Source organism: Corvus kubaryi, unplaced genomic scaffold, assembly GCF_017639235.1.
Source record: "Corvus kubaryi isolate FWS band 111438036 unplaced genomic scaffold, C.kubaryi_AGA036_p1.0 37270, whole genome shotgun sequence".
NCBI classification, from domain to species: Eukaryota; Metazoa; Chordata; class Aves; order Passeriformes; family Corvidae; genus Corvus; species Corvus kubaryi.
This window is the reverse complement of record NW_024581083.1, coordinates 3,551,490-3,695,668: the sequence shown is the minus strand read 5'-3', so window position 1 is coordinate 3,695,668 and position 144,179 is coordinate 3,551,490. Positions and strand designations below refer to the sequence as shown.

The 144,179-nt window shown below is 39.9% G+C and overlaps 2 long non-coding RNA genes across 2 annotated transcripts; one reads left to right on the top strand and one right to left on the bottom strand.

Annotated features, from left to right (window-relative positions):
• Positions 1 to 75,911: 75,911 nt before the first annotated feature.
• On the top strand, positions 75,912 to 136,422 carry LOC121663309. The gene is made up of 3 exons (XR_006015596.1): positions 75,912 to 76,033; positions 87,500 to 87,595; positions 130,886 to 136,422. It is a non-coding gene; the product is annotated as an uncharacterized LOC121663309 (long non-coding RNA).
• On the bottom strand, positions 95,531 to 100,855 carry LOC121663308. The gene is made up of 2 exons (XR_006015595.1): positions 100,297 to 100,855; positions 95,531 to 99,953 (listed from the first exon to the last, which is right to left on the bottom strand). It is a non-coding gene; the product is annotated as an uncharacterized LOC121663308 (long non-coding RNA).
• Positions 136,423 to 144,179: the final 7,757 nt, after the last annotated feature.

Sequence of the window (144,179 nt, the reverse complement as noted above, 5' to 3'; positions counted from 1 at the left end):
AATGAGGGCTAAATTGCATCAAATGACTTGAAGGGTGCAGGGCCTTTTCACAGAGAACTGCCAAGGATAAGGTGATGTAACTGTAACCTGTTGACCCATCTAAATACTGAGACTGTGAAAATAGAATTGTTCAGTGAAACTCTTTCATGGAAATTAATATTAATGTGATTTTACAAAACCTCGGAAAACCAACAAGATATCCCCAAGCTTTGATAAAATTCCTACTCTTCTCTTCTGAATAATTTTTGGCTTTCTGGATGAGTTTCTGTAAATTTGTTTTCAGATGAAGTGGCTATGGCTAGAGTTTGAAGGGTTACTGAAGCATCTTATTTTTATTGCCACCATGCTTCCTCTTCTACCTGATCTAATCACTATTGTTTAAGCTCTAATCCAGCTATTATGTGTCTGAGACTGACATGAGAGCTGAGAAGAAGAGAGCAGACTGTCAAAATCAGCTGTCAGCATAGATAGGAAGAGTGTGAAATTGAAATAAAACTGGAATAGCCACAGCATCTGTTCAAAGATTTTGGAGAATTTGACCAGTTGGCATCCACCCAGCCCCAGCGGAGTGACAGCATTTAATATCAGTCAGATACCTTCATCTTTCATCTGTATGATTCATATAATGTCAAGTGCTGTACACTGGAGAATAAAGCTTTAAAATTACAGAGGAGGATTTCAACCTGACAGTTGAGCCAACAGGTGATTGGAAATGACAGTAGTTACTGTATTCTGAGAGCAAGAATGCTTGAGATGGTATTTAATTTGGGCCTTTGTAGACTATGAGTTTTATCTCTACTATGATACATTTATCAATAGACAAGCAAATAAGGTCAGCTGACGTCCTGTATCCAGTATGTCATTGCCCAGTAACCTCCTCCTGGCACTGAGAGATGTTAGACAAACAGGACACGTGTTCTGGAAGAACTTGAAGTTTTGCAAAACAATCTGGAAAGTGTAAAATATTTGGGATTGTAAAGCTGAGCTATGAGAATGTTTGTAAGTCAAATTCACTTTTACCACTAGTCTGTGATATCTGGCCTTTGATAGTAAAGAGCACCCCATTTACTCACCCACTAGCAGCAAGAGGCGAATGAAAGGCTTGGAGAAATTCTTGTGAGTTATTTGATTCTTCATTTGGTCTCTTCTAGAGCCTTAATTTGGGATTGGGATCTAGTTTGTTGTTAGGTCATCTGCTGCATTGCTTTTGATTGTTCATATTTCCTCTTGCTAAGGTGTAAGATGCCAATCCTTCTTTTGCTGCATTTCTTATCTTTCTATCTGGTCCTTTAACCCGTCCTTTTGGACATTTTTCTATTATTTACTCAATAATCTTTCCTCACCTCCAGCATAAATTTATATACAAACATATTCTCTCTAAATGTTTTTTATATTTTGTGCTGTAAAGTCTTAGTAGAGAATTACTCTACATCAATTCATTCTGTGCTTGGATATTGACCTTTATGAGAATTTTCTTCTCTGTTACCATCTTGTTTCACTTACTCAACAATTGCAAAAAGCAGCCTTAATGTTGACAAAAAGAAGAGTCTTTGCCCATTTTGTCACCTGAATCAGCTGTGAAAAGTTAGAAGACAATTTTCATCAATGTCAACAAGCTCTGTTCCATTTTTTTTACTGTGGTGGAAAGCAAAATGGATGTAAGGTTTGAGGGGGGGTTAGGGGGAGCTGTATGGAGATTTAAGTTGTGTGACCTATGAACCTTGACAAGTCTCAACACTATCTGGAAATAGTTGAGCTTTGCAAGATTTGTCTGAATATTGGCTGGTTCTATGTCCTTTAGTATATGGTTTTCCCCAGTTTGCATCTATCACTATATTACAAGGACTAGCAATAAAAAAATAAGATATTTGATATAAGATATAGGATATATTTTAGTACTTTTAAGATATTCTTAAAGATATTTCTACCAGTGGTCATGCTTGTCTTCAAATCCACTACATCCTGGGCATCAAGGATAATAAAGCACACGTTTTTCACTCTTGTGTAAATGTGTTTTCTGCTTCAAATGATTTGTCAGGGGTTTTTGGAAAACAAACTTTCTCCTTGGCAAAATGGCTGCTTCATGCCTCACAACTATTCTCGGGTATCTGGAAAGAATTAATCTGACTGACATCTTGCTGACAGACGCATCAAAAGGGCTGGAAAAGATGTCATAATCTTTGGTTATGCAAATATATGAATCAAGATTGCTCTGAGGCAAACTGCAGAGCAGATGATAATATAGCCTTTCTATACTACATCAACAATCATTTTGACAGATGAATTTGAATGCTAATATTTCATGAATAACATTTTGGGAGGGAGGGTAGAAGATGTTGTCTGCAGTATGGAAACTTATCACCAAAATACATCTTCATATTGGTAAACTTTGAGCATTTTTCAGCTCTCTTTAACAATTTGTTAAGGAAAAGCAAGTTTTTCTGTCATTGCTTCTTTTGTACATAGCCACTTTTCTCATCCTTCCCTGTTCAGGAATTGTACAAAAAGCAGAGAGGAGAGGAATCTAAATTTGGAGTGTGACTTAGCAGTGTGGTGGCACTGCTGATGGCTGGATGACGCTTCTCTGTAATCTTTACTGCTGTGCTGCTGGTTGGAGCATTGATGTGAGGGCAATATTCATCTGCTGAAGGATGTCTTTTGTTACTTCACATCAAGTCCTCAATACCCCCAATCCTTCTCTTCATTGTAAAGGGTGATTTTTCTTTTCACACTGCAATAATCTGAGAAATAAACACTTAAGGGGTCCTCAGAAATAAATTGGAGATTAGCTTTATTTTACTGGAAATAGAAAAACAAGCAGTGATTTTGCAAGGTGGCCACGGAGGTGAAGCTTGGCCAGGATGAGGGAGCTCTGTGTGATGTTAGCTGTGTTTCACAGTGGAGAAACATCTGTTTGTGGGCCCATTCTTGCTCCTGCAAGTTTCAGTGACATTCAGCACTGAGTGTCCTTTCTGCCTGGGGTAGCTGCCCAGCATTTCCTCTTGGTTAGTTCTCTGTGGGTTTCCCTGTGCCCAGGGGACAGAATTGTGATAGTGTGTTTCTGTGGAAATCCTTTAATAGGAGGAAAAATCAAACCTGTTTCCTTTTTCATTCCTCCCAGACATGCAACCTGAACACAAAATCAAATATAAATGGCCTTGCTAGAGAGGCTTCAGATAACTGAATGGTATGTAAATCCCACTGCATCAACTTGAAACAAAACCTCTATGAACTGTACAAATGGGAGTAGCAATTTGAAGTTGTTGCAGCCAAAGGAATCCTTTTCGTTTGCAAAACTGAGCTAAATAGTCACAATCCTTTCTCCTCCTTTCTTTCCTTGATTCTCTTTCAAGACTTTACGAAAGAAAAAACCTTATGGGAGGTAATGTTTGTCCTGCATTGTCAGAACTGAAGGTGCGACAACAGAAAAACTAAGCTTTTTAATCTGATCACTAGTTTATTCCTTAGATATAAGAAAAGTGGTATTTTGCTCTACCATTCAATAACACTGTTTGCCAAAAATGTAGTTAGTCATCAGCTTTAAAGATTACAAATTCTGTGAGGTACTGAATATCTGAGAAATAGTGCATCTTATTTGAGAACTTGTAAAGGCTGGTCTAGAAATACCCTCAAAAAAGTAAAATACAGACCAGGGGACCTAGGCTGGAACAGGGTCTCACCCAAGCTGAGGAATCACAGAATCACAGAATGAACTAGGTTGGAAAAGACCTTTGAGATCATCTAGTCCAACCTATGCCCTCCTCATCGACTAAACCATGGCACTCAGTGCCACATCCAGTCTTTTTTTAAACACGTTCAGGGACGGCGACTCCACCCCCTCTCTGGGCAGATGATTCCAGTGCCCAATCACTCTTTCAGTGAAGAATTTTTTTCTAACGTCTAACCTTAACTTCCCTTGGCACAGCTTAAGACTGTGTCCTCTCATTCTGTCAGTGGTTGCCTGGGAGAAGAAACCAACCCCCACTTGGCTACAACCACGTTTAAGGAAGTTGTAGAGAGTGATAAGGTCACCTCTGAGTCTCCTTTTCTCCAGGCTAAACAACCCCAGCTCCCTCAGCCATTCTTCATAGGGCTTGTGTTTCAGGCCCTTCACCAGCTTTATTGTCCCTCCTCTGGACGTGTCTGAGCATCTCAAGATCCTTCCTGAACGGAGGGGCCCAGAACTGGACACAGTACTCAAGGTGTGGCCTCACCAGTGCTGAGCTGTATCAGAAGAATTGCTGAGTTTGTGAAAAATGATGTTGCAGTTTAGTAACATAATGTGGGATCCTTCAGTGCTCTAGAAATAAATGTATTAGCCACAGTATGGTGCAGGCAGGAGCAGATCTCTAGAGAAGGAATGACCTGGCAAGAGTGGGGTGGAGGTTGCTTTAAACTACTTTTGCTCTGGTTGTATAGACTAAATGCCATCTAGTAGCCATGTGTGCTTGGCTTGGTGTCAGGGAGCAGCTTCTCCTCAGCATCCTTGGAAAGGGCCTCCCATGACAATGCTGTAGGACCAGGTGTCACGGCAGCGGGACAGCTGAGGGCTTTGCTTCTCAAGGGCCCTGCTGATCCAAAGTGCAGTGCTAATGTGGACACCTTTCTGCTTCTAGAGGTCAAACCATTCTGCAGTCCTACCTGAGGAGCTGAGCACCACTCTGCACCAGTCTGGGACATGTCTGCCAGCAAGGTCTGGTTTTGTGGTTTTTTTGTTTGTGTGTGGGTTTTGGTGCCTTTTTTTTTTTTTTTTTTTTGGTGGTAGTTGAGACATGATTTCTCTTTGATTGAGTTGCCTCTAATGCTGATTGTGAACCACTTTCTAAGAGCATCCTGGAAAGTCTTCCAGCTCTTCTGATTCTGCCATTGGGACTTAATGAATGATAAAGCATTTTAATAAGCAACTTGCAGCTGTGCATCTCCACTTAAGCCATTAATGCTCATTCTTGATATCCAGGCTACTTACAAAACTTGTTTTTAGCCAGCTGTTCTAGTGACATAAGTTCTTTTTATACTAGAATCTCAGCAGGAAAGAAAGGACATTAGGATTCCTCTATGCTGTATTCAGAATCTACTGGAATCCATAATTTTTATCAAGAGTACCATTACTTTTTATTTTCACAGGTTTCTTTATGTAGCCTTTCAGGTCTCAGATATGCTGGAGGGGCAAAAGAAGTTAAACTTGCACTTTCGCATTTTATTTTTGTCATTAATTTCTTTCAGTTGTTGATGCAGTGACACCACTGGGACCCACTGAACAGACCAGGATAAATGATGGCTATCTACAAAGAAGTGAAAGTGAGTGCTTACCTGTTTGAGAGATAAGTCACCTTGGATGCCATCTGTTGTTCTCAAAGGGATGTCTGCTATTTATTCCTATAGCAACTGCATTTTGCGCCTCTGAGAGCTCTTTAAAATCATATCAATAAAGCTGCTTTGTTGTGAATCTATAAAGCATCAGAGAGGTCATTGCCCTGATAATACTTTCTGACTTTTAGTGCTCATCCATCCATCCTTTGAAACAACAGATGAGGTCAGATACCTTGCAGGGAATGTTTTAATTGAGATAGGATTGGCATTCTGCCCTCTACCCCCGGGGGGGGGGGGGGGGGGGGGGGGGCCAGCAACTTTTAAATAAAAATTTTCAATGAGATATCAAAATAGGTCATGGGAGATTTGTTAAAAATACAACTTTTCCCCTCAGTGCACTTTTTGTTACTGCCTTTCTACATACGTGTGTTTTGCTCGCAGGTTTAATGCTCATGCCCTCTAGCAGCAGGAACATGCAGAGAGAATGTCAAATCTCTTGCTGCCAAATGATAATGGAGATTTTCTTTAGCTCAGGAGAGAGGTCTTTGAGGATCTGAATGTTTTCTCTTGAAGGCAAAGCAGGGGCAGATTTCAGAAAGAGGGCCTGCATCTGACACCAAAGCTGTGTTATTTTTAGATGTCAGTGTACATCCCACCTCTGTAATGACGATTTCCCTGAGGGGCTCTGAACCCATGCATCACTCCACTTTTGAACAAATGTAGTTTTACGCAAGCCTGAGTTTTATGAAAAACTGCCTCTTTCTGCCACTTCCTTTCTGGGAGAAAAAGACAAGACCTCCTGCAAGCCCCCCGCCCTCCCTATCTTGTGCTTAGTAGGCCATGACAGTGTGTCAGTGGTGTGTCAGATCACTGGCAGAGTAATGAGCATGTAAAAAACTTTTAAAATGTTATGACTGTCAGACTTGGTGCTCAGATTTATTCTGCTGGCATCTAATCTGAAATCAGAACACTGTATTCCGCCAATACTGCTTTAGTGTTACTATACGTTAATCAGAAGTTTCAGATACACATTGAATTGGTGTTTTTGCAAGACTGTAGTCTACTTTCTTGTGTGGGGAGTTTTTTTGTGGGTTTATTTTATTTGATTTTTCTTGTTTTGAGAGAACTATGTATGGGCTGAACTGTTTTGTTTGCTCTTTGAATTATTTAGGTCTATGCCTATGAATCAAACCAATTGACAACTTGTGGCTATTTTGCAGTGGATACAACAAAGAGCCAAATTTTTTATATTTAGAAAAGGAAGGTGATGTGCAAGGAAGTATTTCAAACAGTGTGAAGTACTGGTCTCTGTGTTGTGTGCAAAAACAAAGGCCACAGTGCTAAATGGAGAGAGCAGAAAGGGGTTCTGCCTACCTGACCAAAGCCTGGATCTTTAAGAATCTTCTCCCCAGAACTCTTAACCTGAAGCAATTCTTTGAGGTGCTGAAGTAACACCATTTGATTTCTATCATCTTTTTATGTGTCATCATTCTCTGCAATTCTGTGCAGGGATCTGAGGGAAAGGAGCAGGTGTAATTGTGGGATTGTGACATAGAGCCATCCCTGCTTCCCTGAGGAAGCTGAAGGTTCTAGCTGAAGAGAAAGGGTTTCAAGTACTGGAGGTGAGAGAGGAAAAGAATTCAGTTGCCATACAGAGAACTGAAACTTTCAAGCTGCAGTCATTTAAATATCTGTTCAAATATAACTTGGTCACACTGATATTGGTAATGCTGTCGCTTCCACCTATTTAACTGGTGTTCTATGTTTGTCATTGAAACACTTTTTGGGTTTTTTTTCCCCCCACTAACAATTTGGCAAAAGATTTCTTTTGCTGAAGGAATTGAAAAGAATTTACTGGACCCACTGATTGTACAAAACTGTGTTATATTCCTGATTTCTGCAGGAGCGAGCTGCCTAAGCATCTGAAAATACTGTTTGGGTTATTCTTACATATGTAAGCAATGCTTGAAAATATAATGCTTCCTCCATCTTATATTTGTGGTATATTTACTCTTAGTTACCACTGGCTCAATTAAAGGAAGAAGCTAAAATTCCAATAGATTTTGAAATATATCCTCAGTAAGTTTTTGTCAAATTTATCATCTACATGTGCTGTAAAATCACTGTTAAGTACTGGATATCCAGCCGAGTGCGGGTTTTATTTTAATGAACTAAAGTGCATGTAAAATGAACAAGCAATTATATATTCAGCTATTTCCTACTTAAATGGAAGTTGTTAAGCCACTGGGACTAAAACCTGGATATTTACATATGCAATTATAAGATTGACAAGGTTTTGACATTTGCAGAGACTTAATGGAATTTGTTATGGTTTGTTTCTTTAATTTGCTTTCTATATCTTTTTCTTTATCCCCTCCTCATAGCAATTGTGACTAATTACTTGTGCAAGATGATCAGTGAGCAAATTGATCTTCTCCAGACAGTCTCAAAAGTAATTATTTTTTACCTCCTTGAAGCTGTTAGAGCAAAAGCTTGTGGGGGAAAAATGGGATGAAAAGATGTATCTGTCCTTTGCCTTTCCTTTGGGCTGTTTAATCATTAAAAGGGAAAGGGACATCCTTGTCACTCCAGGGACAGTGACGCCAGCGTGCCATGGCTATTCCGAAATCCCTCTGCAGGGATGGAAGGTGCAGCAGGGAGGGCTGGGAGCTGGTACCTGGTGTTTTCTAGGTATTCATCTTCTGAAAGATTTCTTCCCAGAAACAACACTAATGTTTGCAAGCAAGAGAAACCCGTTATCCTGCTGTTGTGTCTGACACTGAGCAGAGTTGTGGGATGTTTTGGAACCTTCTCTCTTCTCTATCTTCTTAGTTCATGTTCAAGTGTTACAAGACGAAACATCTGCCTTTTACCCATTTCCATTTCCAGCCTCAAATTAGTCACTGCTCTCTTGTACTGCACCAGTCAGCAACCAAAGAGAACTGGAGTTTCCATTCTGAGCTGGTGCACAATGCTTCAGTCCACTGCTTTTGACTGTTGAACATCCTTTGAAAATTATTTCAATAAATTATTGAAATATTGGGGAAAAACTATCCCAAGCTTTACCTCTACTGAAGCTCTCAGTGCAGCCCGTATGATGTGATGCTGCATTCCACTAGTTTGGTTTTAAATTCCTTTATTTTGCCCTCACTTCTTTGAATATATTGACTCCACAGAGGAGTGTGGCAAAATATATTTTGCATTCATGAGCACTTTGGCAGCATTTATTCCTTTCCATCATGTACATTGATGTGTTGAAAAGCATTTAGAGGAGGTATAGGTATAAATATAGTTATAAAATAGGTATATATAAATATATATATAAAAATAAATAAATATATTAAAAATATAAATAGGTATAAAAATAACAATAGAAAGTTCTTTGTTTCTTCTGTTTTGAAATGTACATGGATATTTCAGCAGAGAATGGACACAATCGGCCCTGCATTGCTGTAGGAGGCTTTTTTTCAGGTGCAGAAAACCTTTAACTTGTTTTTTCCCTTATCTGCGCTTTTGTTTTTTAAAATGGAGTAATCTCAAGGTTATTTTTAAGTAGTTTATTTGTAGTAAATCTCCTATGCTGAAATGTTGATCTGAGTTGTGTCCCTAAATGGAAGGTGTGACACTTGAGATCTAAGTAATTGATTTTTTTATTAGCTTATTCAGCATAGTATATTATTTCTAGTTCTTTTGATTTGTAAAATGTCAAGTCAGCTAATAAGCATAGATTTCATAATGCAGGTAATCAGAGGCTGCTGTATCTAACATTCCTTTCCAGATAATTTATTCTGTATTGCAACATGGATCCTTTAATCTTTAAATAACCACCCTGAACAGCTGGTGTGAATTTTGGGAAAGATTCAAGGGAGGCTTTGCTACCTGCTGTTTAAATAAATATTGAAGACTTTTCTTAGTAGTGCTGCTGCTTTTCTACAGGTGTAAATGCCCTTTTAAGTAATAGAGCACAATGCCTGGGAATATTTCTACTAAAACAAGATATAAAGGACAAAGTCAAATGTCCCACACTTCTTTTACTGTTCTAGTTCATGTAAGAAACTGTCTTGTAAGTTAAAATCCTAAGGAGAGAAGAATCTTAGTTTACTATCAGTGATCTGTTCTTAACCCCTCCTATTTTCATGGGCTCTTCCTAGGTCCAGTGTTTTAAGATTTGAGGGAGAAGGGTCCTGCAGTCAGGAATTTTGTTAACCATGATCTTCCCCAGAGAAGACTTTCCTGTCTCCCAAGTCCTGACCTTTTCAGTTCCTCCTGGCAGATGTTCTGTTTCCTTGGTAACTTGGAAGTGCTAAGTCATAAGCTCATTTCTGAGCATTTAAACAGAAAACTTGTATTTGTCTTCTGGTTGGTGTAGTCCTATGTTTTGAATAATTCATTTCACTGTTGTGCTTGCCTTGTTTCAGGTTAAATATCCTGCTTCTCTGTTTAAATGTTTGGGTTATGAGGGCCTGTTCTTGTGGTGACAGTTCCACTGGATTCAAATGTAGGGGGGTTTAACTGCACTTATTAGAGGAAGAAATTAAAAGTGTGGCTTGATCAAAGTAAAGCTCTTCTGGAAAAAAAATCGAAACAAATTTCAAAGTAGCATTTAGTGTGGCCAAGAGTAAATTTATTTCCATGTTCAACTACCTAAATAGTAAATACAAAATGATAAATCATGTAAATATATCGCCTGGGAAGATTGTGCATTCACTGGAGGTTTCCACATACAAGATTTGCATTTGTCTTGCTGCCTTATATTTGGATGCAAGTTTTCTGTCCTATCTGTCATATACACAACCATTTAGGCACTTTGGTGGCTGGCACAGTGTGTAAATTATTGTAAACTAGTCAAACATCACTATTATTTAGAAAAACGTAATCTGTATCTTGCACAGAATTCTGTGTTCCTACATGTGATTCTATGAGATCATTTCATGTATTTCTGGCATTTTAAAGAGATCATAAAATAGGTAGAAATGATAGGCTAGCGTTAAGTTTTTCACAGTGACAGATGTTAAAAAAACCCACCTCTTAGCACAAATTAGCATAAGCATGTGTGTGAGAGGGGATACTTTTGGAATACAATGTTTTTAGAAACATTTTTGTGTTTGCACAACCCGGATGTTGCTCCTTCCTCATGCACATGCTTGTAACAAACTTGCTCCTATAGGTTTTTTTACGTTTATATTAAATATTAACATCAATATTAACAGTCGTTTTGAAAGACAGGTGGGTGGGACTGCTTATAAAAAAGCTCCTTTGAGAAGCACTAGTTTTGAAGCAGTTTAAAATCCAAGCCTTGTTTCTGAGAAAAGTGCTTCAGAAGCATTCAGAAACATGTCTCCTTGTGTTGGTTCTTTTTCATGTGAACATTGGATAACTGTAGTTGATTTGGTGATAAATACTAATATTGATGTGAGAAACCACCCACAGTTTCCTCTTCTCTGTTCTTTAGCAGCAGTTATTGGATTTGGGATTATGACAAATTATCACAAAAGCTTTTCTGTCTTGAGCAACTGCAGCACGATTGTATTTCAGAGAGACAAGAACATGAAGGGACATAGTCTGACTCGTTTTGCCCTTGGTTCATAGACCAATTCTCATGGGAGATTTTTTAATTTATAAATTTATTTATTCTGACCGTTCAAAATTCCTGATAGTCTTTTCCACTATCTAAGGAAAAAAGTCACCTCTTTTTTCATACATGGAGACCAACTTTAAAAATGGCTGAATAATCTGGTTTTGCAGCCTCAGATCTTTCTGTCTGTAGGCAAAGGAATATTTGCTTTCAGAGACACATATTTTTGCTATCGTTTATTGTCCCAGCACTGGAGCAGTTTTGCTTTTGTCTGAACAATCTGATTTGATCTAATCTGCTCTGTCTTCTTATATTGAGATTAACAAGCCATATACCTTCAGGCATAGGCCAGATCTACAGCAGCAGAGCACAAATGAACTTGAACGCAGGGTCAATCAACTGCACAAAATGCATCACGCAGTTATTCCGAGGCTCATGCTGTGTCTGTAATTGCCCCTTGTTCTGTCATTAGAGCTCCCCTACAAGTCATTATTTTGAGTCAGCAGAGCTGCAGGGAACAGTCAGCCTGATGGTTAGTGTAGTGCTGAAGAGATAATATAAATATCTCCCAGCACAGAAATACAAGGGGCAGGTATTCAGATTAAACCTTATAAAATGGCAAGTTTGTTAGCCCCTTTTTGACTCTGAATTAAAACAGTACCTAAATGTACCTACAAAGCTCCAGTATGGCTGTGAATTCACTTGGCCCCTTGAAATGGCGATTTTCTTTTACTTAGTGTTTCCCAAAAAATACATAGAAACTGGGCAGCAATTGTGCTATGAGGTTATGAAAATCCTATTGAAGGAACACTTAAGCCATGGAACTGCTGTCTTGGAAGTATTGCTCTGTCTTTTTGCATAAATCTTAAAGTTACTCCTGTTGGGTGTGTTTGCGTAAGTGGTTTTCATACTCAGCCTGTGCCAGGGTTCCGTGAACAGTGCTGGACAGGAGATCAGTGACATTCATTATACATGCAACAATTTTGATTTTTAAGTACAAATCCAAAGCAGTTATTGGTGAGTGAGGGAGAGGACACGTGGACCAAGTACTCCAAAGCATTTGTGTGACTGAATAATTTGAGAAAAGTACACACAAGGTGTACATTTTCTTGGATAAGCTAATGCCCTTGTGTTCTGGTTACAGTCAGCAGAAATCCCTTCATGGAGGTGTTCAGAAAACATCAATCATACAATTTCAGAATCTTTTAGCTTTGAAAAGACCTTTGGGATCACAAAACCCAACTATTAACCCAGCACTGCTGAGTCCACCACTAAAGCATGTCCCCATCTACACAACACCTCCAGGGATGGGGACTCCACCACTTCCCTGGGGAGCCTGTTCCAATGCTTGACAACCCTTGCAGAGAAGAAATTTTTCCTAACATCCAATCTAAATCTCTCCTTGTGCAACTTGAGGCGGTTTCCTTATCATCTTCCTCTGTTGTCTATGGAAGAGAATCAGGGAATATGAAATCCCCAAAGTTAAAGCTAGGCTGTGAAAGCCTCAGTTTCATTTTCAAAAGAAATGTGAAGACTCAACACAGAGATTATGAATTTCAGGAATGATGGCACTGTAGGAATTTAGAGAATTTGCAGATAAGAACTGAGGTTTTCTAGATAGGTGAAGAACAGAGATATGTGATTAACAGGTCCATACATGTTTCTTAACATAGAAAATAGATTCACAAAGTCACAATGAACACCAATTATCCTCCAGAAGAATTTGGATAGAAGCTATAGACTTTTTGGCAAATTGTTAGTCCCCAGAATCCTTGGGGATAAATACTTGGATAAAAATGTCAACCAGTGATTAGGTCTTACTGTTGTCGTAAAAGTGGACATTATTTGAATTATACTAAAGCTAGGCGTAAGTTTTCAGACTGAAAATAATAACCTGGATTTGCTGGTGCTGCTGAGCTTGATGGTCCCTTTGAAATCTTACTCATAACAAATGGGTACATAGTTGTAACAAAGCCAAGTTTACAAAGAAAAGCAATCTTACTTCTCCACATAATAAATACCATTTTTCACTGTTCTATGATAAATGATAAACCAACCAAATCCCAGCTGGAAAACTGAAATACACAACGGCACTTAAACCATTCTTTTACTAGTGATTTCTTTGAGCACAAGTTTTTGTCCATAAGACTTCATTGGTCTTGTGGATTTGCAGGAAAAATGCAGCTCATGTGCAACCAGTTAAAAGCAGGATTAGGTTTATTGACCTTATAATCTGTAAAGAAGATGGTCCTTTCTACAGATCCTGATTCCAGGAGGATCTACAGAAGGCATGAAGGAAAACCAACACTCAGATTTCAAACAGAACCCTAAAATGAAATAAAACGTGATTTGAATGCAAATTCATGATAACTTTCTCAGGCTGAATTTTGGAGCAGTATTACTTCATGCAAGTGGAAGCTCCCTGAGAAGGAGCTGGTTGTCTCCTAAGGTGAGGCACCCTGTAGAACAGAGCAGGTGTCAGTCATCACAAGGTCACCTGCAGTGTGATCAAACTCAAACTTTCAAAAATCATGGCTCATGTCTGCCTAAAATATGAAATTATTTTAAAGCCTTGATATTTAATGAATATATACAATAATTTATCTTGTTTTGTTTCCCAGCTTCTCTCTCATAGCAGGTATAAGAAGCCCACTTACTAAATGAAATCAGAAAATAATGAATGTAGGAAGGGAAGCTATTAAAAAAGCAGGCCAAATATTTTACATATATATGAAGGAGTTGTGAGCATCATGACTGGCGGGGTTTCCCCACAGTGATATTTTTATGGTACTTAAGGTACAAAACAATTTTCGTGTGTAGTATGTAGATGTAAAAAACTGACTATTCATAGCATACATTCAACAAATGTTATTGTATCTCCAGGCTTTAAAAACCAACCAACCAACCAAAAAAAAAGGCAAATATTTGTACCCTAGTAAGGTTTTGTATCAAGTCTCAAAGTAAGATAAGGCTCCTGGCAGCTTATTTTAGACTGGTAGCTGAACAGCTAATTTTGCACAATTTATAGGATTCTGTAATTGTTGCAAAATTTATCCATAAAAACTCATGAGGGGAAATGGAAATTTTCTGTAATGTATTAACTACTTTTGCAATCATAATGCATGAGAAAATCATGCTTGACTGGGATTAAAAAAAGAAATAAAAAACCTTGGCATACAGTGTTTCTACTGCTTGCTATGATGGATCCTTATTCATAAATATATCAAATTCCTTTGAAGAGTTGGGAATCCAGCATTATGATTATATTTTTCATTAAAATTTTTGAATTGTGATGAGAATTTAATTATATGTCTCACAGGAAACCATAAAAATATAGATCTATTTTAGTGCAGAGTCCATTTTTAATGATATAAAATGTTGCAAATGCTCTGACTTCTTGCACCCACTGGGTTCCTGAGCCTATTCTTGTATACCTATTTATATTTCAGAAACAGAACATATTAACATTATAAAATGTAATTAATAACTGAGGAATCTAAAATATTTCTTAACTCTTTTATTTTAGACATCCTGTGCATGGGGGGCAGTGAAGGTTTTCTTACTGAAACTTAGCTCTTGGAGAGAAATTCTATTGAAAGCATCCTGTATAAAATAGAATGACAGCATTTAGGACCCATGCTCACCTACGGTTCACTATCTGCTTTTCATATTATACATCACAGCAATAAATCATCTGAACTCATGCCATGTTGTAATCTTTATAGATTACTTCATTGTCTTCTTACATATTCCAGACTGGTCATCATGCACTTCATATAAAAGCATTGTTCAGAAATCCAGAGAAGGCTGATGTGACCAGGTGCTCAATCAAAAGAAAGGGTTAACTGCTATAAAGGCTCAAATTCGTGCCTCATAGCACTGTAAACTCCAAATCGTCTGCATAGCACTTGATGCCAAAACAGGAGATTTTCTGCATTCATGTAGTCTCATTTCAGAGATTATTAGAAGACTGGAAAGCCTGTATTAAACTGACATACAGTTGAGCAGCTCAGGCTTTGCATATTGAAGGTGGAACTGGCTTTCCAACCTGAAAAAGCAGAGATCTATGTCTGATTTTCTGACACTGGTCCCCTTGGAGTTTGCAAAATTGTTGGCTGCAGGAGAGACTATGAATAAAGTTTGTGGAGTTGTGGCATTACAGAAGCATCAAAACGGTCAAGATGAGGCAGAACTGTCTTCCTCAACATGAGTTTCACCTCTGCCATTAAAGACCACAGGAAAGACAAGAAAAAGACAAAAGAGGGAATGGATAATAGGAATTAAAAAAAGAAAATGGGGATAAATGTAAGACACAGCATAGACTGTAGGAGAACTAACACAGTGACATTTTGTGACTTGCTTATAATAATTTGAGATGCAATGAATTAATGGGTGACAGGCTCTGCTACTGGAAGAAAAGAAAAAGGAAGCTGTTACAGACTTGAGCTTTCCATGATCAATTGAATCTAAAAGATGGTGTGTTTCTGGGAAGACCATAAAAGGTGTTTTTATGTGTGCATTTTGGATACTTGTTTTGCCTGCCTGGCTCTGCAGACAAAAGCTGCATATTTTGATATATAAGTGAAGTCTTCTCAGTGCCACATTATTTTTTTTTAAAGAGAGATTGAATAGTGCACATGTCAAGAACGGAGAATCCTTTGCATTTTCTTTCAAGCCTTTGTGTACATGATGAGCTAGAATAACCTCCCTGAACTGAATTATCCTTCCATACTATGGTTCAGTGAATATCATTATATTTCAGCACAGCTTGAGTGATTTTTAATGCCAAAAACATCAGCAAGAAATACAAATGTTACAAAAATATTGAAACAGTACCATAAAAAAACTCTGGGATCATAAATACTTTACTTTGCAAGGTCTGGAAGGTCAACATAGCTATAGTGTGGAAAATTAAAATGCTCTCAGTGTGAATGCCTTTGGAAAAAAAAAAAAGCAGTGTTTTAGCCTAGAAATAAGGAATTCCTATTTGAAACTGGTTAAAAATAAAAGCTATTTTTCTGATAATAGAATTTGATTAAATTAATTAATCCAGATTTTTTTATGTTAGCTGCATGTTCTTAAATACAATATAATTAAATCAGCATAAGAGAAGGTAGAAAATCAGTGACAGCTTTCATGTCAGTGTTGCGCTGCACCAGGTAATGTACATCAGCCTAAGATTTTGACAGAATGAAATCAAATGTGTACAGGCAATAACTGATGCCTTTGACAAGCTTTGAATTTGGAAAGCTTTGCCTTTGCAGGCAGGTGTTCTGTCAGTGCACAGCCAGTCTGTCACAATGCACAGGATCACAGGGAGGGGGAGAGCAACAGCAAGGAGTTCTGCTGCTGATTGCTGGGGTGGAATTCAACAATTAATGTTTTACACAATCCTACCTGTTTGCAGTTACTACTTTTCAACTGGAAACTTGTCTTTGTCCATTAGTCTTAGATCAGCAGTTCTCACCCTTGGAGGTCTTGCTTGGTTTCAGTATTCCAGTACTTAGACATTCCTACCCGATCTGCCCCTTTTAAAGAACCACTGTAAATTTGTGGAAGTGCAACTTAACAGAGTTCAGAGGCAAGGTTCACTCTGTTTCTTACTGCATAGATGAATCATGCATGGGAAAGAAGGATTAAAATCAATTTTGAATGGTTTGCATGGATACAGGCTGAAAAAGAGTAAAGGTGCAACGGACATGGATACAAGAGGTGAGGATTCAAAAGGATTTAGCAGCACTTACCCGTTGACTAATTTTATATTTTAAAACTGATTTAACAGGATTTACTACAATTATAACTGTGACTTAATTGTAGAGTCTCGGTAACAGCATTCATACCATAATCAATTCACACACACACAGAGATGTGTACATCCACATCTGTGTGTGTAAAGGTACCTCTCAGAAATCCCCCTTGGATTCAGTGAAATACTCATGCCAAATCCCTTTGTGTTTCTCAGCAGACGTGGGTTGCACCTTGAGAAGTGTGTGTGTGTGGGGAGGGTATCATCTATGATCTATTTTTTCAATAGGCCTCCTAGCAATGGTACCATTTCACTTGGGCTCTGATTCATGTAAACTAATTACCAAAGTTAACAATATTAGTTGCCATCTCCTGACAACATAGTGTGTTCTGTTTTCAAAGAACACCATCTTACAGTGTCTTAAAAATTTCCCTTCTGGGTATTTTCTGCCTAGACATCCAAAGGAAGAGCTAGGAGAAGGACTCAGGAGCAAGCCTCTTAATACGATATATTGAGATGAATGTATATGCTGTATCTCAGAACAGCAGTTAAGTAAACTGTTCTACTTCAGAAATAAGCCATCTTTATTTGCAGAACTATAAAAGGCAACAGATTGATTTTAACTTACTATTCTATGTTTTTAATCCAAAGATGCCTTCATTTAGCCTTTGACTCAGTTTTTCATCTGGAAGCTCTGATGTCCCTGCAGTAGCATTCCAGCAGCTTTATGCAGTAATACTCACAGTGATGTGGGTAACAAGGCATGGTTTGATCTGCTCTGAGGCTGAAGGAGATGAGAAGGTGCAGCCATAGTCTTGTTCTCTTGCTGACCTCTATAAAAGCTGACACCAGGATGCTGGAATGAGAACACTGGTGTTACTGGCACTACGGAAATTGCTGTGCTGGTGGTGTGGTAGAGACACAGACAGGAGATACAGCAATAAGAAGCCTCAGTAATGTGCTTGTACGTCATTCTTCACCCTGTTTTAAACACCATCAGTATTTTTTCTAATCTTACACTATAGCAACAACAGAAAAAACCCATAGTTTTGTGTAAAAATTGGCATGAATCATACTTTCTGAATTTGGCTGAAGTATGAGCCTTCTATAAGGCTGTCCTACCTTGCAGACAAGCAAAAATTATTTAAAAATAGCATGCAGGTGTAAAATCACTTACCCAAAATGTTTTTCACTCCCTTTTTATTGTCTGGAAAATGCAAGGCAATTGCTTCATGAATAGAAACTACATTAAAGAGAATTTGAAATGAAAGAGGTCTTTATTGCCTCAGAATTATCCTTTTTTTTTGCCTTAACCTCCTCATAGTAGCACATTTTGCAAACACTGGAAACCTTCCTGGCCTTTCAAACTACGAACTGTAGGCAAACAGCTGATTCTGTAAAATGAAGCAGAGTTTAACTTCTTCTGTGGTTGCTTCTATTCTGGGTAATTATGCCATCAGTGGGAATAATGTTTGCTGCCACTGCAAGTGGAAAAAGCCAAAGGTGCTGTCTGGGTCTATAAGGTGGTGTAAACTGCATATGCTGCAGAAGGCAGCATGCTTCTTACAGGTATCTTCTGTCCTGTGGCAGAACAGACAGGTATGTTACACCAAGTCAGCTGGCTCATAGATTACTGCAATTTATGAAGTTGTTCTGCCAGGAGAACTTAAGTACAGTGTTCCCTTCCTGCTCAGATAAAAATTAAATCTCTGATTTGCAAAATAGAGCTGTTGGTCATTTCTAAGTATGCTGTGACAACTGTTCAGGTTGCAATAACTGCCTTTTAACAGAACACACTTTTTCTCCTCTTGGGCTCATATTAGAGAATTTGTTGCTTACCAGCTGTATGGTGAAATTATTACACCAGCTGGTATATGTTTATTTGTACCATATAAAATTAATTATCAGGTTTTTAGATCTTGGAAGGACTCAAGTAATCACTTTGCATTTCAGCCTTGTGAAACCTGGTAGGCTTCATTAGGGAAATCCTGCATTTTTTCCAAATCTCATATGAAGTTGATGCGCATAATTATTTTAAAATGCCATGATGATTATGCAAATAAGGGCTCTACATGGACAACAGTGATTTTATTTTTCTTGGCTTAAGATACAACAGGCACTCCGAGGGGTTGAAAGCCATTGACTTCTGGTCATTACTAATTTAATACGCAGCCCTCACAGTTCCTGTAGATACAAAGGAATCTGGCTTTACACATGTAATATGCAGTGTGCAGAAAATACTTAGTTCTGTTCTCTTTGAAACCTAGAGGACAGTTATTAAAGTTTTATAGTTCAAATTAAAATTTAAGATTAAAATACAAGATCAAAAGAATCAATTTTTCCCCTCAATGCTATTAGGAATAAGCCTTTCTGAATAGAGGGGCTCAATTGGCTTAAATGCCATGTCCTCCTCCAGAGATCTCGATTAGAAATAATCACTGCTCACTACAGGAACGTAACTTTTTGGGGTGTTTTTGGGTTGTTTTTTTTTTTTTAAAGAAAGGAACAAGCTTTTATTACTTTTTAATGTATTATGCTATTGTAGAGTCATGAGGTGTAAGTGCCGCTTGGGAATCGGAGTGACAGTTTTTGAAGAAGCAGTTTGTTTCATGAGCGGAAGGGAAATCTGCAGTTGTGGAACTGTTAAAATGAGTTGGAGGATGCCAGAGGATTTGCTTCTTTGTCAAAGCAAAGGGGAGCAAGGGGAGTCTCATGCCTTAGCTCGGTCTGATTCATAACTATCAGAGTGCCCATTTGTCTAAGGTTTCATGCCATTAATATGTCTCCCAGTGTCAAACCTGCTTGCCATTTCTCTTGTACGACACTTTAATAATAAACTGCAAAATCAATGGCACACAGAAGCAACCTTATAAGGAAAAAGTGCCCTGCTATATCTTAACTTGAAACACAAAGTCACAAATCTCCTTGCTGGTTTATGTATTACTTCGCTGAAACTTTCCCATGGTGCTGTACCCTCTGTGGAGCTCAGTTTAAGAACCTGTTTTTGCTGTTCCTGAGCAGCTGTTTATCACTAGGAGGCACAGTGAAGTCATAAGCAGTTCTGTGATACAGATCACAAAAGGGGCGGCAGTGTTGCTTCATTTCATCATGGAACTGGCACAGAACTTGTCCTGATCTCTGGAAGTGCTACTGCTGACTTCAGTAAGATTTGGTTAAATCCCCATAGGCACAGCTCTTTTGGGGGACTGTTGGAACAGTATGGAATGACCCTGAACACTGTGTTGTTTGCATTAACATCAACAGCTGTGCCCTGTGCTGGGGAATAGATTCAAGCCAGAACGTGCTTAGGGATTCTCCCAGCGTTGAATAAATAAATAAATAAATAAATAATATCGATATCTATCTGTCTCTTCAAAATTTACCTTGTTCCTGGACAAACACTACCTTTAGCAAAGCAAAACCTCACCAAGCTCTGCCATTCAACAAATAGTTGTTCCCCTGTTTTTACGCAAAGTGTGCCTGTACCTCTCGTTTTTTCCCACGACTTTAGGCTGAACCATGATTTGAATATTTTTTAAAACTGCAGAAATTATGGGATTGATATCATGTAAAGAAAAACAGTTTTCACTAAACTGATCAACCAGGATTAAGTCTTTATCTTCCATTCATAAGCCTTCAAATCCTAAGGCAATAGAAAATTAAGCTCCTTTTATTTCACTGAGGAGCTTAAGATGACTGGATGACCAGCATGAAATGCACAGTAGCATTAATTGAACAAATACAGAACTGGATTACTCCAAATCTGCAGAGAACTGCAGAATAAAGGGCATTATCAAGGATTCAGTGGCAAATTCCCCTTACTGACAAGCATTTGTTATAACACTGAAAGAAAAGCACTGCATGAAAACCATAAGCTACAAAATTCATTAAGAAAGTTCCTTTTAAAATGAAGCCTAGGAGACTCTCTCTTATCACAGAAACCAAAACATGGCCATCTGTGGTTACATGTTTTTCAGACTTGTGTGTTATCAAAGTTAAATTAATGAAGAGACTGTCTATACCAAAATGGAGATAGAGGAAATAAAAAGAAAAAATAGGAAAGAAAAAAACCTGTTGACTCTATATACAAGAAAAGCAAGGACTGACTAGAGGAAAAAGATCAGTTTCTGGGGACAAAATATATTTACATCTTATAACTCATGTAGGTTCTGATTTTGTGTATGTAACAGTAGGGACTGCCATTACTTTCTATAGGAGGACAAAGATCCAACATGTTTTTCACAATATCTAGAAAATAAGACACCTATTACCAGAACAGAGAGACAAGTGCAACAGCTGTGACAGGATGGTTTCTCTCTTATCCACTGATCATGGAGAGGACATGCATCACGTGGTTCAAGTGTCATACACAAAGTAAACCCCAGGGTCTGGTTTGCCATCCTTTCCCACCCGAGGAAACGCAGAGGAGCAGAAAACTTGATTGTTTTTCTAGGTGAAATTAATGACTACAGATTTAATCACAGTCAGGTAGATAATAACAGAAACTGCAATACACTAGGCCTCTAGTTCCTTAGAGCTGATGGGAACTATTTAGGATTCAGGCAAGCTCTGGTGTAGTTTGCCTATTGAATTAACATATTTCCTATTTTCTAACCCAAATGTCAGCAATTTTCATCAGATTATTGCTACATGATTTACTTTACTAAGGGGAGATTTTATAATGATGACCCAACACTGAGTGCTGCTTCTCAGAGTTTGATGGAACTACAATCAGCTGGTTTAGTACAGGAAAAATAACATTTAGATTTCCTTTCGAAATTTTTAACCATTATGTCTTTCTCCACTACACTCTAACACTTATCTTTGTCCTTGGCCCGGTAAAAAGAGACATCAACATTCAACTGGATAGGTGTGGCAGCGCAAGTGGCTGCAACCACCCTGACCCCAGGTGAACCACCAAAATCCACTCTTTGTTGGTCAGGTACCAATGCTTAAAGACTCCCTTCCCATTGAGGGTGAGATCCCATCACCCCTTGGTGCAGTTATTTGCCTACTTTATGTTGATTGGTTCTTGTTCTCCCTGTCCTGTTTTATGTATAAGTCTGTAAATATTCATTTCCCTTAGCTGAATATGTATCAGTTCTAGAAGTTTCTGTGTTATTCGATACCCCATTGGCTATCCTCTGTGACCACTCCTCTGAGTTGTCCCCATTGGTTAACTCATTGTCAATCCTGCCTCCTTTGCCTTACCCTATTGGCTGGATCCCTTATCCCTGCCTATCCTGCCCTGAGTATAAAATCCCTGGACCCTCTTCAAAATCTGGCTCTTCATCTCTAGTCTCTTCAGTAGCAGTAAACTTGCTTGTGGAACTTATACAGGGAGTCCCTTCCTTCATTCTTTGCCTCGGCCTGTGTGCCCCAACAGCCTAGCCCAGGACAAGCTCCTTTGGGTGAGGAGCTCACTCTCTCCCTTAGAGCTATGGACGCAGAGGGTGCAGCCAGACCTCCGGGCTTCTTGTTTTCCTGGCTAGTGCGCCTTCAGGTAGGCTTTGAGCAGAGTTAGATAATCCAACCTAAAAAACCCAGAAACATTCAAGAGAGGCTGGAATAGGGACTGTCAGTTCCTAGGCAGTCTTACTAGCTCTTTCTGAAACTGTTGTGGAAGAGGTTTTGCTTTATTATTGTGTAGGACTTAATGTATTAAAGGAGGCCTGAACCTTTCCCTCAGTACAACTTTAGATACAGAACAGTAATATGTCTATTTTTCTTGTCAGGAAAAATTTCCAATAAAGTGATGTTTGGTCCATGAAAGACGTTTTACAGAATACTTAAAGAACTGTTATATTCAGTGTTAGGCTATATGGGTTTTGTTTACTCAACTGGTGTTTGAATTTAAATTCGAGTCCTGTTCCTCTAGTTTCTACAGCAGGAGATAACAGCCAGGAGCACCTTAACAGCTGCAGTACAGTCAATTTAAAGGATGGACTAGAAAATAAAGTATGGTAGATGAGGTCTGTGGCAGGATGATGTGAGATGGGCATGGGTATTTGTATTTTCTGTGTTTGTATAATAGAACACAAAAGAAAGCGAAATAAAAGCGACTGGGTAGTAACAGAGAGTATCTTCCTCCTCATTCAGGGGCTCCTGCTGCTCGAGTGGAGCCATTAGAGGTGAAGAATGCACATGAGACTGTTTTGGGGAATACCAATTACAAGCACCATATAAAATCAATACGTAGATGGAGTCTCATAACAACAACCAAAATGTAATCGAACAGTTGGATAACCGAATTGCTGTTAACACAGTCAGACTTCACATTGCTCTTGAAATCACTAACTTTACTTCAGTGGAAAATTAACCTACTTGATGTGGTATGCAGTAGCTCGTTCTTTTGATTTACATCTAGCTATTCCCACAACAATAAAATATTAATACTCTGAATCTTTCATTTGGAAAATAGTATAAAAAAAAAATGCATTAAAGTTACTTTTTAATTCTCTAGTTCTTTAGAATTTTCATTCCATGTATGCATGTTTTTCATTTTGTTTTTGAAATTAACTCTGTGGCAATCCACTTCTCATATATTCTTCCTATGACAACAAATTGTTAAATTGCTGACAAAGAATGTCCATTGAAGTAGCAACTCCCAATTTTTTACTGAGAAGAAGCCCTAAAATGTGCTTTGTTTTTGGTGGGTTTGTGTTGGTTTGCTTGTTTGTGGTTTTTGGTTTTTTTGTTAAATTTGTACAATATACTCTCACTTTTACTGAATACATTATTGAAAGGTACCAACGTAATTAAAAAAACAGCTTTTACAGATGTTTACTAGAACTTTGGTAACAGTTGAATGACAGTTCAGTATCTGATGTTGATAAAGTTTTTAGCCAGAATTGAGAGTTTTCATTTTCCTTTTACACATCAAGCAGACTTCTCCTTTCACAATACAAAGTATATCCTTGCAGAGACTTTGTAGATAGAAAAATGAACGTAAGATCAATAATGATGAAGTGGGCTGGCCTCAGCTGAAGGCCATGAAAAGACAGAGGAGGGAAAAGGTGAATGAAAGGAATAAATTAAGAGATGATTGTGACAAAGGGAGTTTTAGGACATGCTAACATTGGCAGCAGCAACCCATCTTAGCACAGCTCCACATGGCATGTCCACAGTTACCTGCATCACCTCTGAACAGCTCTTTGAAGTATCAGACTCTTAAGAGCCTGGTCTGCCTGAGCTGATCTGCTTACCTGGAGGGAACCCGTTTAGGATGCCACAGTGATGTGGCTGTGTTGCTCCTTCTGTTCCTAACTGGCTCCTTGGATCTGGCTGAGGTGTCCACTAGTCAAAAAACACTCTCTCAGTCTTTGGCATCACTGCTGTTAGAAAATGACTCCAAAGATTTTAAAAAACCTCAAAATTGCATTTATTCTTAGAGATTCTTCAAATCTATATTGGAGTTTTGTGAATAAAGAGGTTTTTCAACTATTTTACTATTGATTTACATAGAAAATACAGTCTTCTGAAATGAAAAAAGGTTGAGTTGCTTCTTAAGACTGCTGAACTACATGGAAAACTTAAGCTCCAGAATCAGTGATGTCTGCATCAACATCTCAGTTGGTACTGCTGCTTGCTGTTTGGAGAAGGATGGTCCACAGCTCAGACAAATCAGTGCGGATCTTTCTGTTCAGCTCAGTGGGTTTCAAATTAGATCCCTTTCAAAGCTGGGCTGGGGGGCAGAAGCAGCAGAGTGAGGAGCTGCTGGGCACAGGGGAAAGTGGTGCCATACAGAGCTGCAGTACTCACCATGGAGCACAGGCACAGTCCCTGTCTGGGAGAGGATCTCCACGGAGAGCTAAAAAGAAAATTGGGTTTTACATTTTTGGCCAAGGAAGCTACTTTGAATACATCTGATTAAACAGAATATTTCATTTTACTGTTTTAATAATAAATCATACACACTGAATAAATGTAATATTTGTAATACCATTAAAATGTAATTTCTTTTGTACTCTGAGTGAATTACATGATAGGTGTAACATACTTTTTCTTTGTTCTTGGTAGAGTTTTAGCATGTAATTATTTTCCAATTATCTGACTGTTTCTTGAGCATTTTAATCCTTTTTGGAAATGGCACTGAGGAGTTTAATTTCAATGGGAGCAACGGCTTTAAATGTCACAAAGGGTGTGGGCTTAGTTCTACAATTCTTACAGTTTTTCATTGGTAAACAGTTCCAAAATGTATGGCCCCTAAACACAACTGGCTACTTTCAGTAGTTAAAAATTCAGGATGATATAATACAGCCTGATGTTAATTTTCTTTTCATCAAGATAGCAATGCTGATTCATTTGCTGAGACCATAAGCCCATGGTCCTGCTCTGCGTTGTGCTCTGATTTTTAGGACCGGCGAAGATGTGTATTTCAAAAAGAATTAAATCTTTCTTCCTGGGAAGGCATTCACAAGTTTTGGTGTGCAGCTCTTAATGATGCTTCTTTCCTGTTCTGCATCCTGTAATAACTTCAGTCAATACAGACTAAAACAAAGAGTGGATATTCAAACAGGTGGTTTTATTTCCATCATTACTGCAGGGATGCAATTTGAAAGTGCTTGGTTGGGGTTTTTGTTTTGTTAGTTTTTTGAGAATTCTTCCTCTGAACTTCTGAAATTGAATTGATCATTACCAGTAAGCCTCTTCTCTTGACTGGCACAAATCCCATCTATGACCACAGTGGTATGAAATTTTTTTTGTTACCAGCTCTTTGTTGATCTGTTGTGTGGAGGCAAGGAGAGTCCAAAAGTTAAAAACTAGAAGCATAAAATGGAAATTACATTGGGAAACAGAACCTCCTGACACCGGAAATTTTATAATGATCTGCTTTCTGCTCATCTGCTTTCTGAACAGCCCAATACCCACAGCTGTGTTACATGACAGTGGGCAGCATCTTTGTTTTCCAGGATGAATTTCTTACCACAGAGCAGTCTGAATCTTTCTTTTGCCTACAATGAATGTGATCTGATGGCATTTTCAACATCTGCCACCCCTGTGTTGCTGCCTTTGGTCACTAATGCTGCATCAGTCACACCTAGCAGAAAGAAGTCCGGAGGTCAATGCTGCAGTTCCTCTGGAAGGCAGCACTCAGTGCCCAACACACAATAAAAAGGGGTAGAGCTCCTCACCCAAAAGGGGCTGTATCTTCCTGTCGCTGTTAAGGAGGCATGCAGGCAAAGGCAAAGAAGAAAGAGAGGGGACTCTTCATATGTGTTCCAGCAGGTTTATTCCAGTGAAAAGACGGGATGAAGAGCCCAACTGGTAGGAGGGTCCAGGGATTTTATACTGGGTACAAGATAGGCGGGGAAAGGGATCTCAGCCAATGGGGTAAAGGCAAGTAGGCGGGGTTGACAGCAAGGGAACCAATGGGAACAACACATAGGAGGGACTTAGGGAAGGATCCAATGGGGCATCGAGGAACGAAGAACTTTCTAGAACTGATACATATTAAAGAAGGGAAATGAATATACATAACTTCATACATAAAACAGGGAGGGGAAAACATGCAAAAGGCAGAACAAGGGAATCATGGGTTATCACCATGACTGTGAGTTACATGCTAAAGGTGGGTTGCTCACCACCGCAGCTGGTTGTCTGAGTTCTCCTCAGGAGACAGAATGGCTGGAGCCACTTGCACCCCCACATCTTACAGCTTAGAATTTTGTAGTAGTGAAGTTCCTGATAAAGTTGATTCATTAATACATTACTTTTTAAGCTTTATTTATTTAGTTCTCTAATGGGATGACAGAAGAAGGAGCTGCCTCCCACATAATATCCATCTTTAACATCTATTTTAATTTGACTCTTAATACCCTTTGTGTTTGTAAAGCTTGTCCACCATTTTCTATCTTGGTACTTGTCATCTGTTTGAGAAAATAAAGAAAAATAAGAAACATGTACTTTTGAGTTTTTCAGTTTGTTTATCAATGTAACCATGAAATCAGCAGGTTGTATTTCTTTATTGAAGTAAAATAGGCCCTTGCAAATTCTTTATGTAAGTGAAACAGAATTCTATGCAGCTTTTATTTGTAATGTTATGAAAATGACACATTTATAAACTATAAAAGTCATATTCACAATAAGAATGGTAAGTTACAGAGCAAGGACAGTCCAGACAAAAGAACTATATTGAAACAGTAATAGTGTTTGTAAAGATATCAAAGCAACTTTTGGAAAAAATGAAGCTTCTTCATCTCTAGATAAACTTCAAAATACAATTCTCATGGTTTTCAACTTTTTCAGTGCCTATTCTTTTGTTAGTATCTGTCATTGTATAATCTTTATTTCTGTTATATTGTCATGGTTATTTGTGTTTTCACTTCAATACTTGAGAAAGATCTTTCTAGTAGCAAGTTAGTGTTTCCTAGTAAGTACTTAAAAAGGAATTAAATATTATTTTATAAAATTTTCAATGGGTGTTAAAGTGCAACTATTAAACAACATAAGGAACAAGTAACTGTTTATTTATTTATTGTTTCTTTAGAAATACTTCAGAGAACATTTTGTCATCGTTCAAGGGCAGTCATTACTAGAAAAAATAGGGATCCTTTATTCTGTCAAATGAAAAATGGAAATATTTTATGGGATTGACAGTATCACTACAACAATGCTGCTTAAATAATTAGTTGTCCTTACTCAGATACAGGATCATTGACTTGGTGGATATCAAGCTGACAAGTTATCCTGTTAAATTTCAGCCTGTTAGTTCCTATTAAAAATTACTTTGATCATTCTCTCACAGTATTTTGATATATGCATATGGAGTTTCTGATACCACTTACACAGCTGAAATATTTTTTTTTTTGTTATTTCTGGTTTCTTTTACTGTAGTTCACATATTAAAGTTTACCTCAGTACTTACCATGTATTTTTAAATAACAGTGTTCTGAGTTTCCATTTCATTTTTCAGAGATCTTGTTGCTCTACACAGGCAATAAAAACCAGACTGTTGAAAATCTGTTCCTTTTTTTGTTTCACAGAAGAAGATACCGAATGCAGATTGTTTAAGCCCTGGACAGCCACTGCACCAAGTGGGTTTTTGGAGCACGTGTGACCTGATGTGTGATCAGGCACAGCGAAGGCTTCTCAGCAGACACTGGTGCCTTACTCAGCAAGCAAAGGTACGATGGCCGGGGGGTGGAGGAACAAATCAAGTTTAATGCATCCAGAGACCTTGAAGCAGCTTTTGATTTATATAAGGCTGGCACTTCCACATGGAGGGATCCATTTTGGTGGACTTAGGTTATGATTGCAGACATATTCTTACCTTACTCTTTTGTGTGTATCAGATCATGCACATAGGCTTCACTTCCATTGAAGCAAATTTTCACTTAGATTTTGACTAGAGATTTTGAATTTTGGATGCAATATTGCTCCAAAAGACAGTCTACTGTACTTTCAAAGTAGGTAAGAACCGTATTGTTTCTTGTCCTCACTTCCTTCACAGCTCAGCACAGCACTTACATCCATACATCCTGTAGAAATTATTTCCTTTTAAAAAAAAATGTTGAAAAAATGTTAATTTACTTCCATGTTTGAAGAGCAGGGGGTAAGTCATCCCTTTGCAAAAGAGGATGACTGGTATCTAGTTAAGAATTTCTAAATCTCATTTTAGCTGCTCCTTGCATCAACCTGAGGTTGTTGGTTGGTCCTGACAGGAGATTCTAGGAAAGAGCCTCTATAGGAAAGAAACAAAACGGTTCACAGAGTTATCACTGTGCTGACAATGAGATCAAACCCACACTGCTGACTGCAAGGCCTGAAGGAGGATGAGACTAAAGAGGATGCAGAACCAAATGACTTCCCATTCAATGTTATCTTTAACAAAAATGAGTTAACGTCTAAAAAAAAAAACCAGAAAAGTAATTTTTCCTTGCTGTTCTGCCTATTGTGCCTTCACAAATGTGGGTGATGAGCTGTGAGCTACAGGTGCATGAGGAAAAATTTCCCAAAAGGCTTTTATTTTTTGATACATTCAGTTTACCTTTGCTGCATTTGTCTCTGTGATCCTCTGCTTGAAGCCCAGTCCTAGGAACAAATCTGGCTGCTTGGACAAACAATTTTTATGGGTGTTCATGGTATTCAGTTGCCAATCAGATGCATGCAGATGCAAATTGGATGGTTAGATACGCAAGTACTTTGATTTGTCTGTAAACTCATCTTGAGCCTGTGAAGTCTCAGTAAAGATTTTTGTAGGTGGAATTTTTGCTTTTTAAAAGGACCCTGAACCTTCAAAACACCTTCACTTAATGGTTGGTTGGGTCAGTTTGTTTATGCTTACTTTCTAGATTATGAAAATCTTACAAGCCTGAAGCTCAGCCTGAAAACATATTGCTGAGGCTAAAAATACTTGCAAAATAATGTAACAGAGCTCTGAAGAAACAGATTTTATTTGACAGTCTTGAATTTTTTTTCAATGACCTCACAAAAGCACTAAATGGGAATAGCCTGGGGAAGAGACACTAAATCAATAGGCACCAGTAAATTTGTAAAATCAATTTTTTGCTTTTCACATACACGAGAACTGATGCAGTCAGTGCTGTGTAACTCCCATTAATTGCCCAGGGCAACAGAAGATTTATCAATTGCTTATTGACTTTTTTGAAGCCATAGGGGGAAAATGGAAATAGCTGCAAAGTTAACTGAGTAATACAGAAGACATCCTTCCCCAGTTGTTGTGTAAATAGAGGCACAGCAGATTGTCTGCCACAATATGCTTGAGATCAACATTTCTGCAATCAGAAGCAGAAACAACGGTATTGCAGTGGAAAGGTGTGTATGGAGCAATACCTGTCTGACCTGTGACATCCAGTTAACGTGGTGAATGCTACAAAAGGGCGTCACAGAGGGGGCTGAGGCCCTGGCACAGAATGTCCAGAGAAGCTGTGGATGCCCCATCCCTGGAAGTGTTCAAGGCCAGGTTGGACGGGGCTTGGAGCAACCTAGTCTGGTGGAAGGTGTCTCGGCCCAGAGCAGGGGGTGGCACTGGATGAGCTTTAGTGTCTCTTGCAACACAAACCATTTTTTGATTTTATGATGTGTTACTATGTAGTAGTCACTCAGTTTTTACACTCAGTTGTTCCTGTTAAATTTAGTAGGATGACTTGTGAAGAAGTTACTCTTCCCCACAACTAAAGGCATCTTTTCCTCACTTTGAGCATTTTTATAGTGGCCACAGGCTTCTCTGTTATAAATAGCATATTTCACATTTAACAGCTACAAAATCAGCTCCTGCTTACTACTTGCCTCTTCAGTCTTCTTACTTCCCCTGGGTATGAGGTGTGGGAGAGCTCATTAAGTTTCTGAGTCAGAAAAGAGAAAACAGTAAATAAAAATAAATATATAAATTAAAAATACACCATCTGTGGTATAAACAGGGCACTCTGAAATGTTAGTTAAAATTTCCATAAATGTGACACACGATAAAAAGAGCAGTAGCACAAAGCAAAAAAAGAAAAAGACTTTTAAGGCTGACAAACTTTGCACTGTAAAGTGACACCTGACGCTTCAAAGTGAAAGGATGGAGAATTATTTATGTGTTTTATCTCTTTAAGAGAAAACAAATTAATAGTATTTTTTTTTCAATAATAAATTAGTTGAAAATCTAGCATTCCTATATAACCTACACTGGAGCCAAGGGTGGGAGGAAGTTTTGGCATAAGCTAGGTTTTATATTTTTCCTTTTTTCCTAAATACTGTTAAATAAATCTTCTCAGTCTTTCAGTGTCAAACTAATCTTCTTCCTTTTCTCTTTAACTCCCTTCTTACTACTCTTTGAGGAAGTAAATCCATTTAATACCCTTAGCATGAATGCAGACAAGCATCCTGGAAAATAAGTCCATCATGGTCTTGCTTTCCATCTTTCTTCCCTGTTTTCTAGTACAGAAGCTAAATTTCAACAAATTGAAAATAATCCTCTGTAACAAGATTTTAATGGTAATAAATTGCAGCTTCTGCATAAAAGTAAGATCACAAATGCACAAGATGATTGGATAATATATTCAGGGAAGTTAAATAGATATTTGTAGATGAAGTTTATGAAAAGAGAATGAAGTGCTCCAGCAGTTGGAGGCACTAGGTTAGCAGTCACAGCACAAAGTCAAATTTAAATTTTACAAAAAAAATAGCTGGTAAAGATACAATTTCTATTTAAAAGTGAGAAGATGCTGATTCAGGATTAAAAATCAGTAAGTAACATGATGCGTTATCAGCAGACTTGTGAGTGTCTTGCCTCTAAACCCCATAAGCAGAAACTCTTTAAAACTCTGTATACTGAAAAGAGCAATGGAAATTGTGGGGGAGGAGGAGCCGAAGCAGATTTGGCAAGCTGCATCTTGATGAGCTATTAAGCTTAAGAGTGAGAAAGCAAGAGAGTTGCAGCTGAAAGCTCCATCAACCTGGTGAATACTTTATCTCTTCAAAAGAAGCAGATTAAAAAAAAATAAGTTATCTTTGGAGATCTACAGGTGTGTAAATAAAAAACCCTTACTGGCTGGGGAGTGCAGTCTGGATGTGTTCCTCCAAGGGTAATCAGGAGCTTCTTAATGGAATTGATGGGTTCTGACATGATTTTGTGACTGCCCACACTGCGCTTGATATCAGTTTGGCTCCCTGAGTAAGGCAGGGTCACAGCCCTGTCTCTGTTCCTTTGTGCCTGTGGGTACCTGGGGTGAGTCCCACCTCCAGGATGCTGCCAGAGGGAAAGTGTTGGAGACCCTGTGTATGGCCAGGCGTTCCTGTGCTACTCTTTCCCTCTTGCCAGCAGCCTCCCCTCTCTCCCTTCCCTGTATGGCTGCTCTCTGACCTCTGAGCTAGATAGAGAGGAAAAGGAGGAAGCTCAACCAGCTCAGACACTGCCTTGTGGCCTGTCAGCACACCTGAAGGGATGAAGTGGGAGGGAAAGGGAACAAGTATCACAACTCTGAGCTGCTTTTTTGGGTTTCAGATACTGTGGATGTACACGTGTGGGAAGTGTTAGGAAAGACGCATTTTCGGTATTCAGTGTTTGGAGAATGAGATGTCTCCCAGCAGAGATCTGGTGTGGGTCACTGGGGGTCTGATGGGAGTGGTCAGTGCTGTTACTTTGAGACAAGACCATATTTTTGGGATGTATCTGTATATTTCTGCATATAATGAAGCTCTGAGATGTGCCTTGTGCCCCTGACAGGAGCAAAGGAAAAGTAGGTGAAGAGCACAGGAGGCACAGTGTTCCTATGGCAGCTGGCCCTCAGAGCTGTTCTCTTGAACTTGGCTACTGAGCAGTTAATTGTGGAGGAACTGTCTTTGTACTTCCTGTCACAGTAGCTTTTATGGACTATTTTGAGTTTGAGGAGTCCCTGCTATGGGATGCTAAAAGCCAGCTTTTGTTTTGAGGCATAAATATGTGCTTGGCAAAAGTGATATGCAAAGTTTTGCCAATGTACTGATAGTACATGAAAAATAAGGGACTTGATGTTGTCGAACTGAGGCATTACATTTTAATAGTGAGACTGATTTGCCCAATTGAAAATTTACTGAGAAATGAGACAGAATATTCATTCCGTAATGTGCCAAAATCAAAATGGGCGTATTTCAAAAGATACAGGATAGCTGGAATAGATATTACAGGCTCACTTCAGGAATAAGTTGGTAAAAGACTATGGTTGTCAAGATGCAGGAGGTCAGACTGGATGATGATAATGGTCCATTTCAGTTCCTATAAATTGGTGAATCTAGTAATTTCAGTAGAAATGCTGCCTCTGACTGTCATTTGCACTGTGACCTCTTCACATCCATCTGGAGGTGTTAAGCAGCTTAAAGTAGATTCAAGATCTACTGACTTTGTCTACTTTCTTCACTTCTAGTACAGTAAAAAGGGATTGTGTGGATTTAGGATTGAAAGCTTTATTCCAAAACCTGTCTTCAAGTTTTTGGGGATGGGAGGAGAGAGTCAATCTAGCCTAGATTTTCTTTTTTCATATTTTACATTCTCAGGTCCCACATTGAAAATAGCATATTCTCTGCTGTATGTAAAAGAAAAGTCACTTATATCTTTTTTTCATTGTTTTTATTCAGAGACAATGTTTTTGACCCAAAGATGAAGCAGATTCTCATCTTTTGTGGCCTTTTTTCACCTTTAATCTTTCCTGTATTCTTTAAAATATTCATACTTGCATTGAGAAGCCAAATTTTTGAAGGTGATCCTAGGTGAATAGGATTAAACAACTCAGGTCAAACTACTTACTTAATCACTGTATATTCTTCATGCAATTGGCAAGAAATTATATTTCATGCAGCATCCTTTATAATCTCAAGTTTTAGTATTCTGAGAGGAGAAAAATGAAAGGCAAATATCATGACCTTTTGTATCTCAATGACCTGAAACTGGAGATGGGTTGCAATTTAAATACAGAATTCAATCCTAACTTTAAAGTATCAGTAGGCACTTGTAAAATATGTCTGGGACATTCAGAATGGAAAATATATAATTTAATATCCTTCTAGGGAGAAGAACTCTGAAAACTGCCATTTTCCTTTCACACATTAAGCCACTTACTGATTAAAATTCATGAATTTGATTAAGAAAAAGAAATAATTTTTCCCAGAAGCAAAGTTGTTTTTCTTTTTTTCCTTTTAATTGTTTTATTTGTTTCTAGTGCAGGAGAAATAACTCATGTTTTGGTTTTAAGCCAGAGAAAATGCAGATTTTTTTTTTTAACTTTTTTTATATGTAAAAATGTTTCATTAAAAAAAATTATCATTAGTGACACAACTATGCAATTTATACTCAGTGTTCTTTAATAGAATGAATTCTGACAGCCAAACATCAGAACTTAATCTAATTGTGAGTGTCACTAGGCCAAGAAGCAGACCTTAGCTGAGGTGTTCTCCTTCTCTGTCTGAGCGGAATCAACAAAGAATTGCACCTATAGCACACAGTAAAATCGAGGAACTGGTAGACTTGAAAGAATCACCTGCTCAGCCCTGAAATTAAACTAACAAAGACTTTCCTTGAACATGCTGCATGGGCTGAGCTGTCAGGGAGTGCAGTGGAACATGGGGCTGGTGCAGGAGCCCCAGAGGTGCCTGTGCTGGCCGTGCTTTAGCCATGAAATTGTGTGCCAAGGATCCCTGCAGCTCCAGCAGTGGAATATGACAACTCCTCACCACATTACTTTTCCAAATGAGAGATAAGGGGTTAAACTCTGACCACTGACTTTGAACTGCCTTGTGCTCAGAAGTACCTACCCTGAGTATCCTTCCAAGATTCTTAGAAAGTGCTGAGCACCTGCATCTTAAAAAACCTTAATTCATTGTAAATTCTTAGCACATGGGTTCCAGATTCTTATTCATGTTGAAGTCCTGACTGAAGGCAATATTTTTAAATGGGATAGAAGAAGGATGGTCTAGCTACCCAGTAAAAGTGTAGTGTAGCTGTGATGGCACAGGCCTGCACTGAGTGATCTGAAGTGATGCAGATGATCCAGACAGGCTCAGAAGTGTTTCAGCTCCTCACTCAAAGGTACAGCAGAATTGTGACTGGCAGTCATTGGAATGGAGCTCGGCAGTTATTTCTCCTTCCTCCCTGGGGCCAGAGGCTCTGTGTCACTGGGCTGGACCAGCTGTGCTTACACAGCTCTGCCCATGAGCAAATCAGGAAACCTTTCATGATTTTTCTGACTGGAGTGGAGCAAAGGCAAACATCTGGACTCAGCAGGAACACGATGAACAAAGGGAAACCTGCCAGCAGTGTTTCTAAGATATGGGTGCCTTAAGGAGGAAATCATGGTGTTGAAGGTGTTATAATCAGCTCTTGCTGTTGTTTCTGTAACATTCTGTTGTCTTTGTAACATCAGTGAGGGCACTGTACCTACAAAGATGTAAGTGAAATCTATTTATGCATAAACTTTCAGTGAATTTATTTTTTCCAGTAAAAGATACCTGTGTATCCAGTGTCATGGAGGTAAAAATTCTCCAAGTGAGCACAGGTATTTTTTGGTAAGATTTTTAGACCTCATCAATATCTCTCCTGGATATTAGTATTTTTTTGAAGATGCAGACAGAAAATACCAGAGTTAAAAATATAGGACCTTGAACAAGGTTCTGTAATTTTTCTGTACGCTTGCAAGTAGTGCTGACCAGCTTGCAAATCCCAAGAATAACCATGAAGTTACAAGTGCAGGTTGTGAGACAAGAGGAAGAGGCTGGTTGGTCCTCTTCAACTTCTTAGTTTTGCTGACAAAATTTTTCTCTAAGGCAGTTTGTCTTTAATGTTCTCTAACAATTATTTTCTCAGTTTTTATTTCCTTGCAATATTTGATATTATTTATAAAGCTCCAGTTGCCAGGCTGGTAGTATTTTGCAAGAGCCAGCTTTCATTTTTTAAAGTGCTATATTTGTTTTTGCTTCTCATTGTTCCAGAGAAGTTGAAAACATGACCCATAACACAAAAAAAGAAAACTAAAAAAAAAGGAAGGAAAATAAAAGAGTGAATACCAAAGCCATTATTTTGGAAGCAAGATCTTTAGACCTATAACAATTTGCTTATAATTTGGAGGGAGAGGGAGATTTTTTTTTCTCTCATAATTATTGAGTTTCTTTACAAGGAAGAACTGTAGTACACTCTATATGGAGCATGAACTGTAGCTGGCTTATTAAGAACAATATAAAGCAGAGTGAAAAGCAATCATGAATTGTAGAAGAAATCATTTGCCTCCATCTCATTTTACCTTTCTAATAGCACCCAGGCTTTGGGAAGGGTAAGGCCAAGGAAAATGATGGCATAGAGCAGAATACTTACAAGTTCTGTGTTTTTTCAGAGGTTGGGATTTTTTCCTATTTTCCACAGACCAGCATTTTTCTTCCTGTAAATAGAACAGCTCACAGGAAGAAAACTGCTAATAGTCTCTAACTCTTTGGCCAAAACTGCTATTGTTCCTTATTAAAATGTTAGGCTTTTTTGTCTTTTCCTATTTTTTTTTTATCAAGCTTATTTCACAAAATGAGACTCAGTCCTAGAAAAATGTTTTGAGATTTTGTAATTTTATTCTAGAAGTATTAGTTCTTTAAAGAGAGGTTTACCTCTTATGGAAATAAAGCATAAATAATACAGTGAAAAGGAAAGATTGAGTCAATTCTTCCTATGCTTCCTTCCTTAAAATTGAATTATTCATTATTTCATTTAAAAATGCATAGAAAATAACCATTTTTTTTCTAACTTAAGACTGCCACTGAAGTTGGACATTAAAAAAAAAAAAAAATCCATGCCTAGACAGTGTCCATGAATTCTTACTAATTATCATACTTTGAGAGTTACCTGTTTTGTGCCTTCTCTGGGTTTATATTTGAAAGCAAAATCAGATGCCATTTCCCAGCTGCAATTTTGTTGTAATTCCTTACAAGTTTTTAGATGATTTCTTTTTATCATGTTATATTTTTGGATAAGGAGATTGTAGAGTTTGGTCATATTTCTGGTTCACTCATGTCTGTATCAACCAACATAACCTCAATTGTTAGGATAGGAAATTACAAAGTAAGTGAATTCAAAATTTTATCATCCCAAAGCACCTATCTGGGAGGCTGGTGAAGGAGTAGCCATGTTACAGAGGGGCTGCTTTGGGAAGGAGGCCTTTGTCTGTCTATTAATAGAACGCCCATTTTTGAAGCTTACCAGTAGAAATGTGTGAAGGATGCAAGTCAGGATACAGTAAACATAGTTTCTGAATAGAATACTTGTTTATGAAAGAATCAAACCCTCTGTGACAGTGTTAAATAACTTGTGTAAACAGGCTAAATGGTCACCTGGGCTTGAAGTCAACTACAGGTCTGCTAACCCAGAAGCCATAGAGGACTTCATTTTTTTGTGACCTTTCTTCTGTGATCTCTACAAATTCTGTCATTTGGCACAATCTCTCTACAGGTTCCACTTTGCTCTTCTCTGTGTCTTGCTGTTCCCTGTAGGATCTCATTTTCCAGCTGGCCCTGGGCTGTGAAGACGAAGGCAATATTTAGGGTACACAAGGCTAACCTCCATGGAGAGCTTCACGTAGTGGCATTTTGCACTAATACATTTTCCTAGGAGACCCAGGAAAGGACAGATTGCAGTCATATGTATTTCTGACAAAATACTTTGTATGTGAATTCCCTGTTTTCAAGGAAGATGATTTGGGTTCTTCAAAAGCCTTGGAGTAGATGTGAGCAGGGCACTGGAATGTCCTGTCTTGATGGCATCATTTTCCTTGGCCTGGGTTAGACTCTGAAGCTTTTACAGCAGGGAAACCTGGAGCTCTTTCAAGACTGAATCATACCAGTGCTTGCAGAAAAGAGGTGACATTTCACATTAGAGGCAGATGGAAGAAATATTTATTTGGCATGTGAATTTCAAGCAAATGATGGATGCTGTAATCTGTTCACTGGATTGGAATGCTAAAGCTCCAGGGAACACAGAATTATCTGGCCAGTAAGGCAATAAAAAGGATATAAATAATTGATTTATCATATGTTTCTGCAACTTTGCACAAGGTTTTCACCTTCACATACCAAGATACGTATTTATTATCATATATGATGTTTCACATAGGTAGAGTTAATGCATACAAATAAATACCCAAAAGCTCATGAATGAAACACCATAAATGTATTATAGAGAGCAAGCAAATGTACTGTTTAAAGTTTAGTGATCAATATAGCATTTCACATGGATGTTTCTTACGAGGAAGGGGACCAAGGAGGAACAGTAGGGCAGGGGAAGTGCTGCCACGTCATAGGCCTTGAACTGGGAAATGAAAAGCTCTCCTTCCTCTGCAGTGGGCTGTGACTGTTCCCTTTCCAGCTGAAGAAAAATTATTTTTGTCATTGATATTCAACCTCCACAGTGGGTAGTGAAAGAAACTCCCATTTGGATCTTCAGATAATCATCCTGCTATTTTTTTCACCAAAGAAGCAGCTGGTGCCTTGTCCACTGTGCAGAGGAAAACATATTTCATCTCTATTAATGTTCAGAGAAGGTCTTGTCTTAATTTATGACCTTTAGTGTTAATAGTCATCATCATTTTAATGAACTAATTACATTAATTACTGTTATTACACATTATTATTATTATTCTTACCATAATCACCATGGGGAGAATTTTAAGTATGAGAAATCAAGAATTGTATTAGTACAACTCTTAATTCATGCCAAAATTTCCCCAGTAGGCCCCAATTGTGTGGCATAATAATGGAATGATTTTAATTCATAATTTAGCTGCCACATTATGAAGACAGTTTCTGGTTTTTCAATACTTTTGAAGTTTTTTTTGTTTTTTTTTTTTAATTTTTCAGTCTTTTTCACCAATATCATGGCAGGGTGAATGCTGAGGAAAAAATAAGTCTCTTGTTTTGTATTACTAAGATGAAATTTGGGTGCTTTTTTCTGAAGGTGTTTAAGCCCAGCACTTCCTTTGACTGGAAGAGTTGTATTACTGTGCTTTGTGGGCAGCAGGTATTAAGAGACACTTGTGGCCTGTGTCTCATAGATATCTGTACCTAGGTTTGTTTTATTATGGTCATAATGGAATTGGGATTTGGAAGTAAATATTAGCTTTTATGTGAATAACTTTTACATGTGTGTGTACACTCAGTTTCCTTCATTTTCTTCTATGTACCTTTACAGCCTTATGTTACCTTTTTTTATGCATGTAGGAGGATGTTTGCTCTGTTTTTCATGAAACGGATATAAATTTGCTTTTAGAAGTTTAAAAAATTCAGGAGAAAGCCTGAATACCAATGTCTCAATAAATGAGACATCTTCCTTTAAATCAAGAAGAACCTAGAGTGATTTTTCGGAACCCATTTTTTACAGCCTCTTGAACAGAGGTGGTCTTTTGGCTGAATGTTTTGTGTATGTGTGTCAAATAGAATGGGACTGTCACCCCAGGACCAATTTTGCAAGTAGCAGGAATGGAAATGATGATGATCATAATTAGGCTATTTCCTTGTGTTAAGGCAGTTTTTCCAATCCTATTGAGATGCTCCAGTTAGACATCATAACGTATAAAGAGGCACTGTGAGAATATGTTCAGACTGACATGAAAGAAGCTGGGAGCCAAAGAACAAGGGAATGATCAAAACCTTACTTTTCAGGGAGGGAGCAATGGAAGGAGTAGAAAATTCAGACCACCTCAGACAGCAGGTGTAGCTCTTGATTTCTGAAGAACAGTTAAAAATGCACCTGGTGAACAAGCATTGTGTCACAAGGCTGTGAGGGCAAATCCATACTGGAGAGAGGCAGGGGAGGGATCATTCCAGAGAAAATGACTCCAGCTGAAGGGTGAGACAGCAGAAGTTGTGTTTTTCCACCGCTATTGAGAGAAACAGTCAAAGGCATAGGAGTTTGAGTGGAAAGCAAAAATCAGACCTATTTGACATCCCAGGGATCCATATTAGGGACTAGATTGATTGAAGTAAAACTCATGTAATGTTGAAGAAAAGTTATTTGAAAGATTAGTTACTTTAATTTTGCCCTGGTTCTGCCTCTCTAGTTCATGAGAAAGTTGTATTTCTTACAGTTTCTTACCACTGCTTTAGTTTAAGAGGACAGGCTATTTTTTATTTAGAGGTATGGTACAAACCACGTTTTTTGCCCCTGAAGTCAATCATGCTGATGTTGGAACCTGTGGTGGTTTAAACTGGCAGGAAGCTCAACACCAGAGTTGTCTGCTTGCTCCCTACCCACATCAATAGGATAGGGGAGAGAATTGGGTAAAAAACTGTAAAATTTGTGGCTCAAGATAAAGACAGTTTAATGGGACAGAAGTAGAACGTATAATAATTATTATTAATAAAAATTAACAGAATACAGAAAGCAAGCAATGCACAATGCAGTTGCTCCCCTCCAGCTGAGTGATGTCCAGCCCACTGCTGAGCAGTGTCCCCCTGGCCCCTTTCTCCCTTGTTTATTTACTGACCATGATGCCATGTGGTCTGGAATATCCCTGGAATATCCCTGGGGTCAGTCGGGGTCAGCTGTCAGGCTGTGACCCCTCCCAGCTCCTTGTGTACCCCCAGCCTGCTCACTGGTGGGGTAACACAGCACTGTGGCAGCTATAAGGAAGGAAATTAACTCTATCCCAGCCCAAACCCAAGCAAGCTGGCTTTCAGATTCCTGCCTTGCTTTTCTATTTCAGTTATATGGTTTTTGTAAAGACTTACTTTGCCTTTGTCTAAATTGTGAATCACAGGACAGCGGAAAAAGATGGGTGTACGGTATGCCCAGCCGGTGCCCTGGAGGGATCTCTGCTGAGATAAGGAAATTGTGTAATCGCCCAGCAGGACTCCCTGGAAAGACAACCACTTCTTTGGTCACATGGAGAAAAGACAGACCCACAATCCTTTAGGAGACCCTATGCAGATCCTTTGTAACCCATTGGCCTTCACCCATCCCCTGTATCCCTATAAAAGCAAGCCCTCTGCCCCTGCGAGGAGAGCTCTCGTCCCTGGCTTTCCCCTTCGCCAGAGGGGACCAACAATAAAGCTCCTTCCGTGCGGAACCAGCCACACGAGCCTCTCGTCTCTCTCTCTGGTCTGGCTTGGCCTGGAGGCTGCCCTGCAGAGCTGAGCTGGAATCACGAGCTGATAATCACTAAAGAGCTGACAGCCTCTGCAAGGGCTCCTCTGCCAGCAGCTGGGGGAAGACACCGGGTGGAAGGTGATTCCTTTTAGGACCATCTCTCCGGACCGGTCACCTCCTCCTGGGTCAGAGCCACTGACCCCATCACCAGCTGTAATAGATGGGCACACTTGGTCAGCGTGAGATGAAAATAAACATTAATGAGATTGATGATTCATACAACAACTCATCTATTTGTGTTTGGATATGACGATACTCTCATGCTGGAAGAAGCTGTAATACCAGTTAGCAAACTGATGATAAAATCCTAAAATAAAATAAAACCTGTCACAAAGTTGCAGCATCTTAAAATTGACTGTAAAGAAGCCTTTTTTTGTGCAATTCCAGTAACACTCAATAGGTAAGTAGAACATATTTGATTTAGTTGTGCCATTTTCAAGTTGTGTTATCTGACAAACTTAGTACAGAATACATAATTAGATCATACTCCTGTATTTATTATAATGCATGTTACATTTGCAATACTTAAAGCCTCACATTACGCAGGTATTTAATTTTTTATGGCTGTTTTTGACAGGTAACATTTCTTTTATCCTGAATATAAATCTGTCAGAAATTCTATGTGTACTAAAGGCTTACATGTAGTATATGACAATTTTGATTTTTAACTGGCAAATTTGTGCAGGCATTTTATTTTCTAAGCAAAATAGATTTAAAGAAATCATTGTAATTGCCATTTCTTTATCGTATGACCTCATTAACAGTATAAAGTAGGCTTTAAAACATTTAAAATTATAGTATTTATCAAAATGTTATATATTTCACAAATAAAAGCCGCCTGATACACAAACCCCCACTTTTAATTGCTGGCAATTGATAAAATGTGAATGAGCAAAAGCAAAGAATTCTAAGTTGAGATCTGACAACTTTGAACTGGATCTGGTAGATGAAAGTGCCGCTGTGTTTCTGTTCAGGTTAATTTTACTGGGTAGTAAAGCAGTGGAAAACATGTCACAGAGAAGAAGAAGAGAAAACATGAGAAAGCTCAACATGGAACTGAGTTTCCTATCTAAATGTAGTATTGTGGGTTCAAACACTTTGCAGGAATTGCCTTGTATGTTCTCAATGCAGTGACTACAGTGTACTCCTAAAGAGTTACTGTTCATTGCTAATTAATTGATCATAATACTGGGCTTGGTGCCCCCTCATGCTGGCCTGTTTGGCAGGAGGAGAATATTGTGAACACATACGTGTATGATACCAAGTAGCTGGATTCACAAAGCCAAATTTCTCTCCTACAGAAACAAGATAATCTACCTTGGCACCAGACCTTATCTTCTCTTTATTATTACCAAAGCAAATGTAATGAAAAAAATCTACTTTTGGACATGATGCAGAAAAAAGTTTTAAAGTATGCAGCTATTCTAATCATAGTTTCAGCCCTCATGATCTCTCTGGTGATTTTGGTTGCTAGAAAAAAAGTGAAATAGCATGGAAATCTCTGGACAGGCCTTTTGGTTCCTACAGCCCCAGGCTGCATTTACTTCAGGAAGATAATTTAAAATGGGGAAAATAATTTGTCCTTACTGCAGCTGTGTGTGTGGCCTTCATAACGCTTGTATCCTCTGCAGGCCGAATAATGGGGGACAGAGGTGAGTAATCAGGGATGTGACTGAATGCATATTGCATATACTGGAAACATTCATGTTGATTTAATGTGGACATTGGATCAGGCTCTGAGAGTGCAGGGGAAAGCCTGGCCCAGCAGATGAGGGTTTAATAGACCTTCCTTCCTTTAAGATGCTCTAGAAAGCGCAGAAATACACACTGGGGAGCCTGGAGAGCACACAGATAGGTGTGTAGAGTAAAGGCTTATCTACAAATAAGTCCAAGAAGAGGAAGATTATATTTATCATAAAGCAATTGGGAAAACCAGTGTGCCTGTGAATCAGACACTGCCATCTTCTTCTTTATCTGTAGAACCGATAGTGGAGAAACATGGATGTGCTCTTTTCTGTGAAGTTTGCATTCCTGCCTTAGAATGGAAAGTCTCCAATCTTGTGAAAGTGACACCAAAGTGATGATTAACTTTATAGGCTAAATCACCTTCATTAAGTTTCATCTGATCAAACTAAAGCTCTTCTTTTTAAGTACTGCTTTAAAAGAGAAACAATTAACACAACTACTCTGGGGCCTTGAGTATAGATACTGCAGTCCCTGAGATTGGATGCTGTCAAAATTTACTGCCTGTATCACCTGACATATGAATATTTTCTTCTAAATGCTTTGGTTAAGGCTTGCTTCTCACAATATGGTACAATTTAATGAACATGCTTTCCTAAATAATTTTATGTTCTGTAGTGCTTTAGTGAAAAGGTAGGAGCACATAATTCACAGCTGTATCAAGCAAATGCATTGTGCCAATTACTTAAATTGTACTTTGAATAATTTGTGCCATATCTCTGCAGTTAATTAATAACTTCTACACCTGACTTTTGTTAGACACATCCTCAACCCCCACTCCCTGTCTGGTTTGTCATTTTTACAATTGTGCTTGGTGCATTGTTCCTTCCAAGACTGTTTGCTGTAAATTTGACAAAGATGAACAGCCATGATGAGTGCAGATGGACAAAGATGATGACTGCAGGTGGCAAATGGGGGTCGGAAGCATAATGGGTACAATTTCAAGGACTATTCAGTCATTAGCTGAAGGAAATATTTAGATATCAGTGTGGGGTATGACAATTTCATCCTGCTGGATGAATAATAAGAAATCATGTTGACGGCTGATGCGGTCTATTTAAATGACACCTTGCTTCATGTACACAGGATAAAAGAAATGGATGGCAAGGAAACAATCGTGGGACAAAGGAGACAAATGCTGTGTGACCTGGGAAAGCTCAGCAAGAGCCTATGGAGGGAGACCCCACCCTGCAAGGGAGCACTGGCAAAGCCCAGCCCTGGAGTGTGGAGCCAGATGGGAAAAAGTTACAGATTTAGTAGAAACAGATCTCTCAGTTTTATTTCATAGGAAAAACATTCCTGAAGACAGGAAAAAATGAGTTCACTGGTATTTAAAGTAGCGTGGGATGAATAAGGCCTATTGTGAGCCTGGCTCAGGAGGTGGTGGGGAAAGCCTTGTCTCTGAGTGCTGGTGGGATCTGCTGACTGGAGCCAAAGGAGAAAGGATCCTCAAGAGAAAGGATCCTCAAGCCCAACCCAAAACCAAACTCAGATAAATGTGGAGGCTGGTCCTACTTGCAACTGGGAGCGGTCAGCCCTTCTGAGCCTTATCAAGCTCAATTAGTTTCTACTAAAATTCACAGACAAAAAATGAAGCAGATAAGCTGGGGCACTATTGAATTGTGGGGCACAGAGGAAAACTGGAAGAGTTCTGTGAAGGTAATTACTAAGAAGAACTAATGAATTATGCTTTTTAAAATCTCACAGTTCCTAGCTGGCCTAACAGCAGGTGATTGTCATCTGGTTTCAAAAATAGAAAGATGAATTATCGTTTCCAGACAGTCATGTGGCTGATCACTTTTATTTGCTGCTTGTTTCTTTTGTTCTTTCTTCTCAAGAAGCTTCCTTGCTCTTCACTGTTAAAAAAACATTTAAATAAGTCAGTTATTAGGTATTATGGGATTAAATGTAATATTCAGGTTTTAATCTCTTTAAAGAAATTCTCCTTGTAAGGAAAAAGGTGATGATGTATAAAAAGGAAAACCTCAGAATTAACTGGACTTTGATTTCAAAGTTTTGATTGAGGGCTGCGTATTTTGAGAAATATGGTCAAGAACATGGATTTCAGATACTTGTTGGAGCTTCCTAGTAAATCCTCAGGAATCAACAGTAGATTGGATGTCTCTGTAAAATGCATTTTTTCAGAAGCTATTTGGTAGTAATTTCAGTTTGTTTCTTTCTATACATTTACGCAGATAAATGGGATCTCAGCCAGTTGGTGATTCTTTTTCTGAAAAATACCCAAATGAAAGTAAAGTTTAGTGCTATTTTTTTAAAGTAAGAACCTTTATGTGAGCTGGTGAACTTTTAAATTATTTCTCCGATTTAATTTTTAGCAATTCTCTGGAATGGTTGCAGGCTAAGTGCTGCACCTGGAAGAGTGTAATTATGTCATAATGAGCTAAGGACCTCTAGTAGAATTGCTTAAAGTGGTATTTATGAGCATTGCAGTCCCTAAGCCTTGGACACTTCACGGTATAAAAAAAGTAATCCTGTGCCATTTCCCATTTTCCTGAGGTGCAGCACTGTCGTGGTTACAACTTTCTTCTTGTAACTGCACTAATGGGGAAGGGAAAGAAGAAAAGGGAAGAATGAGACAGATGAATGATAGGAAGAAACCCTTTTCCCAGGAAGGGATAGGAGCAGATAGTTTGCATGACCTCCTCCTCGGTGTCCTGGTGCTGCTCTAAAATCCTGTTCAGCCGAGGACAGAGGACATTGGTGTGTATCTAATTGTCAGGAGCCATTTTGGCCTCAAAGCAAACAACGTCAGTCTTGTGGTTATCTGTCACGGAGGAACCAACAAGGACAATTCTGAAACGCTTCCTGTAGTTGTGCCCCTCTCTCAGATGTGCTTCCTGAGCTTCACATACATCGGTAGCATTGTCCTGTCCCGCTACAAAAAGGGGAGTCGGGGAGCATTCTTTCTGATAGATTTATCACACGAAAATAAAGTGGAAACACGGCAATATTATATCGGAGAACTGCTTATTAATAAAGAAGAATAAATGTTCCTACAGAAGGGTGATAGAAAAGGGAGCAGAGAGGGAAAAAGAGAGCCAGAGAGATAAACAGAAGACTGGGACAGATCGTTACCACAAGAACCCCGGGCGCTCTGTGGCGTCAGCTCGGCAGATGGAGCGTGCGTGCTGCAAGCTGCGAAGAGTCTGTGTGGCTCCCGTGGCGGGCTGGGTGCGATTTCCGAACAGCAGCAGGCTGCGTGTCCCTTCCGTCGGCGGAGAACAGGCTGCCGTGGCCACGGGCGCACTCCTGGAGCAGCTGCAGGCCCCCAGGGTCAGGGCGCGGGGAGCCCGCGCGGCTCCTGTGAGCGGCGGCAGCGCGTCTCGGTCATCGGCGAATGACGGCTGCGGGATGGCTGCGGGCAGCGTCCGCCCCACCAGGGAAACAGCAGAGCATTAGGCCGTCGCGAAGCAGGGTGAAGGGAAGGTGCAGACAGAGAAGACAGCCAGGGAAGAAGCAGGACCGCAGAGAAAAAAAAGGCGAGGCGGGGGGGAAGCAATGCGGCCAGGCGAACCTTTTCTCCCGCCAAAAAACCCAAAGAAAATGGCCGCCGCTTGTGTGGCAGTTAACTGCTTTTATGTGCTAAAGCTCCTCCCATGGCCTCACTTCCTGTTTTTTTTTCCTGGCTATCCGGGCATCTGCGCCACCGGCAGGTGGGGGGGTTGCTTGCAGCCCGATCGTGGAAGCTTTCTCAGCCCTGATCGGCTGTCAGGCAAAGCCGTGACAGCACTGCCAGCACGTGTACAGCCCCTATAGTGTTAAAAACGGGCTCACGACTGAGCTTTTTAAACAGATTTATTAACAAGAGCAAATTTAACTGACAATAAGAGACCTCTTGCAGCGATCTGCCATACACAGGACAAAGGGTACAGCACTGGGAACTTGATGTGGGACAGAACAGATCAGAGACTCTTCTCACAGCCTCGGGCAATATATTGTATACCCCCAGTCCCTGCCTCCCGGCCGCCCCTTTCCCCGCCCAACCGGAGCATTGCGATTGGCTCGCTGATGTCTAGGATCTTCTTACTGGCTCGTTGTCATCTGGCCGTTGTCTAGGGTCTTCTTACTGGTCCAGTGAACATCCAAAGACAGTCCTTTATTTCTCCCTTTATGTAAATAAGGTCTGAAACCCTCTCCTTATAATTACATTATAGATATTCTGGAAGATTCTGCAGTTCTCCATTTTGTACAACAATCCCCATAATAAATTTACAATAAGCATAATGAACAGATCAATGAATAACTTAACCTTGATCGGTTACAACACTTAAATCCGATAGTAAACGAATCAACTGGATCAACAAGTACTTCAATGCGTAACTGTTCAACTGCAAAAACATTTAACAAACTAATTAACAACTTTTATTGTTAAATGCGAAAGCCAACTTTCCTAAATCATAACAATAGGAATTCCTCCTTTTCTTCTTTTGTTAAACCATTTGGCTTTTGCATTCCTTCTTGATCTTACTGATATGTTCATGTCTTTCATATATCAACTTAGCTTCCTCGGAGACGTCCCGGGTGGTTGTTTTCCTTTTTATCATCATTACCTTTCCAGTTTTGCTGGCCTTGATCTCCTTTAAGGTCTCGGGGTCAGTAGTGGTTAGCATACCCTGAACCACACTGGTAATGAGCCTGATAAAACACGGGATTAAACAAGGTAGAAATAATAACCCGCCTACAGCACATAGCAAGAAAACCCCCAATTTCTTCTTCTCCTTTGTTCCAGGAAAATTATCCAACCAAAAAGTTTTCAAAATGGATTCCCAACTCTGGACAGGGACATGGGCGATTTTCCTAATGTTCTGTGTGATTTCCAGAACTGCTTCCCCAGTGTCATCAATTTTAAGGCAGCAATCAGAGGTGTTAAATTTTCCACATACCCCTCCCTCTTTGGCTAGCAAATAATGTAATGCCAATCGGTTCTGGTAGACTGCTGCCTGAGTCTGCCGCTGCTGATGACTTATCAGCTCTAGAGCTTGAGTTGTTTTATTAGTCACAATTTCCATCACTGCTTGGAGCTGAATTATGTGGTTTAACATATAGATGGGAGCTCAGTAACCCCAACTCCCATCCTGCGCCCATGTCACTGGTCCATAAGTTTCTATAATTCTTTCTGGTGGCCATTCTTCGTCCCCCCACTTCTGAGATCCCTGGATTATGTTTCTTTTATCCCACCTTATGTTGTCACATAATGGCACTCTCAGATCGTCTCCCTCCTTTCCTGGAAGCAAAAAGAATCCTGGTTGGATTATACCCAATGTACAACTTGCTCGCCAGCGAGGAGGTAAAGTAGGATAAGCCTTGTTTTAGCAAATCCAGAACAAGCCATTTGGAGCCTCCCAAAACTGTGGGTCTTTGCTATTTACACTTTTCCAATACTTAGACACCTCAGGGATCTCAGAATAGGGATTTTTACCTGGGGCATGGCATAGGAACAGTTTCTCAAGATGTTTATAAATACATTTGTTTCCCTTGCGCTTCTATTTTGCCCAATGTAACTCTGGTGCCTTGGGAATCCACCAGGTGGTAGTACCATTTGATACTAGGTCGCGCTTACAAGAAGTGCTTCCTACTTCGTCTGTGAATTTTTTTCCCATTCTCCAAATACATTCTTCTCCAATCGTGGGAGTGCTTAAAGTCCGTGCACCTGGACTGGAATAGTTCCATTTAAGTTCAGTGGGACCTAGGCTGCTTCCCTTCCAAGGCCACTTTGCAGCTATGAGGGTCCCCCCGCATACCCAGCAATTTGACACGTTTAATTCTCTACTAATTGTTTCCCCCAGTTCTACAAACAAATTTTTCCCACTCATCAATAATTCGTCTGAATGGCCCATTTCAAGCTGTGGGTCTTCCTTAGGCTTTTCTTCTGCCAGCATTTGTTCTTTGACTAGATCTTGGTAATGTGGCTTAATTTCCAAATACCCAGGGTTATGTTCAAAACACACCCACTTCTCCCCCTCTGTTCATATGTTCCCACATTTTCGGCCAGCCAGTAGGTGTGCCCTCGTTCCTCACAAATTTCCACTTTGGACTGATAAAAGCAAGCTCTATCCAGGTGTGTGTGGGTCTGGAGAACAGATTCGGTTACAGTACCTGTGTATATGGTCCGGTAGCACTTGTGACAGGTATCTGCATCTACTCCATGCAGGAGAACCAGCAGTAGGTAGAGGAAAAGCTTTAGGGGTCTGGGTTGGGGTGCCCCTCCTCCTTCCATTCCTGTAGGAGTGCCGCATACAGAGGGGACAGTCACGAGGCAGGAACAACCTCCACTTGACTTCCAGCTATTTCTTCCTTTCTCGTACCCAGACCAATACTGAAGTTTATTTGTTTTTCTCTGACCCACTTGCTTACTTCAAAGGGGTAGTAACAGGATATACCGTTTTGATTGCCAAGAGGTGAGTATGCAGAAATCAGGGATCCCCGGGACAGGAACATATGTGGAAGGGAACGTATCAGCAAGATAAACCTGTGAACTTACAACTCATTAGCTTAGCTAACTTTAGCCACTCATTACTTTACTTTATAAAAATTCATCAGCTTAGTTAATCTTATAACCATTCATTAACTTAATTACTTTCTAACAATTCATCAACTTAATTAACCTTATAACCATTAATTCATTTAACTCAGTTAACCCCATACATTCCACTTCTGACTCTTGTTCCAACTGTTACTCAGGAGTCCTCAGTTCTTTCGTTGAATGGTGATCTTCATATCACCCGGCATAGAGGCCGCGGTCCAGGTCTCTGGTGGTATTATAGGCCCTTTTATTCTGGTTGCGTGTGCCCAGCCCTTCTCTTTGGTCCTGACAGCGGTTTCTGTTGTCAGCAGAGCCTGAAAAGGACCTTCACATTTGGGGGTTAGTGATTTTTCATTCCAAGCCTTTACTAATACCCAGTCCCCAGGGTTGATGTTATGAATTTTAAAATCCAATGGGGTAGTCTGGGGAATCAGTCCTCGAGCCCTCAGATCTTTCAAATTCTTTGAGATGGTATGTATATACTTACTAACACTGGTCTCCCCTACCTTGCAAGTGGCCACTTTGTGTTTGGTGACTAGGAATGGTAATCTGAACATCATTTCATAAGGGGAGATCCCCAAGTCAGATCGAGGTTGGGTACGTATTCTCAATAATACCAAAGGTAGGCATTTGATCCATGAGAGTTTGATTTCCAGCATTAACTTGGTTAATGTAGTTTTTATTGTCTGGTTCATTCTCTCTACTCTCCCTGAGCTTTGCGGATGCCAAGGAGTATGTAACTTCCAATCCACTCCCAGACATTTTGCCACTTGTAATACTTGAGAGGTGAAGTGCATTCCTCGATCAGAGTCAATTTTGTTTATCAGTCCATACCTGGAGATTATCTGTTCAAGAAGGGCTTTGCTTACTACATTGGCTGTAGCCTTAGTGGTTGGTACTGCCTCCACCCAGTGAGTAAGATAATCTACCATTACCAACAGGTATCTCCATCTTTGTACCTGAGGAAACTTGGTGAAGTCTATTTGCATGCATTGAAATGGCCTCACCACTAGCCCCAGTCCTCCAGGTGTCGTCTTCCTCATTACCTTTTTGTTAACTCTCTGGCAAATTATACAACCCTTTTGGCTAATTCATATATGCCCATGCATCCATACGACCTCAGGAAATGATCACATAAAGCTTGGGTACCCCAATGAGTCTTTAAATGAATGTTTTCTAGTCAGGACTTTGTTCAACATTTGCCTCCCATCAGGGAGTTCCCACTTCCCAGACTCATCCTTCTTTCCACCTATTTTCCATAATGCTTCCTCCTCAGCTTCACTAAAAGATGGAACTTCTAACCTTTCCTCTTCTTCACTTATTCTCAGTGCCAGTATTCTTTCACTGCCACGTTCTGCTGCATCTCAAGCCTCCCTATCCGCCAAGCTGTTGCCCCTGATCTCCAATGCCATCCCTCTCTGATGACCTCTCACCTGCACTACTGTGATCTCTTCGGGATAATTTAACGCTTTTAACACTTCCAATATCAATCCTTCATGTACTAAGCCTTTTCCCTTCGAATTCAACAATCCCCTTTCCTCCCAAATCTTTCCAAATGTATGCACTACACCATAGGCGTACCTGGAATCAGTATTGATTGTACCTTTCTTTTGAGCTAAGTATTCAAGCCCTTTCTTTAATGCATACAATTCGCAGCACTGCGCAGACCAATGAGAAGGCAACTTTTCCTTTATTATCACTGTCATTTTGGTCCCATCCACTACCACGTACCCTGAGCACCTCTTCCCTTTGATACATCTAGCTGACCCATCTACAAATATTCTGTCTCCCTCAGGAAGGGGTTGATCCATTGGTCTTCCCTTACTTTTGTCTGGAAATTGACAACTTCCAAGCAGTCATGAATCAATCTCTCCTGAGGTTCACCATACAAAAATTGGGCAGGGTTACAGCTTTTATCCATGACTAGAACTAGATTGTCGTTATGAATTAACACAGCCTCATACTTCAATATCTGTGGGTCAGTTAGCCATTTATTGGCCCTCTGGCTTAATATATTCCTCACTGCATGGGGTGTGTGGACAATCAGCTTTCCCCCAAAGGTTAACTTCTGACTTTCCTCTATTAGGATAACCGTGACCGCTACCGCCTGGACGCATGTGGGCCAACCTCGAGTAACCAGATCCAGCAATTCTGATAAGTAGGTGACTGGTTTCCTAATTCAGCCCCACTCCTGGGCTAGCACTCCATGAGCCACACCGCTCTCCACATTTGTATACAAATAAAAAAGTTTTTCTAATGATGGCAGGCTTAAGGTCGGAGCGGAAGCCAACTTTGGTTTCAACTCACCCAGTCTAACCCCATCCTGTTCTGTCCATTTCAAAGGTTCTTCCTCAACCAGTTTTTCATAGAGGAACTTCGCTATTTGAGTACATCCCTCTACAATAGCCAACTAGTCCCAAAAGTTTCCTAACCTCCCGCTTTGTCTTTGGAGGAGGAATAGCAAGGATACCAGCCACTCTCTCAGGACTCAGCTGATGGCTCCCCTGCCCTATTATATGGCCCAAATACCAAACCTCCTTTTCCACAAACTGCAGTTTATTCCTGGAGACCCTCAACCCATTTACCCCTAGAAAGTTTAACAAATTTATGGTGCTCCTCCTTACTATATCTTCCTCCTCTCCTGATAGTAAGATATCAGGTACATATTGTATCACCTGGATTACAGATGGGGTTGAAAAAGATTGTTAACAGCTCTTCTAAGGCATGACCAAATAAGGTGGGTGATTCAGCATACCCCTGAGGTAGCCTGGTCCAGGGTGTCTGGGTTTTCCCAACTGAAAGCAAAAATGTTTCTACACTCCTCAGCTAAGGGGCACGCCCAAGAAGGTCTTTCAAATCTACTACACTGTACCAACAGTGTCGTGGAGGCACTCTGCTCAAGAGTGTGTATCGATTTGCTGCCATGGGATACCTGGTTTGGACTCGCTTGTTCACCTCCCTTAAATCTTGCACCAATCTATAGCTCCCGTCTGATTTCCTTATGGGTAGGATTGGGGTGTTATGCGGTGACAGGCATGGTTCCAAGATACCATCTATTAGGAGGTCCTTTATAATTTGTTGTAGTCCTCTCCTGCCCTCCACTGAAATCAGGTACTGACGTACCCTTACTGGGGGATTCTCATTTATGATAGTTATTCTTATTGGAGCAAGGTTCATGCTTCCCCAATTCCCAGCCCCAGACCATACTTGATCATTTATTGCCTACTCATCTTCAGATTTCATATGCAAAATCCTGACCGCCATCCTCCCCTCCTTTGGGATAACTCCTAATTTCAGCTGAATTTGAAAATCTCTCCCCAAAGGGTTGCACCCTGCTGCCAGCGCAAACAGAATATCTCCTTTCCCTTCCCTATTATTTCCTTTAATGACTACCTGCTTGGTAACTTGAACAGCAAAATGATCCCTCTTTGCCCGTATAACACTCATGGCTTCCCCACTAAACTTGCAACCATTTGGAACTTTTCCCACAAAAGTCCTTTCCACCCCTGTGTCCACCAAAAATTCATAATCTTCCTCCTGGGGTCCTACCTATAGGGTTATCAAGGGCTCCTGATGGAAATTTTGCCCCAGGAGGTAGAGCCCCTGACACCCCTAATCCTCCGGTCCTTCCGGATGAACCTCCTGAAAGGTTCTCCGATCCTTAATCCACTTTGGACAGTTTCTTTTGAAATGTCCCTCCTGCTTACAGTAATAACAAACTTCTGACCTACTGTCCTCTATTGTCGGGGTCTCCCCCCCCGCCATGTAGCCCTGGGAGAGGGACCCTGAGGGGAGGCACGGGGTTTTCCGAGCCCCTGGGCAGCCTTGTTCCCCATTGGTTGGTTTGCGTTTCCCTGCGCGGGCAAGGACCCTCGGGTCCCGTGACTGGAACAGTTCCTCGGCAGAGCCCCGGCCATGCGGGTGGAGAAATAAACATCTCTGAAACATCTACCAAGAATCTGTCCATATATATTTCTTTTCCACGGGACTCCTGGTTTGATAAATGTGTGTTACAGAATCCCCGCTGTAACAAATGGTGGTGAACTGAGAGAAGAACGATCCCTGATCCCTTAAGCGACTGATTTGTGTGAGTAAACCCTAGAAACTTTGGATTCCTGTTCTTGTTTTTGTTTTGCTATTCCATATCTAAACTATGGAGGAACCGTGGGAAGATTCTTGGCTTTCAGAGCTGCATATGGACATTTATCTTAAACTTGAAAAGATTCTTGAACAACGATTTGTAAATTTTAGTTTGATTCAAGCTCAAAAAGAACTGAAACACTTCCTGGCATAGTTGTTTAAGAACTTTTTCTATGTTTCTTGGGATTTAATTCTTACCAAGGACTTTTGGAACACTGCTTGGACACAGTTAATTTTTGAGTCAAAATACATGCCAATGGAAGAATATTTTCATTAATATTATTTAATTACTGAGACTGTTGAGCAATGTCAGGTGTGTCCTGGTGAAGGGAAGCCTGGCTCAGGGACCGTGCAGCCTCGGCCACGTGCACCGAGTGCTCTGCGAGCAGCAGCAAGGCAGTTCCTGCACACAGGCGCCACGCGAGCCGCAGTGTCGGTGGCGGAGCGAGGCACGGCGGGACCTGGCAGTGCCCGCCCGGCCCCGCGCAGCACGTGGTGGAGCGAGCCCCGTGAACACCCGAACGAGAGGGGCGGCGTGCGGGTGGTGGCTGGCGGCAGTGGAGCGGAGCCGCGCCCAGCTGAAACGCGCACTGGAGCAGGGCGCGGGGGGGTCATCACTTGGGGGTCCAGCCAAGATGCAGCGCCTGGCAGCGGTAGCGAAGCTGCGACCAGAGGAGGCGACGCACGGAGAACTGAGCGGCGCGGCCCGGCCCGGCCCGGCCCGGCCCGCACAGCCCCGAACGCGACCCCGGGAAGAGCGCGCAGGCACCAGCAGCCCTGACAATTCCAACGCGGGAGCGACCAAAGAGAGAGCAAAGACACAGCGAGACAGAAAACAGCAGCCACTCGGAAAAAGGAAAAGATCATAGTAGCTAAGATCTTAGGGATAGTAAAATGGTATAATGTTAAGCAAAATTATGGTTTTATAACAAGGTGTGACAACCAGCAAGACATATTCGTGCATAAAACTGCTATTAAAAAGAATTAACCCTGAAAAATGCATCCCAAGCTTGGGAGATGGAGAGGTGGTAGAATTCAAAATTATGCAAGGTAGAAAAGGGTTACAAGCATCGCAGGTCACTGGGCCTGATGGTGTTCCTGTAAAAGGCAGTATATATGCAAAAAATCGTAGTCATGTTAGACAATATCTCCATTGTAAGCCCCCCCTACAGTCTCCCTTTCCTAATCCCACCTTTCCCTTTTATCCTATGTCCTATTATCCCCAGTGTATTCCCAATCTGTTTTTTCATCCATGGTTTCCCTCACAAAACCATGCTTTTGCCAATTGTTTCCCCAAAAATCCCTTTCCAATGCCGAGGGGGGATGAAAAGGGGGAGGGAAGAAATTAAACCCTCTCCTGCCTCAGTTTCCCCACAAAGCATGCTCAGAGAGTTCTGTCTTCCTTCTGTCAGCCCTAAGATGTTCCACAGAATCTGTTTGGACATTTAAAGACTCAGGAGGGTGGCTTGTTTTGTTTTGAAAGTGTCCTTGTTGTTTTCAATGTTAAGTTTTACATCTCTTTTTGTTAAAAATAAACGGGTGAAATGTCAGGGTCTCCCCCCCCGCCATGTAGCCCTGGGAGAGGGGCCCTGAGGGGAGGCACAGGGTTTCCTGAGCCCCTGGGCAGCCTCGTTCCCCATTGGTTGGTTTGTGTTTCCCTGCACGGGCAAGGACCCTCGGGTCCTGTGATTTTAACAGTTCCTCGGCAGAGCCCCGGCCATGCGGGTGGAGAAATAAACATCTCTCTGAAACATCTATCAAGAATCTGTCCATATATATTTCTTTTCCACGGGACTCCTGGTTTGATATAGGTGTGTTGCAGAATCCCCGCTGTAACACTCTATTTTCCTTTGGTCACTAACTTCTCCTCTCCCTCCTTTTCTTCTTCATTGGGTATCTTCCTTGGAGATTGGTGATCCCTAGCGATCATCACTTTTGCCTTGGGTTTCATCCTCTCTTTATCTCTCCTTATATACACCTTCTGAACCTCCCTCAGGAGCTCCTCCAAACCTCTCCTTTGCCAGTTTTCTAATTTCTCGAGCTTCCAGTGAATATCCAGCCACACATTGGTAACAAAATGAACTTTTAGCAAGGTTTCACCTGTCCCACTGTCAGGGTCTATACCTGTCCTGGGTTGCAGTGTATTCTATTACCATCCCCATGAGCTGTTGAAACCAGGTGGGGCAGTGTTTTCCTTGCCTCCTCCCTCCGGACTATCTTCTGTTAATGAGCCCATCAACGCCTGGCCTCATGACTCATCATCCCATTGTGAGATGTTCCACCCAGAGGGAGAAACCAAGCAATGCATCCTGGATATAATCTGAGATTCCAAACACCACAGGGACCTTTCCACTGGATTCCCAGAGGACAGGAGCTGCGTAGCCACCATTGGACCTTCCAAGGAAGAGCAGACCCTTCTACAGGATCACCGCTTCAACAGAACCACATCCATCACTTCAGGAGGACTGCAGCCACCATTTTATCAGACTGCCACCACGATCCTGACTAACAGGGTGTCAGGTTGTATCCTGACTGTCAGTTTACCCCAGTGTTTTCTGCCTTTATTTTTTTTAATTTCCCTATTAAATTGTTATTCTGACTTGGTGCCTCCCACTGGTTTGTTTTCAAACTAGTACAATACCTGAATACAGTTGAATATCCCACCGCAGCCTTTCTAACCAGTCCATCAGAGTCTCCTCTTTACCCTGCATCCCACAGAAAGCCTTCCGGATGTTGTTTCCATGAGGTGCTGCCTCCCTGATTCCCTTTATGATCAAAGTCCTATAATCATTCATATTCATCCTACCCCTCTCAGCATTCGGATTCCAGTTTGGGGGAGTCTATTGGCATCTTACGTTCCCCTGCTGGTCCTTGTTGGTTCTCTCTTTCCCTTATCTGTATTCCTGCTGTTCTTATCATCTGCCTTTCCTCTTGGGTGAAGAGGCTTTTTAATATTGAGTCCAGTTCACCCCACGTATATATATTGGGTCCCCAAAATTGGTCAAACTGTTCTGATAACCCGACTGGATCTGTCAACAGGCTTTTCATCTCTTTCTTGAATCCCCTTACCTCCGAAGATGTTAAAGGGGCATTCACATAACCAATTCCTCCTTGAGCTCCACCCATACGCACCTCTCTCAAAGGAAAGAGACTAACTTCTGGTGAGTATACCGTTCTCCCTTCTTCTCCTTGTGTTTGGGCCTTTTTACTCCTGGTATTTAAATATGGCCCTTCTTTATCCAGAGAGGCTTTAGTAATCTTAGGAGGTCCTTTTGGGGACTCCAAACTTTCTGGCTTGATACTAGACTTATCATGACTACCTTCCTTTGAGGTAGAAGGAACTGTCTGGTCAGGGGGTAGAGTTACTGTCTCAGAAGCAGACTCTCCTGAGGTTCTCGCAGTCTCTGGATTAGGAACATACAGGGGAGCTAAAGCCTCTAATGGGTCCCATCTTTTTTTCTTTTTCTCACCTCACGTCCATGTTCTTTTCCAATTACCTCTGACACCTTATACACCCTTGCCTCAGACATCACTGTCTTGTCTGGTTCTAACCAGCATGCAGCATATTCTATCTCTTCCTGATCTGGAGGCTCTCTCAGGTTTACATATGCATATAAAGCCTGACATATCCACTGTTCGGTAGACCCGTACCTCGGCCAATAAATCTTGTCCCTTCTGATCTCCTCCTTTGTCCAATCAAACCTGCAAAACTGTATTATCTTTGCTTTATCTTTGGTAAGGGGGTCCCTACTCCAGTTTACCAATCTGACCCCAAGGTACTGTCGGGAGGAATATCCACAATGTCCTTCCTATTCTTTTTGTTTTTCCATTCCAATCTACTGCCTTTTTGTCCCATTTCTTCTAAATCCTACTTCTCTTATTATTTCTCCACTTGTATGTTACCTCCAATAAGCCTGCAACCTCCCCGTGAGAAATGATAAACTGGCTGCCTTCCCATAGGAAAATTCAAAATGGCAGCCTACCAGTGGGAAAGTTATAAAATGGCTACCTTCCTGTGGGAAAATTCAAGATGGTCGCCCTTCCCACAGAAATTTACAAGATGGCGGCCCTTCCTTCTGAAATTTACAAAATGGCGGCCCTTCCCACCGAAATTCACAAGAACAGGGCACACAAAATGGCGACCCTTCCCCTCAAGGACACGAAGGACAAACACAACTTGACTATAACCTCAAAATGCAGCCTAACTCTTAATCAGAACACAGTACAAGAACCGACACCAAAAGATACCAATCAAAATACAAACCAACACACCACTTGCAACTACCAATTTAGCAGACAAGAACCAATCCTAAACTGTGTCCTTCGCTCACACTCTCACATATCCTACGAGCCAGCACTCTACCTCTGAATCTCCTGTCTCAGGACAAATCCTGGAAAAACTGGGAACAGATGTCCTCCCAACCTGTGGTTTCACTAGTGGACCAACCTAGGAAACTGGCTCCCTCCCCGTCCCCTTCAGACGCTCCAATCTGGAGTCCGGAATACCCAGCCTGTCTGAGGAATCCGCCCCAGGTTTCTTGGATGAGAACTCCCCAGGTTTCTTGGAAAAGGACTCCCCTTTCACACCTATAGCAAGCTCTCGAAGTCCTGCCCTCAACCCAACTGATGGACCCTGCCTCGAGTTTCTTGGATGAAACCCACCCTCAACCTGACCGAGTTTGATTACCTCAGGTTTCTTGGATGATCTCCCCTCAACCCGACTGACAGAAAAAATCCTGAGGGCTCACTCAGTCCTCTTTACTATCGCTTCCCCCCTTCGCGGGAGTCTGGAACCGCGGCTATAAGGGGTCCAAACTTGCTTCGCGGGTCCAGGCTGCCCGGTCCACGTCTCACTCTCACAGACACTCACCCTTGCCCTCACCTCGCCCCCGCAAGCTACTCACAATCCTCTGTTTGCAAGCATGTCTGTGCACAGGATTAGGGCTATTCTCTAAGTTGAGGCAGTCTGTGGTACCTTCTCCTTGCCGTTTGTGTTGCGCGGGTCTCTTCTTGTCCATCCGGGGTTTTATCAGGCGTCGTCAACACCAAAGAAGAAGCCCAGTTGAGCTGCCAAAAATCCAGCAGGTGCACACTCCTCTCCTGAGTTTCCTTCGAAGTCATTGAGGCAAAGCTTAATATCCCCAACAAGCTCCCAAAAACTGTTAAAAATGGGCTCATGACTGAGCTTTTTAAACAGATTTATTAACAAGAACAAATTTAACTGACAATAAGAGACCTCTTGCAGCGATCTGCCATACACAGGACAAAAGGTGCAGCACTGGGAACTTGATGTGGGACAGAACAGATCAGAGACTCTTCTCGCAGCCTCAGGCAATATATTGTATACCCCCAGTCCCTGCCTCCCGGCCACCCCTTTCCCCGCCCAACTGGAGCATTGCGATTGGCTCGCTGATGTCTAGGATCTTCTTACTGGCTCGTTGTCATCTGGCCGTTGTCTAGGGTCTTCTTACTGGTCCAGTGAACATCCAAAGACAGTCCTTTATTTCTCCCTTTATGTAAATAAGGTCTGAAACCCTCTCCTTATAATTACATTATAGCTATTCTGGAAGATTCCGCAGTTCTCCATTTTGTACAACAATCCCCATAATAAATTTATTTACAATAAGCATAATGAACAGATCAATGAATAACTTAACCTTGATCGGTTACAACACTTAAATCCGATAGTAAACGAATCAACTGGATCAACAAGTACTTCAATGCGTAACTGTTCAACTGCAAAAACATTGAACAAACTGATTAACAACTTTAATTGTTAAATGCGAAAGCCAACTTTCCTAAACTTAATCATAACAATAGGAATCCCTTACCTCCTGTATAACGTATCTTGAGGCATAAATAAAAGTCAGATTGGTCCCTGTCAGGCATGAAGAGTGGAAGAGGATGGTGACCTGTGGCATACATATACTACAGAGAGGACCAGCACAAGTTTTGTATGGCACAAGGCATCATGGACGCAGATCTCTGGGTTGGGAACTGCAGCATGCTGAGAGAAGCAGCAGAATCTAGGCAAAAGAGGGAAAGTGGGTAGAAATCCCGATGGACAACTTTTTGCACAAGGTCCTTCTTGCACAGTTAACCCACAGTTTGGGAAGGAAGTGCACCATTTGTCATATCAATTTTGCTGAAGAATGCGTCAGCTGAAAAGGCCTCTTTCCAAGCCATTTGCAATTTGGGTACTACAGCTGCTTCTTTCTCAATTGGGCTTTTCCATTGCTTTCTGCAGCAATTCAGAAGCAGAGCCAGTGCCAGTTCCAGCTGTGTTAAGGAAGCTTAATGGCTGCTCTTTTTTTCTCTTTCCATGCTGTTGCAAAGGACTGCTTGCTGGTGGCTTCTGTTCTCAGACAACTGCTTATTTTCTTGTCATTTTCACTTCACTGGTTGAGGAAAAATAATAAACAGTGACAATTGTTGGTCTGGCAACATACCCCACTCAGCTTGGGGCCATACACAATACAGGCCCCCCAAAAAACCCAGTGTGCCTCCCAGAGGCTGATCCCTGTTCTCTGCTGGTGAGGTGCATCAGCTCTGTAATTCTTAAACACTACTTCGTCACCCTTACCCTCCTTGAGGGTTTCTCTGTGTTCATACCATGAATTTCTGCTCTCCTGGTCCTCACGCAGCAAGCTGGTGAGGTGCTGTTAGAGTGGAGTGTTCATACAGATCACAGAGAACAATCAAAAAGTAGATGGCAGGTACCTAGAAGAGACAATGTCATTAATTTTTGGGAGTTTCACTGATTAGGCGCACACGTCACATGGGTAGCTTATAGAACAAAGTATCACTCTGGATGTTGTTAAAAGTTGAAAACAAGCTGTACACTTGAAAATCTTTGTTAGCAAAGACTGCCCTCAGGCAGCTCAACTTTCTAATCTTGATTTTATTTATTGAACAGAACATAAATAACATATCAGCAAGATTAAAAGGAGTAAAAGGCAGAGAAGACTGTGTATGCTTTATATTAAGTAATTTGTTCAGTCAACCAAAACAGAGCTGAAGGGAACTTAGATATTTTTGGAAAAAGTTCTTATTGTTAGACATACAGACAGCGGATTTAGAGAAGGGATGGAAGAACATCGTGTTCATATAAAATAGTAAGTTTTCAAGTGGTGTTGTCGGCATCCCGTGATTTTTCATTAAGGTGTGTCCTTACTTAAGTGATGAAGTATCTAGATAAGTCTCCAGACATGAAAGCCTAATTCTTGATTAAAAGCAATAAACTGAAAATATGCTGCTGATTTGTATTCGTGATCAAAAGTATAAGTCATGCATGAGCCTGTGAAATGTGAGTGAATGGCAACTCCAATAACCTTCAAACTTAAAGAAAGTGGATTAAATATTCTCATAAACAACCAACAAAAAAAAAAAAAAAGTGAATTGCATGGAAAATGAGAAAGCTTTTGGGAATATCGTGCTATAAACAGAAATACTCTTGGATGTGACACGTATATGTAGCCAAGATTAATACAAACACACTGAGGTTACTGGTGCATGTTGAGCCTCTAGTGTGACAGCATTATTCAGTGATCTTTTGCTCCTATCTAAAAATTTGAGTGATAATTATAGGACAGAGGAATGACGAAGCAGACTTAGAAAAGTAAAATTTCGTCCACCAGAGTGAAAACTTCCTAGTGCTACAAGTGGCTGATATCTGCCTGGGGGCCAGTTAGCTCAGACTGATGATGTTGCAAATGAATCTGTCATGGGACCAAAAATTCTGTTGCCCAAACTGGTCTAGACTGGAGTTGGTCTGGTGGCCAGTGAGGTCCAGTGCCAGTGCTTCGAGAAGCACTGTCTGCTTTAAAAACAACACCAAAAAAGACAAAGACTGATAACTCTTCTCAGATGCACTACTAATGCTGTCAGCAGGCAGACAATAACATATTTTAAGTGAAATGTCTGGAATCTGAGTCACTTACATGTTGTATTATACATATATATGACTTTTTGTTTAGCTTTTTTTTTTTTATTTTACTGCAAATGTGTGAATCATGTGAAATAATTTGCATTTCAAAAGATGTTACCCAGGAACCTATCACTAGGATCCTTGGAAATTACAAATTCTGAAAATAGGCTGGCATAAGGGCTTTTCTAAGTAACCATTTTTTGTCTTTCTCCATAAATATATATATATATAGAGTAAGACATGTCTGGATTCTCTTAGTCCTGTAGGTGTGGGATCAGGAAAACTTGGACCTTTGGATCTAGGTGACAGAATGAAAGCCTGTTATAGCCTGAAAGCATCTGTATAACCAATATTACAAGGAAGGGATAAAAGTCAATTGAATGTTTATGGCTGCGTTAGAGAGCAGAGGAAAAGAGGATGAAGACTGTGAGTCAAATAATTTTCTGTCATAGCTAATGAATATTCTCTTTTACTTTGCATTACAGAGCCCTCTTTTGTGGTGTGGGAGAAGTAGGTATTGACTGCCCTTGTAGATATCAGAGTGAGGAGCAACAAATTGCTATAGGAAGACAGAATAGAGAAATACAGAAGCTTTAGCTATTGGAAATCAATAATAAAATACATGTTACTTTTTAAATAATAGAAATGTAGAAATCCATTCCTGGAACTTTCTAATAGCAGCATATTCTAATAGCAGCACTAGCCTCTTGAGCAGAAGCACCATGGCTTCTCTCTTTTCAACTATGGAACTAATTAACTGTTGCTACTTCCAATTTTTAACCTCGGACTATTGGTTCATTTCATTTTTATTCTGTCTTTAATCGTAGCACGTCCATCTCAGCTTTATGTGGCATCCAGGCTTAAAATGCTGTGAATGAGTGAAAGAGCAGGCAGGAATGCCTCCAAGCTGAGCATACCCTGTGTGAAGGTTGTTTTCTATGGAATCGCTGTAGACACCCAGCAGAGACAATTAGAATATATCTACTCCAAAATACCCTCTGGTAGAGCATTGGTGACTACCTAATTAGAGGCACTTTTACAGCCCATGGAGATAATGAGACTCTGCTGCCACCTCAATAGAAGGGCACACAATGGGCCAGAAAATTCCTTGTTGCTCAGCTTACAGAGGGCTGAAATCTGGCAAAGGACTTGCTTCCTTTTAGGGTTATATCCTTTAATTCTCACACTCATGGCTCATGTGGCTCATGGGCTCTGCTCACTGTTATTTAGAGCCTGCACTATTTTCTTCTGTTGCATTTCTGCTGCACAACTGACTTAAAGAGGGATGTATCTGCCAAACTCTGCTGCTGTCTCTTCTGCGTGGTCTTCTACTGTCCCTCTATGATTCTTCCTTGTCATTTCAGCAACTTACTCCCAAAGATTTGTGTGTGAGCTTTGGGGCTTTTCTTCTGCTTTATTTTTGTCCTGATATATTAAATTCAAAATAAAAATTAGGGATGATTACACAGGCTGTGATTATAAATAATTGATGTTTAGCAGCTAGTAATACAGATTAATGCTTGAGACATGAGGTTTGTATCAAAGCTTGTTTATGCACTGGTCAGCTAGAATTTGGTCAGGATAGGAATTGACTCAATCTTTGCAGGAGATTTAAGCTTTCATGAACTCCTCAGGACACTAATAAAAGGTGTGGCATGTGTCTAAAGCTGCAGAGTCGGGGACATTTTTGTTCTCTAACTCAGCAGTGAGGCCCTGGGCTCTGGTGCACCCCTGTGTAAGCTGACTCCTGTGGTATCAGAGCTGATTCCCAGTCTGAGGGTGGCTGCCTGTATCCTGCCTAGGGATTATGGAATTATAGCCTGAAAGTATTAACAGGTACATGTTACTAAAAAGAGGTGGTGGAGGCTGAAAGCTTGCTTTTCCCACCAGCTTCTTCATGTATTACAAAATGTGTGTCTGGAGAGGCAGTACAGGGACTCTTGCAATAAATCTAGATTGGCCCTTGGCCAAGAGAAGTTATTGAGCTCAAGGATCTTGGCTTCTCCTGAGGAAATAAAAAAGCCTCAAACTCTCGTGTTTCCAGTTGCACAGTTTACATTGAATTAAAATATGTTTCATCTATTTAGCAGTCTGAATAATAAAAGCTGTATACAGCTGCACTAGCACTGTGCTATGCATTTTAATGACAAGCTTGTGACTACACTAGAATTGTAACTGCAATTCAGATGTTTCTTAATGCAGCCCAAATATTTTATTAGGGCTTCTTTTAAGTATGCATGCCAGAGAGGGAGGGGAAAAGAAGAATAAATAGCATTTAAGATTTTATTAATCCTTTGTTAAAGAGAGTTAATGTAAGGGAAATATGGAAATTGTATGTTTTCAGACTGACAAGCACAACAATTTTGCCACAACATGATTAAAATGACTGTCTAAATATTTGGAGTGTCTTCTAATAAAAATATATTCAACCTGTTTTCCATGTTCAGATTAATTTGAAAGCAAAAATGACATACAGTTCAAAAGAAGGTATTAAATCAGAAAGGACAACATTATTCTCTCCTGGAAACCATGATTTAATATTCAGACTAAAGTCTTAAATGTTTGTGTATTTTGCCAGCTGTTTAGCAGCTTGAGGCACTTTGAATAGTTTCAACAAAATGACAATAAGACTCGGGCCAAGTAAGATTCATTAGTGGAAAAAACTGAATAAAGTAGACAACACAAAGGGGGAAAAAGGAAGAAAAAAGGAAAATGGCAAAATTCCTTCGCTTCAGGTTGGGTTTTGTTTTTTTAAGTTTGAAAGGAGTGTGTCTGTGTAAATTGGAAAGCATTCTGCACACAAAGGAGAGCCTTTAGACTAAAAATGGATAGTTACACATGGCTTACAGTCCTCTTGAAAGTCTGTGGGAAGAGTGGCAGTTTCTTATGATGACTTTTCCTTACAAACACAATAGGCACAAGTTATAAAGAGAACACAGTTGTAGATGTTTCAGGCTTTAAAAAATATCGGCTACTTACTGTATTACTTAATAACAGAGCTTTATCCAACTAACATTTTTTCTGATAGAAATGGATGGAGTAGAAGGTACCATATGTTTTAGTACTTCATGTACAAACAGAGCTTTAACAACAAAGAACAGAGCTGCACCTTGACTCCACCTGTGAGACAATGTACCTGTGACTTGTGGCCTTTTGGTCTCAAGACTTGCTTAGCTTGTGAAGTGCTTTAGGGAGCATGTGAAGTAAATATTTTGCATTAAAAACTTATTGGATGGTTGCCCGCAAATACAGAATACTGGATCAGGATAGTCACTGGTTCTTTTGTCTTACAGCTTTGTGCTGTGCATTCCTTCTGATTGTGTGTAGTGTAGTTTATTTGGGCTGCTCCTGTTTGGCCATTGTGTCAGGTTTATCTTGTGTTGAGGAAGATTTTGATACTTAAGTTACCAAACCGTTCAGTTAAGACGGAAAAAGTTATGTCTGTAGAGAGAAAATATGAGACCATTTGTACATGGTAAGGCCAATGGAGGTCCCCAGCCACCCTGGGAAACATCAGAATAGGGTCCTTTTAGTGCAAGGGAAAGGATAATAAAAGTTGTTTAGTCCTTGTATTGCAAAGCAGAATTAGACAAACATAATAAAATTTGCATAATTAAATCCATTGCCATCAAACTATAGAAGCTATTCCTCACTTCAGGTACAATCACTTCAGGTATTAAGACAAATCTAGAGTGCAGACTCTATGAAAAGAGCAATGAAAAGCTCAGGTTTAGTTTGCTCACTTAGCCTTGGAATGGTCTCTGAGGAATGTAGATTTTGGATCCCTTTGAACTAAATAGCAATTCTGTATTTAATACTTCTCATAACCTTTCCACTCCGTTTGCATACAGAACACTGCTGTACACACACAGAGCCTTCCAGTGTTTCTATTAGGCTCCAGTTACCTTTTCGATATAGGAAAAAAATGCAGCAGACTCCTGAGAGCTGTGTTCATCACAAAAAAACCTCACATGCACCTTCCTTGCAGCCATAAATGAGGAATGATAAGAACACCTACACACCTGTCTGTTCCTGAGTCTGCCTTCTTAACATGCAGTGCAAGGAGAGCTCAGTAAGTCTGAGTCTAAGGCTGCATCTGAAGAGAATTCCTGGTGCTTTGGAAACATGGAGGAAACTGCCCAGGTAGTTTTAATGTGGAGGTGAATGGATAAAATGCTCTTAGGGCAGCTAATATTTCATCAGTTTTCTTTACCAAGGTAGGGGAGGCCACTGCCAAGTCAGGAAAGCTCTTTGGAGCCTAATGTAGGCAGCCATCAGATGTCACTGTTGCACTGCTCAGCTTGGGCTGAAGGATTGGTTCTCTAGTAAAAATTCTCTCTCTTAAGGAAGATAAATAGATAAGAACTGGGGGAGGGGGATTCCGAGTCAGATTCATCCCCGTGAGTAAATTGAAGCCAGGAACTTACAGAAGATTGAAACAAGATAGGCAGGGCTTTTTCCACCGGTGTCGAAGGCAGCAGAGTCCATTAAGGCAGGGAGGCGAGCAGTTGCTTGATTGTAATGAAGGAAGGAGAAGACTCTTTCTCAGTGACAGATCCTGGCTTGATTATTTTTAATTTTGATGGACGTATGAGGGACCAAAGCACAAAAAGCTTTACTCACGGAAGGGAAGAAGGACTAGGCAGTGTAGAATACTTATTTTCTTCCTACCTCAGGATGAAGGCATTTTTTTGTGCTGAACTGGAGTCTTTCCTCATCCTTCATTCATTCTTTAAGACATTGAAAATAGATCACTTGGGCTTATTTTAGTCCCCCCATGGTTACTGTATTCTTTCACTATTTCTGACAGTGGTATACTTTGGATCATAAGCTCTTAATTTGTGTCTTGTTAACGTGCATATTGTAATATTTTTCTGATAAATTTAGTCAAAGTAGTGTATTGTTACAGTGCAGATACTGCAACATGATGTATCAGACAATGAGGCCCGTGGAAAGAAATATATATGGACCGATTCTTGATAGCTGTTTCAGAGAGATGTTTATTTCTCCAGCTGCATGGCCAGGGCTCTGCCGAGGAACTGTTACAATCACGGGACCTGAGGGTCCTTGCCCACGCAGGGGAACACAAAACAACCAATGGGGAACGAGGCTGCCCAGGGGCAGGGAAACCCCGTGTCTCCCCCCCAGGGCCCCTCTCCCAGGACCCCACGGCAGGGGGGAGGGCCCCAACATTTAACCCGTTTATTTTTAACAAAAAGAGATTTAAACTTAACATTGAAAACAACAAGGATAGTTTCAAAACAAAACAAGCCACCCTCCTGAGCCTTTAAATGTCCAAACAGATTCTGTGGAACATCTTAGGGCTGACAGGAGGGAGACAGAACTCTGAGCATGCTTTGTGGGGAAACTGAGGCAGGAGAGGGTTTAATGTCTTCCCTCCCCCTTTTCATCCCCCCTCGGCATCGGAGAGGAGTTGTAGGGAAAGGGAATTGTATAGGGAAGCCATGGGGTGAAAAACGGATTAGGAATAAACTGGGGATGGGGTAAACTTAGGAAAGGGTTCATATTGGGTATAGGGTAAAAGGGGAAAGTAGGCTGTGGGTAGGGAAGTTGCTGGGATGGATATTGTTTATAATTTTGTGCATAACGGCTGCCTTTGACGGGAATACCTCCAGGCCCAGTAACATTTGCTGCTTGTAAACCCTTCTTTCCTTGTACTATATCAAATTGTACAACTTCCCCATCTCCTACACTTTGCAGGTAATTTTTAGGGTTATTCCTTTTAATAGCAGTTCTATGAACGAATATGTCTTCTTGGTTGTCACATCTTGTTATAAAACCATAATTTTGTTTAACATTATACCATTTTACTATTCCTAAAACCTTAGCTATGGTGATTTTTTCCTTTTTCTGAGTGGCTGCTTTTTCTGTCTCTCTGCATTTTTGCTTTCTCTTTCACTCACTCCCACATTGTAACTGCCAGGACTGCTCGTGCCTGCACGCTCTTCCCGGGGTCGCGTTCGGGCCAGGCCGGGCCGCGCTGCTCAGCTCCCTGCGTGCCACTGCCTCTGCTCTCAGCTGCACTGCCACTGCCTGGGGCCGCGCCCACATCTCAGCCAGGCCCCTGAGCGACAATCCCCCCGTGCCCTGCTCCAGCGCGTGTTTCGGCTGGGCATGGCTCCGCTCCACTGCTGGCCACCGCCCGCGCGCTGCCCCTCTCAGTCGGATGTTTATGGGGCTCGCTCCACCACGTGCTGCGCGGGGCCAGGCAGGCACCGCTGGGTTGCGCCGCTCCTGCTGCACCTCGCTCTGCTGCCGACACTGCAGCTCGCATTGCTCCGCCCGCCCGCAGGAACTGCCTTGCTGCTGCTCAGAGAGGGCTTGGTCCACGTGGCCTGGGTCACACGGACTCTGAATCAGGCTTCCCTTTGCCAAGACACAGCTGACATTGCTCAACAGTCTCGGTAATTAAATAATATTCACGAAAATATTCTTCCATCGGCATGTATTTTGACTCAGAAATTAACTGTGTCCGAACAGTGTTCCAAAAGTCTTTGGTAAGAATTAAATCTCAAGAAACATAGAAAAAGTTCTTAAACAACCATGAAAGGAAGTGCTTCAGTTCCTTTTGAGCTTGAATTAAGCTAAAATTTACAAATCGTTCAAGAATCTTTTCAAGTTTAAGATAAATGTCCATATGCGTCTCTGAGAGCCAAGAGTCTTTCCACGGTTCCTCCATTGTCCAGAGAGAATATCCAAACCAAGGAAAGAAGAGAGAGATCTAGAGTGGTTTTTACTCACAAATTTTCTGTCCTTAGGGATTGGTGACTTGCCTGCATTATCCACCATTTGTTACAGTGCGGATTCTGCAGCATGATGTATCAGACAACGAGGCCGATGGAAAGAAATATATATGGACCGATTCTTGATAGATGTTTCAGAGAGATGTTTATTTCCCCAGCTGTATGGCTGAGGATCTGCCGAGGAACTGCTCAATCACGGGACCCGAGGGTCCTTGCCCACTCAGGGGAACACAAAACAACCAATGAGGAATGAGGCTGACCAGGGGCAGGGAAACCCCGTGCCTCCCCCCCAGGGCCCCTCTCCCAGGACCCCACAGCAGGGGGGAGGGACCCCAACAGTGTATAAATGTGTTTGTGAGCAATATGTATTTTAGATCTATTAAGGAAAGAACAGATTTCGTAGTGTCATTATAGGTCTATCTATAAAATATGTATAGGTGTAGTAATGTAGAGAAGATCAACAGCAATGGTTACTCAAGAAATCTATGTCAAAACGGATCCCCCCATAGACTACATTGGTTTTATGTTTTGTATTTGCATAGTAACATCCAGGAAAACTTGGTATCATAGGTTGCTGTAGTGTACTTGTGAAAAAATAGTTTAAATTATCTTAGAAATGAGCACTATCTGTCACAAAAGTTGGTAAATAGATGCACTGAGTTATAGGGAGATATTTCTGAGTTTATTGGTGCACCTAGTTTTATTTAACACCTTAATAATCCAGAAGGTACTGTAAGCAGCATGGCAAATTCACAGGTTGTATTACATTTTGGAAGAGCTGTGAGATTGGATGATAACTTAAAGATCCTACAGTTAGAAATAGGACAGAAAATAATAAATAATGTCATCTAGAAAGTATGCAAATAGAGAAACTAATGTTTAATGTAATAAGAGAGCAATACTTCAACACGAAGGAGATGAAATAGTGGAAACAGTATGGTTTTACAATGTGAAATGTGTGTGAAATAATGGGGAAGGGATTGTCAAGGAATAGTTACAGGACTATTATGTATTAAACTAGGCGTATAATAATGGTGAAGACTGAATTCGTACACTTGCTTCGACTTGCTGTGGATTTGGCAAAAGAAATTCAAAATCATTAGTATCTTCTTTTTTGAAAGCTCCTATGTTCTTGATGCTATTATAAGAGTCTCATTTTTTATTTTCAATGAGTTTTTAGCTTCTGGCATTTAAATAAGTAAAAGAATTACCTCATAAGACAAGTAAAAAGAAACCGTTGATTATATTAGAGATATGCCTCTGCCTGAATTAAGGTGCAAATGAGGCCAAAGTCAGTAGTACAGATTTTATTTTTAACAATAAATGTGAGGTGGAGATAGAAGTAAATAGAAAAAAAAGCAGGAAGTGGGGGAGATAGAGGGAGACAGATTTAGTAGAAAGATATCACTGCTCATAGTTCCAGGCGGTGTCCTGTTAGTCCTCTTCTTCTGGGCTTCTCGGTGGTGGGGGTCCCAGAAAACACAGAGTTCAATGGGTTATTATATGTTCAGGTGTACCTGGGAATGCTCAAACACTCCCACTGGGAGAAGTTTTACACTGTCTTTTACAGCACTCTGGATCTGTTGTAACACTGTTGGTCATGTGCAGGCCTTAGTTGGAGGATGAGTCTGAGGGTATTTTGGGGGTCCTTGGTGGTTTATGACACTTTCTAAGACATGAAAGCTGCCTGTCATAGCTGAGCCTGTTTTGCTCCTTCAGAAGGGATGAATGCCCTTGGCCTACCTGGGAATGTGAATGTCCTGTGCTCAGGGGTGGGGCAGTTTGGTGGTCACAGACGAGCAGTTGCTTCTTTGCACTGTTTGCTACAGTGGGCAAAGTCCTCTGGTGATCTTAAACAGTGTTTAAGGCATTTATGATCTTTGAGTCTCTTATGGAAATTCAAGTATTTTTTTAAAAGCACTGTGTTTTTAACCTTGTCTTGATATATTTGAGTCTTAAGTTCTAAGTACTACTTTGGCAATACTGATCTCCTACACACATCAAAAGTTGACATCAGTTACCAAAAGTGAAGGTACAGGAGAAAACTTCAGCAAAAATGGTTGCTTAAAGAACTAGAAAGGCTGATATAGAAAAAAACCAGTAAACTGAATAAATAATTTGCCAAAATGATGATAAAACATCTATGTAATAAATATCTGAGAACACTGAAGGATAACTCTGTTTAGAAAACGTGACAGCTTGCTTAACCTATGAGTAGGAATAATGGGTGCTATGAAACAAAAAGTAAAAAGAAATCAAACAATATTTATCAGAGTAATGACTAAATTGTTCTACATGGTATAAATAACTTGAGGGTGGAAGTGCATTTAATAATTTTTGAAATGGAGCATGGAGTACAATATGGCATGAATTCTGGAATTGGTAGGGGGATAAACCAGACAGGGCCCATCCTGTTCCTAATACTGAGTGCAGTGCGACGGTCTAAAGCCTTTGCACTTCTGTACCATCATAATGTTCACTCTGCTTTTATTGTGACGTCATTTTTTTCTGAAAGATTAGCAAGTCTGAAATAACTGAACTTGGTGAAGTCTACAAAATTAGGGTTGTTGTTGACAATATGATTACAGGAGAAAGTACTCCAAAGGCTAAACTTTGAAGTCTTTAATAGGAAATAGCTTTCCAAAAGACAAATCAGAAGACTGGAAAAGAGAGCTCCATTGTAAAACTAAGATAATCCATGAGGCTTTGGAGCAGGTTTTAAGAAATGCATACTTCAATTCAGTCTTTTCCTCTATTAGAAGCATGATTTCTGTCTGCCACGTTCAGGAGCAGATGGGGAAATCCCAGAGATTGGTTTGTGCCAGCCCTTTTCCTGCCATAGTCACTTTTACACATCAGCACTTCCTGGGCAGAATTGTAACCTTTGGTACATCAGTATGTGACTTTGGGGGTGTACCTGTGTTCCTTTATCTTTATTTGAGAGGTCAAGGACAATGTCAAGTAGCTCAAGCTACGACATACCAAACTGCCCAATGTGAGAGAGGCAGCTTGGCTACGAGGAAATTGGCTCTTGGTAGGCTGTCCAAGACTGGCAAAAAACCATGTTAAATATTCCCAAGACAGATCTTTACCGCTTAATGACAATCAGGGTAGAGTATAAAACATCATAGCATGCTGCATATATACCCAGGGGCATGATGGCAGGGGACAAAACAGAATTTTTATGTTTTATTTAAAAGGAGTTCCATTTTCACACAGAATTGGAAATGTTGGCCTCGACTACATACAATGATGCAAATAAGTGCTAGCAGCAGGTTTTCCATAGGTGGCTCTAGAAAGGACAGGAGTTTTGTATTTAATGAATTTTTAGAGTTGACAAGAGCAATAACAGATTTTACTTCTAATGTTCATGTTTTAAAAGACTGGTTTCTGCTACATGCTGGTGACATTTTTTTCTAGCCCCATCTGGAGTGTCTTAATTGGTGCTGTGCATGTTTAACTTGTTTTGCCTTCCAGTCAATTACTGGAAACTTCCCTTCCACTCATGTCCAACCGTGCATTCTTCTCCCCATTATACCTTCAGCTACGTGGGTTCCCTCAACATATATATTCAAATTTATATTGCTAGACAGTTTTGCCTCTGATTACAAACACAACTGCTTTTAAATGTGTCAAGTAGCCTGTTGCAGTCTGAATGTGTGTATGCATGTATAAACTAGAGGAATTCCTGGATAAATGTATAATAATTAGGAAGGAACCTTTAACTGAGCCAGAGAAGATGGCAGATGTGCATTTACAGGCTCTGATGCAGCAAAGTGCTTAAACACCTGTTTTACTTAAGAACACAGGCAGCCCAATTGTCATTAATGGGACTATTCACGCTTAAAAATAAGCACATAGATTGAAGAGTTGGATTGGAGCCAGGAATATTAACAGACAGCAGCCACGGTATTTATGAATTGTCTTTCTCTTAGGCAGTAAGTTCATAAACCAGTATCTCTAACAGTGGGACTGCTTCTGCTTTGTGCAGCCACAGAAATGGAAGGAAGAGGAAGGATGGAATAGTTCTACAGAAAGGAATTAAAAGCCACTGAATTAGAATCTTCTGCCAGACACCAAATACTTCAAAGATTGAAGACCCCACTTGAAAGTTAGGGATTTGGATCGGGCTGACCACTTGATGTAGTAACTCGAACACAGACCAGGCATACCAAGGTCTGAAGTGTCCCTTCTATTAGCTGTACTTGTATGGTGTCAAATTAAAACACCCCATGCCCAACTTTCATGTTTTATGTGGATCTATCCCAAGGCTTCTAGCTGCAGAGGAAAGAAACCTCAGTTTGGTCAGAGTGGAACTTTGGTGGGTGTTTTTTTGCTTTTCACCCAATGAAAAGTGCCTTTCTGACATGGTATTTTTCAAAAAGCTGTAAGGCTTGTGTGTATTTATGTCCTTATCTCTCTTTGGGCTAATGCTGCATCTTCAGACCCACTTCTACCTACTGCTCAGTACAAATTCCTTTGGCTGTCTTGCAAGCAAAGAAAGTGATGCTGATGAATAAAACAAAAGAATTTGCTGACTCTTCTGTCTAAAATCACATCAAATACTAATGGAAATGCTGGGTCTACTTTGTTGGAAAGCAACTCAACACAGAATCTCCACTCTGTGAATCACCCATTCCCATTGATAATGAAAAGAAATACCTTTCCTTACATCCTAATAAATCTGAAGAACGTTATGCAAATTGAAAAATGAACCTTGTCAGAATGATGTCAGGTAGCACCTTTCACTCTGGAGAACTATTTGTAAGCACAGGGAAACATCGAGAAAGTAGTAATAAATTGCTCTGGTGCACTGTTCTGGCAGCCGTTAATAAATCAATGTGAAGGGGAGTTCTGAAGGGCAAAATGTTGCTGTCGGTAGGTGTCCAATTTAATTTTGCTCAAAATTAATATTTCGGATATGATAAGTGAGCTGGCAGGAACAGATTTCATGATTAATTCTATGGAGTCAAAAATGCTTTGATGGCACTTTAATAGCAGCTTCACTGATAAAAAAGTCCCTTCAACTAGCTGGCGTGCTTCAGTTCCCAAATTATATTATTAAACCTCTTTTGTTGGTTTGTAAATAATGAAATGTTGCATATTAAAAGGTGAAGTTTATATTGCTTCTAGTTCTACCTGTGTAAAGTGATGGGGACTTGACTTGGATGTATAGTGGTTTAAACAAAATTAGGTAAAGGTCAACCCTTTTGAGAAAACAACCATAAGTTGTTTTGTTAGGTACCTAATTCTCTTGACCCTGCTAAGACCTTGATTTTGTGCTGGAATGAACTAGAGAAATGTTTGAAGGTTCATTAGTATTTACTTAGGGTGGACTTGGTAGCTTTTAGATGTAGAATGATGTTAATAACAAATACGCATTTTGTTTCATAGTGAAGACCTTTCATCTCTGCATCTCGGGGACCTTTGCAAATGCTAATCAGTGAAGATTTTCTGTACCCTTGTCAAATTTCTTACCTAACATTTTACCATCTTTAATGGAGTTGTCCTTTGTATTGGACGTTTGCTGATATGCCAGCTTCTGGAGGAGATTCTTCTATTATCATTTTACTGATAGAAAAACTGAGTTACAAAAGGGCAAGTTCACATCTAAGTTAAATGCCTCCTTGAATCTGTAACTATTTTACAACCTTCTGCTGATAATTTTTCCTGTAAACCACAGACTTCTTAAATCTTGAGACAGGTGTGGTTCTAGAAATTTGTAAAAGCAAATAGGTACAAGTAGAGTGTTTGGATGTACATATGCATATTAAAAATGAGAAGATGCATTTATGCAATACAGATGAAAAATCATGCGGATGCATAAAATGTATAAGGAAACTGATTAACTTTAGCAATGTAAATTACCCTTATGTTTATGCATTTCTTCAATTTAGAATATTCATTAAAAGCCATAGAAATAAGACATGTTGCTAGTTGTTTCCAAGAAGGTAGCACTCAACCTGATTAACTTGTATTTTGAGCATAGTGTATATATATTGAATTTGTGTAGAATTTATGGTTTGTGTCCTTTGCAGCAAAATGTACACAGGATGAGTGAATGAAAGCTTATGTCAATTTTGTCCTGAAAGGAACTATTTGGGTGGAGTTTCACCAGCTCATCTATCCCCATTTTCCTCTGTTTATGTTAGAAGCTGGATTATGCCAGGTTCAACATCGTGGCAGTAAAGTCAGCAAGCACCAGTGGCAAAATCATCTCACTGGCCGAAGCAATGTGTGGGGCAGAGGTGTGCTCTGAACTGCGCCCAGTGTGCCTCAAACGTGGGTGACAGCCCAGGGCGTCCCCTAAATACTCCTGGTGACATCTGGGCTTGCCAGCAGGATGTTTCCTGCAGTGGGAGCATTTCCTCCCTTGTGCACACCCACAGGGACATTGCTGCTTGGAGCTCTGGTCACTCTCTGGATCCTGGCTTTGGTTCAGAGGACCTCAGCCCAGCTTTGCCAGAGGCTCACCAGTCTGGCTGTTCTGCTGTGCAAATACACTGTTGCTCCTGCAGAAAGCCATTAGGAATAAACAGTGTAAACTCAGCATTGTTTGACATCCAAACTCCAGCTGTCAGTCATGGGAGAAGCATCATTAATTTCTGAGGGGCTTTCTTACATATCTGAAGGAGTAAATGAAAAGGTGAAAATGAAAAATAAATTCTCTTATATAAATGGGGCACTTGGATTATAAACTAGCCATAATGTTCTGTTTCTGTGGCAACACAGAGGGACTGAAGGCTCTTACAGTAGTAGTTCTCTGACTCACTCCTTGAAATTAATACAGTCTTTTAATTTGAGGCTGTTGGCTTGGCAAAAGAACTTCAGAAGCAGCACTTTGATGTCTTTTTGTAGCTGAGGAAAAGCCTTTAATTAGGTCACCTAAACTTCATTTTCTTTTAAACTGTTCACTTTCACAATTCCTTTTTCCTTTCCTTCCTTTGATGTTTCAAAAGATATGCCAGTGATATTTAAGTTTATTTATTATGCACTGACATTAAACCTTTGCTATTAACATTTACTTATATGCTTGAAAATTGATTAATTAATTAAGTGTAGAGGGAGAGTTATTCATTCATGTGTCATTTAACATTCTACATGCTTGTTGTATACCTATGTTGTACTCTGTAGGAGTAACAACTGTAGTGGATGTAAAAGGATGTTACGTCTCACAGCACAACGGCCTTCGTGGTCTTCATTTCACATATAGGATGAAAATTAATTTTGACTAAGCCACTAAGAATGGATGAACTTTTGAGCTGAACTGCAAAGTCAGACACAGACAGATCAGACTAAATTATGGGAAAATATTGTGTGAAGAATTCTATAGAAGCTACTACTGGAGTATGTTATTGCATTATCTAACAGTTCTTTCTGTATATTGTTTGGGAGGTTCAGAGAAGGAAGATTTTGTTGGCGTGCATGTTCAAACAGGCACGATTTTGATCTGAGAGCTTACACAATTATTCTCATGCAAAGGGGGAGTAGAAGCAGTACCAAATGACCTGTCATGCAGTTAAAAGGATGGAATTCAGCCTGAGCAGTGGTACAGACCATTACCCACGCTCTGTTAATGTTCTGTATTAGCAGCCCCATACTGAGCACAGTGCTGGTTGTGGCTGGATCCTCACAGAGACAGATCCAGCTCTGGTAAATGGTGATGAATTTTTGTAATGCCAGTCTGCAAGCCATCTGATGAATGAATGAAATAAATTTGCATGAAACGTTGGGTGTCTTTTGCGCTCAATCTGAGGGTCTTGGAGCTGAAGAAATGGCTCCTTTTGGGGGTCGTTGCTTTTATGGACAATTCTTCCATCAAACCAGCAACTGGTGGTGTTTTTCAGCAGCTGGTGCAGCAAACCAGCTTCTCTTTTGAGGCTTTAACGTATCCACCTGTGTCTCACCTTGCAAAGGAGCGTAGGGACATGTGGTACCTCCTCTAGTACAGTAAAATAAATCAATTGCTATAATAAAATGATTAGGAGGAAAAAAATAGACAAGGTTGGGAGCAATAAACAATAGTTTCTATGAATATGGTGCTGTACTGAGAAAAAAGTAGTAAATTGTCATTCTCTCAACATTTTTAGATCTGTCCTTACTTTAAGATCTTTTTGTTTGGTTTTTTTTCCTGTTTTTTGAGGCAAATCCCAGTTTAAAACACAAATAAGTTGTATACATAAGATCAGAATACATAAATGTGTTCCTTTTATGTTCAGAAATATGTCTGCTTGTCAGTTCACTGTTATGTGGCTGTTGTTTTTTTATCTCCTGATGTGGTGATATATCAGAGCTGGGTAGCTAATAGCAGAGCTCTATTATGCCAAGAACAGGCTTCTTAAGAAAGGGAGCTATTTAAGAAAAGTAACTACGCTTGTGCATTATAGGGTATAGAAAAGAGTTATTAGTCATCTTAATGCCTCTCTTTTTTTTTACCAAAGCACCATTGTTCCCTGCAGAATATTCCCCTTGTTCTCTGTAGCTTTCAGTAATCCAGATGGACAGAAATCCATTGTCACTGCAATGAAACAAAACTGTAACAAAGAACGGGATCACAGCACTGTGTGCTGAGATTTTAGTCAGGTGCATGTGGTGAGCAGGGAAGCATTGAAGGTTTTTTTGTCTGTAGAAGATGCAGAGACACAAAGTGAAGACATCAGAGTGTGATCAGGAGCAAACATTGTTCTTCCAGTAGGTATTTTTTGGCTTTTTTTTCACAAAGAATAATGGAGGAGCAGTGGAAGGGGGTAGTCAAATATGAGATGAGTGACATATAACAAAGAAGATTTTATGATCTACCCTTAGGGAAACTTTGCCAGAAAAATCTGACACCTGATATATCATCTGGTGCATTCCAGAGGGGAACAAAATGTGTTCTTGGCAGTTTCTGTAAACACCTCAGAGATAAGAGCTGCCTCTGGCTCAGGATGGCATGATGATATTGAGAAAGGAGGGAACACTTGCAGATGCAGGGAAATTAATGTGAATTTGGTACTGAAATGCTAATGGTCTCTTTCAGTGCATCCCAGGCTGAAACTGAAGACACACAGTATGTTACATTTGTTTCTCCTGTTCTCTTACGCTTTGATTAGACTACATAAATAGAATCATATTAATTGTATGTCATCTTACCAATTGAAATTCAAGGCTGCAGCTTGCAGCCTTTTGATTGAGACGCAGAAGAGATTCTGGTAGTACCTTTTTGTAAAAGAATTTACAGTCCCTGTTTTTGCAAAAAGATCTGGTTTTCTCCCCTTTTAAAAATTTTGGCAGTCCAATTTATTGATTTATTTCTATTGCTGAGGGATTTTTTTTTCTACTGATGGGTAATGATTAAAAAAGAACAAATCTCCCACACCAAAAGGGATTCCTAACATTCCTGGTTTTGATAAACTAAGGTCAGGTTCAGTCCTGTACATACTGAAAAATAAATCTATGTAATGGAAATCTTCTTGCAGGTTTAGGATGATTATCATCATTACTTCTTCTGCCGTGAAAGAAAGTGAGTCTGGAACAGACAAAAAGAAGATGGGGAAAAATTATTTTTTGCATTATGTCTTTTCTAACATAGATTTTATGATATTTATTTAGGGGATGGTTTTGGAGGTACTGATTAGTGAGTCTTACTGGAGGCAAGAGAAAGAGTCATATCTGTTTGTCAGTCCACACAAAGATATGGGTCATTTCTACAAAGATGTTCTTCCTTGTAAGGTGGTAGCATGAAGCTTCTAAAACTGCTCTGTGCTTGATGGATTTGTACTCTGGATATTGACTGTCGTTTGTAGCATGCTTTTATTTGAAAATTCAGACTAAAGGCTGAACTAAGATTAAACTTGCATATCTGGGTTCCTGCTGACTTTTTGTGGTTTGTGCAGCCCTTCATAGCTGTGCAAAATGACACATCTGTGCTGTGGGGTTTGATCTCCAGGGCACAAACAGGTAAAGCCAGAGCATTTTCAGGCAGCTACACTGGGTTTACACCTGTGCTAGCAAACTGTTGAGAGTTCACAAATTGAAAAAGTGTGAAAACCCTTGGGTGTAAGATTCTGCCTAGTCAAGCATGCTAACTCTCTGCTGTCCTGTCACAAAGCTCAAGTGGGTACACTGCTCAAGTGTATGACTCTCTCTCAATCAGATTTAGTAGTAATTATGTACAGGATGTCAGACACTTCACACAGTCTGTGTCTGCACCAACATAAAAGACAGTAGAGAATTTAATTTGTAATCAACATTGATGTTTCTGATTTGTAGAGTGACCTTGAATATAGATTGGCTGCCCTTCCAGAGGCTTTTAGCAGGCTTCCCTCACACTGCTCACTCCCTGATGCTGTGTCTGAGGAGGAGAACTTGTACGTTTGTGGGTGTGGGTTGAGGAGAACCTCAGCTTGCCCTGTCAGTGAGAGCTCACAGCCCAGAACCAGCTGTGTCTTGGGCATCAGGAGCAGTGTGGGCAGCAGGTCAAGGGAGCGGATTCTGCCCCTCCTACTCTGCTCTGGTGAGACCCCATCTGGAGCACCGTGTCCAGTTCTGAGGCCACAGCATAAGGATGGGGAGCTGCTGGAGCAAGTCCAGAGGAGGCCATGAAGATGCTCCAAGGGCTGGAGCCAGGCTGGGAAAGCTTGGGATGTTTACCTCGAGGAGGATCTAGGGAGACCTTAGAACCCCTTCCAGTGCCTGAAGGGCCTCCAAGAGAGCTGGAGATGGACTTGGGACAACAGCTTGGAGTGGCAGGACAAAGAAGAATGGCTTCAAACTGACAGAGGGCAGGTTTAGATAGGATGTTGGGAAGTACTTCTTCCCTGTGAGGGTAGTGAGGCCCGGGCACAGGTTGCCCAGAGAAGCTGTGGCTGCCCCATCCCTGGAAGTGTTCAAGGCCAGGTTGGACGGGGCTCTGAGCAACCCGGGATAGTGGAACGTGCCCCTTCCTAGGGCAGGGGTTTGGAATGAGATTAAGGTCCCTTCCAACCCAAACCATTCTATGCTATGTTACTTTGTGGTAGTCACTGTAAGGCTGCGTGAATCGGCAATTTCTGGACTATTTTGATTCCATTCATCATTAGTGAGATTCTGTGAAATAAAGGATCAATAGAACCCTTTAGTTCATACTTGCTTTTCTTATTCCTGATAAGCTTGGACACTTGGGACCTTGTAACTAATAAACCATTGACAGCAAAGCGTAAGAGTATCTGCCCAACACAGAGGTTCTCTCATCTTTCATGAAGGATCTGTCATCTAATTGACACCTTTAGTCTGAATTTTCTGAAACCATGTTGCTCTTAATAAATGTTAACTAAGCATTAACCTGTCATTGATTTGTACATGTTAAGGAAAAGCAAAGCCAGCATGCTGAGGAGCACTTTATACTTGCAATTTGTGGTAAAGTGCTCTGATTTTTGAAGAATAAAGCAGCAACACTCAGTGCCATATATCATCAGTGGCAAAACAAGTGGCATAACTGAAGGACAGGCTTCTTTCAGGATAGGATGACTGATGATTCAGTCCACAGGTGGAATATAAGTCCTAGGCTGTTAAGGAATGGCTGATTTTACTGGTGCGCTGTACTCACATAATTACTTAATCTTTTTCTTGATGCTCTTGGAGGTCCTGAATGTCCTGAATATCTGGTGTTTTTGCTTTCTTACCTCTGCCATCTCTCTTCACCTTACCAGTCATTTCTGTTACACAGATGTAGTTCAATGCTCAACAGAAGCAAGGGTAAGGTGTCTCTCAGAAATGTTAACTGGGTTGAAGGTAGTGTGTGTTTCTCTAGAGCAGGGAAGCTTCCAGTGGCAATGGAAATTTTTAGCTTACAATCTATTACCAGTTGTGCTTAGAAAATAGAACTGAGACCAGCCTAATCTAGCCAAATATTGCTACAATAGCTGTGCTGAAACATAGGGTGTTGACAAACTGTGTGGGGCAGCTGTCTGGAAAATGGTTTTTTTGCTCTTTCTTGTTTCAATTTCTTGAGAGGAATAATTTATTCCATTGCAACTCTGTTCACAATAAAGCTTTCATAAACATGACTGAACAATGTTGCAAAATCCTGCTCTTAGTGTTATTTTAAAGGGTCAAAAGGTTTTGTTATACCTGTCCTTACTACTCAGTTCTTACAAACTGTAAAACAACTGGGCATGGAGAGGGGAATGAGAAGAGGAGAAAGGGACTCACAGTTGTGCTCTTTCAGCACCAAGTAAATTTATTTTATTTTCTTTTTTGGTTAAAGTGCTGAAGAGGAAGGCAGTTGTGAAGTATGATATTTAAGGGAATATGCCATCTCTGACTACTAGAAGTATCTTGTTTTTCATAAAGATTCATTCCATTATAACCACAAAAGAGAGACTTTTAATTAGACTTTTGAATCCCGTTAGGAAAAACAAATATCAATACTTAACTACTCATATATGACTTGATAGAAAATTGCTAATGTAATTTGATTTTAATAGTGTTAATGACTCTAATTTCTTATTAATAAGAATTAAATCTAATGCAAGATTATATGAAAAATTGTTACTGCCTGCTTTCCTACCCTTAAATGTAAAGCAGTTGTATTTACTTGAGGTCAGTTTTTCTCTTGTCCTTTGAAGTCAGATGGTGCTGTGGTATAGGCCTAACTGGCCTATGACAGGACGATTTTCAAGTGGATCTAACAGGTAGAATGTTTTAAGTGTAGTTAGAGGGTTTGGTATTCTTAGAAGTATTGCAGCAAGCACTGAGATGCTGTAAAAGAGAACAAAAAAACCTCCCTTAAACTCAAGATTTACAGGTAATCTGCACTAACCAGTCAGTGTAGTTACATTAATAAGTTTCTGTGGAAAGGTTTTTCTTTAAAAATCATGCCAAAAATTGGCCAGTGGAAGAAAGTGTTCTGATTACCATCTGGTAATCACGATGCAATTTAAAAGAGAGGTTTGCACACCTCTGCTGCTGTCTAGACTTCACAAGTGACCGTGTTGAAAATATTAATCATCTATATCAGGTGACACATCAAAATGCTTTCTGAAAAGGGCCCCAGGCTTTGGCCTTTCAAAATCCAAATCTGGACTGTTGGAACATGAGCATAAAAATTGCAAACAAGTTGTATGACTCTTGCAGCAGACTAAGGAGTAAACTATATTCCAGTGCTAGAAGAGAAGATTAATAAAAATCATAGATATTTGTATGAGTACTGAAACATGAGTAGTATAACCACAAATTAAACGTCATTAGGATGTTTAAAAATCAGGGTTCTAGATATCTTAAAGCACAGTTTAATGTTCATTGTGGTTCTGGAGAGAAAGACATGTAGAATAACACCCCTGTAATTCCCATTTTATTTGTACAGACACAAATGCAAGAGGCAGAAATTAGTCATGAGAATTTTATACCCGTGTCCTCAATTTATATCCAAATCCAGGCTTTACATGTCACTGTCAAGGCAAAATTGCATGAATCTTAAACCAAAAGCCAAACACTGCAAAAGAAACGCTGATAACTGTGCTCGTATTTCTTTCCAACCTAATATATCTCTACTTTCAGAGCCTGCCATTACTTTCGCTGTATTTTCTTTGTGACAGAACATTGCATTCAGGCCCTTAGGCTGCCTTTCATCCTGGCATTCAATAATAATGGACAGAGTGTAAAGATCTGTAATCAAAAGGTAAACACTGCAGCATTGTGTACAAATAACTCTTGAGATATTTATCCTGAAAGACATCCAGGTTAACATTCTAGCTGAGGACACCAGGGAAAACCTTCCTGGTGGTGAGTGAATTCCTTTTTTTTGTTTGTTTTTGTTCTGTCTGGTGTTCAGCTGTTTCCCAAGCACACCAAGCTGTGTGTGCTTGCAGCACGGAGCTGCTGCAGCAGTGAGGCCATTTTAACGTGACAGCTCTGAAATTCACCTACTCCCGTTTTCTTCTTGTTCTTGTCCTGATGCCCCTTTAAGCAGCAGGTGCTGGAGGGTTCTACAACCTTGTCTAAACATAAAGGTTGTACCACTTTAGCAGTACTGGTGTCACTTAATCGCTTCTGTCCTCACAGACCTGGCAGCAGATGTAGTTAACCTGGTGTACACACGCTTCAATTCCATGACCTGTTTCTGTTTGCCAAAAGGACTAAGCCCTATGGTATAACGTGCTTTCTAGAGGCCTATTTGTCACTGTGACCTGTGTCATTTTAGGAATTACACCCTAACTTGGTTACAGTATGAGTGGGCAAGCAGAGGAGACAGCTGTCTAAGGAGCCAACACAAATCAAAGTAGATTAAGGGTCGTGAAAAGCAAGAGACAGCACTAATTTCTTTGGTTTTGCAGAACTATAAAAACTCTGTATCAAGTGCTGTGGTTTAAAGGCCATCTGAGGAGACAGATCCACTGGACTCCCTGCTGCGAGCCCTGCTGACAAGCTCCAGGGATGCTTTGGGTCTCACCTGTGCAGAAGACAGCCTGCTCTATTGCTTTGGAGAGTGCCTTGTGTGTAGGAAGGTGCCATAGGGATGAGCTTCAGCCTTCCAGCAAGTCTCTTAATCAGGCACATTCCTTGGATACCTCCACTTCTTTATCAAAAAATTTGCTTCATGGCCATCTGTCACTCTGACAACATCTGTGACATTACCCTCTTGTTCATCATGTGAACTTCTGCAGGGACTCTCACAGCACCACCACTCAGAGAGGCCAGTGAGGAGCAGAAGTAGAAGCAGCTGCTGTGTAGTCTGGGTGTCTGTGGGCCTCTGATCCCAGTTTGACTTTTGAGCCTTTAAAGAGACTTGCAGGAACACATAACTCCCATAAGGCTAACTTCCTTATATTTTAATATGTGCTAGACCCCTAGAATCCAAGCAAGTGGTTTAAAATTCTTAGGTAAGTTACATATAAGCCCAGATTTTATAAAGTTTCTTTCTTCTCTGCTGCCCTTAGATATTGCTGAAACAAAGTCATATATAGAAGATTGTGCCTCTTACTACAGAATATAGTAATTGTTTACCTTATTATTCACTTGAACTTGGATCAGATGCAAAATGAGAGAGTAAAGAAAGTGAGAATTTAAGTCTTCTGTTCCAGTCTTTTAATTTTGCTTCTATGTTTCTTCAGCCCTTATGTGCATGATAAAGTGAGTGCTCTGTACAAAAGGTACTTAGGCCTTGGACAAAACACCAGGCTAACTCAAGACAAATGGAGTTGTCCCAGCTACGAATTCAGGATACAATTCCTAGAAGTGATTCAACTTGGCCCCAACAGTAGCATGTGGAGCCCTGGATCTCAATGCCCAGTGCTCTCTAACGTCTGCTTCCATACACAGCCTGTTTCTTCAGCTTTCCAGTGCACTGACTGATCTCTTGTACACAGCTGCTACCAGGCAGCTTCCTGCAAGTATTTCAAGATTTAGCTGATGCATTTTGTGTCTGTATTAATGTCTGTTGTGGTTTAATCCCAGCTGGCAGCTAAACACCACGTAGCCACTTGCTCAGTCCCCACCTTCCCTCCTCTGGGGAGGAGAATAAAAAATCAAAGACAGAGAAGCAGGTGATGTACAACGCATTTGCTCACCACCCATTGATGGGTGTCCAGCCCATCCCTGAGCAGTGATCACCAGTTCCCAGATAACTCCCCCAGTTTATATACAGGACATGACATTCTATGGTGTGGAATATCCCTCTTGCCTTATCTTCAGGTCAGCTGTCCTGGCTCTGCTCCCTCCCACCTTGTGCACCTGTGCTGACAGGGCATGGAACCTGAAAAATCCCTGAGTGTGAGCACTACTTAGCAAAGAACAAAACATCTCTGTGTTATCAACATATTTTCACACTAAATTCAAAGCACAGCACTATACCTGGTACTAAAAGAAAATTAACTCAATCCCAGTCGAAACCAGGATATGACCCTGGAGGAAGCAGGCTGGACAGGGTGGAGTTTTGATGGAGGTGGTAATGGGTCCCACCCTAGCTCTGTTCTCCCCTAGTGCTTGGCAGCTCAGCCTTCTTGTATGTGGTGTGCTTATGATGAGGGGAGAGCAGGATAAATGCCCTGAGCAAGGTGGAAGCAGGGAGAGAATTGTGGTGTTCCCAGGGCTGCTCAGGAAGCGGGGTGAGAGCACTGACATGCCATTAGTCTCTCAGGATTGTGTCTGGGCCATCAAATCTTATTTATCACTGTTATAGCTTTCCTTTCAAGGTTTCCTTGGCTTCCTGTATCTCCTGTTTTGTTTTCTGATAAAGAACTGAAATACCATGGAGACAAACTCCTTATAAACACCAAGCAGACAGGTAGGTCAGCCAGTTTTCAGCACATTATTTTACATGACATATTGAGTGGGAGCACGGTGAAGGCTGGCAAAACATCCAGTTATACTGAAACCAATCAATTGTCTCATGCAGTGGATACAGATGATTCTGTTCATAAAAAAAGAAGAATAAGCTGAGAAACCAGAAGTTACATACTGTGTGATGCATCTCTGTGTTACAATTTGAAAAATCAGATAGATAATTTAATTATGTTCTCTCTTTGTCTGTAGTATTTTGAACAGCAGCAACTTCAATCTGCCTTCCCATACTACATTTATTCCTCTTAGTCAGAGATTACTAAATCATCATTAATTGCATCAAAGTTAACAGGTCTACTTACAAATTAAAAACAATACTCACTAAGAGCAAGTCTGGTGAGTCACATTTGTATTTTTATCCTGAGGTATAAAATTAAAGAAAAAAAAAGGAAAAATATTTAATTCTCATGGCAACCTGTTGGTGACAGCAAAGTTACATTTAAGTGCAGCATGCATTGAAAAACGAGCAGAAATAAACCAAGCTGAGCCCTGCATATTCTCAGAGAGAGGTGGACTCAACAGATTTTCATTAAATTGCTTAATTATGTTTATATAAAAAGCACCTGGTTTCTTCTAGTTTTAAAGTGACTGTCTGACCCAGCAATGCCTTGACTAAGTAAAGCAGTGACTACAAAGAAAATTGCAGATGGTAGGGTGGGGAGAACCCTTTTGTTTCTTTTAGGAAAGAATAAAAATTCTCACAGAACAAATTAAACCTCATCTTTCAAATGGAGTCACTATGTTGCTCCACTTTGTGGGCAAATGAAAGAATTGTGATCAGGTGTGGGGCATGAAATAGCACTTAAGCTTGCTTACATTTAAATCACCTGTTTCTTAAAGCCCAGGTTGGGGGAGGAAGTGTTTTCTCCTATTGTGTCTCACACCTGAGGAGATACAGGACCCTAAGTTCTGGGTGGGCATCTAGAACAGGAGAATTCAGGTAAAGTTATTTATTTACCTAGGGCATATGTTGTAGCAAATTGTCTAAATATAGGTCCAGTCAATTAGTAAATAATGTAGTAGGGTTAGAGATGTATCATGTATTTACTGAAGTTGAAAAAGAGATCAAGGTCTCTTTAAAACTACTCTGGGGGAGAAATTTGCCCTCTGCCCCATTGAGTTCACTGGTGTTTAGAAAACTAAAGTTGTTCATATGAGGGTTTGTTGAGGCCTGAGATGTTGCCAACAATCAAACACTGAACAAATATAGTTGCTTTGGCAAGCCTGGCTTTATGACTGAGTATTGAACTATTTATAAATTCTTTAATAAAACTCTTTTCCCCCCTCTTTACCCTCTGCCACTGGCAAGAATAGACTGTTTCGTACAGACCCGCTGTATCTAAGCAGGATGCTGGGAGCTGAAACACAGCCACAAAAAGGTTTATGCAAAATTTACTGTGAATGGAAAACATCAAATTTCATAAAGCAGCAGCTGAGTCATAGTACTTGACTGTAGCTTGGATTCTTCCTACCTTTCTGCAGATAAGTGGATTGCAGTGCATGTCTTTGGAGGTAAGTGTCATGAAGGAAGATGGAAGAAAATAAGTAAAGAAACAGACTTGGTTTGAGATTTTTTGGGTTTTTTTAAAATTTTCTGTATGTGTGTAAAGATACAATAGTGTCAGTGGTAAAAATCAAGTGATGTGCACCTTTCATTTTGTCTGATCAGCCATAACTCTAGATTTTCATACAGATTTCCTGGAGATGAATCATCAAGTCTGCTTAAAATACGAGAAAGCCACGTTTAGTTAAACTGCAAGCTTCCCCTAATGAAATAATCTGCCAAAATCTGGGCTGTTGTCCACAAAATGAAGAGAGGCTGAAAAACAAAGCATGCTGATTGCTAGGAAAGACCTATTTTTGCTGTCAATCAGGGCTTTTTATTTCAAGCTGGACAAAAATTTGGACATAATTTTGTAAGCCTGTTACAAGTCTATGGCATTTCAGGAAATACAGGAATTGTGTATTCAGGGGGGAAAAAAGCTTCACCCCAGATTTTGTGCTCTTTCATCTTCTTTGTGCCAGTTTGAGCAGATTTAGTGATGTGTTTCTCATTCATGTGGAAATAGTATTTTCCTCCATGTTCTCACTCTACTGGAACATTTTGTACTGACAAATCTACAGAAATGATTTTAAGAAATCAGAGTATCTCTGCATAACCACATAAGCCATATTATCACTCCCTGTCTCAGGGAAAAATCAGGGTGAAATGCTTCAGTTTTTCTCTAAGGATGGGAGTTTCTGAAACCTTTAAGTGGGAAACCTGAGATACCAGGTTTGCCAAGCACTTTTTATGTAATAAGCTTTTTCTCAGAATTCTCAAGTGCTGAGGATGGCTTATTATAATTAACAACCTTTTTAAAGGGTGCAAAGACTTTTCCTGTTTCCTAACTCTGACTTGCACTGTTGGTGTCTTCCTCATGTCCCCTTCCCTCCTCCATCAGATGAACTGTTCTGCTAAAAGGCCAGTTTAGTCATCATAAAGGGATTTTCGTAGTCATGATGAGGTAAAGCAGAGTGTGAAGATGTAGGAGTTTGTATTTAATGGGGAACTTTAAAGGCGGATTGATTGCTGAGCACATAGTTCAGACAGGCATGCATATGTAGAAAGAAAATACACATATGCATATGTATGGCTTTGTCAAAGTGATACTAATTGATGGAGAGAGTGTAGATGTTAAACAGACATCCCCTTGGAGGGCTCACTGGAATAGGGATTACCAACAAATCCAGCTGCCCATCTGCAGTGCCATTACACTGCCCCTCATCATGTCCTGTTGATGTGACACTGCACTACCCTGCTAAATGCAACAGAATCTATGCTATTGCATTGGGAAGAGGGGAAATAAACTTCAGCTGTCTCTCAGTCTGGATGGCAAGTCTCTTATCAGCTCTTGCAGTGTTTGAAGTGGGTTGAGAGGGTGAGTGTCCATGGTTCACTAGTTCAGCATGTCTGTGCTGATAATGCAAACTAATGTGTGGTTAAAGCTCCTAGCAAGTTATTTCTCTCTGCATTGGAGCACTGTACAGGGAACTGGAGGTACATAGATAGATATGGGCTATAGGCACAAGAAGAATTATCAAGTCAATCTAAATAAAGACAATATTCATACAAGTTGATTCCTCTTGGCAGATTCTGGCAATGGGGAAATTGCAGATAAATGCAGATAAATGTTCTTATTATTGCATTCACTGGCAGGTAAAATAGACCATTTTGCCTAATTCTTAAATTTACAGCTATACCCCTTGATTTTGGGTCCCTGCTTCTGTAATCTAAATGATTTGGCCAGGGCTGGTGTGGCTGCTGGGGAGATTGAGGTCAAAGGAAGCGCAGAAGCAGGAAAGCCTCCACTCCTGAGTCCCACTCTGTCAGCCAACAAGGGGAAGCGGGAGCTCTGCAACTTAAGTGGTAGACATGTGTTTGGCTGCTAGTCCTTCATAGCTGATAAAGAGGAAAGCAAAGCTGTAAGCAACTCTGAGAGAAGGTAGTGGAGTTTTTTTTGCCTTTTGAAATGGGAGCAATAAATGTGATTGTTTTGCTCGAGACAGCTGGCATATGAACAGGACTCTTGTTCTTCATTCAGTGCTATCCTGGAGACTAGAAATTAATTTTGGAATTATGTATAAAATTAACCCTTGTGTGTACCTGTTAGAAAGGCTCTGAGTTACAGAAGCACAGTGGAGCTGAACATTCAGTGCAGGACATTAACCCTTGAATGGGTAAGGAATCATGTGGATGAGGCTGTGCTCTGGGCTCCTGCTGAAGGCTGCCTGTTAGGAAGGAGTCTGGGTGGGACAGGAGGGAGAGGTAAGCAAAGGTAACCTGGAGGTAATTTTATTCTTCATTTGTATTTGCAGAATGTGAATCTAAGCTTGCGTGTGCTGCCAGCTGGGTGCAGCCTGGGCTATGTTTCTGTCATTGATTTATCTCAGCAGAAGTTTCTGTTTCTCCAGGTGCGTATTGATATTTGAAGATGTTGTGATAGTCACTGTGTGAGGATGATACCGCAAGTTGTTTTCTTAGTGAGAGAACCTGGAGAAGATCTTTGGATCTGAGCAGAGCATGATTCTTCTGTGTCCTGTAATAATAGCTCTAGTTACTTTGTTTTTGCAGGACCTCAAATCCAAGAGATTAGGCAAGAGGAGTGTAGGAGTTAATTTATAGTTTGTTCTGATCTAATTTGTTTCCTCTATCTTTAATGTATTTTATTGTGATCCAGGTAATGTAAAGATTGACTTGGAAATGTCCCATTGAGTGATCTGGTAAGGAGAAAACAGCACACGAAAATGTTTTGTAAAGCAGAAAAACAGGCTTGGTTCTGCTCTAGCATCTGCCAAATGAAGTAACTGAAACTCCTGTTTATTACACAGCATAAAAGAAATGGAATAATACTGTTAAGAGTGTTATCTTTGGAAAATGACTGCACCTCACTGAAGCATGACTATAATGATGGGGAATTATGCTGCTAAACCACACCAGTTTTGTGGCACAGTCACTAAAACATATACTCTGTGGTGTTCTTTGTGAAGGCTTTATTGCAGATACTCTTGTATTAACATATTGTCATGAGGCCAAAATTGGCATTGTCTTTGTCTGGAGCATTCTGGAGGGAAACCACACTTTGTCCTGCCCTTTATCTAGGGCTTATAAATGAAAAAGCACTTAGTAGGATTTGTAGTCCTCATTAAATGATTGTGATACTGGATTTATCTTGTTCTATGGGTAAATGCTGCTTGTCCTCTCCTTTCTTTTGCAGAGTGGTTCAGATGAAGCACTCTCAGGACACAGCAAATGCTAATGGCGGTAGGATTATATTTTGGAGGAAATGAGACAAGATTGTTGTTATAACTGCTGCTTGTCATAATAACTAGCTGAGTACTGTGGGTATGACTGTGGCTGTTGGCCATTTCTTTATATTTTCTGACACAGAATCTTACCAAGGACCAGCTATTCACTGTTGAAATTAAAGACTCTTTGATAGTGTTCTGATAAATGTCATTTTAATGGCAGCAATCTGTTGCTGCCTGTAGCACCAGCCCACTTCTGAAGTGTCTTCTGTCTTCTAATCTCTAGTGCTGCATGCCAGGTGATACAGTAAAGATATATCAGCTTCCCACAAATTGAGAACTCCATTCATATTTGCATATCATTACTTTTTCTGGGGGAACGTTCTTAAGTCATGCCCTCAATTTAACCACTCACTGCATCACCTTTGAGGAAAGGGCCTCATTTAACTGCTGGAAAATAAATGACAGTGCATGTACTTAGCTGTGAATCGTTAGGGTGGTGGTTTCTGTGCTCCATGGCTTTAAACATGCTAACAGGGGTGGAGGGAATGCAGCCTGGAGCCCTAGCAGCCATTCCACTGGCAGCTCAGCATCCTGCTGCAAAATGACAAGCATGCTCACTGCTCTTTCATGGAGAGTAAATGTTTTGGCCATTTTATTCCACTCATGAAAAATAAAGAGTGATTGCAAAAAATATGGTTTCCCTATGCACACATAGCAAGGGAGGGTTCTTTGTTTAGTACCTGCTTTGCTGTAGGAAAACTTGTCTGATTGCAGGGGCTGTTATGTGGGGCAGCTTGCTCGATAAAGTTTTTGGGATGATGATGTGGAAGCTAAAGTGGTATGATGCTAGTAGGGAACGACTTGCGGGAAGATTTCATGGTTCCGCTGCTGCTCTGACATTTTCACAAATCGCTCCTGTACCAGCACAGACCAAAGAAAGCAATGCCTGATGCTCCCATCTGCTGGACCCTAGGGGGTAGGAGTTGCAAGGTCATCTTGGAAAATGAGCTATTTTTCTCCTTAATTTTTCAAAAGTAAATGTAACCTTCTCTCCATTCTCCTACACTTTCCATTTATTTTCTGTGTTTAAAAATGAACCTCTTTCCCTGCATCAGTATATTGTGTCACCTTCAGCACTTGGGGGACAAAATGTAAATTTTGTTCCTTCAGAATTATCATATAGTCATGATAAATACAACTTCTTTTAAGAGTAGTGAGAGCAGGAGTGGGGAAGTGTGTTACATATTTTAAAAGGCAGTTCACCCACCCCTACCTGAGAAGTAATAGGCAAGTTCTTTGGGAATGCTTCCTTTCCCTCCTGCTCTGTAGTCTTCAGACAGGCAATACAAGACATTGGTGATAGTTATGAATAGGTTTTGCTGCATCTTCCCATTTCCTTTTATTCCTCTTTAGCCACTTGCCTTGCACATGCTGATCTCTGTTACTGTCTTAACACTCTTCCCTTTTGCACTGATCTGTTTCTTATTCCATTTTCCTTTCACCTTTTCCTCCAGGCCTCCTTCCAGTCTTGCTTTCTGCTCCTTTCTCCTTAAATGTGAAGGCACACTAGGGCAAACTGCAGGCATAGAGGAGCTTGCAGGGAATTCAGACTGACACCTTCCTCACAGACATATCAGTAGTGCCAGTTCTCTGATTTTTCCATCTTGTTCTTTTTCCATGCTAGACATGAGCTATAGCCAATGGAAAAGCACATTAAGATATGATTTTCTGGCTTCATGTCACTTCATCTATCCCACATCTTCAAAGAATTTTGTCTCTCACCTGTTTGCAAAGGGCTTCACTAACTCAGAAACTACTGGTGAACGGTGAAGCCTTCAGCCATTTCTTTTGCAACCTACAGAGACTTGAAGCATCCTAAAGTTCCTCTGGAGGAGTATTTTCACTTGGTTGATTGTTAGCCCTAGGGATGAACAGTAGCATGAATGACAGAAAATTGTGTTGTTTTCAGTGCCAGCAGTGCAGTTCTCCCCATCTCTTTCCCACAATCATAGCACACAGTCCAGGAAAGTCTACTCACTTTTGGCAAGTTCTGCATCCCTGTGGGCTTGTGGGGAGAAGAGGGTGTGTTGTGCTGGCAGGAGCAGCATTTCGGGTAAACCTCTGTAAGGGCAAGGCACTACTAATTTCAGTGTGTGTTACAAATGTCTCTCTGCATCTAATGACTATTTTATGTATTCTGACCTTTATTTCATGGCCTTTATCACTATGATATCTTAGTGCTGAAAGAAGATTTTGGCTTTGTAAGCTTTAGATATTGATTTTTTCCTGTAACTGCCTCCTCTGATTCGAGGAAAAAGAGAAATATGTAATTTTAACTAGTGCAACTCATATCACAGCCAGATTCAATATGAATGTACTAGATATGCATACATCAAATATTGCCTTTTAATACCCTTATCAGCGCTTTTAATGCGCTGCTTTGTTCTGTTGTGCAAGCTCAATATGAGGGGATTTTTTAAAAACTTTTTTTTTTAAATAGGATGTTAAATGGCATTTCATGTTGATTCTTAGCACTTAAATAGGTGTCTGCTATCAATAGCAACGTCCCAGAGGCACCCATTGAAACCACACTGCCTACACCATTTCTTTAACTGGAACCTTGCTCATGCTTCTTATGTGAACGTGATATTAATTAAGTCCTTGGATGTCATATGTGCATCCAGGTCTCTGTAAATAGAAATGTCAGTGCTGCTGGCAGTGAGCTGGGTGTGAGGTCTTTTCTTTGTTGCCCACATTACATTTTGCTGTGTCCTCGGATGGAGATAGTGGAAGTCTTTGTTTCAGTCTGTTCTCCCCAAAAATAATCTGAGTGTTATCCAAGATTTGACAAATTTAAAAAGTATTAATCAACCTTCCTAAGAGTTGCTATTCAGCTAATCACACTCAAAATGGCAAATGGTTGTAAAGATGTCAAAGAGATATGCAGAACACCCACTGTTTGAGCTCTTCCCATTCTCATTAAAATAAGCTCTTATGGCCCAGCTAGTGTAATCATGTGATAAAATACTCAAATTAAGAGCATTTAATAAAAAAACATGGTGGGGAGCTTTGTTAAAGATCTCTTTAGTGTATTTTTGCATTCATGTTGAGGACATTAGAAATAATTTAATCACTGGCTGATTATACGAATGTGAGAAATAATGGGATCATTGCCTTATCACACGTGGGCTAATTCAAAGGCTCATTATTTATTTGTCGAGGATTAAGCATCAAATCAATTTGGCTTGATACTTGAAAGCAGGAAATTTAAGATGAAATTTGAAAGGAAGATTAAGAAGTAAGATTAAACCTAACAAGAGCAGAACTATTTTGCTTGCTAGAGTCAAGTCACGCCTGCAAAAAGATCACAGAATAGATGGATAAAGTCAGTCATATATTGTGGAATGAATGGCTTATGGTTTTGGACAGAGTGCTGTTTTCAGTGTCTCCACATCTTTAGTTTTCTTGTGATCCACAGCTAAAGTTACTTTGAGGTTTCCAAACAAACCTTTTTTGCACTTACTCTTCCTTTAATGAAAATATTTTCCTCTTTATATTGGTCTATAAACTGAATACTATTATACACAATCACTAGAATAAAATCCATTTTTCAGTACTTTCGGTTTTGGGGTTTTTTTATGGTAAAATGGTTAGGGCTGAGTTTCAAAAGCCCAGAGTTCAGTGAGTTGCTCTCCTTTTTCTGTAGCAGTGTGGGTATATGTGTCTATGTGGTGCTTTGTTTTCACTACGGAAATACATTCTTTTGTGTGTAAAAGCAGATTCAGAGAATGGACCTTCCAGAAACTGGATATCAAGTCCGTCTGAAGGGGGAGAATAGGACAAAAGATGAATCCTTTAATGGTGGCTTTGATGGAATTGTATCATTTTCCCCCTAAAGAGGAAAGAATTTCACTTGGGTCAGGAAGATTTTCACAAAGTTAGAGAAGAATGGAGATAGCAGTGTTAATTATGGAGGAGTGATCCTCTGCTGGTGTTTCCTGGTGGATTTTTTGCTGTCTGTGTTTGAGGTCTTGATTGTGAGAGAAAATTGTTTAAAAAAAAAGGCTTGAGGGAGGGGAGACCTTAAATTTTGCAAACCGAGTTCCTTTTCCTCTGAATTATCTAGAAGCTCTCTGGTTTGTCTGTTCACAGATTGGACAGCTTACAAACCTACCTGGTGGTCAGTTTACAGCTCTCCAAGAGGCAGAGAGGTCTCTGCTTCACTTCTGAAGGTTCTCCCCTTTTCAGCAGTTCTGCGGAACTCAGGGTGTCCCTTCCTCGCCAGCACTGCAGGCAGGTACTGTCTGCAGTGTGAGATCAGCTGGGCTGAGCCTCAGCAGTGACCTTTCCCAAAGCCATCCAAGAGCCCTGCCCCTGCTGAGCAGCCACGTATTGGGTTTGCTGCTGTGGCTTCCAGGCTGCAGCATCTTCCTTAGGCCTGAAGGTTTGCCTGGTTGCCATAAGATGAACAGGGATCCGTGAGGGTGTTAAGTCCCCTGCATATTTTATGCTTGCTGAATTAATCTCACTTAATATGAGCTGTCAGACAACATTACTGTAATTTATTTACATAACTTGAGGAATTTACTTCACATTAATTTAACCTTGCAGAATGTGTAACGTGTGTTTGTGCTGCTGCCGTCGGTTTCCTGGAGGCAACCCTGCTCAAGTGTTTCTCAGTTTGAGATTGATTTGTCTTCCAGCTGCTAATGTGAAGGGTGAACCTAAACACTGTTGTTAAAAAGATCTGATACTTGGAGCTCTCTTTGTTGTTGCATTTATTGAATTAAATGAACTGCTCTGCCTTGTACTTAATTCAATAAAAAGTATGTTCTAATTATATTATTTTCCTTCTAAAGCAACACCCACAATTCTGACCTTGCTTTTTACAAAGTAAAAATCTATACTTATAAGGAGGAAAACCTATATTTTGTTCAAGAACTTTTTTGGGGTGTATTAAGAGGTTGATTTTTTTCTCACTTGAGATGGGCACCATGTCCTGCTACTTGTGTTCACAGTTAGACAGACCCCACTTCAGATGCAGTTAGAATGTTCAGGTCATAAGAAAGCAGCAATGGATGGGTGCCTGAACCTGTTGGTTCTTCTCTCTGCTGGCAATGTTGTTATACTGTGTCTCAATTTGAAGGTTTGTTGTCTTTTGATTTCATTTAAAAAAAAAAAAAAAAGTCAAAACTGATTCTTCTGTAGCTTCCCCCCTTCCCAGTTGTCTGCAAAAACACTCAGTACTGGGGTTTGTGCCAAATCTAAGAGAAAACTCAGATCCTTCTGCCCTCCAGGTTGTTTGTATTTTGACATGATGTGTAAGTTCTATAGAATATAAAGTTGGAATTGCTATTGCATTTAAAAGTAATATAAAACACACTTTTATAATTTATTAGGGACAAGCATGGGAAAATTGGCCAGTTGCCATACTGTCTTAGGTGTGGTCTTCTGAGATGTAGGATTTATCTCCTAAAAAAGAAGCTTGATCTGGAGAAACAAAAATGAACTTAATTTTTAAGGAGTGAAGGCAATAGGTGATGGCTTCTGCAGGAAATCTGTTCCTTGTTTCTGCTTTTAGGGGTTGTGAGGGGGAAAGGGACAGGAATATATTCAGGGTGCCCTAGTTACCAAAGGAGTGACCCAAAACAGGACTGATAGAACACCTCCTTTCCACAACAGAAAACCCTGTTGCCTCATTAGGGATTGTGGATATCAAATTGAACTTCTCTGAGGTGCACACTGAGGAGGGAAGGTCCATTTAATGAAACCAAGAGGTGGCTTGAAGCTCAGGCGGCTTCTCATAAGGGAATAATACTCTCACTGCAACAATAAAAATGAGAACTCACATCTGGACAGGTCCCAAATGCCTTTAAAACCTGAAAAAGGGCCCATTTCTGACAACATCTTGGCTCCTCTTGCCTCTGGGCAGGACTCTTTGCTCTCTCCTCCAGATCCCTGTACCTCTGATAGCAAGGAGCTGGCTCTAAGACAAGAAAGCAAACTTTCTTGAAAACAAGAAAGCAGATAAGCTTTTGCATAAATCAGTGTCACTGTGATCAAACTGTGTGCATTCCCATGAAAGAAATCTTTTAATTTTTGTCCCTTTGTTGCATAGGGGAGAGGCCAGTTGCTGCTTACATTTATGGCATGAGCAAAGTGGTTTGTCCAGAAGAACTTTGACTCTGATGTAGAATTAAATGTGACACCTTTTAATGACTCAGCTATGGAGCTAACATGTTCTTTCAGAATTTTACAGTCAGATTGTTCCTTTGCCACATGAAAAGAGGGCATGGAACTATGTTTGGCCTTGTTGTCTGAGCCACATTGTCTTTTTCTCCATGCCATCCTTTCTTCCTTCCCACTGGTGACAAAGTCCAAGGAGAAGCCCAGGCATTCAGGGCAGGCTGAAGGTTTTGCCTTAAAACCATCTGTTCTGTTTTATGGGGCTGGAGGAGGAAGATTAAGAGGCAGTGTCTCCTTCAAACTGCTGAGTGGCAAGATTTCCTTAGGCCTTTCCCTTCCGCTATCACAGCCCCATCTTGGAGGTGCTCCCCTAGGAGAAGACAAAGTATCAAGGTGGAAAAACCATTCCAGAATACAAGTAGGTGTCTTTTCTGGTTGAAAAGAAATGAAAACTCTTTTCTGATTTTGGACCAGCACCTGAATTGTGAGGGAGGAGAATACTTTATTAAAAGGGCAAACAAACCCCAGTGGAGGGGCAGATACAATGCAGTTTCACAGCAGCTCTGTTGACCCCAGGGTCAATGGCACTGCAGCAGTGCTATGTTTGATGACATGCCCCATAAAGCCTAGCACTGGGGAAGAAAATGACATTGCAGGAGAGAGATTTATGTTTGTAATTCCTTAAAGCAATTTTATTGTGTTCTTGGTGAGTTTTACCATATTGGTTTAGTTGCAGCCACTGCAGTTCATGGAAGTTTCCTTTAGTAGCAGAAATATTGCCACAACTTTGTTTCTTGCAAGTCACTTGTCAGGAAAGATTAATGAAGCTTCTGCTCATCAGGATAGCACTAAAATGCTTAGTTATCCAAAGATGCCCTGCACGATAATTTTGAATTTCCTCTTTCTGTTTCATTTCCCTGTCTGTTCAATTCTGCTTTGTAAGTGTCTGAGTTCATTTTCATTATTTCTTTGTCTGTTCCAGTTAAAATCTTGATTTTCTGTATGTCTTCTGCAGTTCTCTAGAGCATTATTTAACACCAGAATGAAAGGGGTGCTTGCCATGTCTGCTGTTCCTTTACCTTCTCCTAACGGCCTAAAACCTTTTAGCTGGATGTGCCCCAGCTCCTCTCTGCACACATCCGTGTGTACTGCATAGCTCTTAGTTAGGGTAAACCCCATCACTTTTCTTTAAGCCTTTCACATATTTATTTCATTTAAAACACATTAGTTACATATGTAACTCATGCTAATGATGTCATGTTGTCTTCATGCAAAATTTGAAGTTTTACTTATTAGAATAGTGGGAAATCCTCCTTTCAGTACAGTACTCCCTTGTTTATTTTGAGTGTAATGGAAGTATAAATTTATTGGCATACAAATGTACTGTGCCATTTATAAGTAGATATTTTGCAATATTTCCAATTTTAGTTAGAAGGCACTTTTGTCTCTTCTAAGCAAAGGAAAGATGGACTTGAAGTTCTTTACATAGTTCTTGAAATCTAAAAGACTTTCCACAAAAAGAGTTCCTGTGAGAAACCTGTTGTGTTAGGTGCTCGAAGCCTTTACTTGCTGTCAGCTGAAAAATCAACCCAGGGAAGCGAGCAGTTCTAGGAAATAACATGATGTTTCCTGAAATATTATGTAGCTCTCACATCTTATCCCAGTATGTGTAGGATCAGTTTTCCTGCTGCTCCATTCTGCAGTTTTGTGCTGAAATAATCTGGACTTGAATTTTTAAATTTCTTTTCTTGAAGAGCCATATTGACAAGGGGCTGGGATTTAAATAACTATAAGGAAAAAAACCAAGGGGCTTGGTCAGGTTTTGGGCAAAGAAGTATTTTGAAAGGATGTAATTGTTAAAGAGGCCAGCTTTGAGGAAGTTGCCATTTGTAGGTTTTATGCTTTAACTATGCTCTACAACTTTAAAATTCTTTTCCTCATAAAAGTTTTTAGCTTTCATTCAGAACTAGGACATGCAAATCACCAGGGCTGATTAATGAGCAAAATGTGATAGATACAGGCTGAGAATAAAAGTTATGAGTGTTAAGAGAATACAGTACCTTTGTTCAAATATTTAAACTGTAGAACTTAAGGACAGGACTTCCTCTACTGGATGTAAAGGAAGCTGGAAAAGGCAACATTTGGGTAAGGACTGGCATGGAGAAACTCTCAGGCTTTTGAGATCTGCCTGGTCGAGACTGATTACGGGAAGCAAATGTTTCTCCTGTTGAGGGAACAGCGATGGGCCAAGTGTACCAGTAAAGAGGGGCCTGTGGGGTAGGCAGGGTGGCACTGCCCAAGCTTTGTGTTTGCTTTTTAGGCATTAGGGGGCAGGGAAGAGTTTTGTAGCTTCTTCCTGGTTTTGTCATAAGCATTTTTTTTTTTAAAGTATTCAAGGTGTGGACTTGAAGATGAAAACAGCCACAGAGAGTTTCAAACTCAGCCCATCTGCCCAGTGTGAAGTGCCTTGGCTTTACTCTATGACAGAGGTACAGCTGATCCACTATCTCTATGAATCCTTCAAACTGCATCCCTGTCTAGTTTGACCACTGAGATACTGTGAAGCCCTGCTTGAAACCTGCATCTTGTATAGATTGTTTCTCTTTTTTTCCCCTCTCCTTTGGAGGGAAGATAGTAGCACTTCAAGGAAGTAGGAAATCAAATCAAGAGACAGGAGAGGAGATGAACTGTTAGAATTTGACAGTAATAGCTGGCACAGAGAGGAGTGAAAACAAGCTCTTTCTAAGAATAATAGCTATATAGATACATAAGCAAGCAATAAACTGATGATGGTAGAGTCCAGTAGTGTCCAGAAGGCAATTCTCATATACGTTTCATTTCTATTGATATCTTTTTATGATAAAAAAAAACCAAACCTGCTCCTGCATAGTGCTTGGTGGATCTGTTCTTGAATCCTGTCTTAATTTAGGTCTCCAATTTTGCTTCTATATGGAAGTTGGTACCAGACCAGGATTAAAAAGAAAAAGCTCTTGAAGGTGGACATGGTTTAGTGAATAATAGCTCCTTTTTCTCTAGTTTCATCTTAATGAGGAGTGCCTGCTCTATTTTATAAGCATGTGATTTTGTAATATTTACCTGATTATTTCTTCATGCCTTTACTATTGCAGATGAAAAGGAGTCAGAGGCATTCTAGATGGAGGTGAGCTCTTGCACTGATACTGGCAGTCTGATGTAACTTCTTTGGATTTGCTTCCGAAGCAAACCAAGTTACATTCTTTAATATCAGATGTTAAGAATCTTGTGCTCTCTTTCCCTTAAAAGACTGACTGTTGAGGAAGGTTGTGCGGCAGTTACTTGCAGAGAGAATACTGCTTTTCAAGATGATGCCATAGCTCTGTATGCTATGAGGACATTATTTGTTTTTATGAGGAAAGGATTCTTCTCTGTAGAAGACATAAAGGCTGATGTGAGATTTATTTTCTAAAGAGCTAATATAAATGAAATGCTTAAATAAAGCTGTATTTTCAAAGTATGATGAAGTATGAGGCTATCCTTTTCCTGCTGACTGTTTCTTCAGCAGCTTTTTCTTTCAGTTAAAAAAAAAAAGAAAGAAATTTCTCTTTTATTTTTACCTACTGTCCCTTATGTTGATTTGTAGTTTGGGAACACAATTGAGGACATCATCCATGTCTTAATCCCTCTCCTTTTTCCTGGGGTTATCGAAGGGGGTCTTGCCTGGGTGAAGATTATATTTAATAAGATTCAATCTCCACCAGAACCTTCACAATTTCTAATCTGTTTTCCCCTTCGTTATTTTCTGTAACCATTGACATTACCTTCTAGAGTTTTTTCCAGTATACTTTGTGGCAGGTATACTTTGTGGCAGTTTTGTTTTTGCCTGTCTGACTCTCCCCTTGGAAATAGACTATGCCCTTGCTAAGTTTCCAGATGTGCTGGGATTACACTGAAAGTGTTGGAAAGGACTTTTCTCTGCTTAAGGAAAGAAGTTAAGCTTTCATCTTGGACTGGTTGTGGCAGCAGGAGAACACCATTTAAATTGTTTTTACCGCTCCATTTTCTTATTATGCCTCAATTGATTCTAGTAGGTTTGCTTCATCTTTCAGATTGTCTTGAGAATTCAACACAATTTTTTTCCTGTTTACCAGCTGAACACGTTTCTTTGTAAATAGAAAATTCTTGCACTCAGGTCAATGACTCTTGAATTTTCAGGGTGCCGGTTACAAGCTGCTTTCAACTGAAGAGGTCACAGCAATATCACAGATGCACAGATTGCTACCCGATTAATACAATTATCAACATGGAGAAATTATTAGTTGAGTGTTTGCATTTGAACATACCTTTTATTTTAATGCACACTTTGAAAAGCATATTTTAAGGAGACAAGTTTAAATTGAAAATGTTCCCAAGGAACGATTTCTGTCTTTTGTGCAGATCAAAGTGGCAAAAGCAATTTAACAATTTGTCTGTCTTTGAAATCTAATGGGTTTCCTGCATTTCTCTAAATACAATAACTGGACACAAGTCTATTATTCCTTTTTAATGCTGTAAAAGCCAGTGTTACATTACTTAGCGTTCTTAAGGCTTTTACAATGGAGATTTTTATTATGTCACATATACAAGCAATTATGTTTGACAGTTTGGATGCAAAGTTGAATTGGCAGCCACTTCAGCATTCTCACCAATAAAAACATTAAGCATGTCTATTAAAAATGTTTCTTCTGTAATTTGTTTTTCATAAGCTTTCAGCTGTGCCACAAAAGCCTCCTGTCTCTTTTACAGCTAATTTCCTGCAGACTGCTTTACAATTGAGACGTGAAAACTCTTTTTGTGATTGGTTTGTCATAAAAGAAGGGCCAAGTTCTGATGGTATCAAATGGCTCGAATTAGACAGGAGCTTTCTGAAGATGTGTAAAACAAAATTTGATGTCCCAAAGCATAGCACAGTGTCATGGTTTGACGCTGGTTAGGTGCCAAGCACCACATACAAAACAAGGTGAAATGAGGACTATTGAGGAAAACGGAAAAACTTCAAGGCAAAACAGTTCCACACTTAAACAGTTGTACTATAAGAAAATTCATTACTAACAGAATTAAAAGTAAAAAAAAAAAAATACGAAATTAAAGCAAACTCCCAGAATACCTTTCCCTTCTAGTACCTCCCTCTTTCCACCAACCTGCACAAGGGAAACAAACATGGGAGTTTGACAGTTTCATTTCTTAAGAGTCTTTCCCTGTGTTTAAGGAAAAGAGTTTCTTCTGCTGTGCTGTGCGATCCTTCCCACGGGAGCTAGCTCTCTGCGAATTTGTCTAGGGCGGTTCAAACTTTCACAAACAACAGTCTGCCCGGAATCTGCTGCAGCGAAAAAAAAAAAAAAATCCCTCCCATGAATCTTGCAGTCCTCCCCCACTGCCATCATGGGTCACAAATAACACGGGATTTAGTCTTTTAAGGATGAGCTATTCCAGCCTGAAAGTAAAGGCTCTCTTCTCAATCTCTAAAAGTCTTTCACTGCATCTATATACTCTGGCATGAATATTTTTCATGAACACATGAATTGCTACATCCACCCAATTCATCTTATGAATTATAGGGGGAAAAAAACCCCTGCTGTATTATAGTCTTCACCATGGCTTGCAAGGAGAATTTTCAGCTCCAGCGCTGGGAGCTCCTGCTCTGCTTCCCTTCCTTTACTGACCTTGGCGCCGCCATGTTGGCTTCATCTCACATGATCTCGCTTTTCCTTTCTCTCTGACCTGGAAGAAAGCTGGTGCCTGTTAAGTTGCGGCTAAGAAGTTGATCTTGTCTCTTGTCCAGGCTCTGCTCTGGGGAAAACTCGCTGTTGTAGGCTGCATGTTTTTGCTCGGTTCGACACGAGCCGCGCTGGCTGCGTGGAAGGGGCCCAGCGGCCCCAGAGCCGCGCTGCGCGGTTCCGGCTGCGCTGCTGTTGAAGGCTGGTCATGGCTGCTTGCGGAGCCGGCGCGGCTTTCCCCCGCGGCTCTGCACCGCGGGGCTTGGGCCCCCCGCTTCGCCATCCCGGCGGGGAAACAGGAACAAAAGGAACTTCCTGTGCTTGGTCTTCCTTCAAATATGTGAATTGCAGAGGCGGTACCAACTTTTTAATTTGTTTAGCAACCAGTCCATCGAATTAAGTTTAAACCACCACATGGTCCTGATGCAAAACCATTTTGAAGTCAGGGAGAGTGTGGGCTTGCTGTGGCTGTGCTGGTGGAGAAGGGCTCTGTTGTGTTTGCTACCCTGGGAGCTGGCCCGGCAGGGTCATGGGTGAGCAGCTCAGTCAGTACAGTTGTGCCTGCACACTTCGTTTGTTTACCTGTGTCATAAGCTAGAATGCAAAGGTGTAAAACAAACCTAGCATCAAAAAAGATGCATCTCAACCACAGGAAAAAAGATTAGCTAGTCTACATTAAACTGAAGAATATTTTTCCCTACACGCGGTGTGGTGAATTAGCCTTTTTAGGTCAATATTAATTTTTCTAAGTTATCTTTTTCTTTGATAAATTATTTAAATAGGGCCACATTTCAGTATGTGATCATCAGTGAATATCATTAAAATAATATAAAAAGTTCTAATTCATACTTTTGTCCTATATGTGTGTTAAAGAATATGCAGAAGTTTATGCTGTAGTCATATAGTCATCTAAGCAAAGCTTATGGGAGTAAGCTTGGATAAGACTATATATTCTGTACAAGAAGAATGAAAGAGTTAATTGTGATATATGAACCTATTTATAAAGCAAAAGGAGAAATAAAAAGCTCCAAATATAATGCTTATTGAAGGAAACATTTCTTCAAATATTTCTGGGGTGAGGGGAGGTGTGAATTCAGTGGCCTATCAGGGTATGTATGTAAAGATGAAATATGTAATGATGCTGTAAATGCTGCTAAGTCAATTTTACTTGTGAGGATATTGATTCAGTTTTGTCCAGTGGAGCAACTGTGTGATTCAAATGAAATACCCCTATTTGTGGCTGGGAATCTTCTATGGGAAAGCAGCTGGTGATGAGGCTGATGGGTGGGCACAAGCCAGTTACCTCAGAACTGCATGAATAATGCTCCCAAACAAAAGAATGCCTTGGCATGTTAGTTATCAGCCATTTTCACATAAGGCTCCAGCAGTCCCAATCAGCGTGTGTCGACTTACAAGTGTGTTTGACAGGAGTTTGAATGTTAAACCTAAGAGGTCTTTTTAAAGCTAAATCATAAATCATGTGTTTGCCTCAGAAATCTGCCATTCAGAGTTACTGATTATAACTTATGATGGTTCTATTGGGAATAGATTAAGAAAGATGAAATGGCAACATTTGGATACTGGAAATGTCTCAACTACAGAATGCTGCAAGTGAGGAAATTATCGAGACTGGGAAGCTATTCAGAATATGTGTTTGAATAGTGAGTTCTTTTGCGTAGATAGCAATGTTTTTTTGGATATCCTACTGTTAGAAACAGGCATAAGATGTATTTAATAAATGAGCAATTAGAACCCTAACTGGTGCTTTAGCTAACAGGTCAAAAATGCAGTGAGCTGTGCTTTTGTGTCTGACTGGCTAGGAAGCAATAAAGTAGTAGAGAAATTTGACTATGGAAGCTGGACTATTGCATCTCACAGAGGGTTACAATTTTAATTCTGAACTGTGATGGTCAGCTCCTGCAGTCAGGGTGTTTGGAGAAGACAGAGCAGCAGAGAGAGCTGGGTGCTAGATGGTTCCTTCCAAGCCTCTTTTCACCTCTTCAGTCCCACATCTTCATACCATTCAGGGCATTCATCCTTCTGTGCCCTCTGCCTTGTGCACTGCCCTAACAAGTGGGGCTGAAAGAACATGGTTATGCATGTCCATGAATCACGTTCCTAAATCTCTGTGAGAAGACGGGAAGAATTAGCAGAGAATATTTTAAAACTTCAATGAGAAAATGCTTCACTCACTGTAACTTCTAGCTGGTTCCCTTTTCTTAATATGCTAGTAAATGATCTTACTCCTTGTCAAACTTGTGGAAAGCAGCAGTTTCATGATTTCTAATTTTATAAAATGTCAATAATGGAGTGCTCCAATAAATGAAATTTATTGATGATCACCTTTTTCTCCCTGTTATAGCATGTTTCAACTCAATTTCATAACAATTTCTGGCTTTAATATGAAATGTCAACAATATCTCCAGCAACCACCTTGTTCTTATTACTCTCTAATCTTATTTTTATAAAGATCATTTCTGATGCCTTGTACATTGTAGACTTTGTACATTTAGCCAGTGATCAAAGTTGTATAACAATAAGCTGTAGTTTGACATGGAGTAGCTTAAATCTATTCAAGCTAGTAATGTCATTTGCAGATTAATTTGCCAATTCATGCAGTGTTCATTTCATATCAAAAAAATAATATCCAACAATCACTCAAGCACTGATGACATTTCTGCTTAGATCCATTGGTAAAGCTTCATTTATTGGAATAAAACAGGACAGCAAATGGAATTTGTATATTCAGGTTTGAAATTGGGGGAAAATAGTTTCAATATGGAACTGTAGTGTCATCTTTATTTATAGGAAAAAATTCTTGTCTTGTGGTTCCTTGAAAACTGAATCAGAGAGATGGGTTTCCCAGGGGAATTGTTATAGGGATTTGCTATATATGCCTGAGCTGCTGTAAATATTTAACTTTTCTTATATATGTAATGACATCACATGATGGAAAAAACAAATGTTGAGGAAGAGAAGAAAAGAAAACAATGTAAAACAAGCAAATGTTCTGCCGCATTTCTTCTAGTGCATGTAAACCAAAATACCACAGTCTTCTAGAACGTCTCACAGTTGAGACAGTCAGTGGAAAGCTTCCTTCAGTGCTGTCCTCCACCCCCTGTAGTTCTGACCTTCCAGTGTTGTCTGATGGCTGAGGAGGGACTGCAGAGTGGAATTTTCCTTAAGAATTCTTTTCATCCTTGTAAGAAATACTGCAGTGCTGTAAGCAGATAAGCTACCATGCATGTGTTTACTGTGTATCAGCAAATGATAGGGATTCATCTCTTCAGTGTTCAGATTAAATACTTAAATACTAATAATTTAGGAGTCTGGGACTAAAACCTCTCTTTTTCATGTTAAAAAGAAAGTTGGGGTTTTTTTCCTAAAACTTACTAGTATTTATTAAAAAAAAAAAAATGCAGTGACTTCAGGATGAGGATATTGTGTTTATGGTCTTCATATGTGTCCATCCTTAGAATGATCTTCGTCAGCAGCAGTGGTAGGTGCAGGTCATGTTTCTTCAGTCCCGGGATCAGGATGGATTTCCTCACCATGTGATCTATCCTGTGTGAGTTTTCTGACTTCAGTGTTAAGTTAATGAGCTCTACTCTTTAGATCAAATAAACTTTTAAGGAAGCTAAACTGTGGGACTAGGAATCAGTGCTTTCAAATACAGAGGCTTTGTGGGAGTCAGGACTCTGGACTGAACCTATATATTTTGTATTACCTTAATAGAAGTTTGTTTTAAGTAACTTGCTTAAAAGGGAGAGGGGTTTCTGGTGTGGGGTTTTTTCTTTTGGTTTGTTTTTTTTGGTTTTTTTGGGGTTTTTTGGTTGTTGTTTTTTTGTTTTGTTCTTTTCTTAGAAACTCTGTTGTTTTCCTCCCACCCAACATGCTGATGATTTCCGTGCTACACTTCTCTTTTTGTAAAGCAAATGTGATTTGCTACTAGGATGCTGTCTATAGTTCATACTATTGAGATAGGTGATTTCAAGAAGGACCTGTTGTGTGTGATACCTTTGTTAACTTTTCAGGTTTTGAACTGGCCATTGGGATCATCTCTCAGCCTTTTTCAAAATATTTTGAGAGTTCCAATTATTTTCACTAGCTGAAAGTCAGTATCAACATGTATGTCCTGCTTCAGAGGCATCAGAAACAATTAAATAATCAGTATTTTAAATAATCTCAAGGGGTGATACGCTTGAGTGTAGATCAAGGGAGAGACCTTGCTTACATTTAACTGTGATTCTGTGAAATGAGGCTTTATTGTAGCAGACTGTGGGAGGAAAAGAAAGGGAAAATAGCTGTGAAACCACTAATTTGCACCTTATGAATATTTATATGCAAAAACCCTTTTGTGGGTGTTTGTGAAATAGATGGTGAAATCAAACCATACCCACCAGCAAGTGCAGCTGTCAGTTGGTATTTCTACACCCAGACCTAAATTGTGGTTTCACAGAATTCTGGCTCAGCCACAGGCATGCTGGCTTGGCTTATTGAACGTTGATTTTCTAGTACAGACCCTTATTTTAGGAAATTTTGTCATCTGTGTGGGAAAATTTTACTTACATAAACTGCTGATAGCAGTTATCAAGGTAGGCATCTTGATTTTGTAGAGGCAGTGAGCTGTATGCCTATTTTCTGTATGCACAAAATAGATACATAATTTTGTGAATAAATGTATATATGGCTACTATAGCAGTCATGCTCTTTTTGACTTTTGAAATTTTTTGAATTTTGTTTCTGTTTCTAGTGATTACTTTTTGTATATTTCCCCCTTACCTTGGGCAATATTGCTCTGTAAAGTTAAATAGCTGAGATTAACTCTGCCAGGCAGTGTAAGAGAGAAGTTTTGGAGCTGCAATAGAGGGAGGAAATGCAGAACAGAGCGGGAACAGCAGCTGAAGAAATTCTTGTGCCGGTGGGTGATGTATCTAACAGGGATGGATCTTTACAAGCCAGAAAGGCTGGCAAATCCATGCAGGTTTTAAAAGCAGGCCCAAATAGTAGCATCCATCTAGGTTAACAGTTTATAATGTGCTAATTGGATATTTTTAAACCTTGATAAACCTCCCTCACTACACAAGCAATCTTAAATCTTCTTTCCTATCCTCGTTTTCTACCTCAGTAGAGTTTCAGCTTGGACATTCAATAGGGTGTTGTTAGGTGCATCAGGGAGGAATATCTTGATTTCCTTCCTTGTTAAATAAGGCAATGAAGAAACATAACCTCAATCAGTCTATTGCAATGTGGTCAAAGGGTCTAGACAGTATGATGTAATTTTTATAGGTGTGTATTTTTCTTATTAGACTTGTTCATCCTAAATCCTTTTGCTGTTACTTCTATCTCCATAGTAACCAAAGAAACCCCTGAGTGGATCAGTGAGATGTTTTCTAGATGCTGTACAAACACAAAGGAATGCTGAGCAAGTTCCATGGCACTCTTGGGATTCAGAAAGACAAATGATGAGGAAAAGATATGATAAGAAGTATGTTAATACGTAATTTGGTAAAAGGTTTAACAAGGACATGTGTGAAGGTGAAGTGGGTTGTTTTGGAGCAGGACTGGGTAAGAGAGGAGAGCATATAAATAGGGCCCTGAAAATTAAGTGGGTGGGGGATTAGACAATGAGAGTCTGCCTGTCTCAGTGGAGTGAGTGCAGACTGCTGAATCCATGGTTCATTTCCCTGTGCTGCTGGTGACTTCTGGAGTGACTTTCTGATACTCCCAGAACCCATATTTGAAAGTATGAATCTGCTTAGTGCTCTGAGTTATAAAGTTTATTTCCAAAAGCATCTTAGTTAAAGAACATCTTCCTTGATTCAGAGTATTTTAAACTTGCTTGTGAAAACAGGAGTGTTTAATGAAGTGCTTGCTATTGTTTTGTGGAGCCGGAAGGCATTCAAATGCCTTTTAAAAGAGCAAACAAAAATCCACCAACCCCCCCCACCAAACGCCAAACCAACCAATCACATTAAAAAAGCTCAAAACAAACCAAAACAAAAATGCCTCAAACCCCAAACCAGACTCATCATCCTTCTGCTTCATCTGTAAAATGTGGATAATAATTGTTTGTTTCACCAGAAGTGTCCACACTGACAACAAAAAATTTCATGTATGATGTGTAGACATTGTAAGAGATGCAGTAATTGTAAAAAAAAATAGCTGTGGTCTATGAATTGGTCAGAAATCATCCTTAGCTAGTGTCAGTCAGTGAGAATATTGCAATGGTTCCAGCCATAGAGCAACAATTTCTCTAATAATGGCGGTAGATAACCTGGTTATGATTTTAAGAGAGTAAGAGATGAAGTGTGACTTATGTCATTTAGAATTGTTGTCTTTTGATGTTTTGGAGATTTGGGACAGGGAGTGAAATCTTCTCTTATTCTTAAGAAAATTATTCCAGAGAGAGCTATAATGATGTAGCACATCCAAAGATAGCTCTCTCTCTTTCACAAGGCTGGCTATCACACTTAATTAGCTGTTCACAATCCATTTTATGTTTTTGTTGGAAGCCTTTTCTGGAGCTTTAGAGTGCCCTGCCAAAACTTGAAGACATTTGCAGTTACAGTGACTTTATATTGAAATGATAAATGAACTGTGACTGGTTATATTTTGTTTAAAAACAAAATCCAAAATCTTCACAGAAAAACTGTTTCACAGCTCTGAGTTTCTCAAAAGATGGGATAAGTGCTCACAAACTTATATATGTACCTGTGTATATAGTTATGAAGGGTCTAAACTTCACATTTGTTATTGCTGTTGAACAAATTTACTTTTCAAGACTTCAGTTTTAATTTGTTAGAACAGCAAAGTGGCAGCGCATTCGGCTTTTACAGGTCCTCACCATCTGCTAGAACAGCAATGAACCAGCAGTGTAATCTTGCTGTGTTGACAACCGGCTTAGTTAGGACGATTTGGAAATTGGAGCACTGTTGAAATAAATATTCTGCTTCCCCTGGGCAACTTACTGAAATTCTTTCCATCACTTTTAATTTATCTAGCATAAAGTTGGGATTGAGTTTTGTATTGATGTTGCATGAATTAGCAGTGTTGCACAGCACTTCTTCAAGGTCCTGGCAGTGGCCTGAGGGTGAGATGGGAGGACCTTATCCAGGCTGGGGTAGTGCAAATGAGAAAAAATGTCTGTTTCTTCATTTAGACATTTGTTGAAGATACATTGTGGGTGAACAAATGTGGGGTGGCTGACTCCCAAACAATAATGCTTATCTTTTGTGTAATATGGGGAGGAGACCAACACTAAACGCATCTCTGCTGTAAAGAGTTGTATTGTGCAGTCTGGAAGGAATGAAGAGTTAGATGTTGTTCAGTAATCATTTTAGAGTTCACTAGAACACTGAAAAAAGAGCCTGGAATCTGAAGACTGGTCAATGAAAGATAACTTAGGTAGAGATAAGCAGGTTCTGTTGTAATTTGATATTACATTTTGAGAGGATTCTTTCAAATTACTTCGGAATTAAATCACTACAGAGGAAATTAAAAATTCATGAAGTGACTCCTTTAATTTTATCTAGTCATGTGTAATCTTCTAATTTAAGTAAACTCTGCTATGGCATTTAATGTAAATAAGACTGCATATATGTGACATTGATAGGGCTGGTGAGGATTAACCATTCTTGCCTTTTACAGTATCCCAATATGAAATCAAGGGATATTTTCCTTTGCATTCCATTAGATTTTACAAACATCAATAGATTTTACAATCATTCCAATTCATGTCACAGAAGAACTTCCCATGTGCAAACAACAAAATTGATCTGGCATTTGAAGTGAGCATGTTCCTCAAGTTATTGTGTCCAAATCAGAACAACCCTAAGGTGCTATGGGTCAATAGCTTGGCATGCTGGCAATAGAAACAAGGGTTTACAGCTTGTCAGGACTTTAGACAGGGCTTGCTGTGGGGCAGGATGCACTTCCACCTAAAAATATGGATGTGCAACACAGAACTAATAATAAAATTCCAGATAGCATTCATGATTACTCATGAGTTTAAATGAATTTTTGTTGTTCTCACATTGAATCTCTTGTACCTAAATTTTCTTAGCACATGTATCATGATTAAAGATTTTACTGACCTGGCCAGCTCAGAAAGCAGATGTTAAGCTTGCGTGTTTTCAACTCTTTTACAGCAAATTTCAGCATTGCTTCCTATCAGCATTTGAAGTAGGAGCTTAATTTATAATGTTTGGGTGTTTTTCCAATTAAGTAGAGGAAGGAGAGTCAGCTTCACTTTTTCTGTATAAACAGTAGACTGGACTTCAAAGATATGATGTGTCAGAAGTTGTTTGGTAGCAACAAATAAAAATAAACCAGTCAATAGTTAAAGGAGCTTAAAATAAAAGAAAGTATTTGGCATCACTGATAAGGTCCGTTGGAACAGAGGCTGTTGGCTAAAGGACTGAATGAATAACTATGTTTTTACATTGTTGAGAATTGCCAGTGACCCAGTTGTGTCCTCAAAGCCTTAAGGAAGTGCCATTATGTTCACTAATTTCATTGGGCCAGTTACTGGTGACGTTCCAGCATTCGCTGATCCAAATAGGGAGGCAGATCCACAGAACTCCAGAGAGTGTTGGGCCTCAATTACATTGACTATCATGAGATGGTGTCCAGTGTGTGCAGGGACCACTGGCACCCTTGTGCTGGACAGAGAGCACAGATATCTGTGTGCCAGGTGCCACTGCATTTTGTGTATAGGAGGAGAACATTGTGTTTCACTATTAAGCAGCATTTAAGACCTAGGTACACAGAGCTGGTTGTGTAACAGATGACTTGGTCTTTTCAAATTTGCAGGTGTAGATAAAAAGGGGGGAAAAATAAATCTAGCAATTATTGGACTTCTCTACTTTGGATCAAGGTACAGACTGTGGTATTTATTTTTCTGATTAGGAAGACATGACTGTGGTAAATGAAGAGGAAAATAAATTAAAAATTTCCATAATAAAATAAGTCCTTTCTTTGTGATTCAAACTGCCCCATCCCCAGCTTGATAATGTTGTTTGCCCATAGTTGAGGATATGTTAGAATGTAATTGTAACTGTTTGCCATGGCTGGCAGTTAGCATGAGAGATCATGCATTTGCATCTCATATAACCAGAAATTAAAAATGAAGGACTGACCACTTGACACCATTGTAGTTCTTGAAATAAAGCCTGTTGAGCTAAATTTGTTGTGGCTGCTGAATGACTCTGCTCACCAGTTTGAATACATGATGAAATTCCTATTAGAAGATGTCACCGTAATAACTGATGGCATAATGAAAGTGCCAGAAACAGAATAGAAATATTGCTCTGTTAACCCTTTTTTTCAGAACAGAACTTTAAAATGGAGTTTTTGAAATGCACGTGGCATTTGTTCTGACCTCCGGAAAGGTACTTTTTTTTTTGCCCCCTATACTGGAAGGTGATGAGAGCTGTGATAATTTCAGTCTTTCTATAAGGTACTATCATACCCTGTATTCTCTGGATGAATTGTTTCTGTACTCCAGAGAAACTGCTGTTTCCCCTCAGAGCTGTATAAAAAAGGAAAATGAATGGTGGTGGTAAGGCAGTGATAAAATGCATTGCAGGCAATTACAGGCAGGAAATACTAAGTTTCCACTATCTTAGAAGGCATACTCATAGAAGAACCCTTAACTTTACATCTGTTTGGAAACCATGTAAACTCACACACATTTTTGAATTCTCAACCTGTACCTCCCCAAGGCTCTAATTATTCTGTATCAGGAGCCTCTTAATTCTTGCTCTTGGATAAATTTCCATTTCTGTGCCTGTATCAAAGCTTAGGGCCCTGTATGCAGGAATGCAGCTTTGAAAATTATGGGCTAGGGGTTTTTCTATCAACTACTTTAATTTTTCTACAGAGCCACATTTATTATTCATTAAAATAAAACATAATCAAAAGTAGCGTTTAAGAGTGTCAGTCAACAGACCTAATGTTGCAAAAGGTGATCCTCTTTTCCATTTCAAATGTTTCTCCCTCTTCTTCCTATTTCTCAGAAAGGAACTCAGTGCAGGTATGTAGAATATGCTTCTACTCTTGAGTTGTTTTGTGAAGACCTCACCTTTTTTTTCTATGTAACGTTAATTGAGCGTCCTATGTCCTCAGTGTGTCTAATGCATTAAAAAGCAGAGAATTTAATACTGTAATTATGAAAGCTTAAAGGAAGAAGCCTGTTAAATATACTTCAGATAGGTTATCAGCTTTACCTTTCCAAATATGTTCTATAATAGAAGCTGATTTCCTAAAGAGTTTTGTCACATGCATATATCTGGCTGAGAGTGGCTCTTGCACACTAGGGTATGAATAAATTATTTCCATAGCTCTAATGTATCCATTTTTTTCAGTATGGGCCTTAGGCTTTCCTTTTCCTTAAAAGCATCATTTGGCTGCTGAATCAAAAACTCTGAAAAGAGACAATAATGAGTATTCACATTTGAAATGCAACAACCCATTGAGGTCAGAAAAGAGCTGCAGCAAAGTATTCCCCATCTCTTCTCTAAACAATGGGTATTGGAACTACTAATCAACTTGAATGTAATGAATAGAATTTAAAAAGTCATATATTGATATTCAGAGGAATTTGATATTTTTGATGTTTTCAGCAAATTCACTTATTTTTCTGCACATGCAAGACCTTAACTGTCTTAGGTTTAAGTATTCTTACATATTTTTTGGGGGTAGTGTGTGTGTGTGTCTTTGTATAATGACCATATTTTCATCTTCACTGGCAGTGACTGGAAGTCAATCAGAATGGCTCAGGTGATGCCAATTGTTGTAAGAAGGTTTTTTTACTGCAGTGAGGGAAGGGGCCTTTCAAATACACACAACCATTGGAGCAAGATGTAATCTAGAGAGAGCAATAGACCCAATGAGAGCCAAAAGAGGGCAAGAAGGCACAGAGAGCAGTTTCTCATTTCCGTTCAGAAGGGCAAAGGAGAAAACAAAAGTCAGGGAAATCTCTATGGTAGCCAGTTAAAAATAAGTGAGGGCATCCTGCTGAACATTGTGAATTTTGGATCAGATTAATTCCTGCTGTATTGGCCCCTGAAAGTAGCAAAACATTACAGTGCTTGGGAAAGAGGTGATGCTGCAGCACAAAGGAGTGAATTGTCCAGCTGCCAAGGCCATCTCTATTGGCAAGGGATCTAACCCTATGAAGAGTGGCTGCCATGGGGCTGTGACTTTGACACAATCTTCAATTTGTACTTGTATTGATTTTTCTCATGACTGGAGATGTGAATAAGTCTAATTTGAAAACTGGGCATGGAGACCTGTCTTCTGTAAGGCCTGCCCAGCAGGTAATTTCCCAAAGGCCAGAAATTATTCTCCAAACAGTAATGAAGAAAAATTATTACCATGTTCCTCAAAATATGAGAAAATAGTTGCTGGATACCTTGAATAGGGTTTCTTTTTATCTGAAGTTGTGCTTTCTTTGAAGTCAGTGAAAAATGTTTCATTGATCAGGTTCTTAAGTGCCATTCCTCAAACCATTCAGGTGTTGGTGCATTTTAGACTGTATTGAGCCCTGAGATAAACATCGAGGTGCTCATGAATAAACAAACTCCTGGGAAAATGAGTAGCTGAAGGCTAAGTGGTAGTTCATGCCAACAGGATGCCTGTGAGATGGAGCACGGCACGGGGAAAAAAACTTTGAAGAGGTCTTCCCCCTGGAGTTTTATGCCTGGGAAGAGTGCTGCATTTCCTGATCATAGGCATGTGAGTGCTGGGCTTGGGAGGCTGCTGCAGTGAGCTGCCTGAGATTGCTTTGTCTCTCTGCTCAGTCTCTGCAGCCACTGATACCTGAATCTTTTCTTCCCAACTGCTATTCAGTGTTTACAGGGTCCCCCAGCCCTGGATAGCTCCTACTGTACTAAGCAAGTACTAATGCAGAGTGAGGCTGACTTAGGTTATTTCTTGTCCATAAGTAAACTTTGGTCCCTGCTATAAAAACAGTTTTTAACAAAGAATTAATTTGGGCAAGTTTGTTGTCCTGTTTAGAAGCTGTTTTTAATATATGTTATTTTCTCCTGAGGGATCCAGTATACACTGGGAGGGGAGGAGAAAGCTAACTTTCATGATTCGGATTTGGGTGTTAAGATTCATGACTTATTCATCTTGCTGGGCCACTGAAGACTGTAATTAAACCTGACAGCACTTTGCAGTGACTAAGTGATAAGTATTACATGGCATGCATTAAAATGAATATTTTTATTTCTTCTTATTTTGAGATATTCAAGTCCCAATATCTCTTTAAAAAATAATTAAGAAAAAGTAGATCTCGCGTGATTATTTTCTTCCACTCCCACTCACATGCTTAAAAGAACAGATAATAGGCTTTCTGCACTTTAGAAATGGCTTTTTATTCAGGTCAAAGTTAATCCTGCTGTAGTTAAAAATGGATTATCAGACATGGAGCCCTCCCCATCATTGGCTGGGAGTCAGTGCTCATCTGGAAAAACTCACCTTTTTTTTTCCATTTCTTTTTGCTGATCCCTTGGGGTCCTGTTCCTAGCTGTGAGCAGCAGCATGCCAATTTCAATTAACATTTCCTTTAAAACAAATGTTATCATCTGCTTTAGTGCTTGTGACTTTCCATTTCTAACGAGGATAACAGGAGAGTGCAGGCGGATGGCTTTGTTTGGTTCAGGATGCTGTCACTGTGCTTTGGTGAACATCATTAACCATTATCCATCCGTGACATTTCTTCGGGTTCCTTGTGATTTTTAAAGGTCAAGCGAAGGCTTGAAGAGGGAATTCTCTGTCTGACATAAAGACGTTTCTTTTCCCATAACAGAATAAAAGCCCAAGTCCATTGCTGTTAAACTGTTGGGCTGCTTTCTCATTGTGACCACCAGCCCAAGGCTTTTGGAAAGTGCTTTGCTATTGTGGGTCTGTCGAGATACTGGTTACATCTGTGTGAATAAATTATGTTGTTAGATTGCTGATTTTACCAGAGGAGAAGGCAGCAAGAACATTTTGCTGAGTTATCCTAAACTGTGTTTGTCTCAGGCACAGGAAAAGAGAAATAATTTTGAAAATCATTTTGGGTCAGCAGAAAATACATTTCCCTCTGAAAACCCTCATTTAACTCATTTAAGTCTTTAAAAATTAAGATGTATACACATTTTAAAACAAAAATCCAAATGCTTTCTTTTGAGAATTTTGACAATTCTAAGGTTTTCAGTGCTTCTTGGATTTGTTACTATGTGGAGTCTTGTTTTCTTCTTTTCCATCTGCCTCCCACCATGACCCCTTGAAATTTTGCCTGTAATTGTTTGGCTCTTCCACTCCTGTCTTTTTTTATGACTCTTTCACCATACATCAAACAGAGAGATGTCTTAAACAGTTGTTGTGACAGTCCAAATAACTGTGTGTGCCCACATGTTAAAAACCTGGAAAAAGAAGTCAGAAAAAGAAACTGTTCCTGGTCCAAAACAAATAAGAACTGGGCTTCTTCCTGACTCTTCCATGACAATAAAGTTCCAATTCCTTTTTGGCTTGAAATGAAAGTAATACGTCTGGGGTGGTGAAAAATGGGAAAGCCAAGGCTTTGTTTTATTTTTTTAAGAACATAAAGAAAATGGGGTGAGGGAGGCCACAGGCCAAAAATATACACAGAGAACATTTCAGTCATATGTTGTGTGCCAAATAATCCTTTATTAGTGGCTCTCGTCAGTTGATAGTTTTTCATGATTATTTGCACTGCCAGAGCCCTATGGAGTGCAGTCAGTATCCAGGCAGATCCATAGTGCTGCATTATGGACAGTTGTAGCGGGTTGAGTTCGAAACCGGGCGGAAACACCAATTAAATGTAGTGGTTTTGGTTCAAAATATTCATTACTTACTTATTTTCCTTCTGTGAGATAAGAATTAGGAGAAAAGCAAAGCAGGCACAAACCTTAAACAGTTGCAGTACAATGAAAGAGTTTTATTACTAATAGAATTAAAAGTAAAGAGAAAATAACAAAACAAAATTAAAGCAAATCCCCCTCCAGCACTTCTCTCCTTTTACCCAGCTCACACAAGGATAACAGAACATGGGATGTTAGTCAGTGTTCCAGTTCTTGAAAAGTCTCTCTCTTATGCTTAAGGAAAAAAGGGTTTTCCTTCAGTTGCACATGGTTCCCAAACTGCCACTAACAGCAGATCCGCCCGGAAACAATCAATCTGCTGTGTGTAGAACATCTCTCCCATGAAAAATCTCACAGTTCCTTCACACTGCAAAACATGGGCCATCACATGGGGTTATTCATCTTTTTAAGGATAAGTTATTTTGGCCTGCACACAAAGGCTTTTCTTCGCCACAAGTCTCTAACAGCCTCTTACTACTTCTATATAGCTTGGCATAGGCACTCTTCACAATCTTCACAGGCACACGAAGATACTCCATCCCCCCATGTTCTTCAAATGGATTAAAGAGACAAAGAGTTTGTGGTATTACAGTTTCTTACCACGGCATGCAAGAAGGTTTTTTAAGCTACGCGTGAGAATCGCGGCACCGCCCTCTTTTCTCCCATCGCCATGCTCAGCTCCGTCCCACGTGACTCACTTCTCTTTCTCTCTGACTCTGAAGCTGCCATGTTGAAGGGTGTTCTTGTTCAGGCTTTACGGTGGGGAAAGCCTCGCTCCCTCTGTGCTGCTGGCTGCATGGTGTCCTCTTCAGTTCAGCACGAAGTGTGCTGGCTGCAGACAGGAGGCTCTGCCGGCTCCCGCTGGCTCCGCCGGCTCCGCATGGAGAGGAGAGGGACCCGCCTGTCCCCAGAAGCCGCGCTGGATGGGTTTAGCTGTGAGCAGTCCATGGCTGGTTTTAGCTGCCTGTGGCTCTGGGACAGTTCCCCCCAGCGACCCAGGGTCCGTGCCGCAGCGTTGGGAAAGGGGGAAAGGGGCAGTGGCCCCGGCCCGGCCTGGCGGGGCCGGGAGGCTCGGAGCCCCCCCCCCATCTTCCAGCAGGCCAGCTCCGACAAAAAGGGGAAGTCCCGCCTTTCTGTGCAGTTTAAATATGTAAATTGTGAGAAGTGTAATTGGTCTTAAAGACTGTCCATCAACTCAGGGTCAACCCAATACAACAGTGCACCAGATATTGAATATATTGTTTGAATTGTTTCAGAAACAGAAATAATGATTCTGCTGACCAGGAGCTGGCTTTGGGTGATATCCCTGTTCTGCCCAGCCCTGGAACCTGTTTTAAACAGATGCAGTTTCCTGATGCTTTAGGGACGATTACCTGAGCCTCCCTAATAAATAAAACAGAGCAAAAAAAAATTTAAAATAAGAAAAAGTGACTAGAATTGAATCCATCTGAATTCACAGCTGTAGGTGGTCAAGGGGCACGTTTCTTGTTGGCTATTGAAAAAGGCTCAAGAGGGCTTAAGAAGCTTTTGAAGTGATAACTTAAAAAGATGTGCAGGTATTCAGGCGTGTTTTTTGAGAAAACATCACTCTTCAGCTGTATCTTTAGGCCCTTCTCAGTGTCTCACTGAATTTAATAAATAATTCTTGATATTTTGCTTTGTATTCTCTTTTGCTTTGTATTCTTTTTTTTTTTTTTTACAAAATTAGCGTCTATCTCCATTCAAGTATTCAAGTATTCATAATTCATTTATTCTAAATTCCTTTTCAGCTACTTGAGGAAAATTGTATTTTATGTCACATTTGGAATAAGAAACATAGAGCACTGAGGAGTGAAGGCTGTTATCTTATTCACATGGCAAAGGCATATATTATTCATACTGTAATACCCAAACTGCAGGAATTGATAGATGGGGCTTATATAGTCAACTCCCAAGCAAACTAAAAATATATTTTTTGAAATAAACTGCTTTTTGAGTGGTTAATTCAAAATCAGATGGATTACTGCAAGATACTCTATGTGATTATTTTTACTGTAGGGACTCAAACTACCTACATATTTTCTCACTGAGACTGGAAAGTCTTAATGCATTTATTTTTCCTTCTGTTCAGGTGATTTAAAATCTGAAAAAGGGACCAGTGGATCAATAATTTAGTGCAGTCAGATGAAAAGTGCCTTAACCTGTTGGTTCAATTGTAGGATATTATGGAGTCTTACATACTGAACAACTGCATTTATATTGTATAATCCAAATTCAAAATAGCATCGAGTGGAAGGAAAATTGGCCTTTGTGGAGGAAGTGAACATCTGTGTCTGCTCCTTTTATATTGTATAGAAAGGTCTGATCAGCATAAAATAATATTGTGGGATTATTCCTCACTCATCCCTCACACCACTGTGTTAGGGCTACAGTGAGAAGAGTTTCAGTTAAAAACACAAGGATCTTAAATTATGGCTGTCACAGAGATAGTTATGTGAAACAATATCCCAAATCAGTCTGACTAGATCTCCTAAAATATTTTCAGTCAATGACCTTACTAAAGATTTAGGAGGACATTTAGAAAAGTCAGTGCTGCTACTGCAATAATGTACTAGAGTGTAATGAATTTCTCATTTCCTGTGACAGACATCTTGTCTCATATTCACAGTGCTGACTTGGTACCTTTGGTAGCAAAGGTTGCTTGTATCTTCCTAGATGGCCAAGGCTGCCTGTGTGTTGAAGTTTTTTTTCTTATTCACAAGCAGACCACTATTAATTTTCCCATTTTTTGTTTTTCTCTTTTTGCTGTTCCGTGAGTTCTTTTACTCAGAGTTTAAATTAAAATGCAGGAGACCAAGAATCCTTGTTCAGACTTAGTTGTTTATTATATCTTATCAGTAATACAGCTGCACGGGAGCATGCCTCCAAGGTAACAGGGTGGAAAATGGCCGTGAGTTCTAAATTCCAAGGCTTTTTAAGGTCTAAATTAACCAATTATGAAAGACCAAGTAACTTGTTTTTATTTATAATCCAGTTGCTAACTTTTCATGTCCCGCAGTGTGGGACTCTTGACCCAATAGCATAACCCCTAGATTTGTGAAGAAGGAGGAGAAAGGAAGATGATCCACACCCAAATTCGTCCATATTGTAACCTATTATTACCTATATCCCCTAAACCTAATTTTCTACATCTCTACATATCCCACCCAGTGATACGAGTTTTAATTACACAGCAACAACCTCAGTGTTATCACACAATTTAGGGAGCCTTTCCCAGGGTTTTGGATCGAATACAATGTACTTCTGAGGATCACTGCCTCTCAGCACTGACAGGCTGAAATTCTCAGAACGCAGGGTTCCAGCAACCACTTGTGCACATGTCACAGAGATCAGGTCGTGATCACTTTTTTGATCCATTAGGAAATCCATTCCAGATTTTTCTTGTTTTTTCTCTGCAGTTACAGAAAGGAGCAATCAAGAACTGGTCAAGTTTTTGTTTTCTAAAAATGAATTGTTTAAAACCACAGTTTTTATTTAAGTGTTAGAATATGGTATCTTTAATAAAGGACTGCCTGCTTCTGGATCTGTTTATAAAAGGAAAACAAGGAGATGATTCCCTTCTCTCTTTAGTTTTATATTAAAATTTCTAATCTGTGTTGTCATTGGAAATGACAGCAAATATGGGAACACACTTTTCATGTTTCAGGAATGCCCTTCTCAGTATCTGCCACTTGCCAGGGTCTCATTGTGGTGGGGTTGGAATAAATTGGTTTTCCTGTGAAGGACAAAAGCAGTAAGAATGGTTCTCACTGAAACTTCTGTAAACCTTCTGCTTGTTTCAGTGATGGTACATTTAACCATGGGTTTAATGCAGATGGTATTCGTGTGTAATTTGATTAACCATAGCAGCTGAAGAGATGACAAGGGTGTTGTACAAACCAGTATTGATCTGTTCAGCATTTGCTTTTAAGATCCTGTGTTAACTTCGATTAGAACTGTTAAATTCTCACTCCTCTTTAATCTCTTCTCTCTCAAGTAGAGAACAACTTTCTTATTTCTTAATTCTTAGAAAACTATCTAGCCCAAAAGATGTAAAAAATCATAGCATATACTGTGTTTTCTCAGCATTAAACTCAGAGATGAACATGACTGAAAATCAATACTGTGCTTGGCTTGCAGCCTTGTCATTTATTGATTTACATGTCGTTTGTCTCCATAGAAAATGCAATCATTGCTTAAATACAATACAGTATTTTGCTAATAGGATACAAATGTCACCACTGAGTAAAAAAGGTCACACTTGCATGTAAATGATTGTCAACCCAATCCCGTGCTTGTTGCTGCTGTTATTTTGAAGAGGCTGTCAAGAACTGGGAGGCCTAGGTGTAATTCTGCTGACATTAATGGGGGTTCAGCTGTTGATTTAAGTGGCACCAGTACTTCCAGTTCTCTGGACTTACACAGGTGCTTTGTGCTTCTTTAGTTTTACAGAGCTCAGTCAGGTGGGATTTTTTTTTTTGGTTGTTTCTAGCTTTGGAGCTATTGAGAAAAATCTTCACATAGAAGAAAGGGAGGACAAAAAGAAGTAGGAATTCAAGAAAGATTGCTGAATTTTTTGGAAGAGCCTAATGCCCAATGCCATGCAGGGAAACAAACTTTCACCTCTGTTATAGTAGGATGTGGAATGGCCTTAACTCTTTCACATGATAGCATGGTTATCACTTGATAAATGTGTTTGTGCCCAGGTCTGGCACACCATGTTTAGTGTGGAACTTAGATACTTATGAAATACATTTACCATCTTCTAATAAAGGAGAATGACCCAATTCACTTTAAAGCTCTGGGTGTCCTGAATGAAGTCTCCCTTTGTGAATAAGAAGTATAATGACACTAATAGCAGTACATTTATATAGAGCTTTAGGAATTTGCTCCTGTTTGCATGAAGATACTTTTCCCCAGTGTGGCTAATCTGAATAATCAGAAATGTAAAGCTTCGTAATTTAATGTACCTATTTTAATATTAATTTAAATTTTAAAGGACTAATTTATTAGTCCTTAATTTATTAAAGGATTTAATACCCTTGGAAGTCTGTTTGTCGTCCATGTTGGTTAAAGATTCAATATCTGTTTGTTAAAAAGCATTGAAAGTTTATATTTTTTGTTTCTTAGCATCATTAGCTTCTTAGCTACTTTGTTCAGAAGAAAACTTTTGACTATTCAAGGGTCAGGAAAGTCAGTGTTGTTGGTGACCATGGCTTTTTTTTTCTTCTCTTAGCCAACTTCCAGGATTCCCTTGGCTAAAATATTTTAGTCTGTATCATGAGTAATACTGGGCTTTGTACTTCCGACTGGCCTTCTGTGCAAGAGGTGTTACCTTAGCTCAGTCAGTATTTTACTGATCCTGTGACAGTGTAGCCCATGGTCAAGTCCATTTTCCTTCAGCCCACCCAATGGGACCTTCAGCCCAATCCCCTTTGTTCATCTGCACTTCCTCTTCCTGGTCATGGTCAGAACAGTGATAGGATCCCTGCAGGGCAGCCGATCTTAAACCCTCCCAGCAGGCTCAGGAATGTGGGCCTGAGCTCCAGCTGCAGCATTTGGAATGTCAGTGGGGTGTTTTCCTTTTATTTTCTTTCTCAAAGTTGTTTGATAGGTGTACGTTTGAGATTTCACTGTTGAAATAAGATGTGAACTTCTATATGGAAATAATAAATATGTAAAATGGTAAATTGATGGGCAGTTAGTAGAGTCTTCAGATAATTTCTGTGTTATATCTGGGCCTTTGAGAGAAAGTTTTTCAGTATTCAGCACTCTCTTCTTAGCCTTTTTTATGGTCACCAAACAGACTCTTCTTAAAACCATTTGTTCTATTTTCTTTCTTCTTTTTTTCCTTTTTTAAAAAGTTTCTTGATTTTCCACATCAGATTTGAGCTAATTCAAATCAAGGAGCAAGGTGGCTGAGACCCTAAAGTCAGTGGCTTTTTATTTTCTTCTCAAGGGTGGTATTGTTTGAGTGGCTGTGATTCTAATTGGAGCAGTATTACACACTGTGAGAGCAGATTCAGCCCATCTAGGACTCTGCATTTTAAAAATAAAAAAAAAAGGAAAAAATCCCCCAAAACAACAGACACCCCCCACCCCCCTCCCCCACCCCCAACCCCACCCCCCAGCTGCTTGATTTTTCCAAAGAAATGCACAGGCAAGCCTGTAGATATCCTGTAACACTGATTAAATGGCCGAAGGATTTTCCTTACAAGTCTCTTGCAACATTCTGTTTTGAATTCAGTTTCCAAATGCATGTCAAGTGCTGAGGAAGGTAATTCCATGTGAAAAATATAAAATTCTTTAAGATACTTTTATGCCAGCTGTTCTTTGTCCTAATTTTCCTAAAGGAGAACTAGTCTAGAAATACTCTCTCTACCCACTGGCCGCCTCACTATCAGTAACATGAAGCTGATTAAAAAAATAAAAATCAAAAATAATATCTCCTTCCTGCAGGCAGCACATGCACACACACACAGAGAAACCCCTCAAAACTAGGTAAGTGTGAGCTTTTATCAAAGCTTCCTTCCTTCCTTTTAATTATTAATATTTCAGTTGCACCTGAATTTTTTGAAGGATAAATATCTTCTCTCTCTCTCTCTCTATATATATATATCCTAATTATGGATACCTATGTATCCTGAAGATCATCTCTCTGTCTCTCTGAATTGATGGCTAAATATCTCCCGAAGAAAAGGCTCTGGCCCCCTGTGTTGGAGGAATACACAAATACCACTGTCAGGTTACCAGTGCAGACCAGCCCAGGGTCCAGCTGTTCAGGCTGCTCGTGCAGCTGGGAGCACTTGTTGTACTGGTGGGCTATACCTGCTGTGTGTTCAGATGCCACAGGATGTAGGAATGGGGTATCAAAATTACAGGGATTTTTTCTTGATTTATCAAACAAATTATTTATGCATGTTTGCAGCTCTAATGGGGGTGTTTAATAGAAATTCTTGCCTGTGTCTCATAACTTGTCCTTCATTAAAATAAAAGGCCAAACCAGTATAATATATGTAGTTTCATTGATTGTACAGTTAGATTTAGAAAAAATATGTTTTGCCACTGATGAGATTTTCTACTTAGATGACACAAAATATAATTCTCTTTGAGTAAACTGCAGATTTTGAAGTAAGTTCTAATAAGGTTCTGATAAAAATCATCTTCCATGGATCTCATTTCATACCAGTTTAAGTGTTTTTCTCAATTGGACGCTACTTCAAACGAAGGAAATGAGCAGAAGAGTAGAAAACAAGGAAAGCTTGCAGTATATCTCACAAAACCCCTCTTTTGTGCCCTTTATCATGGTGCCATTGGGCACAGCTTGTCTCTGTGACTGCGAGCTCCAGCCCTGTCTGAAACCCTCAGCACAGAGTCCCAGGTTTGTCTAAGATAAATTATCTGCTGGTATTTTGAAAGCAGCGCTTAAAACATTTGTAGTGTAAGGAACAGGCTCTTCCCTCTTAGAGTGCTTGGTGATAGCTGAGAAAGTCACAGAATATTGCAGACATCTCACAAACACGAAAGATTTGTATTGTTCTCCTTCCTTTTAATCTGCATTCATTTTTGAAGCTACCAGACTGTCTGCATTTGGTTGACTTTATCCTTGTTTCTCATTAATTTAAGTTTCCCATTTCATGAAGCCTTACTTTCTACTTTAACTCCTTTTGGTTGTATTTTTTCTTCTTGCCTGTCCTTCTACCTGCCCTGAATAATTTTCTGTTTTCTAGTGCTTGTCATTTTCCTCCTGCTCTGCTGTTGCAGTGCGGTTACAGAGCCTGCTACCAAACTGGCAGAGAAGAGGACAGAGGGAATGAGCCAGCCAGGATCCAGGCCATGAAGCGTTGCCAGTGGTTAAAGAAGTTATCTTGGCTTTGGAGCAGGGGCTCCATGTCAGTGGCAACTGGCTGGTAGATGACAGTTCAAAATCCAGCAAATGGAGTTTAAAAAATTGGTTTAAAGCACTGTGCATCTGCTGATCTCATATCATTCATTTTGGTGTCATGTTTGTGGCTGGCAGTCTTTGATAGAGGTGAAGAGAATATAATCAGCAAATTAAGATGGGCATTGGAAGCATTTGGCTCACATGAAGAAAGGTATTAATGTGCTAAAGAACACCTGCTTTGTAGAAGAATAACATCTGTAATTTAAGGGATGATTTTTTTTTTTTTCTTTTTTTTTGTCATATTCCAAGAAGTGTGTACCTCTTTATAAAAGCAGTTTGGTAAGTGCCTGGACCTATTCTTTTTGAACAGCATCAAACACTTAAAATAAAACTCAGTATCTTCTTTTGGCTACTCCTTTGGCAGCATAAAGTTCTACTAATACCAGTATTCCGTCACTACTTTTTCAATGGGAATGTGTGCTTTAGTCCAAGTAGTGGAATTACATGGTAATAGTGCAGTAGCAGTGAGAAGAATCAGTCCAAGACACTTAATTTGACTTGAGCCAAGCACAGACATTTTCCTACCTTTTGGAGCTTTGTACAAGTTTGTGAGCAATAATTTAGTCCTTACTTTAAAAAATGCTCTGCCACTACTTGTACAGATTTAATATATATGAGATATATATCAAGGAAAAAATTGTATTAGACAAGTACAACTCTCCGATTCTCAACACTTAACATAAATAATTGCTGTACTATGAAGATTTCAATGGGGATTGCCACTTTTATAATTAATACTTTTTTGTTTCAACCTCCTTACTAATTGAAAATGGGCTTTCAACACAGAATGCTTTGAAATTGTGTGAAGTGATGGAATTGGAAATGAACTTAATTAACTACAAACTGTCCAAATCAATCAGTGTTTCACAGTGCCTTTGTAATATACAGAGTTCATAATTTACTTGGGACTTGCCATAATACATATGCCATAATTGCAAAGTAATCATGCTAAGAGTGTCCAAAATTTAGTGTTGCGCTCTGATGCTCTATTGGAATGAAATGTCTATGGTTTCACACACCAAAATGGATTGGGGGCAAAAGGGTATATTTTTCCATTAACCAATCAGAGAACTTCTATGAATTAGGGCATTTCTCCAAGTGTGTCAGGGCTTTCAGGTGTTAATAGTTAGAAAAAATCCTTTGAATTCAATGTTCAAGCAGTCTAGCATTTCAAATGGTAGTGTTCTTGCTACACTATCCGTATGTTTGCAGCATGAAAATGGTAAGTTTATATAAGATGATAATGGAAAATAAATCCCATGGAAAAACACTTGGCAAAATTTCTGTAAGTTTTCAGAAAGGTTTTGCAAGTAAAGCTTCTGCAGACTCAAGGCTTTTGAAAATCTCTGCCTGATATTTTCTGTTGGGATTGAGGTTTGTCTACAACTTTACAGATTTTTTTTCTGTACACAAATTTAGTGACTTTTTACAAAAATAGGACAGTGCTTAGGTTTGCCTTTGTACCTTGTGAATACCTTGGTTCTGCCTGTACAGTCACTCTGCTTAAGTTTTCAGTGCTTCTCCTAGAAACTTTGGACTTCTTTGTGCTTGTCTGTGTTGCTCAGATTATTGACTTGGTAATGCAGCCTGGGGTGGTTATACCTGGCTTCCCCCATCAAAACTTACTTGATTTGAGCAGTTTTACAGCTTGAAAATTCCTTCTTTGTGTTGTTCCCCTACATTTCAATCACCATTTTCTGCCCTTATTTTTCTCTGGCCTTTAAATCTCTGATTTCCATTAAACAAACCTTTTGTATTGGGGATTCTAAAAATTCCAAAATTTTATGTCTGACTCAAGTCTCAAAACCTCTGTACTTCCAAAGTTTCTATTTTGATTTCTCATCTTAAACTGAGATCTTCTAGAAATTTGATTACCAAACTTCTGATGGGCTGGAAAAATACATTCATTATGAATGCTCCATGATCCTACTCCTCAGAAATCCTTTTGACTGTGCCACAGCTGTTAATGATAGTCTCTGGCCATGGGATACAGGACTACCAGGAGTCTGGGACAGTGCTGAGTTCTGGCCTTTCTGAATCAAGACTATTTCCAGTTTGCATGTGATTTATTTTTTTTTTATTCCTGACACTGATGGTGTAACCTGATTACTCTGATGTGGTAGATTTGCTATTTGGCTGGTATGAAACCTCCCCTGTCCTTCTCAAAGAGAACTTGTGAAAATGGACCTATAGTATATTTATTACAGATGTTTTATATGTTATATAAGTAAAATAATGCAAATTTGCAGAACTGGAGAGATGATGCTCATTAGTGATAGCTGCCCAGGATACCAGGTACTGCCACATCCTTGTCACACCTAAAGCCATTTTTATTATGGTCAGCTGCTAATGCCTGGGCCTTTTCATATGCAGTGGATGAAAAGGTGTGTTATGCTGACACTGTGGAATTTTTAAGTGATTCTTGTGTTTATTATTTGAAATTCAGAGGGTGACAGGACTGCTAACCTAATTGAAAGTGGTTTTGCCTGATTAATTTTATGGACTATGTTAAAAAGGTTTTGATTTTTTGGCTGGTTTAAAATAATCAGAATATAGTGCTTTGCACTTGTCATTTAGGGAACAGAGGGTGCTGCTTTATTCACTTGTGTAGATTGCTTGCTCTCTTTGGTATTGTAACAGAACCTTCTGGTAATGACAGTAGCCTTCTTGAATGTGTTCTATTAACAGGACTTTATGAAAACAGAGAAAAAGTATGAATAATGTACTTAGCCTTGCTGACTGTTTAGAGGAAATAAATGCTTTCCTTTAAAATGGTAATTGCAAGGTTAAAATTTAGCCTTCTTTCCCATACCAGGAGAACTATTAAGCCTCTTATTTTCCCTTCCCAAGTTGTCTTTTATATGTGCACTCTTGGAGCAGATATCTAAATGAACAAGTTGGTTTAGGTAGCACCCCTCCTTACTCAATGTTCATATGGAAAGTTAGCCAGTGCTCTTTAAGGTTGCTTATCCTGAAATCTGCTCCCTGGAGACTCCTTCCCTCTCTCCTACTTTTGTTCCCTCATTTGCTCCCCATTTATTTCTCTCTCCAAAGGGAGACTGCCAGGCTTGCTGAGGGCGTGATGCATCAGTGTGAATGCAGCCACTTGCAGATGTCAGGAGTCCCACCTGAGCAAAATTCCTGCTGTGTGACACAGCATCCCCTGTCAAGGGTGGGAAAAGATCCAAGAGAAAGCTAAGAAGCTAATGAAGTAAAGCTTTTTTGATTAATAGCTCGAGACCAGACTGATGCCCTGTCTGAGGCCCCAGACAAGGATGGGCCAGTCAATCACATCTTTTATTTCCACAGAAACTCAGCCTTCATGGACAGAAAAAGGAAACGAGGCACTTTCCCCTCCCTTCCTCCAACACTTCTCCAAAAGTTATGCATTCCACTGGTGTCCATGGTCTCTACACGTTTACATGAACAATATATAGTTCACTTCTTATCCATTCTTTTTTATAGCAGAAAATCCCCCAGGATGCAATTCTTGGGATGAAGCTTTTTCCTGCCTTCCTGAACATTTGCATTTATTTCCTGGGATCACAGGGGAGGAAATGCCATCTGCAAATATTCCAAAGATATTCCATAGAACTTGTTGCTTATTCCATGGGCTGATAAGAGTGATTTGTACCTCTGTAGGAGATGTGCCTGACATTTTTTCCTTGAAGTCTGTGGTAAGGAAGGTTTTGATGTTTGGTGAGCTGTCAGGTACTTTAGAGAAGGGGTGTAGATCTGGGCATTGGTAGAACTCCAGTTGGTGTCTCCTCCTGTCAATGAGAGCTCTTTGCAGTGGTCTGGGCATGCTAAGCTGGCCTTGAAAACACCCAGTTGAACAAGCTCTTTTTCAAGTGATATAACAGATGAGCACTTCTCTTAATCCAGCCAAAATCATTATGCTTGGGCTATTCCCTCCAGACGTTCACCAAAATGTGCCTGTATCTCTTTTGCCAGCTACCCGTATGTCAGGTTTCTTTAGCTTGGCCCAGCAGGGATTAGCTGGCAGGATGGAGTCAGCAGGAACTGGACTGGCTGTCTGGAGCAGCGTGCAAGGAAAATGAGAAGTTAAATATCCAATGAGTGGGATATAAAATGGTGTCCAGAGAGCAGAGGTCAAAGGAGCCAGCAGGCACAGAGAAGGGATCGTGTGGCTGCCAAAGAGAACTGACTGTTCAAGGTGTGTAATTCATATTTATGTAGAAATCACTATGCAAGCTGTCTGGACAGGGAGGCCAGTGACAGCTGAGCAGACACATACCTGGGACTGAGCCCAGCCTGCAAGCTCAGGGAAGTTTCCTGGGAAGTAAGTACCAGCCACTTTTTTGGAAGGATAATAAGGTGGCCCTTACTGCAATAGGGACAACAAGCTGTCCGGTTATTAGGAACTGCCAGCTGTCTTCAAGTGTAGCACTGCTGCCATCACAAATAGAGAAACTTTGCCCCTGATACCAGTAAGCCTGAAAACATGAATATTTGGAATATTTAGTGTCCCTGTTTACCATAGCACTGAGCTAAGTGCTTGGACAGGTGAGTGTTCCCTCTAACAGTCAGTGCAGCCAGTAAACAGACATTTTGATGAACAGGCAACAAAGCACTGCTGTGCATGGGCAAGTCACTATTGATTTAAGTAATCTCATGCCCATAAAGGATTTTTTCATCACTTGCTAAGAAACAAGAAGCAGCAGATAAAGATGAGTTTCATCAGAAGGAGGTTATTGCTGGAAATCCTTTTGCCTTTGAGTCTAATGTGTGAAAAACCAGACAAGTCTGCCTAAACAGAATAAAACAGAAAGCCAGATAATACCCATAAAGCTTCCAGATGCTGCCTTTTAGTCCTCTGAGCCCCAGAAACAGATGAAGGGCAATTCAATTGCCCTTAATGATACTCCACTGAATACATGCTTTATTTCAAAAAGCCAGCTGCTCTAAATGCCATTGACAAACAAAATGTAATGTACTGGTGCCAGTGTCCATGTACAACTATACACCATTTTAGGCATTTTGTGGCTTGTAAGCGTCAAATATTTCACCTTGATACACAAATGAAAAGCTGACAGAGCACAACAGTGATATGGAATACTTTCTTTAGATTTATTTTTAATTCCAGATTTGTTGGTGTCATATAACTGCAAAGAATATAATAATTGTGTGTTTATTTATTTTTTTAAATAACCAAAGCTATGCAAAAGAATGATTCTTTGAGATTAAAATAGAAGTTTCTGTGAAATCTTACATCATGTCTGTAGTCAGCACTGGTGAGGCCATGCCTCGAGTACTGTCCAGTTCTGGGCCATTTATTTCAACAAAGACATTGAGGTGCTGGATATGTGCAGAGAAGGGCAATAAAGCTGAAGGGGGTAAAGCCATGTGAGGAGCGGCTGAAGGAGCTGAGGGTGTTTAGGCTGGGGAAAAAGGGGAGACCTTATCACTCTCTCTAACTCCTTGAGAGGAGGGTGGAGTGAGGTGAGGGTCAGCCTCTTCTGCCAGGCAGCCAGTGACAGGACAAGAGGACATAGTCTTAAGATGTGCCAGGGGAGGATTAGGTTTGATATCAGGAAGTATTTCTTCACTGAAAAGGGGGATCAGGCATTGGAAGGGGCTGCCCAGGGAGGTGGTGGAGTCACCATCCCTGACAGTGATCAAGAAATGACTGAGCTTGACATTTGATGCTGTGGTTTAGTTGACAGGGTCAAATGTTGGGGTAGAGGATCTTGGCGGTCTTTTCCGTGATTTGGAGGAGGATAGATGGAGGTCTTAACAATTCTATGTGTCATGCTAAGCTGATATCCTGGGGGGATTTCTTCAGGGAAAAAAATCTGCAAGATGCAGCAGTGTAGTTGTGAATGGGTTTGTATTCCTTGCTGTGTTGTAAGCACACATTCATGTGGGAATATGGATATAGGTTTGATTGCAAGTTTAAAAGGAAAAGTTGTTGTCACTGCATTTTAGGAGATTAATATTTTACAGAAACTAAATTTGCAGTTGCTGTGCAGAGCTCACAAAGAACCAATAATGAGGCAAATGTTAGCAACCACTTCACAGGGATAAGTTTCTTTATTGCTAAGGAAGTGCTGCAGATGAGAGTTTTAGTCTCTCCTTTGGGTCAGTAATATTACCTAAGCAGGCAGGGCTGGAGCCTTCTGTTACTGCAGAAGTGGTGGGAATCTTTTGCTTGGCAAAGGGTGTTGGTTTGGGTGAATTTCTGCTATCCCAAAGGCTGTAGAATTGAACCAAGTCCCTCAACCTCTCCCAGGCTAACTCCAGTCTGGAAGCTGTGATGTACTAGCAAAATGTTGTGTTGTGAGACAGTAATAGCAGGAAAGGGATTTTAGATGTTAAGTAGGTGCTGTATAAGAAAATAAACTCACATCACTGAATTTCATATTAAATTTCTCTTGCAGCTTACTGTCATTTTCTTTGAGAAGGCCTTACACACTCAACTGAATCTCATAAGAACTATGATAGAATTAGCTAAGAAGCTTGTTTTCATTATTTCACATTATTTCACTCATTTTACTTTATCACTTCATGATCTCAGTAATTGTTCTCCACTTCATTTAAACTAATCAAGTATTTGTTATGGTCATTCTTAGTTTAGTTCTTTCTTAGGAATCCCTTGCTTCTTTAAGATATTGAATTGAGCTAAATGTCTGGAATAGCAAGAATGAAGGGAGAAGGAGAGTCGACCCAGTGAATATTCTTTGTGCTGCTCTTGGGCATTTATGATCTGTAACTTCCACTGAAATTAGGTGCACTATGGAACTGAACTGCTAGGAATGAATGACTGTGACAAGGGCAGAGAGTGCATCTCAGGCACTCTCACTTAAAAGCCTTATCAGCCCAGAGTGTAGGATGCTGTTGACGGTTAGGGTAGGTAGAATATAAATGTGAGCACTGTCACACCCCATTATCTTTAAAATAGAGTGGGTTTGACTATACTGATTTTACAAGTAGTATATTTTACCATTTATTTGGGAGTCCAACATTACTGTATGTACAATTTTTGAAAGTGAAAATACTGAGACCTTCAGTTGTCTACAAGCAAATTTCAGTAAATCAGTACATCCTCTGAGTATGACAAAACAGTTGAACTGTTGTTTCAAATTCTAGATCACACTGTTTTCATCACTCTCTAATCTCATATTCTCCTTTAAATTATAAATTGCCCAAGTGGCTTGGACTAAGCCAAGGGAACTTTTGGGATGTATTTAACATGGTTTTATTAGCTTTACTGGAGGCTCAGGATATGATTTGGTGTGTTGGAGACATATCTGTATTCAGTGATGCTTCCCTCAGGATTCATTCTCTTTAATGAACAGTGAGAAACGGTGGCAGTGTGTGATGTACGTTTTAGCATGGTAGATGAGTTTCTGCAGTTAAAAAGTATGTCATTGTTATTTACTCTGTGTTATTTACACTGCAAGCCTCTTGGAGGCCCCAGCCCCATTGCGCTAGGCAATGTAAAGGTACAGACAGTATCTGTATTTTTTAGCTGCTTTCCCTGAGAATTAGAGGCAAAGGTAAGACTTGAAAGAAGTGTGAGTCAGACTTCTTCCTCATCGTCAAGTGGAGTTAGCATTCTGGGGCATGGCATTGGCTGATACATGATTGATGGTAGTGTGTTTAGTTCAGGGATTCTTGTCATTCTAAGAATTGTAACATTAATAGGCTCTTTGCTGACTTTGTCTTCATGATCCCATTTTGCTGTCTGGCAAAGGAAAGGGGGCTACTAAGTAAATTTAATATTCATTAAATTCACTAAATCAAGCCTCAGGAAACAAGACTACATGATGAAGGGACAGTCTCTGGAACAGAGTTGATCTGAGCTCTGCAATGCTGGTTTTATTTAATAATAAGTTAAGATCTGAGTGTTATTAATGGAAGTTTGGTCTACTTGATAACACCTCTGAGTAATGTACTTTTGTGCAGCCAAAAATCAGTCAATTTAGTAAATTCTGAAGTGCATTTGTTAAGAAATTAAGAAGGGCTTTTTGCAACAAAAATGCTTTCCAAGGGCATACATGGTTTTATAAACATTGCGTTTTCCACCACTGTCATAGTGAGAAACACTGAAAGGCAAAGACCCGTTAAAACATCCTAACTTGGTCTTAATGCCAAAATAAGCCATCTTCCTTAAACACGCTGAATGTAACTCAGTAAAGAACAGATACCTCAGAAGAATATGAATGCATCACCTTAGTGCTTTTTAAAAAAAAAAAAAAAGTTAGTGGGGTGGAATAGCATTTTATGTACTTGACAGAGTAATTATATCTATTTAAGTAGATGCATAGGTTTTGTCTACGGTGGTAGAATTTTTAGGTCTTTGTAAGTAATGATCCAAATTAATCAGTTGCTATGGCTCAGTATTCCTGAATATAGATTATCTTCAGGAACTGTAACAAATGAACCCCATATAAGACAGGGTTTCACTAAAGCCTTTTCTGATGCTTTTAGTTTTGTGTTGCTTCTTTTAATTGACTCTAAGGCGAAATTTAGCTTGAAATGAATTATTTCTAAGTCATATAATATTTGGACTAAAATGATATTGAATGTTGGAGCAAAGCACCTTTATGGGTGCATTGAAACCCACTAAGATTAGCAGCTATGAAAAATTGTTATTGAAGAGCTTGACTTGGTGACTATTATAAATTTTATGTAGAAACCTTAAAAATTGTTATGTATTTCTTGCTCTCAATAGGTACAGAGAGGACTTTATCAAAATGTTCGTATAAACTGAGAGTCTTTCCACGATGGATTCATGTGGTGGGAGATAAGATGGAACTGAGCTACAGGCTGTGGGACACACCTGCAGAACACCATGGCAGAACCGAGAAGCTTGTCTCCGCCTGACCCTGGGGGGAGGAGATGCCAGCCGGCAGAGCCCTGCGGAGAGGAGCCTGCTGGAGCCTGCTGGATGGGTGGGCAGCACGTGATCACCCCCATATAGGGACATTGGGAAAGTGTGCTGCTGACGTGGCAATGTGTGATAGGTCGCTTAGTGAAAAATACAAAAAAACCATATAAGGAAATACTGTGTCTTGAAGAAGTGTATAAAAACCAGCTTGTTTCTCTCAATAAACGTTTCAGATTCCCTGTCGGTCTCAGTCTGTGCCGTAGTTGTTATATCAGATTCAACCCAAAACTTTCTAAGATTAACCACACAGAAAAAGTTAAAAGTGGCTTAGCTACATCCTCTCCTGTTTCAGTGGAGGCCTGCTGTGCCATGGAGACATAAAACCACAACTGCTAAATTACTGTAGTGCTTTTAATGCATTCTGCATTTATTATTAGGAACTGCTATCATAAGGAGACACACTAAAACTCTACTTTTGCATGGATATCTCCTTTTTTAAATATTTTCTGAACTTTATATTTAAAGCTTTACTATGTCAAATTTTCCTGTTGTGTTTTTAATAATATTCTAATAACTAATTGAAACTTATCTGAAACCTAATCTTTTCCTACTGTGCTGTAAGAATTAGCTCAATTTCCTAAACAGACATAGTGTTCTCTTTGATTGTTCTATGTGTAACAAAACGGACTATGTAAAATTCTGGAGCAAGTATGTGAGGGTATACTTTAATGCTACAGACCTAAAAAACTCTTAGAAGTAGAGTTTAGAAAGTGATTCTTGTTGTGACCAGCTAAATTTATTGTCTCTTTGGTAAAGCATGACTTGCCATGCTCTACACTGGAGTGAGAGAAAGATGAGCTTCAGTTAGTGCTGAAGCATCCTGCCATGTGATGTGACTAACACCTGCTGTGTGGTTGTCCTTCTCTGCCTTTCCCTGAGGAAGGAAGAGCAAGCACATTTGGGAAATGCAAGAGAACAATTTAGATGCGCGCACAGCAGCCCTTCCTGCAGAACAGATGTATTGCAGCATTCTGTGGTAGCTCGCAGATGCTATCCTGGTCCAGTACAATGCTATGATTGACAGGAGAGAGAGTGTACACCTTTATCCTGGTGGGAATCCTCTAGCCTGATGTGTGATAGGGATATTTATTTTTGTGGAGATCTTAGAGAAAGCAAGTATTCCATGAGCTTTCCTAGAGGTGTGAACTGAATTCTCCAGTAGCTGATTCCATTGCTATTGTGGCTGGTGCCCAATCTGGAAATCACAGCTTGTTGGTTTTTTAGGCTTAACTCTGTGTAGTACCTACTATTTCTTCTCTTTTGCTGTAGGTGAAAAGACAGATAATCCCTGCAATTAAAATAGTGTGTGTATCACCTTCTAAGAGACCAAAGAGAGAAAAAGGAGGAAAGGAAAAAAAACAAAAAAACCAAAATAACTACCAAAAACTCCCATGAAAATATACGCAGATACAGCTACAGGAAGGTGACTACCCATGGGTCAGAGTGGAGTGAAAAGGTCAGGAATTGATTGATGCTTGTAAGCTCAGTGGCTGTTATCTGTGCCTCTGTTCATTGATGAATTGCATAGAAGACAGGCTTTCTCAATTGTTACTCTGAAGGTCTGTGGACTTCTTCTATAATAACCCTGCTATCTTTATCCTTTCTATATAGCCCTCAGTTCCCAGAGATCTGCAGTACTTACTCTGTGTGCCTGTACTTTCTCATTTCACTGATAAACTGATATCCTTTCAAGGATAAACTAGACTATTACCTTGATAACATTTTTCTTGGAACACAGCAGGTATTTTCAGTACCTTCAAGGTTTAAATTAATTGGTATACATCTTTAACTATGACTCTTAAAATAGTTGTAACTTGCATATCACAGCCAAAATCTCAATGCCAAAGGTTTATTGATGTTTGATGTTACTTGCTTGCTTTTTAAAAATGTAAGAAAGAAATTGGCATTTCTTATCTTTTTACTGTGCACTTCCAGATAAGTGGAAACAGTTCTATCTTTGTTTCCTGTAACAAGGTATTGGATTCTGGCAAAAGGGATAATTCTAGAAGCTTAAGCACCCCTTTCCAACCAACTCACTTTTTGGTATAGCAGAGTTTTTGGTTTTTAAACGAAAACAATGCCCATTTAAAAAAAAAAAAAAATTAAATAAAACAGGTAGGAATGCAAGCCCATGTATACAGCCACATATATACATGTGTATATCAATGTACTTAAAGCCACCACTGACTATCGTTAGCTCATCTGCATTCACTTGAATGTGTCCTCAGACTTTTGGACTGTGAGTAATAAAATGCACCTGGGCTATGCAGAACACTGAGAGATTAATGCAGACAGTGTCCTGACAATTTGCTTGTCCCACTGAACATTTTGGAGATGTCTTTCACTGTCAGGAACTGACTCCAGTAGTCATAACCTCCCAGCTGGTGTGTCAAAGACGCTCACCTGGCAGTTATGCTATTACACCACCAATACAATACACTTGTTGTCCCACAAAAGCTCAGCCCTCATCTTCATTATCAATACCATTATTTTTTCTTTAGTTAAGAGATTGATTCCTTTAACATTGCAGAGTGGAAGAAATAAACTTCTTGCAGATCAATAGCATAGCATTCTTTCTTTGCTCAGAAAGTCATGGAGAATGCAGTTTTAAATTGCTTATCTTACTGACTTAATGGCTAAGGTAGAAAGAGCAGAAACCTCTGTTTTTATTTTTTACTTACTTATTTATTTTAATTGTCGTCTGAATTTGGGCTGCCTACTTGCCATTAAGCTGCCTTAAAATCATCCAATAAGCATCAGTTTGGCCATTAAAGTCTTGCTGCTATAATTTTTTTCTGTGTTGTGTTGACATTCCAGTAGTTTAAAAAGAAACATCAGAACACCCCAGGTTCATAGGTCAAATCAATTTGAAAGTTGGATGGAGCACTGAATGCTATTAATGGAAAATTGATCCTGAGAGATAAAGCTCATTACCTAGGAATGCATAACTGGAGTATTACCTCAGCATAGGTCTCTCTGTCCTCTATAGGAGTAAAGTTACCAAATGCACAAGAATTTTTATTTATATATTTTCTCTAGGAGGACTTTTAGAGGAGATTGCAGTGGACTTGTATGCAAACTGTTAAAGGATCTGTTCAGTGTTTGAAGTAGCAAAAGAAAATCCATCCAGAATTTTCTCCAAGTATGAACTGACTGAATAAACTCTGAAGGTAAAGACTGAGTAAACAGCCAGTATGGGGCCTCACTGGTATATAACTACTACTCCTCTGGAGAGCAGGTATGTTCTAGAAGAATTGGCATGACTTAAAGCAGAGGGCATCGCTTCGAAATCTCAGGGTAACTACATAGTTCTGGGGTTTAAAATTGTGTAAGCAAGTTGTTTTTCTGCTGTGCTTCTCTGTCAGCATTTCTGCTGGGTGTGATTTTGTGTGTGTATCTTAACCTTATCTCAGATGCAATTGAAAAGTCCTTTTGTGTTGGGCCTGTCACTCAGACAATGTGTCATTGAATGCCATTACCTCTACAGGTGTCCAAGCAGAACCAGTGTCTTAACTGGAGTTCCTTTGTCTGGAATGCTCAGACTAACAAAGGAGGAGCCATTACAGCCTATTACAAGTGAAAGGATCTTTCCCTGGACTCAATAAGTGGTGCAATTTGTTCAAGAATTCCAACAAAGTATCCTAAGTGCGTCCTTAGTGCTGCCCTGTAGACTCTGGATGCCTCCCCTGCTGTGCCCCTTTATTTAATCCTCATTTCAGTTAGGTCATTAACATCATTTCTGTCTCACCTCTGCTGCAATCCTTTATCTCTGTTTACTTGAAAATTTAAGCATCATCCTGCCAAAAGAAGGGTCTCTGTGCAGTTATTTGATTTTAAATTTACACTAACTTTTTAAAAGGAGTCTTCTTTATACCTGGGAATTAAAACTTACTGATTCTGGTAGAAATAATAGCACCTCTAGTGGTATTATGAATGTCTGGTATACATAGCGGTAATTCCCTGCTGTAAATTGACGTACAGCAACTAGTCTACCTCTTGTCTCATTGACATAAAAATCAAGTTGATAAAATTCAAAAATAGAAGACAAGAATTGCAGTGAGCTGTTCACCAGAGGTCCAGACTGCAAACAAGATGCCCTAGGCACTCATGAAAGATGTAGACTCTGCCTCCCTTTGCCCACTAGGGTCATGTCCAAATCCTTTCACCTTTAAATCACATTGCCTCTTGCTTCGCTATTGCATCTTGCCCTTGTTTCTACTTTGTTGCTGCATTGGAGACTTCTATTGTTCCTGAGAGTAGAGAGGAACATTTATTAAGAGAGATTTATTTGGAAAGGTCAGACTGTACATTACCTCAGCATTAGGTTCAGTCTTCAGAATAATGATTTCATGTAGAACACTGAGGTTCTTCAGACTTCTCGCTTATTTTAAAATATGGCTTTGAGGAATCGAGCGTATGTCAAAGTGTGGTAAATAAGTGAATCTCTGGTCAGCTGAGCGCTTCTGAAGCCCTAGAATCTTTAATATTTTTGTTCATTTATTTGCATTAAATCTTGATTTAATTAAAGAATCCTGCATATTTTTTATATTTTAAAAACAGCAGATCTCCCTGAAGTACTTTCTGCTCCAAATTAGAATTCAGATGGCTTCCCATTTCCTGTTTTAGCAAGAGAAAAGATGATAAACATGCGATCGGCAGAAAATACTCATTTCTTATGACTATAGATGTTCGTTTAATCATATACGAATGATACCAACAAGCTTTGTTCATGTCGCTGTGTTTTGTGCTACAATTCATTAGTGCTTCCCAATGAATTCAGTCATAGCTTCTTTTTCAGGACTTATATTATGATAGTAATAGAGCTGTTGTAAAAGTCCAGGGTTTGAAGCCAGTGTTTTCAATTTTGGCTTCATTGACAAGGCCCTCATTCTACTTGTTATAGGGCTTTATGCTTGCATGTTTTACTACGGTACCTGTTTGTATGTTTAACAATACAGCATATAGGAACTGTGGCTCTGTGTACTAACATCTGGAAATTCATGTATATGCCAGACATGGTATGAACACAGATCAAAAAGACTTCTCCTTTAAGTATTTGGTAGGATACAACAGATTTAGATGTACAGTGACATTAAGAAACAGTATTAGCTGTCTGTGTACTTATAAAATAAATTACTTATGCATTGTTAAAACTTTTGTGGGCATCATAGTATGGTTTAAAGAGCTGTTGAAGATGTATAATGTAATATTTTTGTGGATAGTTATGGGATGTCTTCCCTGTGTTAGAGCAGCTGGGGAGAAAGTGCTTTTTAAAAATGTGACAAGCAGATACAAGATGCTGGGGTCATGGTCTAACCTTAGGTGGGGGTTGACCTCCTGATATTCAGTAGGAGTCAAGCAAGATAGAGGTTTAGAAGGACTTCGAACATGTAAATGAGCAGCTCAGGTTTGAGGTAATAGGAAAAGGAGGAGGTGCCTAAAGAAACTGTTTTTCCTACACACTCTTAAGTTTGGAAAATAGTGTTTTCAGAGACTAGTATGAAAGTTGGCATAATTACATACATATTTTGCATGTCGTGCAGGGAAGTTCTGTAAGGGTTTGGTGTGTTCTGGATGTGAGGTACTAGAGAGAGGTTGGATGTCTGAAGAAAAGCCTGAGCCCCAAGAAGTGGATGGAAAAGGAATGCTGGGAAGATTGTAGACCCTTTGTTTTATGGGAGAGAGAAGGGAAGATGTTAGGGGTGAATGAGGGTTTAAGGTCTCTCTCCTAGTTATTTAGGTAAGAGGAGAGATCACAGATGCAGCTCACTCTTTTAGTATGAGCAGGGGTGGATCTGGAGTCTAGAGGAGAATGACAAGACATCACAGATAAAGCCTGGGTTGTGTTTGCAGAGGAAACATTGGAGAGCATGGGGGACAGAAGAAGGGCAGAATGCTGAAATACTCTTGCTAAATGTTGTAGAAAGGGTGAGGATATGGAAGACTAGAGGTGTGAAGAATAAATATCAGAAGAGTTGAATCAGAAAACTGAAAGGCAGGATTTGAAAGAGAACAATGCTTTGTGTATTCAATTTTACTCCTCTTTCTCTTTTTTTTATCTCTCTACTTATTTTACACTGTTTTTACTGTTGTCAGCCCTCTTTTTCAGCATTTGCTTCTTGCTTAAAATTTATCTGCTGCCTGTTCTCTTCCTTCACTCAAGATACATTGTCCCCAGGTTTTACCTTTTTCTCTGCATTTTTTTCACCCTGCATCCCTTCTGTAATACCTTCTTAGCCTGTATTTCTTCAACAGCAAATCCAAGTTTTTTTACTCATTTCAGAGCTCTCCAGCATACTTGCTTCCTTTGTCTACCTGTGTGTATTTTACCCATGCTTGGCCTCCTTCTTCTTTGGCAATGTCTGTATTTGATTTAACATCTCAAAGGCTTCTTTCTTACTCTCTCACGAGCATGGAGAATTCTTCCAAGGCTGATGGATAACTTAATCTCTTCTTTTTCTACTGCTATTACACATAAGCAGCAGAGAAATTACCAACTGAAAATAGCCTTCTGCTTTCATTTTTGTAGCAATTATGGGATGCTGGAGATGGGATGTCTGCTTCTATCCCATCTCAGGATACTAAAATGAAAGCTAAATAACAGTTGTAGAACTATTCAAATTTCTATATCAAAAGTTTGCTTCTTCACTATTTTAAACTGCATAGTCTCATTTTTCTCTGTTCAAAGTGAATGTAAAATCATAACATAAAGGAACTATTCAGGATTGAAGCTGATGGAAAAATTGGGCATGAAACTAAAAAAAAAAAAAAAAAATTAAAAAAAAAAAGTCCAGTTGCCCTTACCTTTAGCACTTAACAGAATCTGTCATTTTGTCAGTGGCTGAAGGAAACATTTTAATGAAAAAAAAATCAAGGAGATGCACGTAGTATGTGAATGATAATTGAAAATTGCTTGTTTTGAGACTGACCCTTGAAACCTTAATAAAGACAGTACTCGGTTTTCTACTCCAGTTGGGATTTTATATCCCTCCCACCACAGGGGTGTTTGGATCTCTGCTTTGCTTAAATCCTGCAATATGATTTACAGAGATTAAATAGACTTCAGCACACCTGCATTATTTACAGTATATTATGCTTAGATCAAGTCTAACACAAAAAGTGACTTGCCAAAAGCAACGTAGAGATCAATGGCTTAGCTTAAAAGTAAAATTTGGGAAGCCTCATTGCCAGCTTCCTCTCTGCCTACTAGACACACTACTTACTCCATAAATGTGTGATTAAAAGATTGCTCTAATGTATGTCTCTACTTTAAAAAAACCCCAAAAACCAAACCAAAACCAAAAAGAACCCTGAAAAAGAAATCAATCTCCTTGGAACCATTTACTAACGCCAGGGTGACAAGTTTTTAATTGTAAGTCAAAATGAATGAGCATATTACTCACGATCTGTGTCATATCTGTTTTCATTCCTGAAACGTGACCTGTCACAAGTGAAATATTTAGTGGACAGAACAATGAAGTCATTATTTATTTATGGGAACCTGTGAACTCTGATCAAGGAGGAAAACTGTTGTCCAAACTGGCACTAAAATGAACGCGGAGCCTGAGCCTGATAGTCTGTTTTGTGCCACCTACCATTTAACCATGACACGCCTGAGCACTGCCTGGGTTTACTTCTGTTCTCTTCTTTCCCTCTACATACAGTGTCTCTGTAAGCAAGAAAACCAACCTAGGATCCAAAACTAAGGGGCACATGTGCTTATGAACAATTTTCTATCAGAAAATTCAATCAAGGTTCTTTTAATCAAAACATTAATCTCTCAGACACCTATCACAAAACTTAGAGCAAACCTGGCTGCCATTCCTTCTCTTCAGTCATTCTGAAAATACTTCTGAAAAGCTATCAGTGAAAGGTCATTGCAAAGAGAGGCAGCGCAGATGCTGAGAAACCATTCTAAACATGATGAACTTGATATTTTTTGTTGATCTCCCTCTGTGAGTTCAGTCCTTTGGGGAGGCAATGAAATAGATTTGAGCAATGCCAATCAATAAAGTGAAAATCATTGTAAAACATAGGCCATACATACAATAATGAGAGTTATTCACTTGTACCCAAAACTAGGTCTGAGTCTGTTTTTATTTAAGGGATCTGCAAAGCTGTAAGATGGCAATATTTCGAAAGAAAAGCGCTGTGTTCCTTCTTGTTTAGGTGACAGAGGAGTTGATTGTAGATTTCTGGGAACTTATCCTAGACCACGTTAACAATGAAGTCATTCAGATTCCAAGCTGTTGGTTTGCTGCTGAATGCAAACAGAAAAGACAGTGATATCAGCTCTCAGTATTTTGAGGCCATTATTTGGGCTTTAATTACAGTCAACACCTTCAGCAGGCTCTAAAACATTCATAACAGCTCAGGGCACTGCTCTGCTCACTAGAATGTCTGCAGCCATTTTTTAATTTATTGACCTTCACAGTTGCAAGGTCCAGTGTAAGTGAGGATGGGATCCTTCCTCTCAGCTTCTTTTTCCCTTGTGCAGTTTTGGGTTTTCTTACATGAGGTGTGTTTCTCTCCTTCCTTTGCTGTAATTTGTCATTTTAATATTATATGATTTTTTTTAATGGAGACTTCTCCAAATCTTTTTCTTTCCAAACTGAAATTGTGTTGGTATAACAAAGTGATCTCCTGTCAGTGACTTTATCCAGGATACATTTGTTATCATCATTCCTGGACATGGTGTTAATTAGATTTCTCTGAAGCCTATCTTGCGGCAGATGTTTTAGGCTTACCCTTTACCATGTATCTAAGAGGTAAGAGACAAGCTTTCCTAGGAACAGGGCTGTTTGTTGTATGATGGAGATGCTGTTGGCTTTTTAAGCACTATACTTTTCAAAGATCAATGAAACACTGATGTTTAGTTGTAATATCAAGCAATTCATCTCTATGCATTAATAATATGGTGCCGTGTTATTGTAGAGTTCTCACTGTTTGATGGAAAGGGTAAAAATTAGAGGTTTTTTCCTTTTTTCTGTGTAGTAGTAAACATCTGCATGCCATAAAGTGTTGGTTACAGCCGAGAAATGTACTGTCTGGGGCACTCACTGCTGCCTATGTGAATATTTCAAGCTCACATGCTCCCAGGCTTCTGCACACTGTTTTGAACAGTTTCTTCATGCCAGAGCCCTGTATTGAGGTTGGTGCAGCACTGCCCGTGTTACTGTTCTCTTCCTCTCTCTAATGAGATGCCAAGCTCACTCGAGGAGTAGAATGTGCAAAAATAAATTGGGAGATGGTAAGGACAGAGGAAAAAAATTATACTGATGAGTATAAGTGAATTTAAAAAACCTAAGTAAGCAGGCTGCAATCAGGTCTTCGTTCCATGAGGCTCTGAGCAAGACCCCAGGCACCACCTTGCTTACAGGCCTCTTTCAAGCTGTTTTGGCAGTGCCAACAGCCCTTTTTTTGCTGCTGACCAGGGACAGCAGGGAAGTCCATGCCAGAAAGCCACCTGTGTCTGACTGCAGATGGCCAGGGTAGCTTCCAGTCAGAGATCCTCGAGGCCTTGCTCTGTACTACTAAATAAACTCTTTTCTGCTTAATGAAATGGGGACCTTTATGTGATCCTGACATCAGCTGGCACAGGCTTGCTGTGCCTGCCCTGTGTAGTGCTTGACCTGTTCCCATTAGATTTGGGTGGGGGCATCACCCCTGGGAAGAATTTTCATCTAAACCTGCTGCCCTTTGCATTGCCTCCTTTTCTGTTCCAAATGGTTATGCTTCCAAAATTTGGATGATAATGATTGCTGTTCCCTCCCACATGGCCATATCTTACCATCTTCTTTACAAGTAATTAAAATCCTTTATTCAGGGCCTACATCATTTGTATAGTTCACTCCATGGTCATCCCCACTTTGTTGTGGGCAGTGCTGGGACTGGCTGGTTATTTTCACCCCACCCTCAGTTGTTTGATTGCTGCAGTACAGAGCCCTGATGGGTAGATCTGGTGATGAAATAGGTGTTGCCTGGCAGTGCTGTTCCTGACAGCTCCAGAGGCCCCTGCTAACCCAAGTGGAAAGGGCAGAGAGGGTTGGTGGTGAGAGTCCTGCTGTCCCGCTGCACTAGATACTCAGCTGTTTCCTTTTGTGCTTGGAAAACCAGTACTGGGAATGGTGCTGTGAAAAATTCATAGGATTAAGGACAGAGGGCAGCCTTCTTCCAGGAGAGAGTTGATTTATACCACCAGACAAAATATTGGTATTTTGTTCTTTAATATGTAAAAATATTGTTTGCTTAATATGTAACAATAAGGTTATTTTGCCATTTTCTGCTTTTCTTTGTAAGGTGCCTGAGACAAAACGGTGGCTTTTTTTCCCAGAGAAGGCAGTGATACTGTGAGTAATGTCTCAAAAGCACCTTTTTGGTGCAGCCTTTCTTGTTTATAACTTCTGTTTACTGGAAGAATGCAGAGAAAGAAAAGGAAAGGAATGGGGATCAGGGGAAAGGAAAAGACAGCCATGAACACCATTCTATTCACACTTAACAGTGTTGTAGAATTGCCATTCTTAACATATTGCTGTGGTATTCTGCTACTGCAGACATTTGTTCTTCTTTTCTTTCATGATAATGAAAATGAAATACTATTTCATATTGAAAGCTTTACTTCTGCAATGGGATTTCAATCATAGTGCATTTGTCCAGAAACCACCAAACCTTGAGATGAATAAAGGGTTTGACAGCTGCACATCGATAAGCTCTAGTGACCTATTTTCCTGTGCTCCTACCTGCATTATATTGTGTGAGCAGGCTATACCAAATATGTGACTATTGCTACATTTATAATGTGGTCCACCCAGAATCACAAATAGCAGATTACAAGGAAAAATACATTGTTTGGGGGAATCTTAAGAATAAACTTATTAAAAAAAAAAAAAAAATCTGCTGCCAATCAACTTGTAAGTCTACTCAAACCATTTTAAATTAGCTCAATAAATTATTTTTTTAATGGCTCACTCTCTTGGAAGAAGGGAAAAATTGGTAACTAGCTCTCACACCAAGCCCCTACAGCAGAATATGCAACTTGAGAAAGTATAGTATGTGGCATAATTTATTACTGTACAGGTTGACTACAATATGTGCTGAATCCTCTGAATAACTTATTAGTGATATGAAGATATTGAATTTTTTCCAAGTCCTGGCTTTTCTTTTGATTTGTTAAAATGTGAGGTGTGAAAGCAGATATTACTGCAGTCATCTCCTACAGTGTAAAGGTACAGGTCAAGATGACGAAATCCCAGTAGTAAAGCAGCTGCCTGTGTTCGTCCATGTGTCATCCACATGCTCCACATGATCCACAGCTCCCTGTGTAATCACCATGAAACACATGGGTACTTCTGAAGCTTCTTAGCATATAAATAGCAGATTTATTACAGCATCAGTAGTGACATGTGTCTTTTCCCGTCACTCGGTTCCTGCAAAAGTGTGGTCTCCATGAGATGCTATTTTGACTGATAGTAATTAAGCTAACGACTAAGCAGAAGCAAGTGAGATTGGTTTCTGCCAAACAGTTCAAACTTAGCACAACTTTAAGCATCATCCCACAGTCTTCAGTGAGACAATTATAAGCATCCCTTGAGCATGACATTGGCTCTGTAAGTGCAGGAGGAGGTGTAAGTTATTGATGGAGCTGGATCAGTCACAACCCAGGATTAGCTGTTCTGTTCTGCAAGGCTGTGCACTCATCACTGACAAACCCGGAGTTATCCCTGACTGCCACAACTGAGCATGTGGAAAAGCCCTTCCTCTGACACTAAAAGAAAAAGGTAGGAACAGTCTTTGCCAGTAGGAGATGAAAAGGTTCCACTCAAAAGGGTTTAAATAAAGTCACACTAGGACTTGTAAAGAACTGTCCATTTTAAGAAAAAGACAAAATCCCATTTTGTTATTTTTTTGTAAGGGCCATAACAGTAATTTCTTCAGGAATCATCAGTCACTTCCTAATGGAGAAAAATGTAGTTATGTAGTTCCTAGCTTCAATTAGTTAAGAATTTTGCATGAAAGAAGTGCCAATGCTATAGAGAGGTGCTTTAGAAAATTCTTTAACTGCTGTTGAACTTCTTGTGACAGTTTGAAAGTGAGTTGCAGCTTGCTGATATATTATCAGTGGGATGGATAAAGGGACTGACACAGCTTTGTAACCACTTCTGAATGCTCTTAAGGTTTGTGCTAAGAAATATAACTTTGAACTTCAGGACAAAGTCCTAAGAAATTAGTGTATAGACTCAGCAGTGAACTCTAATCACAACAGGTCAGTTGCATAGAGGGGTTTGTTCAGAAGTTTCATTTCCTGATGATGACTCTTTTCTCTCAAAAGTACAATATAATGCAAATCCCTGATGGTCATGGTGCTTGGCACTTTATTATTTCAGTATGATTATTTTTCACTTCTCACTGCTTTGGAAGTCAATGCAAACCTCATTTAAGATGTTATTGGGCATTATGTTAGTGAGAACAGGTGAATAATAAGAAGAAAACTGAAAAACCTTTAAGAACAAAGCAGCTCTGGATAGCCTGGTGGGCATACAGTAAAAGTCCAGATTAGTTTTTTCTGCAGTTCATGGGTGTTGTCATTGCCACAGACCACATTAAAAACTTGTCTCCTGAACCAGAGAAAACTTCTGAAAGATTAGGTGCCTTCTTGTCATGCAGTGAATGGTAAACGTCTGACTTACCATGCTCTTTCCTCAAGGGTAGTGATAACTAGGAGGAAATTCTTATCAGAATAGATATAATCTCATGTTTTAAAGTAGGTCAATAAAAGAACCCTGTTCTCTATACGAAAAAAAAGCTTGCTGATTCCAACCCATTGCCTAGCCTGGCATGTACTAGTACGTGCTGAAAAGTTATGTAAGTATTCTGAGATGAAGAGACATTAAGTGAAGAGTTCATTCTATTGTTTCCATGTATTCACATTACACAGCCCCAAAACTATAAAACTGTTTCTGTGCAAGGAATGAGGGATTGGTTTTAGAAGGGGATTACAGAGCTATCATATGTCATTGCTGTAATGTAAAGTTGAGAATTGTAAGTTAATTATTGTTAAGAGAGATTTTGGGGTTGCCAG